The following is a 144,179-nucleotide window of genomic DNA, read 5'->3' as shown; positions in this document are numbered from 1 at the left end:
TTAATATATGAACAAAGGAATAAATTAATAAGGGCTGTAATGATTCCAGTGGCCAGGTGGGAAGTTGTCCTAGAGTCAGGGCTGATGAGCAGGGATGGGACAGTGGGAAGTGAGCAGAGTTGTCCCAAATGGAATCAGTGATCATAAAAAGGCCGGGGTCAGAGGGTGTGCAGAAGTCAGGGCAAAATCTGAAAAATGAACCCATAAACAAACTAGTTTGATAGCCCATGACTAAGAGGGACCACAGGGGCTTATTTATTTAGACCTGGAAGTGGTGGGTAGGAGTCAGGGGTGGGGATCAGAGTTGGAGTGATTTCTCTGAGCAACAAGGCAGAGCTGGCCATGCTATGAGACAATTACACACAGCTTAATCCTCTCCCACAGCTTACAACCTCAGCCTTCATAAACTAGCCCCATTTACTGTTCTAGGCTCGGATCTCATTATTTCCCCTGAGAACCATGCTCTCTGTTTCTACACATCTGTAATTTAACATGTGGTACCCAACTATACTGTGTCACCTCCATCTTCCACACCTTTGCATGTACAATTTCCTTGATATAGAACAGCTTCTCTGACTCCATCATCCTAGTTAACTTCCATTTGTCCTTCAAAGCTCAGTTCTAATGTTACCTCTTCAGAAGATTGTCCTTGATCTACTTCCCACTACTCCACAAAGCTAGGTGATTCTTCTTGCACACATGATACGTGTGCACAGAGCCATCAGCACCACACATACTGGTTGTGTTGGCTCCTTTGTCTACTTTATTGAACTGTGAGCTCTTTGATAGTAGAAGCTGCAACTTACTCCTCTCGATTCCCACCCCTCTCTTGGGACCCTGGCACAAAATCTAGCACATTTAAAGTAGCTCTGGCAGCATAGCTTTTATCTCCCCAATTCACCCCATAGAAACAGAGTGACTAGATAGCAAAACCAAAAATCCATGATCAACAGTTATAAAAGAAGTGACACAGTCCCACCATGACTTCCAAAATACAAACAGCTGAGAACAAACCACTGACAGCTGTAAAACCTGAGTTCTATAGGCTTCTGCAAAGGGAGAAGCAGAAAGAAGCAAGAAGATGTCTAACAGATCTGAGAACAGGAAAACCCTGAAACAGCCAATAAGTATTCAGTCACTGGAAAGCACAGGCCAGGGGGAGGGGTGGGCCATGTGAAAACAGCTGCTAACACTAGGAGAGCTTTGGCTATCTCTAATAGCAAGTGAATGCAAGGGGGGAGTGGTCCAGCCCAAAGGGACTAGAGGAGTGTAGCCCCTCATAAACTCTCCAAACCAACCCACCAGAGCTCCCTTTTTGTTCAAGGTCAGACTCCCAGGAGTGAAATCAAAATGGAGATGAAGGGAAGAGAAGGTACAGCTAAAAATGGGGGAGGGGAACAGAGTCAGTATTTCAGAAAGCAAATCTCCTTATCTTTTAACACCAACTGAAAACAACAGAAGAGGGAGCTTTGTGGAGTTTGAAGAACTACTTGAACATCTGAATCAAGCTTCCTTCTAAAAATTCAGGAAAACAAAATTGGAAAACTGCATTCTCACATGAGAATTAGTAACAGAAAACTATCAAGGTCAAATTTTACACAAAATTACTATAAGAAAAAGAGATGCCTGTTTATTACAAAGGAGAAGACAGTAGCTCTGCAGTGGAGAAATCTACTTTGAATCAAGTGATCAAAGTTAACATCACCGGTAATAAGACATATCAACAGCACATATTCCCTGATACGATGCACTAAAAGGACACAACATCACTTCCCTGATATTCTTACCAAAAATGCATAATCTTAGTTTAAGTTGAGAGAACATCAGGCTAACCCAAACTGAGGGAAACTACAAAATAGCTATCTCTTCAAAGGTGTCAAGGTCATGAAAAACGTGAAAGAAAGAGTGAAAGAGGAAACAAAGGAGAGAAGACAACTAAATGCAGTGTGGGATCATGAACTGGATCTTGGACCAGAAAAAAGCATTAGAGAGAAAGCTAGCAGAATTTGAATAAGGTCTGTATTACTGGTTAATAATATCGCACTGGTGTCAATTTCCTGGTTTCTGTAGTAATACTATGGTTTGTAAGATGTTAGCATCAGAGAAAGCTGAGTGAAGTGTATACGGGAACTCTCTGTACTACTCTTGTAACTTTTCTGCAAGTCTAAAATTGTTTCCCAAAAAAAGTTTTTAAAAATTGTATAGCAGTGCACAGAGGGAAAGGGGAAGGGGCAACACAGGGGTAGGGGATTAAAAGGTACAAACTATTATGTGTAAAATAAGCTACAAGGATATATTATACAACAGAGGGAATATAGCCAATATTTTATAATAACTATAAATGGCATATAACCTTTAAAATTGTGAATCACTATATTGTATACCTGTAACTTATATAATATTGTACATCAACTATCTTTCAATTAAAAAATTGCATGTTACTTATAAGGGAAATAAGATGCAATTATCACAGACTTTTTCAACAATGATGCTTAATGCCAGGAAGAAATGGAGTAACATTTAAGATACTGAAGGAAAGCAAATGTGAACCAAGGATTTTATATCCTTAGTAAAACCTTAAAATATAAAGAACACATGATAATATGCAAGAACTCCGGAAATATTGTTCCCATGAGTCCTTCTTAAGGAATGTACTCAAGAACAAACTTCAGACAACCAAAGTAATTATGGAGACATCAGCATAAGGACTGGTGGTAAGCATTAAATATATAGTTCTTATAGAACTGAGATTAAGAGAAAGAGATGATGGTATATAACAGATATATATTTCAATATACAACATATATATATATATAAAACCATAAACATGGGGAAAGAATGGCGATAGCATATACCCACCATTTTTTTGGTAACTATTTTCAGTAATCATAATTAGTAGTGGTAGTATCAGACTATAGAGTTGTAAAGCAGGATAAAGCAAATGAGTGGTTATAGGATATTGCAATTTTAATTCTATCATCGCCCGTGTCCTTGAAAACCAAAATTCTCAGTGTGAAAGAAAGGGGAAGTCTATTTATCCCTTGTAAAAATAAAATACAGTGTATGTGTGAGAAAAAAAAAAAGAAAGGGGATACAGATTAAATAGAAAAGAGTTAAGTAAAAATTCTGTAGTCCTGAATCTGAATTGGAAACATCAGTATGAATGTGTGTAAGTGCGTGTGTATATATATGTATACTCTCTACTCACTGAAAAGGCCTAGAAATAATGACCACTTCTTGGAGAAGTGGCTGATTGCAAATCTGGAACAGGAACTGTACCAGAGATGCATAGAACATCTTGACACACCAAATAGCAAGGATGCTATCAAAGAGTTCTAGAATTTATCAGAAGGGCTTAGGTGTAAACTTGAAAAGGTTCCCACCAGCAAAGATTGGAAAAGTTGAGCCTCAGCAAAGATAAGAATTGTAATGGATTGAACTCTATCAAATACGTTTAAATCCATGAATGCAAAACAACTAAAAAAAAACCCTAATTTACCATCTTCCGAATTTGTTCATTATCTTAAAACCTGGTTAAATAAAAAAAAAGAAATTCAAGAGTTTATCCTTCTCACCAATATGAACTACACCACAGAGTAGATAATATATGAGGTGAGTGTCTCCCTATAAGTTTAATCCAGTTAATACATGAAAACAAAGTGATAGAATTAGACTGTCACCACTCTGCAACCCCCAGTGAATTAATAGATCTAGGCATAGAGGAACAATGGCTGCTAACATGAAAAAAAAAAGAAAGAGTGAAAACTAGACATTATGTGCCCCTTAATGAAAGAACACAATGTCACATGTAACTTTGCCAAAGAGATTCAACTTGGATCTGGTCCGGTTTCTGGATCCAGCAATTTGCAGAAAACACAGAGGCAGCAATTTGCAGAAAACACAGAGGACAGAAAGCTGAACTGCACTGTGAGGATGAGGTTAGCAAAACCCAGACTTTGCAAAACTGCAGGTTGAATGACCCAGGTTCTTTAAAAGATAAATTATAAGGAAAAGAAAGGTGTTAAGGGAGAATTTATAGATTAGAAGAGACCTAAAGTACATATCAAATTTTAAAAATGAGCAAGATTACATGGTACTGTCGAGGAACACACACTCAAGTCACAAAATCAAAAGCAAACAGAAGGAAGAGATTACTTGTATAAGTCAAGATAGAGAGAGGGACAGGTTGTCATCAGGATGGGCACCTGGAAGGGCTTCTAGGGTAGCTATAGAGGTTCTCTTTCTTGATCTGGGTAATGGTTTAAGAAGTATTCCGCACTTTGTGTGGTTTTGTGTTCTGTATCTGTGTGGGTTTTTTAAATTGTTAAAAAATAAACGTTTAACGTGTTCATTTCAATAAGAATGCCTGCATGAATGAACAGATGAGAAGTCTAACAAGCTATGAGGCCCTAAGAATAGCTTTCATTTCTTTGAGCTTTGGTTCCCAGATTTGTGAAATGAACTGCTTAGACAATAAACTTGAGGCCCTTCCAGTTCTGTCACTCTAATAGCTAATGCTTCTAATAGCAGACATCTGCTGATTACTTACCAAGTGCTAACTGCCTTATATATGTTGTCACTGAATCTTCATAAGAGCCAAGGCTTAGAGAGTATGTAACTTGCCCAAAGACACACTGCTGGTAATTGGCTTGAATTCAGGGCCAGCAGATCCCCAAACTTACCTTGCTATGCTGAGATGCTGTGATAGTGGTAGTTGTTTCTGTAATAAGGTATTCTTCCTAGCTATCAAAGTGAAATGGTTAAGAGATCAGATTCTAGAGAGTGATCTTGTGAGTTCGAATCCCATCTTCACCACTTAGCAATTGCGTGACTTCAGGCAAGTAATTTATACTTGCTATGCCTCAGTTTCTTTGTCTGTAAAATGGAGGTAATTATGGTGTCTACCTCAGAGGGATGTTGTGATGATTAAGTAAAGTGCTTAGCATAATTCCTGGCACATAGTAAGCATTAACTATTTACTATTTTCATTAAATAATCCATTCTTATTAACTGGACTCATATGTAATTGCTGTTAAGTATGTCAAATTAGACCAGGCCTAAACTTTACACCTTTAAAAATATCTAATAATTTTATTCTTTACCCAGGTTCACAGATACAAAGTTTTGAAGTAAGTTTTGTATTAGACAGGGTGACTTTAATAGCAGCAAGATACTACTTTTGGTTCCACTAGCTGTTTCTCTATGGAAAAAATATTCAACGGGACAGATAAATGCATAAATTGTCCTTTTGCCCCTCTGTTTAATTTTGAACCTTGTATTTTGTAATGCTACTTGGATAGTAAATATTAGCATGATTTACTTAGGCTTTGATCCATTTTGCCCAGCACCTAGATAAGACTTCTGATTGCTTTAGGAGTTTTTCAAAATTTTTTTAATTTTTAAATTTTAAATTTAAATTTTTAAACATTTTATTGAAGTATTATTGATTTACAATGTTGTGTTAATTTCTTCTATACAGCAAAGTGACTCAGTTATACATATATATATATATAAAAATATATATATATATATATTCTTTTTCATATTCTTTTCCATTATGGTTTGTCACAGGATATTGAATATAGTCCCCTGTGCTATACAGTAGGACATTGTTGTTTATCCATCCTATATATACTAGTTTGCTTCTGCTAATCCCAAACGCCCAATCCTTCCCTCCCCTGCCCCCCTCCCCCTTTGGCAACCACAAGTCTGTTCTCTATATGTGTGAGTCTGTTTTTTTCTGTAGATATGTTGATTTGTATCGTATTTTAGATTCCACATATAAGGGGTATCATATGGTATTTGTCTTTCTCTTTCTGACTTACTTCACTTAGTATGATAATATCTAGGTCCATCCATGTTGCTGCAAATGGCATTATTTCATTCTTTTTGATGGCTGAGTAATATGCCATTGTATATACATACCACATTGAGACTTTTTTTAAATGGAATCTACTGACTTATTAACTGTGGACCACTAATAAGTAAAAAGCAAATGAAACCAGTTTTCTAATTAAAAGAAGGAAATACAAAGCATTTAATTAGCAACACACAAAAAATTGTTCAACTACTAATCAAGAACCTAATTTTATTAGCTCCTGCTTTATACTGAACATAAAAGACCTGTCTCCTTGCTGCTGCCACTGCTGTCAATGTAGACACTTCATGGGGACTCTGCTTCTCTGAGCTAGAGTAGAACTGTTCCCACCAAGCGATTATAACTCTTTTGACCAATTTTAGACTGTCAAACCTTTGAATGACCAGAGAGTTCACTGCTGTTTTACATGAGGAAAGCCAGAGTTTGGCCCCTGCTTTAATCCAGTACTACATAAACTATGATCAGGAGAAATTCTTCTACAATAACTAATATCTGAATATCACCCTTTACAAGTTTCTAGTGCTGAATCAGATTTATTTTTTAATGTTTATATCCCATAGATGATCCCATCAGCATCTTACCACGAGTTCATTTTTCTTATCTTCATATTACTTTTGCCCAGCATAAAGCCAGGCTCTTAGGCCTATAAATGTTGAGTGAATAAATGAATGAATGAATGAATGATGTCTGTAAGTAAATTTGAGGTGCTAACAGGAAAAGAAGAAATGAAAATTATTGTGGGTACTCACTTTTCATTGTTTCTCATTGCTTCATGCCTGTTTTTGTGGAAATTCCACTCAATCTTAAAGGTGCAGGGAACTTCTAAGTTTCTCAAAAGGATAAATTACTAGACTAAAAATGGCACTTTGATGGAAATCCATAAAATACTCACTTAGCAGTGAGAGCTGTAGGTGAGGGTATATTAGGGATCAGCTTGAGAAACATAAGATGGTCTACCTTCTGCTACAAGGAAACATTGGGGGCATAGGTGTCAGCACTTTTTCTTAACTTACCCTCCAAACAGAGGCCCTGGCCTGGTTAACTCCTGGCTGCCCTAGCAAAGCTTTCTTCTGCAGTGCATCAGGCACCAGGTCTCTTCCTCTCTTCCCCAGGCTGCTGTATATTTAGAGTAATAAAGAGAAACTATGAACATTTAAAATTCTTTATTCTTCCTTTATCTGGGCCTTGAACATTTGCTTGGAGGTCCTATACCAATCTCTGCCCAACATATCTCATCTTAATTGTTTGGACCAATATAGGCATCTTTAAAAATAAGTAAATAGAAAGCAATCAAAATAAAATCATCAGGCATATGAAAAGATTTTGCTTTTAAAAAAATTAAAAACACTGTGTAATAGGAGCACATTTTTCTTATGAAAAAATTTCCTTCTTATTTTTAAAAAGATAATTTTGGATAATTTCTTTTTTTTTTAAGCATCATACTTTATTACCAATTCAGTTCTGCTTAAGACAGAATTTTTTTTCTCAATCAATATTTTAGAGCATATTTTTCACTGTAATGGAACATTTCCCCCACCTTATGTCACCGTAATAATGGGTATTCTAGTCTTTGTAGAAATTTAGATAAATTGTCTCACCAAAGCTCAAGCACTTTCCACAGACTCGTTTACTTATGCTTGGCTTTCATAGATAATGTTTTCTTTTACGTCTGACCTCTCCTTTCTGATGGTGACTGAAAAGCCCATCTTGTTGTGAGTAGGCAGGTCCTTATTATAGGATTTCAGGGGTATCTAAAAGTCTTTCTATCTCAAATATATAATATGCCTGCTCAGTGATGCCAAAATTCTTTTAAACAAAAAGGGGAAAACATCTTTCCACAGTTGTAATTAAGATTGTGGGAGAATATAACACTGACAAGTCCAGTCACTACAAATTTGTTGGAGGAGGTTTAAACAAAAGCCTGAGGAGTGGGGGTGAAGAAGAAGGATTATCAGGGGAAGAGAAAGGTACAGACATCCACTCAACCTTTACATGTTTCACAATACTGCCCTGGTCCTTAGGAGAAGGAGAAGTGAATCACAGGTGTGGCTGAAAAGGAGAAATGGCTACCTGACTGGACCATCTCGGTTTCCATTTCCTATTTTTCCTTCATTTGCAGGTTTCTACCAAAAAAAAAAAAAAGAAAAATCAGGTTTGGGCCTGGAAACTATGTTGTGGAAATTGACCATATTTTGGGATTTGTGCAAAAAAAAGAAATTCTAGGAAAAAAATGTTCCGACTCTGAGACTTTTCTAATTCAACATGATATATATATTGGGTTGGCCAAAAAGTTCGTTCGTTTTTTTTTTTTTTTTTAATTAATTTTTATTGGAGTATGGTTGCTTTACAATGTTGTGTTAGTCTCCACTGCACAACAAAGTGAATCAGCCATGCACATACAGATATCCCCTCCCTTTTGGACTTCCCTCCCATTTAGGTCACCACAGTGCATTAGGTAGAGTTCCCTGTGCTATACAGTATGTTCCCATCAGTTGTATATTTTATACGTAGTATCAATAATGTATATGTGTCAATCCCCATCTCCCAATTCCTCCCACCCCACCCCTTTCCCATTGGTATCCATACATTTGACTCTACGTCTGTGTCTATTTCTGCTTTGCAAATAAGATCATCTATACCATTTTTCTAGTTTCCACATATATGCATTATTATAAGATATTTGCTTTTCTCTTTCTGACTTATTTCACTCTGTATGACACTCTCTAGGTCCGTCCATGTGTCTACAAATGACCCAATTTCATTCCCTTTTATGGCTGAGTAATATTCTAGTGTATATATATACCACATCTTCTTTATCCATTCCTCTGTTGACAGACATTTAGGTTGCTTCCATGGCCTGGCTATTGTAAATTGTGAGGCTATGAACATTGGGGTGCCTGTGTTTTTTTTGAATTATGATTTTCTCTGGGTATATGCCCAGTAGTGGGATTTTTGGGTCATATGGTAGTTCTATTTTTAGTTTTTTAAGGAACCTCCATACTGTTCTCCATAGTGGCTGTATCAATTTACATTGCCACAAACAGTGCAAAAGGGTTCCCTTTTCTCCACACCCTCTCCAGCATTTATTATTTGTAGATTTTTTGATGATGGCCATTCTGACTGGTGTGAGGTGATACTTCATTGTAGTTTTGATTTGCATTTCTCTAATAATTAGTGATGTTGAGCATCTTTTCATGTGCCTCTTGGCCATCCATATGTCTTCTTTGGAGAAATGTCTGTTTAGGTCTTCTGCCTATTTTTTTTTTATTGCATTGTTTATTTTTTTGATATTGAGCCACATGAGCTCTTTGTAAATTTTGGAGACTAATCCCTTGTCAATTGCATCATTTGCAAATATTTTCTCCCATTCTGTGGGTTGTCTTTTTGTTTTCTTTATTGTTTCCTTTGCTGTGCAAAAGCTTTTGAGTTTAACTAGGTCTCATTTGTTTATTTCTGTTTTTATTTCCATTGCTGTAGGAGGTGGGTCACAAAAGATCTTGCTGCAATTTATGTCAAAAAGTGTTCTGCCTACGTTTTCCTCTAAGAGTTTTAGAGTGTCTGGCCTTACATTCAGGTCTTTAATCCATTTTGAGTTTATTTTTGTGCATGGTGTTAGGGAGTGTTCTAATTTCATTCTTTTACATGTAGCTGTCTAGTTTTCCCAGCACCATTTATTGAAGAGACTGTCTTTTCTCCATTGTATATTTTTGTCTCCTTGTCATAGATTAGGTGACCATAGGTACATGGGTTTATCTCTGGACTTTCTATCCTGTTCCATTGACCTATATTTCTGTTTTTGTGCCAGTACCATATTGTCTTGATTACTGTAGCTTTGTAGTATAGTCTGAAGTCAGGGAGCCTGATTCCTCCAGCTCCACTTTTCTTTCTCAAGATTGCTTTGACTATTCGGGGTCTTTTGTGTTTCCATACAAATTTTAAGATTTTTTTGTTCTAGTTCTGTGAAAAATGTCAATGGTAATTTGATAGGGATTGCACTGAATCTGTAGATTGCTTTGGGTAGTATAGTCATTTTCATAGTATTGATTCTTCCAATCCAAGAACATGGTATGTCTCTCCATCTGTTTGTGTCATCTTTGATTTCTTTCATCAGTGTCTTGTAGTTTTCTGAGTACAGGTCTTTTAACTCCTTAGATAAGTTTATTCCTAGGTATTTTATTCTTTTTGTTGCAATGGTGAATGGGATTGTTTCCTTAATTTCTCTTTCTGATCTTTCATTGTTAGTGTATAGGAATGCAAGAGATTTTGCTGCATTAATTTTGTATCCTGCAAATTTACCAAATTCATTGATTAGCTCTAGTAGTTTTCTGGTGGCATCTTTAGGATTCTCTATGTATAGTGTCATGTCATCTGCAAACAGTGACAGTTTTACTTCTTCTTTTCCAATTTGTATTCCTTTTAGTTCTTTTTCTTTTCTGGTTGCCGTGGCTAGGACTTCCAAAACTATGTTGAATAATGGTGGCGAGAATGGACATCCTTGTCTTGTTCCTGATCTTAGAGGAAATACTTTCAGTTTTTCACCATTGAGAATGATGTTTGCTGTAGTTCTGTCATATATGGCCTTTATTATTTTGAGGTAGGTTCCCTCTATGCCCACTTATGATAATTTTTATCATAAATGGATGTTGAATTTTGTCAAAAGTGTTTTCTGCATCTATTGAGATGATCATATAGTTTTTATTCTTCAGCTTGTTAATATGGTGTATCACATTGATTGATTTGCATATATTGAAGAACCCTTGCATTCCCAGGATAAATCCCACTTGATCATGGTGTATGATCTTTTTAATGTGTTGTTGGATTCAGTTTGCTAGTGTTTTGTTGAGGATTTTTGCATCTATAGTTCATATCACTATATTGGCCTGTAATTTTTTTGTGTGTGGTATCTTTGTCTGGTTTTGGTATCAGGGTGATGGTGGCCTCATAAAATGTGTTTGGGAGTGTTCCTTCCTCTGCAATTTTTGGAATAGTTTCAGAAGGATAGGTGTTAACTCTTCTCTAAATGTTTGATAGAATTCACTTCTGAAGCCATCTGGTCTTGGACTTTTGTTTGTTGGAAGATTTTTAATTACAGTTTCAATTTTATTACTTGTGATTGATCTGTTTATATTGTCTAATACTTCCTGGTTCAGTCTTGGAAAGTTGTACCTTTCCAAGAATTTGTCCATTTCTTCCAGGTTGTCCATTTTATTGGCATATAGCTGTTTGTAGTAGTCTTTTATGATCTTTTGTATTTCTGTGGTGTCCATTGTAACTTCTCCTTTATCATTTCTAATTTTATTGATTTGAGTCCTCTCCCTCTTTTTCTTGATGAGTCGGGCTAAAGGTTTATCAATTTTGTTTATCTTCTCAAAGAACCAGCTTTTAGTTTTATTGATCTTTGCTATTGTTTTCTTTGTTTCTATTTCATTTATTTCTGTCCTGATCTTTATGATTTCTTTCCTTCTATTAACTTTGGGGTTTTTTTGTTGTTGTTCTTCTTCTTCTTTCTCTAGTTCCTTTAGGTGTAAGGTTAGATTGTTTATTTTGGATTTTTCTTGTTTCTTGAGGTAGGATTGTATTGCTATAAACTTCCCTTTTAGAACTGCTTTTGCTGCATCCCATAGATTTTGGGTCGTCCTGTTTTCATTGTCATTTGTTTCTATGATTTTTTTATTTCCTCTTTGATTTCTCTGGGTTATTTAGTAACATATTGTTTAGCCTCCGTGTGTTTGTGTTTTTTACATTTTTTTTTTGCTGTAACTGATTCCTAATCTCATAGTGTTGGAAAGTTGCTTGATATGATTTCAATTTTCTTGAATTTATTGAGACTTGATTTGTGACCCAAGATGTGATCTATCCTGGAGAATGTTCCATGTGCACTTGAGAAGAAAGTGTATTCTGCTGCTTTAGGGTGGGATGTCCTATAAATACCAATTAAGTCTATCTGGTCTAATGTGTCATTTAAGGCTTGTGTTTCCTTATTAATTTTCTGTCTGGATGATCTATCCTTTGGTTTAAGTGGAGTGTTAAAGTCCCCCACTATTATAGTGTTTCTGTCGATTTCCTCTTTTATACCTGTTAGCATTTGCTTATGTATTGAGGTACTCCTATGCTGGGTGCATAAATATTTACAATTGTTACATCTTCTTCCTGGATTGATCCTTTGATCATTATGTAGTGTCCTTCCTTGTCTCTTGTAAGAGTCTTTATTTTAAAGTCTATTTTATCTGATATGAGTATTGCTACTCCAGCTTTCTTTTGATTTCCATTTTCATGGAATATCTTTTTCCGTCCCCTCACTTTCAGTCTGTATGTGTCCCTAGGTCTGAAGTGGGTCTCTTGTAGACAGCATATATACGGGTCTTGTTTTTGTATCCATTCTGCCAGCTTGTGTCTTTTGGTTGGAGCATCTAATCCATATTACCATTTCTTAATTGTTTTGGGTTTGTTTTTGTAGGTCTTTTTCTTCTCCTGTGTTTAACGCTTAGAGAAGTTCCTTTAGCATCTGTTGTAGAGCTGGTTTGTTGGTGCTGAATTATGTTAGCTTTTGCTTGTCTGTAAGGCTTTTGATTTCGCTATCGAATCTGAATGAGATCCGTTCTGGGTAGAGTAATCTTGGTTGTAGGTTTTTCCCTTGCATCATTTTAAATGTATCCTGCCACTCCCTTCTGGCATGCAGAGTTTCTGTTGAAAAATCAAGTGATAACCTTATGGAGATTCCCTTGTGTGTTATTTGTTGCTTTTCTCTTGCTGCTTTTAATATTTTTTCTTTGTATTTAATTTTAGTTAGCATGATTAATATGTGTCTCTGTGTGTTTCTACTTGGGTTTATCCGGTATGGGATTCTCTGTGCTTCCTGGACTTGATTGACTATTTCCTTTCCCATGTTAGGGAAATTTTTGACTATAATCTCTTCAAATATTTTCTCAGACCGTTTCTCTTTCTCTTCTTCTGGGACCCCTACAAACCAGATGTTGGTGCATTTAATGTTGTCCCATAGGTCTCTGAAACCGTCCTCAATTCTTTTCATCCTTTTTTCTTTATTCTGCCCCGTGGCAGTTATTTCCACCGTTCTATCTTCCAGCTCAATTATCCATTCTTCTGCCTCAGTTATTCTGCTATTGATTTCTTCTGGTGTATTTTTAATTTCAGTTGTGTTGTTCATCACTGTTTGTTTGTTCTTTAGTTCTTCTAGGTCCTTGTTAAATGTTTCTTGTATAGTCTCCATTCTATTTCCAATATTTTGGATCATCTTTATTATCATAACTCTGAATTCTTTTTCAGATAGATTGCCTATTTCCTCTTCATTTATTTGGTCTTGTGGGTTTTTACCTTGCTCCTTCATCTGCAACATAGTTCTCTGTCTTCTCATTTTGTTTAACTTACTGTGTTTGGGGTCTCCTTTCTGCAGGCTGCAGTGTCATAGTTCCTCTTGCTTCTGGTGTCTGCCCCCAGTGGGTGAGGTTGGTCCAATGGCTGTGTAAGCTTCCTGGTGGTGGGGACTGGTGCCTGCATTCTGGTGGATAGAGCTGGATTTTGTCCCTCTGATGGGCAGGGCCACATCAGTTGGTGTGTTTTGGGGTGTCTGTGAGCTTAGTATGACTTTAGGCAGCCTGTCTGCTAATGGGTGGGGTTGTGTTACTCTTTTGCTAGTTGTTTGGCATGAGGTCTCCAGCATTGGAGCTTGCTGGCCGTTGGATGGAGCTGGGTCTTGGTGTTCAGATGGAGACCTCTGGAGAGCTCTTGCTGGTTAATATTCCCTGGGGCCAGGAGTTCTCTGCTTGTCCAGCATCCTGGACTTTGCTCTCCCACCTCAGAGGCTCAGGCCTGACCCCTGGTTAGAGAACCAAGACCCCGCAAGCTGCATGGCATGGAATTTAAAAAAAAAAAAAAGGAAAACGAACAGACAGACAAAACTCCCAAGACAAATGGTAACAGCAAAATCAAACAGAGAAAAACCCACAAAGAAACAAACACACACACACACACACACACACACAAACACAGAGAGAAAACAAAAGAGAAGAGAGCAACCAAACAAATAAATGAATCCAAAACCGAAAACAAACAATAAAAACTAAACTAACAAAAACAAAAAACAAATCAAAAGCAGAAAGCAAACTACAAAAAAAGGCAAAGAAAGCATAAAACAAACACAAAAGTGATCCAAAAAAAGATAAAAACAAAAGAAAGAAGAAAACAAAAGGAAAAACCACGAAACAGCAAAAAAGTAATGTAAAAATAGAAAAATAGAAAATTTAGTTTAAAATGCGATAAAAACAAAGCAAAACAAAAGAAAAAACAAAAATAAGGAAAAAACACAATGTAACAAAGCAGTAAAGTAAAAATAGAAAAAGAATAAAATTAAAAATATATTAAAAATAAAAGCATAAAAAAGGAAAAAAAACAAATAAAAATAACAATTAAAAGAATAATAGGGGCTTCCCTGGTGGCGAAGTGGTTGAGAATCTGCCTGCTAATGCAGGGGACGTGGGTTCGAGCCCTGGTCTGGGAAGATCCCACATGCCGCGGAGCAGCTGGGCCCGTGAGCCACAACTACTGAGCCTGCGCGTCTGGAGCCTGTGCCCTGCAACGGGAGGGGCCGCGGTAGTGAGAGGCCTGTGCACCGCGATGAAGAGCGGCCCCCGCACCACGATGAAGAGTGGCCCCCACTTGCCGCAACTAGAGAAAGCCCTCGCATGAAACGAAGACCCAACACAGCCAAAAATAAAAATAAATAAATAGATAAATAATGTAGCTATAAAACAAATAATAAAAAAAGAACAGCAATGGAACAAAATGAAACAAAAAAATTACAGTAATAATAATATTTTCCTGGGGCCTCAGGTGTCAGTGTCCTTGCCCCCACAGGGAGCCTCAACCAATCCCCGCCTCCCCAGGAAGTCCTCCAATACCTCTAGGTAGGTCTCTGGACTTGATGTTGGCACTGTGGGGCCAGCTCAGACTCTGACCTGGCCCAGTTCCCTCATGTACTTGCCCCCAGTGTCTACAGTTGTTAAGGCTAGACCAGCCTCAATTGTGGGAACGCTCATTGACTATTCAGATATTCCACAGATGCAGGGTTTACCAAGCCAATTGCCAGGATTTAATCCTCTGCTCCTGCAGCTGCACAGAGAGATTTCTGTTCCTCTTCTTTTGTCACACCGCCCCTGGGGCTCAGCTTTGGTTTTGACCTCACCTCTGCATGTTGGCCACCCGCAGGCATCTGTTCTCCACCCAGGTGAGAGGGGGCAAAAGCAGTGGCTGATTAGGGCTCACTTGCTCTCTCAGGCCGGGGAGAGGGATGGATATGGCAGCCACAAATGTGATGTGCAGGGAGTGCCTGTGGTGGCAGAGCCCAGCAGGAAGTTGCAACAGCCTGAGGTGCGCCATGCATTCTCCCGGGGTAGTTGGGCCCAGATTGCGGGCCCCTCGGCAGTGGCAGGCTGCGCAGACTCCCGGGAATGTGTGGGCAGTTACCTGCACTTGCTCATGGGACCCTTGGTGGTAGCGGCGGCAGTGGTAGCAGTCTGCGCCCACCTCTCGAGCTCGTGTAAGCAGTGCCTGGTTGCCTGTGAACACACGGAGAAAGAAACTCTTATAGTGGGCCTGCCCCTCTCCTTGTGCACCCCCCGACAATGGTCCTTTGTCTCTCTGGTGAGCCCAGGTTTCTTCCTGGACTCCCTCAGCTGTGACACACTAGCCCCCTCAGGCTGTCTTGAAGCAGCCAACCCTAGTCCTCTCCCTGGGGTCTGACCTCCAAAGCCCAAGCCTCAGCACCCAACCACCACCTGCCCCGGCGGGCGAGCAGACAAGTGTCTCAGGCTGGGGAGTGCCAGTCGGCACCGACCCTCTGTGCAGGACTCTCTGCTTTGCCGTACGCACACCTGTTGCTGCGCTCTCCTCTGAGGCTCCAAATCTCCCCCCGTCCCTGCAAGTGTGGGGGCTTCCTAGTGGAGCACTCTCCCTTGTTTTCTTGATGAGTCTGGCTAAAGGTTTATCAATTTTGTTTATCCTTTCAAAGAACCAGCTTTTAGTTTCATTGATCTTTTCTACTGTTTTCTTTGTTTTATATTTCATTTATTTCTGCTCTGATCTTTATGATTACTTTCCTTCTACTAACTTTGGGCTTTGTTTGTTCTTCTTTCTGTAGTTGCTTTAGGTGTAAGGTTAGGTTGTTTGAGATTTTCCTTGTTTCCTGAGGTAAGCTTGTATCACTATGAATGTCCCTCTTAGAACTGCTTTTGCCACATCCCATAGGTTTTGGATTGTTGTGCTTTCATTTTCATTTGTCTCTACGTATTTTTTTATTTCCTCTTTGATTTCTTCAGTGATCCATTGGTTGCTTAGTATCATATTGTTTAGCCTCCATGTGTTTGCATTTTGTACAGTTTTTTCTTGTAGTTGATTTCTAATCTCATAGCATTGTGGTCAGAAAAGATGCTTGATGTGATTTGAGTTTTTAAAAATTTACCGAGGCTCTCTTTGTGGCCCAGCTTGTGATCAATCCTGGAGAATGTTCCATGTGCACTTGAGAAGAATTTATATTTTGCTGCTTTTGGATGGAATGCTCTATAAATATTAACTAATTCTATCTGGTCTAATCTGTCATTTAAGGCCTGTGTTTCCTTATTGATCTTCTGTCTGGATGATCTTTCCATTGATGAAAGTGGGGTGTAAAAGTCCCCCAATATTATTGTGTTACTGTCTATTTCTCCTTTTATGGCTGTTAGTATTTGCCTTATATATTGAGGTTCTCCTAGTTTGGGTGCGTATATATTTACACTTATTATATCTTCTTTCCTTGATCATTATGTAGTATCCTTCTTTGTCTCTTGTAACAGTTTTTATTTCAAATTCTATTTTATTTGATATAAGTATTGCTACTCCAACTTTCTTTTGATTTCCACTTGCATGGAGTACCTTTTTCCATCCCCTCATTTTCAGTCTGTATGTGTCCCTAGATCTGAAGTGGGTCTCTTGTAGACAGCATACATATGGGTCTTGCTTTTGTATCCATTCAGCCAATCTGTGTCTTTTGGCTGGAACATTTAATCCATTTACATTTAAGGTAATTATCAATATGCATGTTCCTACTGCCACTTTCTTAACTGTTTTGGATTTGTTTTTGTAGGTCTTTTTTCTTCCCTTCCTCTTTTGTTCTCTTCTCTTGTGATTTGATGACTAACTTTAGTGTAGTGTTTGGATTCCTTTTTCTTTTTTGTGTGTGTGTATTTACTGTAGATTTTAGGTTTGCAGTTACCATGAGGTTTTGATGTAGCAGTCTATATATACACAAGGTTGTTTTAAGTTGCTGGTGTCTTAATTTCAAATGCCTTTACAGTATCCTCCATTTGTACTCTCCTCTTCTCACAGTTGCTCATTTTGATATCATATTTGTGTGCAGATGATTTTCTACCTTTACTTTATGTTTGCCTTTACCTGTGAGCTTTTCCGTTCATAATTTCCTTGTTTCTAGCAGTGGCTTTTCTTTTCTGCTTAGAGAAGTTCCTTTAGCATTTGGTGCAAAGCTGGTCTGGTGGTGCTAAATTTCCTTAGCTTTTTTTTGTCTGTAAAGCTTTTGATTTTGCTGTTGAATCTGAATGAGAGCCTTGCTGGGTGGAGTATTCTTCACTGTAGGTTCTTCCCTTTCATCACTTTAAATATATCATGCCACTCCCTTCTGGCCCGTAGAGTTTCTGCTGAGAAATCAGCTGATAACCTTATGAGAATTCCCTTGTATGTTATTTTTTGCTTTTCCCTTGTTGCTTTTAATATTTTTTCTTTGTCTTTAATTTTTGTCAGTTTGATTACTATGTGTCTTGGCATGTTCCTCCTTGGCTTTATTATATCTGGAACTCTCTGTGCTTCCTGGACTAGGGTGACTGTTTCCTTTCCCATGTTAGGAAAGTTTTCAGCTATTATCTCTTCAAATATTTTCTCAGGTCTTTTCTCTCTCTTCTTCTTCTTCTGGGACCCCTATAACGTGAAAGTTGGTGCATTTAATGTTGTCCCAGAGGTCTTTTAGACTGTCTTCATTTCTTTTTGTTCTTTTTTCTTTATTCTGTTCCATGGCAGTGATTTCCACCATTTTGTCTTCCAGCTCACTTACCCATTCTTCTGCCTCAGTTACTCTTCTGTTGATTCCTTCTAGTGTATTTTTTCATTTCAGTTGTTTTATTGTTCATCTCTGTTTGTTTGTTCTTTAGTTCTTCCAGGTCTTTGTTAAACATTTCTTGCATCTTCTTGATCTGTGCCTCCATTCTTTTTCCGAGATCTTGGATCATCTTCACTGTCATTACTATGAATTCTTTTTCTGGTAGATTGCCTATCTCCACTTCACTTAGTTGTTCTTCTGGGGTTTTATCTTGTTCCTTCATCTGGGACATATTCCTCTGCCATCTCATTTTGTCTAAATTTCTATGATTGTGGTTTCTGTTCTGCAGGCTGCAGGATTGTAGTTCTTCTAGCTTCTGCTGTCTGCCCTCTGGTGGATGAGTCTGTCTCAGAGGCTTGTGCAGGCTTCCTGGTGGGAGAGTTCCTGCCCAGTGGTGGGTGGAGTGGGTCTTGTCCCTCTGGTGGGCAGGGCCATGCTCAGGAAGACTTTAAGTAGCCTGTCTGCTGATGGGTGGGGCTGTTTCTTGCCCTGTTGGTTGTTTGGCTTGAGATGTCCCAGAACTGGAGCCTACAGGCTGTTGGGTGGGGTTAGGTCTTGGTGGGGGGGGGGGGGATGGCAACCTCTGGGAGGGCTCACACTCCTGAGTATTCACCAGAACTGCTGCAGCCGGTGTCTTTGTCCCTGCAGTGAGCCACAGCCACCCCCCACCTACACAGGAGACCCTCTAATACTAACAGGTAGGTCTGGCCCAGTCTCTTATGAGGTCATTGCTTTCTTCCCTAGGTCCTAGTGCGAATGGGACCTTGTGTGCGCCCTCCAAGGTGGAGTTTCTGTTTCCCCTAGTCCTGTGGAATTCCTGTGATCAAACCCCGCTGGCCTTTACAGCCAGATTCCCTGGGGGTTCCTCCTCCTGTTGCCAGACCCCAAGGCTGAGAGGCCTGATGTGGGCCTCAGGACTTTCACTCCTGTGGAAGAACTTCTGTGGTATAAATATTTTCCATTTTGTGGGTTGCCCACCTGGTGTGTATGGGATTTGATTTTATCACAGTTGTGCCCCTCCTACCATCTTGTTGTGGCTTCTTCTTTGTCTTTGGGTGTAGGGTATCTTTTTGTTAGCTTCCAGCATTTTTTTTGGTCGATGGTTGTTCAGCAATTAGTTATGATTTTAGTGTTTTTGTAAGAAGGAAGGAGTGAGTTCACATCCTTCTACTCTGCCATCCTGCTGGCCAATCTCCTCCGTTCTTTTCTTTCTGTTCAGGTCCTCTATTGACTGCCTGGAAAAGGCCAAGTATAGGTATTTTCAAGTTTTAACTTTATTTTCAAGTTTATCAAAAACTTTTGAAGTTAACCCACAGAAAATGTTCTGATCAACGTTGGCATTTTTCAGCAGATCCACTTTCTGTGTCCCACAGGGTTCTGTGTTGCAAATATGTATAGCAACCCCTGGCAGGTTGATGACTGGTTGCACATGGGGCCCTCAGAGGTGGCTTTCCTTCTCATGTATTTTCGTTTAGAACTCAGCAATCCAAATGAAAGCCCAAGAGGATTTTACAAGCTACCATATTTCAACCACATGTCTATATATGTCTCCTACTACCTGGGACAATATCCTTGGGAAATTGTTGGGATTTACATAACCCTAGTGGGGGACCACAGCTCCTACCAAGTAGACATGTAAATATAATCTAAATAATCACATTAAGGGCTGAATTGTGTCCCCCACATATTAAAGTTTTAAACCTAACCCACCTCCCTCAGAATGTAGCCAATATTTGGAGATAAGGCCTTTAAAGGAGGTTATTAAGTTAAAATTGACACCTTGATCTTGAACTTCTAGCATCCAAAAGTGTGAGAAAAATAAATTGCTGTGTGTAAGCTCCTCAGTCTGTGATATTTTGCTATGGCAGCTCTAGCAAACTAATACAAGACAGCACTTATTTTGTTAAGTTATCATTATGATCAAAGAGAGAAAGAGATTTTTCAAGTACCAGACAATGGGAACCCTTAAATCTTGGTTGGAAAATTAGAAAAAAAAGCAGCTATACACATATCCCCACATACATATACACATAAATGTGTGTTGTTAAACTGCCATACTGATTTCATAATTATTTATCGATTGCCTTTAGGTTCCTGGAATTGTGGTAATAATAATAATGATAATGATAAAAATAATGGCTAATGCTTACATAGCATTTAGTATGGTTCAGGTAATGTTGTAAGTACTTTGTCTATATTAACTCATTTAATCCTAACAACAAACTCACAAGATAGACAATGTTATTATCTGCATTTCAAAGGTGAAGGAACTAAGGCCCAGGGAGGAAGAATAATTGATCAAGATCACAGAACTCACAAGAGGCTGAGTTAGGATCTGAATCCAAATAGCTTGCTCCAGAATCTGAGATTTTTAAGCACCGTGACTGCCTGCCGGATTCTGACAATGTGATAGAGAATGATTGAGATGCTAGGGAAGATGTTCATACAAGGCTAGTGAAAACTTCTACATACGAAAAGGCTTAGCAGCTAAGATTGGAGCATCCACCCACCCTTGTGAGTATCATCTGTCAGTTTGTCACTGTCTGGATAAAAAAAAGTTATATGGCTATAACCGACAAATGCAGTTTGCCTTCAGTTACTGCTATTGTAAAGATACGGCCTGAGTCCTCCATACTTTCTGGCCCACAGTGAAAAGAATTCTGAATTTGAGCATCAGAATACCTAGCGTCAAGGTCCCACTTTATCACTTTGAGCTATTTAACCTTCAGCATGTCAAATCAGAAAAGTTTTCCTAACTGTAAAATAGAGGTAAAATACTACTTTGTGGATTTATGTGAGGCTTGAGTAAGACAATGAATATAAAAGATCCTGATAGAAACAAATTGCTCAATAAAGTAATTCTGAAAAAGCTGAGTCAAAAATCTTACCAAGGTGAATAAAAATCCATGACAGTACATGTAGGATATTATTGCCAACTCCTCCTAGATAAATCTAGAGATGAGCTTAATATTTAGTAGGAAGAATGAAGCAGAGATGAAGTGAAGGAAGAATTTTAATTCACTTTATTTTTAGCTTACATTGCTTTCCTACATATCTCTTAGACTTTTACATTCTACTACGTATGCTAGACAATGGGTAACAGTTAATGAGTCTTGCTCTAAGTGGTGAATGATATTATGCACTTAACACTATACAATCAAACCATCTGTATTAATAAACATGTTACTCCTTCAGTATTTACAATCATCTTTGGTGTCAAAATAGTATGAAATAGTATAAGTCATATAAATCTCATGATTATTGTTATTTCACTTACCTATGTTAAAAAGGCCAGGATCTGCCTCCCCAACAGTTGAGATCATCTTTCCGTCAAACATCTCCTCCCACGCCCCCTGTAAGACCCTAGATACTGATGAGCTAGAGGCAAAAGAAACTCTAGGTTATGAGACTGGCACCATGACCTTCATACTTGGAGAGAAGGCAAGGAGAAGACTCCAACTAGGAGTGTACTGTTAGCCAGTGGACATCAATAGGGCAGGATGAGGGCACCATGAAAACTGACTCTAAAAGTCCAGGGTCTGGAGATAAGGGAGCAGAGGAAAAGGTTGTGGTAAGGGAGGGTGGGAAAGAATCAGCTCAAGAATTTTGCTGTTCTTACTGCCTCTCACCTTTTGGGTACATAAAAGTAAAAGAGTTCGTAAACCAAACTCAAAGTTTTCCTAAGAAATCACAGATACTTTCCTGCCCTATGGTTCCCACTGGCCTGGATAACTGGCATAGCCTTGTTTTCCCAGCCTCTAAGCCACCCTTACCCCACCATCCTATTTCCATATTGACACCAGGGCTATCTTTCTAATTAGAAATTCTTTTGCCACTTCCCTGATGAAACACCTTCACTAGTTCCCTGGTGGTTTTTTGTTTTTTTCTTAAACATCTTCACTGGAGTATAACTGGCCCACAATGGCGTGTTAGCCCCAGCTCCACAACAAAGTGAATCATCTATACATATACACACGTCCCCACATCTCCTCCCTCCTGCGTCTCCCCCCCCATCCCACCACCCCAGGCAGTCACAAAGCACCGAGCCGATCTCCCCGCGCCATGCGGCTGCCTCCCACCAGCTATCCACCCCACGTTTGGTAGTGTACACACGTCCATGCCACTCCCCCACTCCGTCCCAGCCCACCCCTCCCCCTCCCCGCATCCCCAAGTCCATTCCCTAGTAGGTCTGCGTCCCCACTCCTGTCCTGCCCCTAGGCTCTTCACGACCATCCTTGTTTAGATCCCACACACACGTGCCAGCATACGGTACCAGTCTTTCCCTCTCTGACCCACCTCACTCTGCACGACAGACTCCAGGTCCATCCACCTCACCACAAACAACTCAACTTCGCCTCTTTCCATGGCTGAGCAACATTCCATTGCATATATGTGCCACATCCTCTTCATCCATCCGTTGATGGACACTTAGGTTGCTTCCATGTCCTGGCTATTGTAAATAGAGCTGCAATGAACATTTTGGTACATGACTCTTTTTGAATTATGGTTTTCTCATTCCCTGGTGTTTTTAAGATAGAGTGCAATTCCTTGGCATGACTGTATCCGTTATCTACTGCTGCATAAAAAATTACCCCAAAACCTAGTGGCATAAAACAACAATAATCACTAATTGTCTTTCATGGTTACTGTGGGTATAAATTCAGGCAGAATATAGCAAGAGTGGTCTGTTCTGCAGTATCCAGGACCCTGCAAAGAGACTCACTGGCTAAAATCATCTGAAGTCCTGTTCATCCCGTGTCTGATGGCTGATGCTGGCTGGGGCCTGGCTGGGGCCAGGATCCAGAACATCTACACCAAGCCTCTCCTTTTGACCTGGCCTTCCTCACAACATGCTGACTTCTAAAGACAAGGGTCCAGAGAGAGAGGGAGAGAGGGAGAGAGGCAGGAGGAGAGGGGGAGGAGAAGGAAGAAGAAGAAGCACACTGGACAGAAGCAATATTGTCGTTTATGACCCAGCCTTGGGAGTCATGCAGCATCACTCCTGCCATGTCCTATTGGTCAGGAGGTTATAGAGGCAGCCCAGGTTCACAGAGAGGGAACAGAGACCCTACTTCCAGATGGAGGAAAGTAAGATCCTGTGGAATGGGATATATAATTGTGAGGTCACCTTTGAAAAATACAGTCTGCCATATGGCTTAACCTGACCCTTCGCCCCCAGCTTACCTTTCCAGCATCATTTCCCTCTACTCCTTGCCACTCACCTTACACTTTCCAGACTGATCTGTTTTGTTTAGTTTTTTTCTTTGACGATGATGAACTTCTCCATGCCTCTGAACCCTTGTATATGGTACTCCTTGTGCTTGGAATGTCCTTCCTTCTCCCTGTTAACTCCCTAGTGAAAACCTTCTCATGATTCAAGTCCAAATTCAAGCTGTATCCCTGTAAAGCCTTCTTGTTCCATCCAAAGAAAGTTAACTATTCTCTTCCCTAGGCTTCTATATATGGTATGTACCTCTCTGTCTTATAGTATTATCTGGTTGAATTTTTATCCTCAACAGATTATGAGCAACTCAAAGAAAAGGACCAAGACTTGTTCTTTTCTTTTTGTTGTTCTTTTTTTTTTTTTTTTTTTACATTTCCCTTGTTCTCTCCTGAATGCCAAATATTTAACACAGTGCTTAACACAAGGTCCTTACTCATTAAATGTGACTTGAATGACAGAACAAAACTTTAAGGCAAACTTTAGAAAACTGCCATTTCAAGGGCAAGGTGGCTCCCTTGAGCTTCTATTGCAAATATTTTTTTCCACTTCTACTATTGCCTGAAATAGTTTACTTTTTTTTTTTCAATAACAAAGTAGTTTACTCATGGGATCTTAAGAATTCCAATTGGGAAGACACAGATTTGGGAAACCCCAAAGGAGTGTTTGGGGGAAGAGAAAGAATTAGGGGCTTATAAGAGAAAAAGTCACGAGTTGTTAAAAGTTGCCTAGTGATGAAATAGTTTACTTTTTTAAGCTTTACATTTATGAACGAGAGAGAGAGAGGGAGAGAGAGGGAGGAGGGGGAGAGAGGAAGCTGAGTAGAAAGTAGAGAAAGCTGGTCAAGGCAAAACACTGTCTCAGTCAAAGTGTGAATGAAGACAACAAAGCCATTTCTATGCATCTAGGGAAGAAAGAGTTTAGAACAAGAACACACTGGCAGGATGAAGGAGTGAGGACACCAACAAGGAGGGCAAGAAAGCAAAAAAGAAAGGCTGTGAACACCACAGCAAATTCTGCTTCACTCACAATTTTGCCCTCAAGCAAATCTTGCTCTTCTTCAGCTGTTTCTGAAGGACTAGAAGCTTGGGGCAAAAGTACCCCATGTTCTGCCTGGTTCCTCAGCAGGAACACAGCCCAGGACTTTTCACCCTCTCTTGCCCTTCCACTGCCCCCTCCAGCCCTGCTGTTGTGCCCACAGGGCTGACGAAGGTGGGAGGGAGGCCCTCCCTGCATGATCACTTACTCCCGGGAGCCCCCAGGTGGCCTTTATATCTGGCTCTAGCATGGACACCTTGGTGAGATTGCCATGAGGTCTGCAGTCCCATTCACAGCTACCTTCCTTTCTGGTCCTTCCATTCTGGTCCTGGCCCTCATTTTCTGGGCTTCTGCAACCAGTGTTTCTCTTTGGACTTAAGTTTCTTCATCAGGTCCCCAAACCACCTGAACACGAGAATGCTCTGGGGAAGCTCAAGTTTTTAATCACACAGACTCTGGACCCTTCCTTGGGAAACAATCCAGCAGGCCTGGGAGGAAACTAAGAATCTCTTATATTTACAACTGATGAGAAGAGTTTAGGAAAGCCTGGACTAGATGACCGCCAGTTCCCTTGTTGGGCTTGAATAAATGGTCTTCATCTAAATTATCTCTTCTCTACCACATGGTTATACAACTAACCCTCCAAAGTCACGGCTCTGATCAAGGAGTTTGGGCTTCATCCTGTAGGCATTGGGAAGTCACTATGAGAAGAGTAGCATGATCAGACTTAAGATGTTGAAAGGCCACTATGTAATGTAAAGGGTGTTATAAAAGGAGAAGCAGTAAGGACAAAATTATTACAATAGTCCAGAAATCCTCTTTTCCAATTAGTGGCTTGGAGCAATCTTGCTTCCCTCATACCACAGGAACTCATCTGGTATCACTTAATTTTAACTGAAATTCTTTGTTGTCATGCACAGCTACATATGCTATTCAAGAGATGGGGAGGACCAGGACCAAAGCAGCAGCACTAGAGGTGGAGAGAAGGGGCAGGACAGGGGAATGTTAGTGAGATAGAAGATATAGAACTTGGTGAAGAAAGGATTAACACAGAGACCAGTCTGTGCCTTGTAAGGTATTGTATAGCCAGTGGAGTGAGAGTGAGAGCTTACCTCTTTTTTAGTAGCACCTTCAGGCATCTCACCACTCTTTCTTTTTCATCATCATGTTTCCTCCTACAATGGCCCTAGGAATTTCTCCCATTCCTGGGAATCCTTTGATTCACGCATAGACCTTTTGAAACTTTTTCTGCTTTTTCCTGGCTATTTACAATGTTGAATAGTAGTAACTTACATATCACGTTTCTCTAGGGCTTGCTACCACCTAACCCATATAATATCCCACAGTAAAAAGGCGAGATAGAAAGCTGGTTTATTCTAGTTCCCCATTCTACTAAATCAATTTCTTAGCTTATCATCTAGGCTATGTCCTGAGCCTTCCTTTACAGGCATGTTAACACTTTTCTTTTCCACGATTTACTTCATTCTTCCTGCCACCATGCTAGTCTAGGTACAGCTCAAATGCCATCCTTCTGATTCCCATGGAGACATAACCACTCTCTCTTCTGACCTCTATAGCACTGTACACCTGTTAGAGCATAATGCCTCAACTATGCTCCCTGCTGGCCTGAACACAGAGCTCCTTGTTGTGAGACGCTGGTTTATGTACTTTTATAGTCCTCAGTTCCTAGGAGTTCTATGCTTGTTTTTGTTGGATTACGAAGATGTAATGACTACATTTTACTGAAACCACAACTTGTTTAGCTCAACCGTGCCCTAGTTCTTTATTCCACAGTTGTGAGAATAGCTTTGTAACATAGATTAAAAATTGGAATTGTTTTCCTTTTGTAGTTAAAAAAATAACAATGCAGATCTCCTAATTCAAAGTTTGGCACTTCTCATGAGGATACAGTCACATTAGCATGGACATTTTCTATTGGAGGAAGTAGGAGACATTTCAGTGGCTCAACACAGTGAATAAGGGAATAATCAGGACTAGAATTTGGGTTTCCTTAATCCGGGTCCAGTGCCTTTTCCATACTGAAATCAGGTAACCAAACAGAAAATTATTGTAAGATAGAGAAAACTCCAACAACCTCGACTCAACCTGTTAACAGTACACGAAAACCACTTTACAATGAACAGCCAATTAATGTATTGAGTTCAAGTTAAAGCAGTGTTTCTGGAAATAATTTACATGCCTTTTTTCAGAGAAAACTTTAAAAATATGCAGGAGGATTATCATAGCACAATGAACAACAAGAGAGCAGTGCAAACTAACCAAGTGTCTCTGGAAAGTCCCATAGAATCAGCACAAAAAGAAACAGTGATCTCATAAGGCCATAGAGAAAAGCAGCTTCCTGTCTCTGCACCCACCCCTAACATTTGTGAGGTCCAGATAAAGAAGAGAAATGAAGAACCAACCACCGTACATTTAAATATTTTACAATTTTTAACTAGACTTATAAATCCTTAAATATAAGGTTCTCTTCTGCTTTAACCAATAGAGCTTCATGATGGCAAAGTGTTTAAATATGTAAAGTTATACTTTTTATTTGACTGAAAGTCAGCAAAATATCAAGACTACTGAATTTCATTATTATCGGGTATGTCTTAGTGTTCTGTTGATGTGCCAGCAGTGTTTGGGTAAGTAATACAATAAAGACATACATGACTCATAATTATATATTTATCCCACAAAAATGCACCTTTTGCCTTTATTTCATCAAAATCACTATATTGTTATAACCAAGATTTTCACGTAATTTGGTGATGTTGACAGAAATAATTTAAAAATTTCTTTTAAAAAAGAATTTGAAGTCTACACATTTGAATATATTTCATCAAAAATGTTAATTAAATGAAAATAGAAACATTAAAGTATTTCTTATATTTTCAAAAAAGTTATTTTTTCTAAAATATTTAAAATTTTTAATTAAAATTAAAGGCAAAATAGAAATTAAAATTAATGAGTATCAAACAGTACAATTATTGTTTTAAAATATATAATTATATCTCATAAAATGTTTTTATAAAAATAAAACTATTAGAAATTCTAGAGTCTAATGTCCATCTAGTTGCCAAGTTAAAGCAGCAATATCATACTTAATGCATGTTATGTCTAGACCTACATATATACAAATTTTAGAGTATTATAAATTATTTAATGTTGCAAAATATTCCTCAGTTCATAGAACTGTTAAGAATATCTCCCATTTTCATTTTTGACAACCTTATAAACCATCAATTGGAACACAAAGAGAAGCAAGAAAATGGACACTTGGCACTCTTGGGAAACAATGCTTCCACTTTCGAAGAATCTACTGCATTCATGCTCTCTGAGAGAAAGGATCTGGTAAGTGAATTCATTTGTCTTTCCTCTCATCTCTGTGCTTGCGTTGATCAAATCCTGCCTGCACTCTAATGATGACAGCCACTTAACACACTAATCTTCCAGCATGCGAATGCTGTCTTTTGTAAGAGATGAGGAAGAGCATTTCCTCGGGACCTGAATGGTGTTAGTTGTGATTGTGGGTGTTTAGGTTTATGAACACTGAGAGTCAGATCCTGAATGACAGAGGTGCTCATGTATTCTTTATTGAATTTGTTTTTTGTGTATTTGTATCTGCGGCCCCTCTACAGCATGAGTACCAGGGCAGACATTCCTCTTACTCAGGTATTGCTTATATGGTCTCCTCTCAGTCCCCCTGAGCACATGAGGTGAACTTTTTCCCCCTTCTGTCTTTTCTTGTGCTCCTTACATCTACTGAGAATAGCATAGGGAAGAGTTACTCACATTGGCACTGTTTTTCAGATACTGAAAAGTGTTAACTGCCCTTGAAACACATTAAATCTTGTGGGCCTAAGTAAAGTACATTTGTTGTCAGTTATGAAGATTTTCCTTACAAGGATCAAGTTGTGAATTTCTTGAGGTGTGACTTTATAGTTTTCTTTTTCATACTCCCAGGGAGTCTTGCCAGTGCTAGGTACATAAGAGGCCATCAATATTAGACATGTGAATATTGCAGTGACTCATTTTTAGAATATTTGATTAGTGTGCAGTTGATACTCTAACAAGGATATCGGGACTTTGCACTTGTATAACTGAAAGTAAGAAATATGGTCTTTTAATAGTCCAAGTGTCAGCTTGAATATAAGGAGTAAAATGGAAGAAAAAAAAAAGACTTTTAGGGCTTCCCTGGTGGCGCAGTGGTTGAGAATCTGCCTGCCAATGCAGGGGACACGGGTTCGAGCCCTGGTCTGGGAGGATCCCACATGCCGCGGAGCAACTAAGCCCGTGCGCCACAACTACTGAGCCTGCGCGTCTGGAGCCTGTGCTCCGCAACAAGAGAGGCCGCGATAGTGAGAGGCCCACGCACCACGATGAAGAGTGGCTCCCGCTTGCCGCAACTAGAGAAAGCCCTCGCGCAGAAACGAAGACCCAACACAGTCAAAAATAAATAAATAAATAAATAAATAAAGTGAAATTCTTTAAAAAAAAAAAAAAGACTTTTAAGGCTCCAGTAGAGTAGCACACACATGTCTTGAAATACTCTTACCTGCAGACATAGGTCCAAAGTCACTTGTTTAATTCTTGCTTTGACATGGAAGATATCACATGCTTTAGAAGTGATTTCTGATTATTTTCCTCACACTCTTGCCACCTCTAATTCAAGTGAATTCTAGCTCTCACCCACCTTTCCTGAAACTCATGGTTGTTTTCATAATTACTAAAAATGCCTATTCCTGCGTAGCCAGAGAAATAAAAACCCAGAATTTTAATAACTGGAAATATTGTGGAAATTCATTTTAGATTTCTGAATTATCTAGAATCCAAATATAACTGACAGGGACTTCCTTGGCGGTCCAGTGGTTAAGACTTCGCCTTCCAATGCGGGGGATGTGAGTTCAATCCCTGGTCAGGGAGCTAAGATCCCACATGCCTTGTAGCCAAAAAACCAAAACATAAAAAAAAAAAAAAGAAGGAATATCGTAACAAATTCAATAAAGACTTAAAAAAAAAAAGGTCCACATCAAAAACAACAACTACAACAACAAATATAACTGACTATTGGAACATCTAGTTCCCAAAATAATGTCTGGCCATATCTTTAAATATATAAAATCACATGAATTTGGGATGATCCTAAAGTATATTATAGTAAATTAAAGGTTTTGTTTAATTTGCGATATTAATTTTCTCATTGAGTTCATTATCTTAGGCATTTTTAATGAAAAACTCAGGTTAGAAAAACTTAATAATTTGAGATTACAATCTAGACATGTAATTTTCATATTGAAAAGTGTCTTTGGATATGTATTTCTTTTGCAATTCTGATTTCCATATTTCTCTGGAAAGGCAGCTATCTCTGGACAACATACTGCTTTTGCTAGGTTAGCAGGCTCATAAAACTCCTTAAGAGCATTATAGTACACAGAAATGTTAAAACTGAAAGCTCAAGCTGTTTTAGTTATATAACAGACGCTTTTCTTTTTTCATAGTAGAAAAGTTTGCATCTTTTCAACTGGCAAGCAGATGTTACCCTGGTGCTGCCTCCATATTCATTAGCCTGTAATGAATCTATTAATTGAATATGTAAGTTTGGCTAATTAGATGTAAGACATTTCTTCAGATATAAAGGGTAGTAATTAAAAATTTAAACTGCAACACCAGATCAAGCATTTGAGGGTTGATAAATGTGAACTGGAAAGTGCACAATTCCAATATAAATTAGTTAATTGCCTCTGTTAATTTAGGTGAATTACATTAGCAGAAAGGTCAATCCATTTGAGGCTTGATGTGTTTTTCAAATAGTAAATTAAAATTTAGCAAATCAAAGAGCACTACAAAGTGAGAAGCATGGAGTCCACTTTTCCAATCCAGAGGCTGCAGAGTGGACTCAAGTAACCCCACAGAGTTAACATCCTGTGGGTTAACCAGTGGTTCTCTAGCTGGGCTGTGTCTTATAGACACCAGAAAGCTTTGTTAAAGATATCAATGCCTTGGACCCCACCTTAGACTAATTGAAATCTCTGGAGATTGGACCGGGCATTCATATTTTTAAAAGCTCCCTAAATTATTATAATTGGAAACTGGGCTGAAAACCACAGGACTGTTCCATGAATGTAATAGCAGGAGTAAAGTGGCAGGTCGATGGCAGGTATGTAAGCATTAGTAGTGTCAAACTTAATGCTCTCTTTTGTTCTTAAGTGGGGAAAAAAATAAACTGCCCTTAGTCCCTACTGTGTTTTCTCTTCTGGCTAGGCCTGTGCCGGGCTATTACTTGAGAACATTTAACATTTTGGGAAGTGGGAGGCAATCCAGGTATTTGCTTTTGGGAGTTCCAGTTCTACAAGTAGTTAACTTACTGGATAACATTAGTTATCTTTACACTAAAAAATGTCAAAGAAGTTCTTTGTTGGGCCATGTTTTGGAAAATGTTACCTTTATCACTTGTGTCTTATGTCCCTCATAGCACCTGGAAGAGTATTAGGCCTATGGAAAGCCCCAACAAAAGTATTTGTAGTAGGTTGTCTCCTCTCTGATATCACTTTCTTTCACTCTCATTCTGCACTGCATATTCTCACTTCTTTCCTGTCTCATATGGCCCTTGAATTGTTTCACATATGCAGTTACTGTCATTCCACACACTTCTTTTTTGTTCTTCACAGAGTCTATGTCAGTGCTTGGCTCATAATGTATCATCAGTGAATATTTGTTCAATTGAAGCTATTTGATTGATAGGGGGAGAAAAAATGTCCCGGTTTACCAATGTAGTCAAGGAGTCACAGATGCTCTGAACGGGGGAGTATGTATATCTGAAGCAAGAGACCCTTCCTTTGTAGTCTGGGGCTCAATGTCCAAATTGGATGTCTCTATCCTGGCTCTGAATGCCTCCCATTCTTGCCCTGTGCCTTTCACAGATTGAACTGTGGGGTTGAGAAGAAAGATGCTGGCATTCCCCCTCTATTGTCAGGACATCTAAAGTGTTCCTCATTATCTTTTCAATGGCTCATTCCAGCAAGTAAAGGAGACCAATGACTGTTCATTTAGCCTCATTTTCTAGTGAACATGAACATGGATCCCCGTCCCAAATATCACCAAAGTTCATATGAGGATTACTTATGCCCAAAGACCCTCTGGGTAAATGACTGTGTAAGGGCAGAAAGAGTTGGGAAAGAAGTTTATATTTAAGAACGGGAGAGTCTTAAAGTGAGTAGTAGTAATGGTTAAGAGTTAGTTATGTGTAGACATGAAGAATTTTTAAAGTAAAAAGAAAAATGCAAACTAAGGAACACAAAAGAAAAACAGAAGAGCAAACTTAATTTAGTTACATGTCAACCACTTATCTGGGTGAGGAAAAAAATAAATTCTGGGGCTTGCCTGTTAGTAACTCTTCCTCACTCATGATGATAAAAATAGTTGTTTCCAACCTGAGACACACCCATGTGACTTGCTCTGGGATATTACCTTCTCTTAACTATAATGTGAAAGGGACTCTAGGGTTCTAAGTACTGCACCTTTTATGGTAAATTTGGCTAATGAACCCTATCATTCTTTTCTTAAAAGTCACAAAGTCTTTTAATGAAAGTCCCTCTCCTAAACTAACTGCAGTGTAAAATTTGTCTGGATCTTGAAGATTTTTTTTTTTCCTCTAAAGTAATTCAGACTAAAACTGTAACATCTAACAAAGACTTATCAGTATTAGACAAGTACATTGAATCCAAGCTGTTGCTTTTTAAATGACAATATTCACTTGCACATACATACCATCAACTGCAGAGGGAGCTAATGCCTTTTTCCTCAGGCTCATCAGAAAAGGCTGCAGAGCTGGGATTTTAATTTCTCCCTACGCCTGTTAAGCGTGATTATTGATAATGTACTGAGCTCATCTCTGCACCCAAAATTAAGCCTCTAAAACATATATGAGGTGGAACTGGGCTTTACAACAAAGAGGAATCTAGTTTCCACTTTTAAAATAGTCTCCTGAGGCTCTCAAAAGGTGGAGGATATATTTTAAAGGGAAAGAATTGTGTTTTGTAACAAAACATGATTTTTGGAGTCATGACCAATTAGGAATCTACTCCCTGCAACCGTAAATACTCTTTTTCATAGAATATAGTGACCAGAGGCCACATTGGGCATGGGGACTTAATATGTAGAGAATTTTTATGGTTAATAAATGCCACAATCTCAGCCTCTTTTCTTCTAGCTATTGGAAGGAAAAGAATAATTAAGTGAGCATTTAGATCCCAATAAAAAGTTAACATTCACATTAAATTAAAAATATAAGTGAATTTATTTTATAGAAGTTTTCATAATGGGTCGAAAATACTTCGTTAAGCATTTCTGGATAAAAATATGTAAAGCTCTTATACGCTTTTGTTAATATATTAAATACCATTTCTCTATAAATATACCTTACATTAAGCTTTCCTGTTAGAGTTTTCAGGAAACATTTCAAATAAAGTAGCCAGGCATATCCCATTTGAGATGAATGAGATCATTAGGAAACACTTATATCTGAAATAAGCACTGAGATCATTCTGCATACAACCCAAGGGCCCTAATTTTTAAAATATTTCAAACACCATGCCTCTTTCAAATCATTAGACTTAGAGACATTTAAGGAACTGATTCAATTAGCTCAGAAGAAGGAAATGCTATAATGTGTGATTTATTTTTGCAGATAAATTAAAATGCAAGTGTATCTGTTAGAAAAGGTAGGCTGTCGTCGTGGTTAGTGATGGGAACAGGAAGGCAATTAAGCAGGGCCACCTGAGGCTGAAATAGCCCCTAAACACGAAAGATTGAAGTTCAAGCTGGACGTTCAGTTATTGTCAAAACCAAAAGTGTTCCTTCGTTGGAAGGAATCTTTGTGCTCTACTTAGTTTCCCTCATTGACTTCTAAAACATGTTTCTCAGTTTAACAAATAGTTTTCCCCTTTAACTGTAATCTGAAGAGAAGCCTAAGTTGCTATGGTTTCATACCTGAAGTCAAGCTTCACATAAAGCTGATGCCTGAAAATTACAACTTTGCAATTCTACTATTTAGGTGAGGAAATATGAAGCAAGAATTTATTTTTCTCCCTACAACCCCAGGATATTGGCTCCACCAGGACTAATAAAATGTTTTCACAAGGAAATAAATAGAGCATGTTGTAGCTTATGTTCCCTTGTGCAGGGGGTTTTAAACAAATGTATCCTAAAAAATAGATAATTACAAGTGGGGGAGGGTGAGAGAAGGAAACATTATAAGGGTGGGCAAAAAATATGTTTCTTAGCCAAATCAGGGAAAAGACTGAAATTCAAAATGTTAGAAACCTGAAGATAAAGACTGCTACTTCAACCATTGTTGAAATCTATGGAAGAAATGAGAGGACAACAAAACAAGATGATAAAAGAAAGAGAAGAAAGAAGAAGAATGTGAGAAGAGATTTTAAGGCAGCTTTGAAAGTAACAATAAATTCTACTAATAGAAACCAAGAAGACTGAAGTAGTTATAATTCACTATTCTTTTCTGCTAAATCTTGTCCCTCATCTTGAATTAAAGAGTTTGGACAAAAAAATGGCCACAATCATGAGCTGAAGATAGGGGGAAAAGAGAATGATCATGCAAAGAAAAAAAATCTTAGAAATCTATGAACAGAAGAGTTTATAGTAAAAGATGGGGAAAAGTGAAACAAAACTTAAGATCAGGAAGAGAAAATGTCCCTCAATCAGAGAGCTTAGGAAAGTTACCTTCATTTATGGTTGAAGTAGTCAGCGGAAATGGAAAGGTTTAGGAGAAGAAATGTTTTGGAAATGTTTAGGAGAAGCCAAGAGATCCTCACTTTCTTGCCTGAACAAGAAGGGAATCTCTTTATTACTCTTCCTCACTGTGTAAAAAACGCTAATAATTCTATCATCCTATTCCTTCCAGCCATGGTGATGGAACTGGAGTTAGCACACCAGAGGTAGGTCAAGGGTGAACACCTCTGTCTTATACTTTGTGGAGAATATAAATCAATGGTTTCTGGTTTGTGATAGTCTTTTTTTTAATTTTTTTTTAAACTTTATTCTATAAATTTATTTATTTATGGCTGCGTTGGGTCTTCGTTGCTGTGCACAGGCTTTCTCTAGTTGTGGTGAATGGGGGCTGCTCTTTGTTGCAGTGCGTGGGCTTCTCATTGCGGTGGCTTCTCTTGCTGTGGAGCACAGGCTCTAGGCACACGGGCTTCAGTAGTTGTGGCACACAGGCTCAGTAGTTGTGGCACACGGGCTTAGTTGCTCCGCGGCATGTGGGATCTTCCTGGACCAGGGCTCGAACCCGTGTCCCCTGCATTGGCAGGCGGATTCTTAACCACTGTGCCACCAGGGAAGTCCCTGTGATAGTCTTTCTTGACAATATTCATTTATCAGTTTAATTTATGCAGGTTTCCCTTTGCTCTTCCTCAGAATCTTTTGATGACTTGTCCTTCTCAGTGCCTCAAGAATAAAGGCCCTTACAACCTTGAGTCAACTGCCTTGCCAGCCTCATCTGCTGCTCCCCCAGCACCACTGATGTCCCGTAAAAAGCATTCTCACATCTCTGCACCTTTGCTCTTGTGGACTCTTCTTCCTATACTGTCCTTCTCTCCCTTGTTGAAGCCTGACCTTTCTTTTAAGGCCTAGCTCAAAGGTCAGCGTCCCCAGAGAGCTGGCCTCTTCCTGGATGGGGCACCCAGATCATGTTGTTGATGCTCTTTTGTAACTTTTCCCCACAACCTCTCATAGTCAGTGATCTCCCTCTCCATGGGGAAGGGCTTAAGCTCACTAACGTCCAGGGCTGTCCATCTTGTTTGTAAACAAGTCTAGCACCTTGCCTTGCATTGGAAGGTGCAAACATGTTTGTAGAATTGTTCCACAAGCATCACTGATTTCCCTTGCTATAGACTTCTCCCTCTCCTCAACTAACCTTACTTTTTATCTCTCAGTTGTATCTCTAACCCTATAAGGTTTTCATCTATTTCATGAGCATATACTGTTATTATTAAGGCATAACTTTTGGCCATAGAGATCCCCTGTGAATTGAAATCTTGTAACTGCCTAAGCTAAGGTTCCTAGTTTCTCAAAAAAAACAAAACAAAACAAAAACCCAATTCACTCTGGTAACCTTGTGTAGATACTCTGGGTTCTGAGAGGCTGGAAGTTATTTCTTTAGACTTAATACTAAAATGAAATATTTAGGTCTATTTCTACTGTTGTTTAGTATCCAAGCACTGAGCATAGGGCAGTTTTAGTTACTGAAAGTATCTAAGGCAGGATCTTTTCTGGCTGACACTTAACATCCAAAGAATCAGTAGGCCTTAACATCCAAAGAATCAGTAGGCCTCCGCCAGGCTTACATTGAGAGTGAGGAAGGGAAGTGACCTATAAAGGTCTTTTTATCTGGACCCCAGATTTAGCCCACGGAGCCCAAAGCCCATTCTGACATGGGGTGTCTGTGTTCTTGACGTAGACCTACATACTGACCTCTAGCGTCCCACAAACTAGAAGATCTGTTGGAGCTACAGAAACGTTTAAATTAGGGGGCGTATGGGTATGGGAGCTCAACCCCAAAGGGGCAATTAAGTGAGAAGCCCAGTGTCTGGCGGGATGATAGCTGTTAGCGTGAAGAACAACAGAAAAGCAAAACTGGTGTATCCTTGTGTGTTCGGAGGGGAGGAGAGTACGGGCTGGAAAGAGGGATGCGAGAAAGACCAGAGGCGTCAATGCAACTTGCAACTCCCCGGAGCGTTACCAGGACCAAGGCTCCATCCTCCCAGCGCAGCCCAGACCGCCCGGGGTGGTCCCGGCCAGCAGAGGGCAGCAGCTGGACGGGAGAGTCCTGGCGAGGGCCGCGCGGCGTCGACCGGCTCGCGGGGATAACTCATTTTGAGTGTGGGGCGAGAGACTCGCGCCCATCACTACTCGTCCCCTACCCTGTGGCCACGGCGCGCTTCGGGCCGCGTTTCGGGAAGTGCGTGTGCGCGGGGACTGGGGTCGCTGCGGAGGGCCGGGCGCACATGCCCGGGGAAGGAGAGCGGAGGGCGTCCCGCGGGTCCCTGGGAGAGAAGTGGAGACGGGCTTCCGCGGGCGCCGAGCGGTAGGGGATCTCCGCGTCCGCTGCAGCGTCGCTCGCCTCATCCTCTGCCGGGCCACCTCAGCGCCCCGGGCTTCTCCCGCCGACACCGCGCCCCGCTCTCGGGGCCGCGTCAGCACCGGGCCGCTCGGGTCCCCCGCCAGCCCCCGCTCCGCTTCCGGGTCCACGACCCGCGCCCCATATCCGCCAAGGTGTGCCTTCCGCTGACACTGTCCCGGCCGGAGCGAGGCCAGTCCAGCCAGCTGAGCCCCGCGCGGCCGTGGCGCAGGTTTGCGCTCCCGCCGTCGAGGACTGCGGCGGCCGCGTGGGCGTGGGCCGGTCCCCGCGGCCAGGGGGGATAGGGGTACGGCAGGCGCACTTGACCGTGGGCCCGAGCGTCCGAGCCGCGCTGCGCCGGCGGCGGGCTTTATGTAAATCGGGGCTGAGCCGGGGCGGCCTAGGTAGGATGGACCAGCCCCCCGCGCCTCGGCCCTCACGTCCAATAAGAAGAGCCCCAGCTTGACACCTGCCTATATACAGGCGAGCGCGCCCCCGGCTCGCGGACCGAGCGCACAGCCCGCACAGCCCACGCCGCGGGCGAGCGAGACCTCGGCCCGCCTTCATGACTTCCAGTAAGATCGAGATGCCAGGCGAGGTGAAGGCCGACCCCGCCGCTCTCATGGCGTCCCTGCACCTCCTGCCGTCGCCCACGCCCAACCTCGAGATCAAGTACACCAAGGTAAGGCGCCGAGAGGGCCTGCCGTCCACGGAGACTTTCTAGAACCTTCCTTCCTCTCCATGGTCTGTTAGGGGGAGAGGGTGGCGAGACGGGGTCTGGGGCCCGGGTCTCCCGGGCCAGCCTGTCGTCCCCGCGCAGCAGAGGGACAACACCCCGTCCTCGGCATTGGGGCTTCTGAAGTCCTGCCGGGATCTTGGGACGCGTCGGGGACTCGCCCCAGCCTGCCGCGCGGCGCTGACGGTCGCCGTCAACGGCTCCTTCCCAAACCGCATTTGCCGCTGCCTTCTGGTCGGATTCTCAGCGTCCCGACTGCTGCGGGGAAGGCGTCGGCACCGCTTCCACTCCTCAAAGGGGTAAGAAGGGTTCCCCGCCAGGTCGGCCACGCAGCCTGGCCGTCTCTTCTCGGCCGTGCACCTTCAGGGGCCGCAGGGCTGCTGGCCCCGCTCGGGTCCTCGGCAGTCCGCACGGTGCGCCGCGAGCGGCTTTCGCGTAGGATCGTCCGGCACGCAGCGCTCTGGCCGCCTTTGCAGATTTCATGGAAACCTGGCTGCTGAGTACAGTAGATCCGATGTCAGCATTTCATTCGAATTCTGTAGGCAGTGGCAGTTTTCCTGGAAAACTTGAGAAGTCTTCAAATTCGTGCAAATTAACGGGTTCGCTTTTGAACTGAAAAAAAAATTACTTTTTATAACGAACTCTGACATCTCGGGTTGGCCAAGCAGGAATTTTTTTGTTGCACCACAACATAAAAAGGAAATGAGTTCGCTACCTTAATGTAAATAGAATTTACTTCCCACAAATTCGACATGGAAAAAAATGCATTGATTACACACACGGTGTGGGGGGGCGGTTATGTTATGGCATTGGGGTGGGAGAGAGAGAGAAATAGATGCGATTTAAAATAATGTTTCCTGGAGTTCCTTTTACAGTTGTCCTGTTTGATTTTCTATTCCTTTTAGTTGATTTCTACTACAGACATCGCCCAATCAACTTAAACACATACTGCACACACACAATACGGTTAAAGTTGTTTTCCATCATGCTTATTACGAGATAAACTAAATTTTGTCCAGAAGTAAATAGTTTGGTTTTGGCTTAAGGGTTGAAAGAGAAATTTATAAAAAATCCATCAGAATATTGAAATCTTACCTGCTAAGTTTTAGGATAAAAATCAGGGTGACTTGTGTTTTGAATGCCAACTTAGATGGATTTAATGTACCTGTTAGCTTTTTAGATAGTGTGACAAATTTTTGAAAGCCATTTTAAGGAGAGGTCGTTAATGGTTACAACCATTTAGGCGTTGTTTGCATAACAATGGTGCCAATGTGTGGCAATTCTCCGGGTTTAGGAACAAGCAGGGAAAGCATGCAGCAAAAGAATTTTGTTTTATGAGGGTCCCTAACCTCTTCAGGCTCTCTTTAAAGGTCTTAGGATGCAAGAGCTATGCTGGAGAGAGGACTTCAGATTTGGGAGGGTTCGATTTTAGTCTTACTTTGGATTGGATTTTCCTCACAGCCCCTGAAAGGAGTTTTAAGTATCTAGGAATTTAATTTTGAAACTCTTCCAGTTCTCTTTTTCTCTGACAACCCTCGCTCTCTTTTTTTCTCTTGTTCTCCCCCAGTAGGAAAGACAACTGATTTATAGCTAATTGAAGCCTTTAATGTGGAGTCTTTTAGCTCAGGGGAGACTTTTATCCAGTATCCACTTTCCCATTTATTACAAAGAAAAACAATCAAAAATGAAATAGTGGATTGTAACTTGATTCTTTAATTTGTGGGGAGGAGGCATCTTATTTTAGGCTTGGCAAACAACCCTCATAAACACTGAGTATTACCAATCTAAAGGCAAGCTCTTTTCACAAAACCTTGTAAAATCAGGTATCTGCGAACATTCCCAGCAGCTTTCCTCCTCAGCTCTTTAGTGAGACTTCTGAATTTTCTGAGACGAGCGACATGGGCAAGCAGCATCTTTAACATGAAGAGCAGAAGCTGCTCTTTTGGTAGCCGAGGGTAATGGGTAATGATTTTTTTTTTTACTTAAAAGGAAAGTAAGATTAATGGAGAGTTTTAAAAAATTCACTTATGATCAGGAAATTATATTAGTGAGTTTAAGCACAAGAATGAACAAGGTACAGTAGACAGTCCTTTAGAACAGTGATACCACATTCATTAGGATTTTTTTAAAGGGTAATAGCTAAAATATTATTATGCTAGCGTGATTGTTGAATAACATGTAGGAAAGAAATACAATATTTGTGTCAGAAAATGGTACAAGACAAATATAGATGGATCCTTAATAATTTTTGTCTTGTTAAACAAAAACTCTTCAGTGAAGGATATATAATGACAGGACTTTAAAATATGACTTGAGGACCAGTATAAAGTCACTACTTTTATGTAAGTGGTGATATTTTGAGTATTTCAAGTAGCATGCATTCAGAAAACTTTGCACTTGTGATGTTGTATTTTTCTGTATTTTTTCACCGTTTTCTTTCTTCTTCTAAAAGTATTTTACATTTTTCATAAAAGGGGAATAGGGGAGATCATACGAAATAAAAGTTACTGCTATTGTCTGTCCAGTGAAAATGCTCCAGAATTAAAGTTCAATCCCCAAGAACGCTGAAAGGGCTGAACTCGTGGTTTTTGTATTGACTCTCGGGCAATTGCATTTAGTTTTTCAAATAAGCCTTCCTCTCTGAAGTTCCAACACCCATTTAGAACTGATCATCAATTGCAATACCATTTTTTGGAATATGTCTATTTTTATTTTCCTAATACAGCAAGCTAGACCCCAAGTTTTAAAAGTGATTCTTTTTTTAAGGAATATGTTTAAACAAAACAAAACAAAAAACTACAGACTGCGTTAGTCAAGAAAGACTGATAACTCCACCAACATCATGTAGCGAGGGGACCACTTTGGGGCCGGGAGAATGTGCACTCTCTTCCTTGTATCCTAAGGAGACTGCTTAACAGCTAGCATAGGAGTGTTATTGTTTTTAGCTGTGCTTTTATGAATTAAAGATTTTCTGAGTTGTTCCTGTTTTATCAGTCTGGTTTTAAAATTTTTGTATATCTGAATATATTATAGGAGTACACACATTATAAAATCAAGGCTTGCTCTTTGCTGACTGCCCCTAACTGCAGGGGAGATCTCTTCCAGATTCCCAGAAGATCTTTGAAAACTTTCCGACTTTATCCCACCCCTACCTTCGCTATTGTCTCTATCATCTTTTCTGACTCTACTAGTCCCTCCTCCCCACCCCCCCACTCTACACACATGCATTGTGCTGTCTCTCTGTTGATCACTTTTCAGTGGGAGTTTATGCCCATAACTAACACTAACATAAAGGGTTTTGTTTTCCTCTAGCATTTGATACTGTGAGGAGCTAAGACATAGGGAAGAAGGGGGTTATGGAGAACTGACCCACTAAACTAGAAGAGAAAAAAATAAAAGGCAATTAACTGAAAATTAGAGCTAATGTGCATTGGGTAACTACTATTTATTCTTTTATTTATTCATTTAACAACCTTTTATTGAACACCTACTGTTTTCTGGGATCAATTTCAATTCAGTTCAAAGGATTTTTAAGTGGCATCTTCCTAACAACAGTGCTTTTCATTAAGCTGGTTGGGCTGAGGAAGCATGGGCCTCCTAGGAGCTTAAGGTCTTTTTAGAAAGATGGAATGCCAAAATTTGGTTATCAGTATGGCAGTAGTTCAGTTGATCAATGTAATAATAACAATAATGATAATACTTATAATGCCACTTACATCGTGTATGGGACCTAATGACTTACCTAGCACTTTCATATGTATCTTACTTGATCCTTGCAAAACCTTTTGAAGGAGACAGAGTAGGAAAAAGTAGGAATAATTGATAAGGAAGACCTTGGCCTTGACTTATAAATAATTGATAAGAGCTTTCCTCACCATACACTTTGCTTTTCCTAACAGTCACATACTTTTTTTTTTGAGAGAAAGAGTTTTAAATCTTTATTTTTGTATATTGCTTCTGTTGCAAACATGGAGAGAATATGAACTGGTCTACTTCTTTTAAGAAGGAGCTACGTTTTGTGACTTCTGATTCCCTGACTTTAAATTACTATATTTGCTATTTCTATGAGTTAGTAGGGGGGGGTTAGGTCTGAGGCAAGATTCTTGCCTATCCCAGGGATTATTTCTTAAAAGATGGTACAGGTTTGGTTACTTCCAAAGCTCTAATCAAGATTGTCTGCTTGATCATGAGTTGTTAATCAAATTTCGCGTTTAATGGGGACCTCAGGTTTTCAAAACTATACTTTTTCGTAATTGGACAGCTTTTTGATGTTTGTATCATCTCCATTTAACCCAGGGAAGCTAAACAACTTCATTGTAGGACTTGAATTAGATAACTTTTCGGGGGTCCTGCCTGATGCCTTCTATCCAGGCAGGAATCATGTGGAATCATCATTTGCTGAGGTGCTTTTGTCCTTTATTTCTATAAAATGAGGAATTATAGTTTCTCTATGTAAGGGTAGAAGATTCTCTGAGGAGCGCGTTCTGTGAGGTCTGATTTCCTTGCAGCCTGGCTTAAGAGAAGCCAGGCATGCGTAAGTTCTCTGCTGCATTAGACGATGATTAGCGTGATGATCAAACCATGACCAAAACAAAAACATCTCAAATATCAACATAGTTCTGTCTCAAGTCTTTCTCAGTTGGATAATGAAATACAAATAATAATGTCTATTTTTATCTTTTTAGTTATCTTAGTGACAGCTTGTAGGGGTCAGCAAACTACAGACTGTCTGTTTGATTTTGTAAATAAAGCTTTATTGGAACACAGCCACACCCATTCACTTACATATTGTCTGTAGCCGTTACTACAATGGCAGAGTCAGGTAGTTACAACAGGACTGTATGACCCACATTTCAGAAAAAGTTTATAAGCCCTTGACTTACTTAGAAAAAAGAAAGGCTCTGAATAAAAATAGGCCTTTGTTCAAATCTAGGTCAGATTTGTACTTATTAGCTATGTGCACAGTTAACATTTATTCACCACACAATGCCAGGTATGGTGCCAGATTCTGGAGATGCAATAGTAAGCAAGGTATGGACAGTGTCTCCTCTCAGGGAGTTTCTTCACTGAGTATCAATTTCTACATCTGTCTAAATTAAGGTAATAGTAGTACCTACCTTACATGATGGTTATTGTCAGGACTAGGCGAGCAGGTGTGTGAAAGTAAGTGGCATATAATGATAATCAGCTAAGGGCTAGATCCATTTCATTTTTGGGAAGTGATGAATACATTTGTTGTTTCAAATTAATGGATGCCCATTTTAAGAAAGATCAGAAATGTATGATCAGTAAAGTTTTCTGAAACAGGCCATTGTTTACAATTTTAATTAAGTATAAGAGTTTAATATTCTGGGTAACTGTGGAATCCTTATATGTTTACACTGGATTTTCATCAAATGGGATCCCTTGGAGGTTTCCCTACCAAGGACTTCTCTGTACTAAAAAGTTACTAAAACAATTTCCCAGCCAGTATTTTACTAATCAAATTAGATGTCTGACACTTGTGCCAAAATTCTGCATCCATATGCCTCAGTATACCCAGTTGGCGGGGCCTAAATGTCAGATGGCAAAGAGTCATTTCTGGTATTTTAAGTAGTTTGAAGAAAGATCTTGCCAAGTCATTGGTACAAAAATCTGGGAAGTATGGCAGCACAGGAGGACATTCTCAGAAGATACCTTTTGGAAATGGGAAGGTATCTTAGTTTATGTAATTTAAAATTGAAGAGTCTTTCAGTGGTCCTGATTGCCCAATCTGGGGGCACTTCACCCTCCAAAAAGTAAAAGTACCCACATAGTGACTATTTTGAAAGTCCTCCTAGCATTTCTTTAATTTCTTTGTTTGCTGTGACAGGTAATTTCAAAGCCAGTCATTTCCCCTCAAACAGCAAACCAATGCAGAGAAATGATTGCCATAGTGTCACCTTGGTTAATTTTTAATTGCCTTTTCAGACATGTCTTTGAGCTTTATTCCATTTTACCTTTCAGATATATGAGATAACCTAAATTGGGAATTTCTTATCTCTGGCATTTCTCTATTGCTAGTCTGTCTACTTCTAAGATGATGGAGTTATGTGTAAATTGTTTCCCTTCAAAATCTTAATGAGTTTATTTACAGTAAGTCTCTGTTTTGTCACATGATTTGAAAACACTTCCAGCCTTTGAAAATTCCAGTTGGAATAATAATTGAGTGCTTTCACCATCTAGACTTTTGCCAGGCTCTCAACAAAACTTCCCTGGGGCTAAACGTGGGGGTTTATTGACTTCTGTAGAATGTGGTTAAAAATTAGAATGTCTGTGAGTGAACATTCTAATTTTTATTATAGAAGGAAACTTTCCTTTTACTGCAGTTCAGCTCTGTTACCTCCAGAAGTAGATACCTGCTCTATTTCCTTTCCTTACCACAATCTGACCTTTGGAGAGCCAAAGTAGCAGTTTCTTTATCCCTAGATCTCTGGAAAGATAAAACCTATTGTCCAGTTGAAACTGGAAACACCTTATTTAGACAGAATTTAGGATATCATGGGTACCAAAACAGTTTCCAATATTGATTATAAACTATAGGGGAACAATTCAAAATAATTAAAGATTATATTTTTATACATTTTCTTATACATAATTTTAATTTGTCTAGCCTGTCTTCGGATTTCAAGTCCAGTGACTCTTAGGATATTTTGCCCTGGGTCATTTCTAGGGATTTCTAAGAGATTAAGCTGAGTCAGAAAATGGTATAAGTTGTATGGCTCTTCCCTCAGTAAGGATGGAGCCTACCTCTAGGTAAGTGGATCTACCAAGGTAGTGTGAATTTAGTAAACCCACTAACAGGCAGAAATCACCTATTTCCCTCCTCCTCCAACCCCCACCATTGACACACACCAAATATATGGACTGAGGTGTGTGTAATGATGTAGGGTTTAGGTTGAAGGAAGAGGGGAAATAAGAAGACCTTGCCTGGGAAGACAAAATGATGAAATGTCTCTACAGATCTGCAGAGGATAACTTAAAGTCTTATTTCCCCAGGTGTGAAAATTGGACTCTCTCACTGAATCCTTTTTGGGAGGAAATCAGGAAATAGTGTCAGACTGATTGGTTGAACATGAAACCAGTGAATTCTGCCTTATCTATATTTTAGAGTCTGATAACTAGCATACCAATATAACTTGATTTTCACAGGGAAGGTTATCTAATTGTATTATCTCGGGGTTATTTTTATCTTTAACTGCAGTCAGAGCTACCCTTTTGCTCCCCTGAATTTATTTGCTTGTTTCTTCATCTGATGTTTATTAGAGCCTCTTGTGTACAAAGCATTGTTAATCACTGTCTGGCACAAAAAGATACATAGATGTGTACCCTGTCCTGAAGAGGGAGGCTGGAGAGGATTCCTATTTGGGTGTGGGATGAGAACATGCACACAGATAACTATGGTGCATGATAGAAGATGCTAAATTCTTGACATGAATGCACTTAAAGCACCATGATGATTCAGAAGGTAAAGAGATGTTTCAGCCTCAGCACAGCAACAGCACATTGTATTGTTAGACATACTTGAGAGGAAATCAAATATTTCAATCATACAGCAGAGTATAGACAATATAACAAGCATGCATACATATACCCAGATGTTTGTTCTTAACTGCCCTATTTGCTTCTAATCTTTTTAAGGAAGTACACTGACGCTTCCCCTATGAACTTCTCCCATTCCCCTCTCTCCTCTCCTTCCTTTCTCAGAGGTATTTAGCATTTATCTTTCCCATTGGTGTACGTATTCATACATGTATATGCATTCATAAATGATATATGTTATTGTCTCTCATGCTAAACCTTTTAATATAAATGGTACCATTTATATCTTGGCTAACTAATTCAGTACTATGCTTCATCCTGTTAGTTTAGAGAATTTAAATTATTCCTTAGCACCAGGCTTGAAAATAACATTACTTTGTTTTTTGTTAATATTTGAACTCCTTGTGTTTTAAACTCAAAGCTGGTGTTATACATTCACCTTCGTATTTGGATTTCGTAAGTTATTTGATCTGTGCATGTGTGCCTCTAATTCTAAAGAACCTACCAAAGAATGAAATTCTCCAACCTTAAAACTGAATCTAGCCCTTCTGTGGATGTTACTTATGTAATACCTAACAGATGAACATATTCTCTGAAAGCCCTTGTTACTTGTTTGCACTACTACTAAAATGTGCAATTTTTGCCTTGTATTATATTTTTCTACGTAATCTTCTACTCCTAAACTGTACTAGATTATAAACTTTCATTCATGTTGGTATTTTGGAAGTATCTAGTTCAGTGCCTTACAGTATAAATGCTTAGGGCATATTTGTTGAATGAATACTTGTTATATTTTATCATTAATAGCTACTAATAGCAATGAATTATCTTTTTATTAATACTTCATTAATATATTATCCTTTCATTATTAATGCTACGGTTTCCAAAGTACTTTTCACATATGATTGCTTTTAATAATTGTGACAGTCCTATTATGTGAATATTATATTAATATCCCCATTTTATAAGTGATACAATTAAGCATATTAAAGTTAATTAATTTTTCCAGGATCAATAGCTATAGGTGACAATTCCAAGACTCAAATAATCCTTTTCCTTCCCTCCTCCTAACAGTAAGAGCAAGCACAAAAACCACAACAAAGACAAAAAATTTTGGATTATTAGCCTAAAGCTCTGCTAAATGTTTTACAGGATAATCCCAAACCCAGTTCTCTGACTACAAATCCCAACCTTAAGTCCAGTTAGTATTGTTATAGCTATCATTAGCAACAATTTCAACCTGACATAAAGATGAGAGTGTGTGTTCAAACAAAAAATAAAAGTTGATATAATCAACACTTTAGGCATAAATCACCTGGGTAGGTGTGATTCTTTAGGCTATGGGAAAGAACTGTATTTTTGGATTCTCACTGGTTGGGTAGTCACACATGGCCCTAATAACACCTGCTTGTTTGTTTTTTCAGTCAAAAAGTGCTTTTCTTTGGTATGGTTATTCAGATTCACTTGGGGGTGAGGATTAATGAGACTGTTGAAAGCGAATATATTTCATAGTCTTTCAAATCTTCCTCTCTCCCCATAGGCCATCATTTTGTGTTATTTGACTATAAATTGTGTGGGAGAGGCACTTGCCAGAAAGAGTTGGGTGGATATGTTCTATCTTGCCTTTATGAGCAACCATTTCTCACTAAGGCTTAACTACTGTTAGATCCATCTATTACATGTAACCTCAGCGGGGATGCAGAATAGAGAAACAGTGGTCCGCAGGAATTCATGCAATAACCAAACTTTAACAGAGTTGCAGTGACAGAGGGTGGTGGTGATTGGGATGCACAATTAATGTTTCATTATAAATGGCTCAAAAATCCTATCTAAAGAAACTACTGTCAAGTTATTGCCTTTAAGCCAGATTTTATAGTCTCCCAATTTCTGTCTTCACTTTTAGAGAGAACACATTTCTCTTTCTCCTCTACTTCCCAGTCAGACATCCCTTCTTCTCACCTTTTCCATCTCCTTTTAAATTTTTACGCACTTGTGCTTCTCTTCTCCTTCCCTAAGCATTTCTCTCAGACAGGCCCTTGATGACCCTCATTCCTTGGTTAGACTCATTTACCTGTTTTCATAAAGTGGTTAGCTGTGCCTGGGAACCTTTGTAGTCAGCTCTTCCAGCTGTTGGCCCGAATGGTCCCTAGGGAGACCAGAAGCAATGAACCTGGAATAACCACATTTGACTTCTGTGAGCCCTCTTGAGAATTTAGTAATTACTTAATGGATTGAATTGGTGACATATACTATTCCAGATAACAGCCTAGGTTGCATTAAATTAACCTTCACAAATGGGTATTTATTGGGTACTCTTAAAAGACTACATGTGTTGGCTGTAATTGCTCTTCCATGTTTCTCCACGCTGATAGGTATTTGTACCGAGTGAAAAATTTCTCAGATTAAAGCCTGGGTGGTAGTTGTAGCCATTTAGTGATGTGTGTCATTGTGTTCAGCACACTGAGCATAAATCCTGTCTTGTAAACAGCAGGGAGACTAATGAGGTTTGCCCACATTCTGGTATCATTACCAGGAATTCCAACAGAGAAAAAGAGAAGAAAGAAAGAAAAGAAGTTCTTTTCGGAGTGATTTTTGGAACTCCTGATGATCCAAATTAAGGAGAGAGATGATTGCTCAACATTAAGTATAGTCACATATGTATACATATGAGTACATAAACTACATTTAGCTAAAACAGAAACGAAACATTCTGCTTTTATGAACACTGGCAAAGTCAGTGACTTAGTTCTACAGAGAGCTAATGAAGGGCTTATTTATGAGTGTCTTTAATTGTGAGGGTGTAGTGGGACGGCTATTGAAATAACGCAGCTGTTAACATGATAGCACACTTTTTGCTTTCTCAGAACTCCTTATCATTACAGGTAACTAAAATTTCACATTATTTTTTGTCTTACAATTTTTGGAGTGATTCTGCTATTATTTTTATAGTCACAAATGACTTCTGAACAAACCAACTGTCTTGTGAGAAATCTTTCAAATGTGTTTTTTTAGGTTTATCTAAGATCTTTATTATTACTGCTAAATAACTTGTGTGTTTGATAATGTCACATCAAGAGATTCAATTATTGCTTAATGCCTGGGCTACTTATCTTCCTGGATTCAAATTTTCATGAAAGCTGGTATCATCGCACCTTTGGCACAAACTGTGGTCCGCACATTTTTGTGTTTGAATAAATGAGTAAATGGATGAATACTAGAAAATAATATTGTCTGATCCATTTGCAGAGTTACTAATAGACAGAATGCTGGGACGAGAAAGTGAATTCCAGGGTAAAGTGTTTTGAAATAAATAGCTTTCTCTTTTTAAAGAAAGCACATGCATATTCTCTCTCTGTCTCTCTCAAGGAAAACTCCCTTCCTCCACTCCCACTTACCCCTTCCTTTGAAATAGAAGCCCTCGGGGTACATTGTAGAGTAGTGAGCAAGACAGTGGACTGTGCATTAGAAGACCTGTGTTCTGGTCCCAGCTCTGCCAGGGATGTATGCTCATTTAGCAGTTCCTTGTACATGTAGGCACACGATAAATAGTCACTGAATTAATGAATGAACAAATTACTCGATCGCTTATTTGGTACTTCCTCGTACGCTAGGCTCTCAGGATATGAAAATGCTTTGTGATATTGGGTAACTTACTTAAATTCCTTAGACATCACTTTTATTACTTATAAAGTGATAGGACGGAACGAGTTGCTTATTTACTAACCCACCTAGTACTTATAAAAATGACTGGATTAGAAGAGTTGTAAGATTTCTTTATCCCACCCTGACTCTGCAGAACTCTTTAATTTCCTGGGTCCCAACCTGGGATTATGAGATCAGAAGGACAATACCAAACTTGTTTGTATATCTAGTTACAGTCTTTCTGGGACCCAAAATTTTCACTCAGAACAGTGTTTTTTAAAAATATTTTCCCAAGGATGTCCTTATAATTACCAAAAAGTAGCCCACAGAAATCTCTGTTAATGATTCTCCTTATATAAATGAGTGATTAGCAGTGTCATAAAGATCCACTGGAAATAAAAATTTTTGTGTTCACTGAACACTTGGAGTACTAGAAATTAGAGCAGTGACTCCCAAGAGAATTCCTCCTTTAAGTCTTAGAGAACATTGATTTTAATACTTGGTAACAGTGGTAGAAAGAAAAGGTTTGTTGGCACTTTTCCTCCAAACCATTTTGGCAGCTTCTTTGTCAACCTAAGCTCATGAAAACCACTGTGGGTCGGGTAAACTCTGTGGAGAGGGAACTTGTCAGAAGCTACGGCTTTTCACTTGAGTCTAATAGAGACTTAGCACTTTGCAGGTCAGTGCCACTGCTATTTGTCTCTGACCCAAGAGATCTGGAGTTCTTCACATCAAAACCACATCTTGCTGAGCAGAGATCAAACGTAGGAAGGTAAGGATTCTGCCAGTGATTTATCATGCCAAGGAGAGTGATCAGGCCATATGGGGCTGCTGCAAATGAAGTTGACATTCCGGCAGTTTCTCTTATAAGTCTCACATGTAGTTATGGCTAGTTTTTCTTGTAGAGGAATTCCGGGTCAAGTGGCAGCTTTCAGTGGCATTTCTTAGCAAGCCTTACACCCAACATGAGGTTTACTTCAAAATCACGTCCTAGCAAGATTTTTTCTTATGGTTTATGTAAATAGCAAAAAGGGATTTCTTAACCAAATATTTCAAGGTTAATTTGATCTTTTCATTTGATGTCTCCTATTTTTCCCTTTTCTGGGAAGGTAACTATTAAAAAACAAAAGAAAAAAGAAAAAGAAGAAAGAAAGAAAGAAAGGAAAAGAAAAATTAAGGTGATTTGAGGTCTACAAAAAAACACTTTCTTCCTAAATATTAGATGTGACTTTAAGGTAATGAAATTGACTCTATAAGCTATGCTTAATTTGGCTCATTAGTTCATCACATTTTATTAACTCAGGGCTTTAGGAATGAATGACTACGAATATTACAATCCAATTCCTGGGGTAAGGAAGGTATCACGTAGACCTTTCTGTATATTTGTAATGGCCAAGAGCAAAGAGGAAGGATTTAATTATTTAAGTACAAAATAGGTATAATTATGTTTGAAAGTATTTGCTAACATTTAAGTCAAGGACAAAAATTTTAATTTTAATTGAAAGAAAAAATTCAATAATCCCTCTGTTCTTTTAACTATTTATATCAACAGATACATGAAAATAGTTGTGCAACATAAAATTCAGCTTGTTGTTTGTTTACTGTCACAAGGAAATGTTTAGTCTCCTGTGGAGAAATCACTCATTTATTGGTTCAAAGGCCTCTTCAACCTTAGGATATGCACTGGGGTGTTTCAGCCCCTCTTTGCACAGGATATTTGCTTTGTAACATCAATGAAAGATGATATTGGCCTTTAAATGTAGTAGTTCATGACATTAACTTCTAATTCAACTGAAGATATCAGTTGTCCCTTTTGTGTTTTACTTTTTCTTAATGAGAAAAATTACTATAAATGGAATGGGCTTCGGTAGTTAGAACTGGGTCTCATCCAGTAGTCAAAATTCACTTGATTTCCTGAGGTGTCAGTATATCTGTTTATTAACTGGGAATTATTATTCTGACTGATAAAGTACTTCAAATCTGCAGGAAGCAAGTTTAAATATAGTAATAAAATGGACTTTCTCCCAGTTTTCATCCTTGGCATCCTTGGAGCGTGTACAACATCCACAAAAACCTGGTAGGGTTGCCAGGTAAAATATAGGGTGCCTAGTTAAATTTGAATTTTAGGTAAACAATGAATACTTTTTAAATATAAGTATGCCCTGTGATTTGCCAGTGATTTAGGACATACTTATTCTGAAATTTAATTAGTTGTTTTTCTGAAATTCATATTTAACTGGGCATCCTATATTCTTACTTGCTAAAACTGGCAACCCTAAACTGTTACACACATGGTTTGTGATTTTTATCTGTGACCAGCAAATAAACATCATTTTAATGGAAAATTAATTGGCAATAAAATCAAAGACCAAAGGAATCCTTTAAAATTATTGCACTTGAACAATGAAAAGGAGTGTCCTAGAAAGATTTTTTTTTTTTAACCCTAGCAGTACGAGTAAATAAATAGGGCAACTAGGCCCATTGTAAGACAGCTTAATCTCCTAAATGAATTGCCCCAACCTTTTAATTCAAAATCATACAAACAAAAACATTGAGATAAGCTGGGTGCTTTTTCAAATGGGGACCCCTGTGGCTTTGAAAATAAACACTTCAGTCTCCTCCCCCCCACCAACGCCCACACCCACACTTACTAGCCTTTCTGATGTCTTCCATTTGCAAATGAACAGGCTGGATTCTGAGAAAGACAGAAGACTAATTAAACCTAGGAAAGATAGGCAAAGGAACATTTGTTTCCAAGCAGAAGTCAAAAAGACATCAAGTCACATTCTGCTTTCTCAAGACCGACAGGAGGGCCTGAAAGTCCTTCCTGAAGTTCCCTCTTCTCCAAGCGTATTTCCCACACCACTGCTCAGACCCTCTCAGGGCCAGGCTACAGTAGTGTGTTTGAACTGACCCGCATTAGTCTGTCTTCATGGCCGAATCAGGCAAGGGTCACAATCAGAAATTCTGAGAGACTAGTCGGAGTGTGGGATGACCTTCACCATCTTTACCTTCTTCTCTCATCCTTTTGCCCTATGTGTCTCTCATGGTTTGGCAAAGGGGTCTTACTGGCAATAGAGAGAAGAATAAATGAACAAATAAACACAGAACAAGGAGTGTCTAGCTTTTTAAGAGCACTAATAAATTGCCTTGAATTGATGGTTTACATTCAGAATCAGAATCAGTTAAGAGTTTGAGTGCACACTATACCAGACTTTTCAGTAATCCAATACTTTAATCCTTACAACCACTGGATGAGGTGATTTTCTTATTTTAGAGTTGAGAAAATTGAGCCACAGAAAGATTAAATGACACACCTAAGTCACACCATTTAGTAATCTTTATACATGTAGAAATTTGATCCATAAAGAAATAGTCTGAGAGCAATGGGGAGGCAGAATTTGATCTTAGGACACCTAAGAAGACCAAAAAGACCTCCATGAGATTCAACATAGGTGCTAGTCAAACCTGGTGATATGACTGAGGCTGGGAAAATCAGACAGTTTAGGTCTGTGGTAGAGATACCCTGCCATAACCCTTGGGATCCTGAATCACTAGGTCTGCCCTAATCTGTGTCACAGGTTCTTGGAATTACCCTCAGAGCCCTTTAATCTAAGTAATCCTAGCTGCCTCGTTCTGGGAAAGAAGGCAGCCCCCTACCCCCCATACTTTGCCTCCTAGTTCAGCTGGATGGAGCCTGGTCCCCTGAAGGCTGGCCAAACTGAACTGTCCTCTGGGGGACGTGACTAATGATCGTTTGTCTCTGTACTCTCATCAGTGTCCTTTCACTTTCAGAAACAGACCCTGAGGTTAGACGGATATGTGAGAAGCTGGGTGGATCTTGGCTACCTAACTGCTAATATCCTAACTTACTTCTGTTTACAGCGTTAACATAATTTGTGTAATCATGGCATGTTAGTGTAATATGTTGGGCATACAGCATTTATTTTAAAATACTCTGGCACAATCAATTTAGATTAATATTTTAAAGCTATTTTAAAACGTTGCCTCTAGTTTCTCCTTTCTTTGACTTTGTGCTATTTACATACTTTCAAAGTCTAGTTTGCAGTCTTTTCTGTTGAAGGCTTTTTCTTTCTCCTGCCTTTCAGCCTAAGACTCAGGATAAGTGGGATTCAAGGCATACAATATTGAGTCTATTATTTAAAACTGTTAATTGATTAAAATTAAGATTGATAAACTAGTCCTTGTCAAAGCAGGCTTTGTAAAACCATGCTTTTTGCCAGGAAACAATTACACCTATTGAACAAAGGCCATGTCTCGATAATATCAAAACATTGACTTTAAAGCGAAAAATGCAATCAATCATCTAGGTGTTTTCCTATACAATGCCATTTGGGTGTTTTTTCACTTTTTAGCCAGATGTTTTGGCGTGAAGCAAAGCGAAGAATGGAAGGCAACAGGACCACTTTTGCTCTCACTACCTAGATGTTTCAATAGGAAGCTTCTCCTCTCACCCCATAAGTGATCTGGACATTTGCTTCTTTGTTTTATTTTATATAGGTGTCCTCTTAATTAGAAGTAAAATAAGGTGGGGATTTTTCTTCATTAAAGTTAAAAATACCTTTATTGCCTTTGATTATAATATTTAAAGGCTACCAGCTTTGCAGGGTAGCATACTGAGGTGATCATCAATATAATTTTTTATAACAGTAGGAATTTAATTTTATATAGTTAAAGGATAGTGCTGTCTGTACTTTGTTGTCCGTAAATCTCTTTAAAGTACATCAGCAGAAACAATGGAACAATCATGTACAAGGAGATAACTAACGTATGACAAGTCCTCAAACTACTTCTTTCCACTCTTAATTAAAAGTAATTGAACTTTTTCCTATAAATAGATCAGTCTGGTTATTGATTTGCTGTCTGGTACTCTCCTTTGATGAACCAAAAGCAGTTTAGCGGCAAACAGAGTAAAATTCAACTCTCCAAGGCATAATCTACTGCAGGATTTAATACAAATCATTTGAAGCATTTACTATTAAAAAAACAAAACATTTTATTACTGAAATAAAACATGGCAGCTTTATGTCAAAGATTCATTGAGGATAGGAAGTTATTTACACCTAACTCCTATTAATGCCTGCTGCTTTGAGAACTCCTCAGGGGTTTAGATTCTGCAGTTAGAAAATTCATGGCAGCCTCTCTGTACTGTCACAGCCACTTTGCTGTGGGCTGGCAGTGTGGTAAGCCTGATTTGTCCTTGACTGTCTTCCTGCTGCAGAAGTGGCCAAGTGATGTGGCTTGGCTTGCGTGGCTAAGCTTCACTGTTTTGAATCTTTATCCAAGTAACTGCTGAGATTTATAAAACAAATTAAAGCAATTTTTAGAAGAATCAAATTCCTGTTGACAGCCAGTCTGAATTCCTTATCCCACCTTTGCTTCTTTCCCCAGTAACATGATTTATTAAATCTTTTGAAAACTGTCTGCATGTTAAGTGCTGTGTTAGAATGTGGGGGGAATCCAAATGATGCCGGGAGACCTTTCTTCAAGGAACTTAGAAAAGGCAGAAACTTACATTTTAGCCAGCTAAGCCTTAGGCACATTCACATTTTATCTCACCTAATTGTACAATAGCCCTGCAAGGAACAGGCCTTATTTCTGCTTTTATAGAAAAGGAAACAAAGCTCAAAGAATTTCAAAGTCTATTTTAGATGGCTCAGGATTACACAAGTGGTAAAAGGCAGACTGATTTTAAATGGAGATCTTTCAACTCTAGTACTTCCATTCTAGTTTGTTCTATAAGGAAGATAAAGAAGTACATGCAAGATTAATCACCTCAGTGCTCAGTGAATTTCCTACTTTGTTTTACATACATAGACATGACCCTCATGACATCTTACCATTACTGTTGAATAATTAAGCAACTTCAGTCTCTCTAGTTGTCTTGGGGAGAACAGACTTGCATGTTACTTTGTTATCCTGGTGGTGTGTTTTGAAAAAAATTGTATAAACCAACCCAGTCATCTTGAATTGGCTTTCAAAAGGCCTGCCTTTATCGTCTTTACTGTTTAAAGCCAGGGACACAACCATATATTTCATTCATACTTCAGGCCACCTCTCTGGGATGCTATGAGATGTCTGTTCCTTTCAGGTTCGGGAAGGGACACTTCTGTTTGGCAGAAGGCATGTGGAGTATTGTCCTTGTTAGAGTTCTTAAAAGCATTCCACCAGGAAGGGAATAAAATTTGTGAGATGGGGAAATAGATGACATTTCCTGACCAGGTTCTCAGAATTCTAGGATGCTATGAAGTAATTACAGAAGGAAATTGTACTTACAGGTTTTTTCCAAATGCCTGTGTGGTATGTCCCTAATTAACTGCCATTATGAATTTTACTTTTAATTCCCTTAGCTGGGTGAGGTAACTGAGAGCCAGGGAGCTGTGATCGTTTCATAAAGACTGGCATTTGATGCCTGTTTTGATAACTAGATTCTTCAGAGAAAGGAACATATGAAAAAGGAAGCACTTTGATGCAGTGAATTTGTAACCAGCTCCTAAATCAGGCAAGGTTGGCCATTCCCTTTTTCTTCCGCGCATCCAAAACCAACCCTTCTGTGGAAGGTCGTTAGGATAGGGATTGGTTCTGAAGTCCCCTTCCTGGACCCTCAAATATAGCCCTGTGGTTGTAAGAGCACAAAACTTTTCTTTAATAAGCCTAGGAAAATAATTTTCTCTCTGAAGACGACAATAGTGTGGCTGCTGTCCTCTGGCAGAAGTTCCTGCTTCTGCATGTGAGGAGAACGCAGAAAATGTCCCAGGACCTCACCTCTGAGTGGAATCCACTAGGAATGTAAATCACCACTGTTTCCATAACACATTTTGCCTTCAAGAAAGAAAATGAAAAAGTATTTTGCTGTCACCCGTGTTGATTGTGCTGAAGGAAAAAAGGACTCAAACAAAACTCCTTGTGCTGAATAATTTTAAAGAGACATTGTGAAAGAGGTGCTCATATTTCCTGGTCGACCAGCAAATCTTCTTTCTAAAGAAACATCAACAAAATTTAAATTTAGAAAAAGCCCTGGGATGGGAATCAGGATATTGGGTTCCAGTCCCTATTCAGCCACTAATGGGCTGTATGACCATGGGCAAGTCATTGGACTTCTTTTGACAAGTTTATTTATATAACACTTTCCTTCTGCGTAGATTGTATCTAAAGCCCTTTCCAGCTCTTTGAATCTGTCTCTTCTTGATTAAAGCAGCCTTTACTATATTTAGACCAAGAAAAAAGATATTCATTCATTAGTGCATTTAAAAATAGTACTTTAATAAGGCTTAGCTGTTAAAGTATGAGCTTGGCATGCTGCATAGTTTCACAATAAGAAACTAAAACCAATTTTGCGGGAGGTGAGCTGTTTCCAGTTGTTCTTGGTGATCACTTTGCATAAGTTTAAACATGTTTGTTCTAGGACTTTTTTCCACCTAAATTTCACTTTTTTCAAATGGTATCTTTCTAGCACATTAGTTGCGTGTTCAAGTATATGACATAATTGGAAAAGGAGGCAGTAACTTTTGAACCTGGAGGATGGAGTAGGCTATGGGCATGGAGATATATGATTCAAGTAGTTATGAAACATCAACCTGCACTTAGCAAAGGAACAAAACAAATCTACAGTGTCACAGGACCTCTGATAAACTCTCTTGTTGAGCGCCCACTGGTGGTCACGTGTGTTCTATACCCAGTACCTCAGACAGGCAGAGTATTAGAACTAGGAAGTCCTTAGAGATGGCATCTTCCATTCAATTGGTAGTAGCTTTCTAAAGTGCCATGTTGAAAAGTATTCAAGAGTTTAACTGGGAAGTGTCATGATCAATTATCAAAGTCTGTCAAGGGACTGGACAGAGGATTTGTATCACAGGTGCCATCGATGAGCCTGTCTTCAGTTGCCAAGTCTGGTATTGTCATAGATGGAAGAGGGACGGTGGGAGACTTGCCGAACATTTAGTGTGAAACCAAGACCGGAGCACAAGCACTTCACCTCCTCCTCCTCCTTTCGCTGTGGAAGAAAATAGAACTGTTAAAGTGGTATCCTCTTTTTTTTTTCTTTAAAGTTGACACTATTTTTTTTTTTTTTTTTTGGCTGTGTTGAGTCTTCGTATCTGTGCGAGGGCTTTCTCTAGTTGTGGCAAGCGGGGGCCACTCTTCATCACGGTGCACTGGCCTCTCACTATCGCGGCCTCTCTTGTTGCGGAGCACAGGCTCCAGACACGCAGTCTCAGTAGTTGTGGTTCACGGGCCCAGTTGCTCCGTGGCATGTGGGATCTTCTCAGACCAGGGCTCGAACCCATGGGCCCTGCACTGGCAGGCGGATTCTCAACCACTGCGCCACCAGGGAAGCCCTAAAGTGGTATCCTCTTATAAATAAACCCCCAGGCATAATCAGTCTAAATAATGAGCTATAAAATGGCCAAACTACATAATTGGTAGTGGTCAAAGGAGGACCACTGCCGTGCCCCAGTTCCTTTACATAGCTGAGCTTCCACTTCCTCGCCTATGATGCGGAAATGATGACAGTGCCTACCTCATGTGGTAATTTTGAGGATTAAATGAGTTAATACATGTAAAGTGTCTGGAACAGTGCCTGGAACATAGTAAGCACTCACATGTTAACTTTCATCATTATTCTCTTGATCCATTTGGTTTTCAGTTCTGACTTTATAGTAAATTTCCTAATTATGCTCTTTCTACTGCCTTTGGCCTAACTGAACACAGATCTTTAACTTACTGTTATAGTTCAGCAGAGAAGAGGGGGGAAAACCAGTAATGTTAAGAGGAATGAAAAAGCTCTGTACTTCACTTCGGGAGACCTAGGTTCACATTTTTGCCCTGTAAGTTATTTGCAGTATAAATTTGGACTTGTAACATAAATCTTAGTTTACTCATCTGGAAGGAAAATACCTACATCACAGATTTGTTATATAGATTAAGTGAAATAGTGAAAATGCTCAGTAAATGGTGGGTACCTAATAATGTTAATAATCAGAATTATTTTTTGAATGTGTATTATCCATATACTTCGGGTTAAAACAAATTTGGTCTTCATGGTATAGTTGGGCCTGTGTAGGTGTGCTCTGTTAGCACAGGTCTTGGAGAAGGACTTACTTATCAAACAGTTCTGTTTTTTCAACTGTGGGTTCAGAGATCTGGTGCTTTCTTTGATGAAGCCCAAGTCCTCTCCTCAGAAGGATGTTCTCTTGGCTTCTATCAGGCAGGTGTGGTTCTTTGGTTGGATTTCTCCGGGGCACACAAATTACTTGTCTAGTGTTTTATAAAATTAGAATATAAAATCTATTATCCTTAAAGCATATTCATAGTAGGTATTCAATAATACTTTTGAATGTTGTTACCATGTCATACCATTGGAGCTGTTCCTGTGTTGGTCTTCCCCCACTACAGTGCTGAACACTTATTTCAAGGGCAGGGGCTGACCCTATTTATTTTTGTATCCCCGGTGCCTAGCATAGTGCCTACCATATAGTGATTGTGAATAACAGAAAAATTAATAACTTTAAGGGAGACAGGACAAAGACACTCCCCTTCACACATGACTGTCCTTTTTCTTCTTTTCCCTCTCTTTTCAGCTCCTCCCTTCCTCCCAATAACTAGTGTCATGAGTCATTTACTAGCCTTAATTCACCTTTTTAGAAGATAATATTTCTTTCATTTCCCCTTTTCACAAAAATGAAAGGTGACATGTCTTCATGTAAAGAAATGGCCTCGGCCAATTCTGGAAAAACTCTTGTGGTTAATCAGTTACTTTTAATTTAAGTATGTATGTTTAATGCTGTATTACATTGTAAACTCCCAGGCTGATTTATGGTCTCAGTCTGCCTTAATTAACATCGATTCTAGGGGAATAGTAAATGGGAATGGCCTTCACAATTGAGGCTGAACAATGAACTCTCTGGGTGTTGTCCAATTTGTAACATGATTTACATGGAAGCCAGCCCTTCCTTTCCTGGGGTTATCCCTTTTTCATCTAGTGTTTAGGACGGGTTATATATAATCCATAGATAGGAACATTTGCTGTCAAATACTTTTGCTGATTTAGAGCTAGGCCACAAAATGGTCACTATTAATAAAGAAGGAGAAAAAAACCTAATCTGAGGCTTTGCAGGGATTCCAGGTTCTTGCTATGTGTCATCGCTTGTCCAGTCTGTGGCATTTTTATGAAGTGGCCATAATGAAAGTCAGATTAAACGCACAGGATATATACATTTAATCAACAGCCATTGGAGTCTGTGGTGCTGGAACAGTTATAAGAGCCCCATGAATGCAAATTTATTGCAAAAGAATCCAAGGGGTGGGGAATGAATGTCTGCTGAATGGTACTACCTGACACGGGACACCAAAAAACTTTCCAGAGTGAGTGATTTAAGTGTAAGGTTTGGCTTGTAAAGCTGCCAGCTGCTTGGTTTCAAAACTTGAAACATTTCCAAAACATTGGATGAGGCACTTTATATGTGCACTAGAGTAAATACTCTGGTTTTACTGCCAATTTAAATGTGCTCAGTTTACAGTAATGAGCTTGTATAGGCATTACCTTGTTTATAGAAAGTGGAACAGGAAGAAATGAACATTAACCATTACCAGTAGCAATTCCCATTGCCTTCTGCCATATCACTGATGGCAAGCAAAGTTTCTGCCAATTTGAGAATATGTCACAACTGACATTGGTGTGTACTTGGCTTTAATGCCATGTTGCTTCAACATGTAACAGAGTAACAAATGCTGTAATTCACTGTGGCTCTGATAAGGCTGCTCAGACCAGTTGACTGTTGTCTTACTATTTTTCCTAAAACAGATGTGAAAAGCATTCCCAGATATGGGAATCGTGGGACAGTAGAGTAGGTAGGTATCCTGATTATACACAATTGAGTTTATTTTAGCCAGGTCTGTTTTCTACAAGCAAATCAGTAATGTGAGTCATTTATTTTCTCCTAAAAAAATTATTTGGATGTGTTTTGGTGCTCTACATGGAAGCATTGGCCTTTGTCTTTTGGGATGACTGGCACAGGAACCCCTTTAGCCCTCTCGTACTCTTGAGGTCATATACTGGAGACAGACAGATATATTTAGCCTGAAAGACATAATTTGCTCAGCCTGGAAAAGAAAGAAAATATAGAAATCTAAGGAGACACTAGTGAGCACAATGCCTAGAAGGGAGTAGGCACTTAATAAAAATTGTTGAAGGAGATAAGAAAAGAAGGGAAGAAGGGAAGGGAGGGTGTTCAATAGGAAGAGACCATGGAAACCCATATTTTAAGAGACATATCCTCATGAGTTCAGCTGTGTTTAGAATAGACTTTTTAAAACAAAAAAGTCCCTACTGATCGCCAGGGACTCCTTGTCTTTATTTCTGCGTTTCTTTGCATGGCTTCTGAGAACCTTTTGGCCCAAGTACACATACTTATGAATATCTGGATTATGCTACCCAAGGAATACCACACTTCCCCTACAGTATAATTCCTTTTCCATTGCATGGGATACTAGCAAAATGCAGAAATTGACGAGGACCCCAAGCACGGTATATGTCTGCAAATAGTAGGATTCTGATGATGCAAGTATATGGCTATAAAATTGATCTGATGACACAGACTATGCATGTTTTCTAGCTGGTCTTGCTTTAAATGCTTTTTCTAACAGTATTTTCATGGTGCAAAAAGAAAAGAAAGCTAGTCATTCAGCACGGAATAGTTCAAAATATTGAATACCTGAACTTTCATGACAGATGAGCTCCACCTCTGTCTATTTTCACTGTCGTACCCTCTCCCTTTCCCTCCATCCCCACCTCCCTTCATCCTTGGTTCCCTTCTCAGTTCATTGTTTCTCAGTGTGAAATCAGTAAGGCTTATTTTTCTTAGTCTCTTCTATTCAAACAGAACTGTATTTTTAAAAATAAATATGTTTTCTAACGCTGTTTTTCAATATTCATTTCCTTATCTTTTAAAAGTCTCCTCTTCTTGTTTCCTCTACAGTATTTTTCACTCCTTTATTTGCTGCTATTAAATGTGATTAGTTTATATTTTAAAAATTCTTCTCTCTTTTCTCGTGTCTTCCTTCTTTATATGACTGTGTTTGACTAGGTTTATGTGTTTCTGACCTATTTACTCTGACTGTGAGTTTTCATGGCTTTTTGGCCCTGTTTGCCTGAAGGTACCCTGCTCGCTCTGAAGACGGTGCTGTGGTAGAGGCCAGTGCAGAGAGTGCTGGGGCCCTCAGCCACTGGAGCTACTTGTAGGGTCTGGGGACTTTTAGCTGGGAAGGAGAGAAGCTAAACTTGTATTTCTTCCTTCTCTGTCACACATCTTCAACCCGGGTATCAGATAATCTTTGAGAGGAGCTGAAGTCAAGGAGGAGGGACTGATGAGGCCAGCTGAATAATTTTATTAGGGATAGAGTTTCTTTCTTCTACCTTATCCGTTCCCTACCCCAGGTCATACTCCCTCATTATTTCTTGTTTCCCTGAAGTGTTCTTCTAACATGTCAGCCCACACCAATATCTCCCTTCTCTGAAGCAAACTCCTGTGGTGCTTATCTCTACCATTCATCTTGGCACTAAATCATAGAGTGTCTTAACATTATTTAACTTTCCTGCAAGTAATCTTGTCTTTGAAACATGATTATAAGCTCCAGGACAGCAGAGTACACATCTTCTGTAGATTTTCAGTGGTACCTACAAACAGCTCCCTGGTTAGAATAGGCCTTTAATGAACATTTTGCAGTTTTTTTCTGTGAAATCAAATTTCTGCTCAGCTATTCCTTCCCCACTTAATTTGAACTCACGCTGTTTTTGTTCTATCAAACCTGTTTCACAGAGGAGGATTGAGAGGGTTTAGCAGCTCCCTCAATTTTATGAAGTGGTTGCATTGCAACTTAGATCCATTAACTCTTTTTTAGACTCTTTTTTAGATTATTATTTTTTAATTTACATCATTTAAAAGATTAATAGTTGCTGCCCAGGATTTCCACTTCTGGCATTAAAGTAAACTATCATACTCTAAAGGATCCTTCAATCACAATGCAACTAGCTCTTGTATGAATTAATGTGTGTGAGTAAATACATGTACTTGAATTTCAGTTTCCGATGATTTGTTGATAGTATATTGATCTTGTATCCTGGGACTTTGCTAAATTATACTTCTAGTACTTTTTTGGTAGATTTTTTAGGAATTTCTACACAATCATATCGTCTGAAAATAAAGAAAATACTACTTATTTTATTTTCAACCTTTTGACCTAATAATATCAGATATTATTACAATATTAAATAGAAATGGTGGGAGCAGCTATCCTTGCGTATATTATTTTTAATGTATTGCTTACTTAAAAGAACAGTGATCTGAAAACAAATCAAGGGGCTGAAGGAAAATGCAAAGGCTGAGTTTTCTCTAGAAGCAAAATGCCAATACTAGTTCTAGGAATAGTAAACTAAACCTCCATTCAGCAACAGCAGAATACACGTTCTTCTCAAGTTCACATTGAAGCATTCAACCAAGTTAGATCACATTCTGGGCCATAGAACACACTTTGGCAAAATTGAAAGTGTAGAAATCATATAAAAAAATACTCTCAGATTACAGTGAAATTAAGCCATAAATTAATAACAGAAAGATAACCTGGAAAAATCCCAAAATATTTGGAGATTAAACAACACATTTCTAAATAACACATGGATCAAGGAATAAGTCTCAAGATAAATTAAAAATATTTTGAACTAAATGAAAATACAACTTATCAAAATTGGTGAGATGCAATGAAAGAAGTATTTAGAGGGGAATTTATAGCACTGAGTATATATATTAGAAAATAAATAGTCTAAGCTTCTACCTTAACAAACGAGAAAAAGAAGAGCAATATAAACCTAAGTCAAGCAGAAGAAAAATAATAATAAATTATACCAGCAATCAGTGAAATTGAAAACAGGAAAACAATAGAGAAAATAAATGAAACCATAGGCTGGTTCTTTGAAAAGATCAGTAAAATTGATAAACATCTAGCCTGGCTAACAAAGAGAAAACGAGAGAAGACACAAATTACTAATGTCAGAAATGAGAGAGAAATCATCATGGATGTTAAAAGGATAACAGAGGAATATTATGAGCAACTCCATGCTCACAAATTTGATAACTAATGGGCAAATTTTTTAAAAGACATTCTACTAAAACTCACACAAGGAGAAATAGAAAATTTGAATAGCTCCATATTTATTAAAGAAATTGAGTTTGTTTCTAAAAAAACTTTCTCACAAAGAAAACTCCAGGCCCAGATGCCTTTGCTGGTGAATTCTACCAAATACTTAAGGAAAAAATAATGCCACTTCTACATAAACTCTTCCAGAAAATTAAAGAGGAGAGAATACTTCCCAGCTTATTCTTTGAGACCAGCATTACCCTGACACCAAAACCAAAGACATTACCAATATATATTTAAAATCCCAACATCTACCAAATTGGCACCCAGTCCTGAAACAGTCATCACTTCTTGCCTGCCTCTCCATGGTTCTTTTGATCGTAAGTTATCCTGACCCAGGACTTGGAGTTTAAATGGCCTCAAACCGTACTGCATGACTTTCTGCTTCCTGGTTCCAGATGTTTGGACCCAAGGGCAGTCATTTAATTTACATCTGAAGACTGGCTTGAAAAGATGTACTGGAACCCAATCAACTGCCACTCTCCTGAGATTGACCTAAGAGACACAAAAGGAAGGAATAGTTGATGGTGGGAGCTGAGGATGGAGACTTATACTGGCTAAGCCTGGATAGACCTATATCTGTTTAAGAAATTGAATCAGTAATTAATAACCTCCCCCATTAAAAATCCATCAGTCCACGTGGTTTCAGTGGTGACTTCTACCAAGCATACCAATTCCTATAATATCTTCCAGAAAATAGAAGCAGAAGGAACACTTCCTAATTCATTTTATAAGGCCGGCATTACTCTAATACTAAAACCAGAAAGACATTACAGGAAAGGAAAACGACAAACTGATATCTCTCGTTAACATAAATACAAAATCCTCAAAAATATTAGCAAATAAAATCTAACAATGTTTAAAAAGTATTATACACCACAACCAACTGGAATTTATTCCATGTGTACAAGACTGGTTCAGTAGTCAAAAATCAGTTACTGTAATCTGTCACATCAACAGGCTAATGAAGAAAAATCATGTGATAATATCTATACATACAAAAATAGCATTTGACAAAATCCAACAACCATTCATGGTAAAAACTCTCAGTAAACCAGGAATAGAAGGGAACTTCCTTAACTTGATGAAGAACGTCTATATAAAACCTATAGCTAATATCATACTTAATGGTGAGGAACTAGATGCTTTCCCTCTATGACTGGGAAATATTCTCTCTTCAATGTTGAGTTCCTATTCAACATTGTACCGGAAGTCCTAGCTAATACAGTTAAGATAAGAAAAAGAAATAAAACGTATACAGATTGGGAAGGAAGAAATAAAACTGTCTTTGCTTATGACATGGTTTCTATGTTGAAAATCCCTAGAATTGACCAAAAAAAAAAAAAAAAAAAAACCCCAGAAAAACAAAAAAAGCCTCTGGAATTAATAAGTGATTATGGCAAGGTTGCATGACACAAAGTTAATATACAAAAGTCATTTGCTTTCCTATACACCAACAATGAATACTTGGAATTTGAAATAAGAAACACAGTGCCATTTGTATTGCCACAAAAAAGAGAAATACTTAGGTACAAACCTAACAAAATATGTACAAGATCTTTATGAGGAAAAATGTAGAACTCTGATGGAATTAATCAAAGGAAATCTAGATAAATGGGGAGATATCCCATGGATAGGAAAATTCAGTATTGTCGAGATGTCAGTTCTTTCCAACTTCATCTGTAGATTCAGTGCAATCCCAGTCACAATCCTGATAAGTTATTTTGTAGATATCAATAAACAGATTCTAAGGTTTATATGGAAAGGCAGAAGAGCCAATAATATTGAAGGAGAAGAAAAAGTTGTAGAATCGACAGTACCCAACTTCAAGACTTACTGTGCAGCTATAGTAATCAAGTCAATGTACTATTGGTAAAAGAGTAGACAAATAGGTCAATGGAATAGAATAGAGAGCCCAGAAATAAACCCACACAGATATAGTCAATTATCTTTAACAAAGGAGTAAAGGCAGTAATTGAGAATGGATAGTCTTTTTGACATGGTGCTGGAACAACTAGACATCCACATGCAAAAATGAATCAAGACACTGACCTTGCACCTTTCACAAAAATTAACTCAAAATGGATCATAGACCTAATGTAAAATGCAAAACTATAAAAATCTTAGAAGATAGTATAGGAGAAAATATAGATGACCTTGGGTTTGGCAGTGAGTTTTTAGATACAACACTAAAAGCATGATACATGAAAGGGAAAAATGATATGTTGGACTTCCTTAAAATGAAAAACTTCTGATCTGCAAAACGTACTGCAAAAGAGAAAGAAAAGACAAGCCACAAGTTGACAGAAAATATTTGCAAATCACATGTTAGATGAAGGACTTGTGTCCGAATTATATCAAAAACTCTGAAATTCATCACTAAGAAAACAACTCAATTAAATAATGAGCAAAAGATCTAAGATTCCTCACCCAAGAAGATACACAGACAGCAAATAAGCATACGAAAAAATTCTTAACACCATATGTCATTGGGGAATTTCAAACTAAAATGAGGTGCCATTGAACATCTATTAAAATGGCTAAGATCCAAACAAAATGAAACAAAACAAACCTGACAACACCAAATGCTGACAAGGATGTGAAGCAACAAGAGCTCTCATTTATTGCTGGTAGGAATGCAAAATGGTACAGTCAGTTTGGAAGACAGTTTGGCACTTTCTAACAAAGCTTAGAATAGTCTTGCTATGTGATCCAGCACTCTCCTAGGCATTTACCCAAATGGGTTGATAATTTATGTTCACACAAAAACCTGCATATGGCTGTTAATAGCAACTTTATTCTTAATTCCTCCAAACTGGAAGCAACCAAGATGTCCTTTAAAAAGTGAATGGAGGGCTTCCCTGGTGGCGCAGTGGTTGAGAATCTGCCTGCCAATGCAGGGGACACGGGTTCGAGCTCTGGTCTGGGAAGATCCCACATGCCACGGAGCAACTAGGCCCGTGAGCCACAATTACTGAGCCTGCGCGTCTGGAGCCTGTGCTCCGCAACGGGAGAGGCCGCGACAGTGAGAGGCCCGTGCACCGTGATGAAGAGTGGCCTCCACTTGCTGCAACTGGAGAAAGCCCTTGCACAGAAACGAAGACCCAACACAGCCATAAATAAATAAACCCCCCAAAAAAAAAGTTAAAAAAAAAAAAAGTGAATGGATAAACAGACTGTGGCACATCCATAAATGGAATATTATTCAGCATTAAGAAATAATGAGCTAGTAAGCCATGAAAAAACATGAAGGATGCAATATTTTTTATGCATTGCATCCTTAATGCAAATTGCTAAGTGAAAGAAACCAGTCTGTAAAGGCTACCTCCTATATGATTCTAGCTATATGACGTTCTGGAAAAGGCAAAATGAAGGAGACAGTAAAAAAGATCAGTGTTTGTCAGGGGTTTAGGGGGAACAGGGAGGGATAAATTGGTGGAGCACAGGATATTTAGGGCAGTGAAGAAACTATTCTGTGCTAAGTGATGGTGGATACATGACATTATGCATTTTTCAAAACCCATAGAACTGTATAACACAAAAAGTGAAGCCTGATATGATCTATGGACTTTATCAATACTGGTCCATCAGTTGTAACAAATGTACAACGCTAAAGCAAGATATTAAAAACAGAAGAAACTGAGGAGGGGAATAGCAGGTATATGGGACCTCTCTGTACTGTCTGCTCAGTTTTCTGTAAACCTAAAACTGTTCTAAAAATTAAAGTATTAATTTTTAATACAAAAACAAAAAGACCACGCAGATTTGAAAAAGAGCAAAGCAGAACTTTTAGAAATAAAAATATAAACATTGAAATTAGCAGATTAGACCCTAGTAAAGAGAACTGAATGATAGATCTGAAGAAATTATTCAACTGCAGCACAGAGGAAAAAGGAGAAGAACAGAAGCAACTTAAATGTCTTTCAGTAGAGGGCTGATTGAATACATTAAGCTACACCCATGCACACACATGCGTGCGTGCACACACGCACCTATATACATACACACAGAAGTACACATTGGAGTCCAAAGAAACCATTAAAAATGTCTGTAGCATATTGTTAACTTTTTAAAAAGCAAATTCTAAAGCTCATGTAAAATTGATCTTGTTTCGTAAAATTGTGTGTGTGTGTATATCTGCCTAGAGACATGTCTAGAAGGATGGTCATGAATATGTGAACTTTAGTTATTTCTGGATGATGAAATTTGAGGTGATTTTTTAACCTTCTCTTTGCTTTCCTGTATAGTTTGAATTGTTTAGAAGAGTATTTTTTCACACATTTACAAACACAACAAAGCTATATTTACATAAAATATTTTTAAAAAGAGATGGAAAATATGAATGGTTAAAGACATTGAGGATGGACTAAAAAGGTGTAACACTTGGAGTTCCAGAGCAGAGAATAGAAAGAATGATATTCAAGGAAATGATGATAGTGATTAAGAATATTCAGAAATTATAAGAGACAAAAACTCAGAGATGCTGCAAGCAAAATGCTTAACTATCAAAATAAAAAAGAAATTGATACATAGACATATTGTGATGAATCTTAAAACACTGAGACAAAGACAAGATCTGAAAAGCAACCAGACAGAAGAGGCAAATCATCAACAAAGAAATGATAACCAGAGACTTACAGCAGAGACTTCTTGTAAACACCATTGCAAGATAGAAAATATTGGAATAATATTCTCAAAGTATTGTGAGAAAATGATTGTCTTCCTAGAATTGAGTAACCTTCTGGGAGTATCTTTTGAGTATGAGGGTGCAATAAATATATGTTCAGAATTGAGACTTTACCCCCAACAAATATTTACTAAATGAAATTCTAAGAAATCATGAGAATAAAAATTTTTAAATCTTACTAAATATAAGAAATCCTTCTCTGTATAAAATAATAATTTTATAACATGCCCCTGGAGAAGAGTGATTAGATTTTGTGTTCTAAGGCCCTTGTAATTGTTTGGGAGGAATGTTAAGATATATATTAACTTTATACTTAATTTTCTTAGATATGCATGATAAAATATCATGGATAATCAGTGAAAGAACGTGAAAGATGTTCATGTTCTTGAAAGATGTACGTGTTCATGTACATGAAAGATCATATACAACTTCCAAACCAATAAAAGAGGGAAATTAAATTATAAAACAAACAACAAACATTAGTCAAGTTGAAAAAAGAGGCAGGACGGGAGAAGACAGGAAGTAAAGTAAAGCAAGACAAATAAAAAGCATTAAGTCCAAATATCACACGATACATTATTTAACCCAAAATATGATCACAGTAAATACAAATGTATTAAACTTGCCAGTTAAAAGAGATTTTCATATTGAATAAAATAAAACATAGCCATACATCATTTAAAGGGACACATGAAAATAATAAAGATGTAATTGAGAGTAATATGATGGGAAAAGATCTATCCGGAAAATACTAAAGAAAAGCTTACGTGACTTTACTAATATTAAACAAAATAGTCTTTAAGACACAAAGCTTCATTAGTAATAAAGAGGGTCACTTCATATTGATAAATGGTTTTGTTTTATCAGAGAATCTAATAGTTCCACTTAAATTCACTAATAAAATAACCTAAAATTTGTAAGTATAAAAATGATAGAGCTAAGGGATATATTGACAAATCTACCACCAAAGTGGGAGATTTCAACACAGCTTTCTAATTATCAGTAGGACAAGCAGATGAAATGTTAAGAAAGATCAATTTGTCCCATTACTGGTGATGTTAACTTTGATCACTTGGTTAAGGTGCTGTATGCCAAGTTTCTCCAATGATAAGTTACTATCTTCTACTTTGTCATTAATAAGCGTCTTGAGGGGAGATACTTTGAGACTACATAAACATCCAATTTTTCATTATACTTTTACCCACTAATTTTACCATCCATTGATGATATTTGCCTGAAGCAATTACTATTGTGGGGTTTGACACATGATGATAATCTAATTCCATCATTCCTTGACAGCTATTAGTTTGAATTCTACTGTTAAGAACAGCTTTTCCTTATCCCCCATTTATTTATTCATAAAAAATTTATATCATTTTGGACTCTTGGATGCCTTTTTTATTCTTTGGGTAATAATCCATTACTATCACTATTTGCTTTGTTGCTTAAATTGTCCCAGTATTGGCCATTGGGAGCCCCTTCATGTTGGCTCCTGTGTCCTTTTGATATGTCCCCATCAGTTTTTGAGCATGTACTTGATTTCTGGCACCATAGTATTCCAGGATCATCTTGTCCTTTCCCTCTAGAGCCCTGAGATATATTGTTTCTTTAAGGAGCCCTGGTCAGAGAAGAACACTTTGGACAGCATTCAGAACTTTTGAAATTGCTCAGAGAAGATGAAAACCTTCAGGTATTTTGGAGGAATTTGCTTTCCTTTGTTTTTTAAGTGTCATAAGGCTAGGTCTATAAAAAATAATAGCACAGTAAAAATATCAAATATTTTAATGTTTGGCATACCAGGAAAAATAGTCATCACATTTACCATCTGGGTCCAATGGAGGCTATAAAGTTTTAAAATTAAGTTATTTTATGAAAAATTTAGAAAAGTGAAAGTAAAGAGACAGTGAAAACAACAGAGCAAGAATTTAAACATAACAAAACCAATTTTTCTTCCGTATTTTCCTGGTATTGGAGGTATATGTACATGAAGTGAACAATGGCCTTTGAATGCAACTCATCAGCCATCATGTTTGAAACTGGAAATATTTATGCCATAAATACTGATTGCAGATTTTAAACACATCTCTTATAGGTTATATCTTACTGTTACTTCTGGTTCTTCTTGCATTTGTATTATCATAATGTAATACTATTGAAAAGTTTGAAGGCTCATAATTTTGTAGAAAAGAGCATGGCCATTTTTGTTCCATAATTACAAAAACATTTTCATTTTTAGTTTTGTAAATGTAAATTAGATTGATCAATCCAATGAACTTTTTTATTTCTACGTAATATCTGTACTCCCAGTCACCTTTGTGTATACACCTACCTTCAGCATTTGTCCATTTTTGAATCATATCAAGTAAATTTTTACCCACAAATATCATGAAAGATAAAAGAATTCTTACATGTTCTTTTATCAAAACAGGATGGTTTTAAATTATTAAGTCCTTCCTATTGAATGACTAGTTGGGTTAGACTATCATATTTCCTTTTTGTGTTGATAAGTATCTTGTTTGCTCCCTGATTATTAATTTGGAGAAAATGCATTTATTTATCCTAAAGACTCATAGTCCAAGATTTTGCTTATACAGTCAGTTTCACCCTCATCAGCAGTCTCTAGTGTTTCTGTCTCTTTGCCTTCAACTTCTGACTCATCTAACAGTTATGAAATGTCTTTTTCTATTAATTTTCTTCTCTTTCTCATTATGGACAGAAATGAAAAATTCTGAATTCTTAACTGTGTTCAATGAAAGGTAAAAAGAATATGACAAAGATGGTGTCTCCACACTTCTTTATTTATACCCTTTTGAGACATAATGCATTACTTTGGATAATACAATAATAAAACCAAAGGATGATGAAATAGTGGGGTTGTATTTATTTATTCATTTCTAGACAGTTCCATAATGTTTTTGTTTCCTTATTATTTTAGGGTTTTTTTAAGCATAGTTGGAAATAATTGATGAGTGATGAAATAATTCCAAGAATGATGAAATTAGCAATATGTTTCAAGATACAGGAAAAGTTAACTAAGATCCCATAATGTATTTTAGATTGATAAAACGATCAGTGTACTTAAATGATAACAGTAAGAGAATGAATTTTATTCTATTAAAAAATAAGTAATTTTTCTCTTTGATCTTTGGAAGACCTCTAAGAAACAATAAAATTCATGAAATATCAATCCTTACATAACATTTAGAACTGTTCAACAAAGAAGCTTAAAACTATAATTGGATCTGATGATGTTCCAAGGGTTAAGAAGTTTCAGTCAGATAGTGAATAAAAGGAATAAGGAATATTGGCAAGACCCATTCTCCTTTAAACCTGATAACCTCTAGAAGTGAATCTTTAATGAAACTAACCTCTTAATTTTTTTCTTTTGCTACCTTTGAGATCATATTGTATTTCAAAGGAGTGTGCAGATTTGATGCGCTGTGAAATGTTAGGAAATTTGTTAAATGGAGTGAAAAGAGAACTAGATCAGGAGTCCAAGAATTATAGATCTGATTTAGGCTTGGACATAACTAGTTGTGTTTCTTTGGGCTGAGCAGTCCTGGAAACCATGGTGTAGTGGAAAGAGCAGCAGACTTTGAATCAGAGTCACGATGAGAACCTGCTTCTTCGGACTTTCAACCTCTCAATTTTTTTCATTTTCAGTTGAGATAATAAAATCCTGCCATTAGGGTTGTTGTGAGTATTTTTTTTTTTAAAGGAATTCCTTTATTTTTATTATTTATTTATTTATTTATTTATTTTTGGCTGTGTTGGGTCTTAGTTTCTGTGCGAGGGCTTTCTCTACTTGCGGCAAGCAGGGGCCACTCTTCATCGCGGTGCGCGGGCCTCTCACTATCGCGGCCTCTCTTGTTGCGAAGCACAAGCTCCAGATGCGCAGCTCAGTAGTTGTGGCTCACGGGCCTAGTTGCTCCGCGGCATGTGGGATCTTCCCAGACCAGGACTCGAACCCGTGTCCCCTGCTTTGGCAGGCAGATTCTCAACTACTGCGCCACCAGGGAAGCCCTGTTGTGAGTATTTAATGAACTACTAGAGACTGTTGACCCTGGAAGGCTGGAACTCTTAATCATCTTTGCCTCTCCTGTGTCTAGAAATATCTATGCATTTATTGAATACATTATACAAATGAATACAGTATGTTAAGCATGTTTAGACATTCACCGTAAAAACTTTAAAAAAATTGTTAATTACAAGGTCATTGTGTTTGTGCTCAGTACATTTGTATTAAGTGCTTTTACAGGTTTAAGGTCTTTCTCCACCACGCCCCCCTTTATCTTAAAAAGCCTTCAGGAAAAGAAGACTCCTTCAACACAGATTCATTGTTTTATCAAATCAAGGAAAAAGCAAAGCTTTGGCATAATCTAGAACTTAATTTTTAAAATTGTAGATCTACACTCAGCCTCGTTTGTGATTACTAAAATGCCAGGCAGTAGCAAATCAGTTTATCATTGTGTTTGTTCTAAACTGACTGACTACTGAATGGTTCATAGGTTCAGAAATTTTCACTGTTGTGCCATAAATTTTATAGAGTAAAATATCTTTGTGTATTCTTTGAGCTTTCATAGTCTAAAAATATTAGTTTGGATTTCTCTCTTAATATCAATAAAATTTTTTAAATGTTTTTGCCTATATTTTCCCTCCTTTGTTAATGCATATCTTACAAATCTTCTGAGAAATTGACTTGAATAATTTCTTAAACCATTTCTTTGCCATTTTAATATAATCTTCATTTCCTATATAAAGAAACCAAGGCTCTTAAGAAATCCTAGAGAGACCCATTTGAAAGTTATAGGCCTTTTCCCTTTGCTGAGCCACATAGCCTACCCAGCAAAAGGAAAGAAATCTAACTTGGATTTACACATGTAAGTTGTTTAACTCACCAGTTGGTTTGGTCAGAGTCATTGCTCAGTTCAGGATCTGACTATAAATCAGACAAATGCTTATTCCAGCACCCTTCAGATTTCCCTGTGAAGTCACTTATGCCTCTGACAGAGAAACTAGTAGCTAAGGCCGGATGACTGTCAGTTTGATCCACGATTTACCCTTTTGGGATATTGGCCAGAGCTTGGACTATAATAAATACTTTCTCAATCTCAGTGTATGGTTTGTATGTATGTGAGACTGTCTATCCTTTCTTCCTTGTTTGACTCTCTCAGTAGTTGACAGGTTCACTAAAGGTAAGAATTATATTTAATCTTTGGATGACGTTGAGTTAAAAATATCACAAAGGAAATTTCTGAATTGGGGGTGAGGCTGGACTGCATAATGATCAAGGGTTTCTTGTAACACTTCAAATTCTATACTTTAATTATATACCAGCAAGCAAACAGAGCAAGTATTACTACTATGGTACTTCCATATAATACGGCACCATTGACTGACTTCCTGTCACCTGTCTCATGGATCCCATTCTGTTGTCTACTCCCTTAGATTTTTATTAACAACGAGTGGCAGAACTCGGAAAGTGGGAGAGTGTTTCCTGTCTATAATCCAGCCACAGGAGAACAGGTGTGTGAAGTTCAAGAAGCAGACAAGGTATGTTTGTCTTAGAAAAAAATTTCTCACGAAATAACTACCTTCAGACAACAAAGCAATAAACTTATGCTCTCCAGACATCACCACTGATGTTCATTCATCACCTTTTTTGTGAAAGCAGATGGTTCTTCCTTTATTTGTAGCAATCTCTCTCTTCACTTGTGCCTCTTCCTCTCTAACAGGCAGATATAGACAAAGCAGTGCAGGCAGCCCGCCTGGCTTTCTCTCTTGGCTCAGTGTGGAGAAGGATGGATGCTTCAGAAAGAGGACGTCTGTTGGATAAGCTTGCAGACTTGGTGGAACGAGACAGGGCAGTCCTTGCAGTAAGTAACCTAAGAAAGCATCACGTCTTTACCCCAAATTTACCATTCCATTGAAATTTAGATTTCTCAGTCTTTCTGAAAGTATGATATGAAGCAGACCTGGGGAACAAGCTAAGGGGTACATAATACACATGAAAAATGGTAGAGGTTTGGCTTTTGGGATCAGATGGGGAAGTGGAGGACCAGCTGAGTGTCTCTTCTTATTGAATTTTGAAGAACAAAACCATAGCTTCCCATGACTGGTAAGGACCTTCCTGCTTTCCTCGTCCCCCTTCCTCCCACCCTCAACAAAAAGAACAAAAACAGTCAAGCAACAAGAGAGTCACCATGCTCCTTGCAGGAAACCAATACCAAATTACTGTTGGCAATCAAAAGAGTTTTACCTCTCCAGAGTTAGCCCCTCTTGACTAAAGAGAATCCTTCAGAAGCAGAGAGCATGATATGGATCTCTCATATACTTCTGCTCCCTTTGTTCTTTTAGAACTAATAGGAGAGACAGAAGGAGACAGCAACTTTCTTTCACTAAAACAATCATTTTCTCACATAAGGAATGTCCCCTCTCCTAGTGGTTTATTGTTGTTATTGTTGTTATTGCTATTTTAAAAATAAAAGTCAGTTTCTTAGAGAATACCAACTTTTTTGGAAATCGGAACCATTTAGGAATACCTGTGCAGTATACCTGTCTTGCAGGGATCTCCACCTGCATGACCCATAGTTGATCATTTAATATGTAGGGCATCCTTGTTGAGTCAGGGCATTAAAGCCATGAATACTATATTCTACCCTCTGCTTGGGAAATCAGATCACTGTTGGGTTCGCTCTGGGAGAGGGAAGCATTAGTACCCTTCCTCAGTGTCGTTTCTACCATGGCTCTCCCTCCTACCATCCCTTTCATGGGTCTGTTCATAGTGTGGAAACAAAAATGAATCCTTTATGGAGATGGTTTAGAACTCTTGCTATATATAACATTTATTGATCTATAAAAATATTTTCTAGTTTGGTACTTCAAGGAATACTGTTTCCAATGAGGTGTTTATATATATTGGGAAAAGGTGTTCCATGGAGATTCATAAGACACTTAGCATATTAAAGACTCTGACAAGCCCTACTCAGTGTTTCTCAAACCTGTTGGAGCCTCAACACTATTTTTCTGGCTAACCTGTCAATATCGTACAAAACAGAATTCTTTGGAGTACCTTGGGGGAATGCTGGTCTATATGCTGTCTCTTTACTGGATTATGATTTATTTGAGAATGAAAATTATATTTTACTCCATTTTTTGTAATCCTAGCATAAACGGTGAATGGGGGCACATTGATGGTCTATAGTGTCTGTTTAATTGAGTTAAATCCATATAATATTTATAACATTAGATTAGCAGTACTTACTAGATGATGATATAGTTCATTTCTGCAGTTATATTTTCATGTCATAAAATTCATATGTCATCCTGTTTCTGACATATGTCTCACTGTGGTCAAGTCCTTTTTCCCATCACACTTAAATGTGATTTCTACTTTTAAACACTCCCAAGGCATGAGACGAGTGAGTTTTGTTAAGAGGTAGCCTCTCGAATATAGGGGGAGCTCCTGACCAGAATACTGAAGTTAATACTGCACCCAGGTAAACACAATTGAAAATAAACCTAGGGCTTGCAACTCTCAGGTAAGTTTAGCTGGTGTCAACAGCTCATAGGGATGGACCATTTAGGTGGCCCAGATTCTGGTTATTGACTCTACTTCAGTCTATGCTGTCAAGACCTTGGCTCTGTGCCTGCTGTGTGGAGAATGTAATGCTCATCTCACAGACATATAAATATTTTAAAAAGAACTGGGAAATAACTTGATTTCCTTTAATAAAGGTGAGCCAATATACAGTGAATAGGTCACATGATATTTTAAAATGAGTTCCATCTTATACACATGGTAAGTGGAAAAATTGCACTGTAAATAATATTTTCATGTCATTGAATGGAGAATATTTCAATTTTAGTTTTGTCAGCACTCAATTTTCGTACCAGTATGTGTTGTAAAATGTCCTTGAAGAGAAGGACATGAGATTACAAACATGTTTTTTTAATTTTATTTTTTAAATATGTTAACACCTTTACTATTTCTCAAGTCGAAATACTCTTCTCATTTCATTGTGTTCATTTGTAATTCTTTATGTTACAGATTTACCCTATTTAGGACTGTGTCATTAAAATAATAACATTTCTCATCTAAAACTGCTTAATAACTCTAACTCTATTTTTATTAAATGGACCAGATACTTCACTCTTAATAGATAATGGTTATTAACATAAATATTTATGAAAAAACAGCCCTCAAGTTGTTATAGCATGAGCTTCCCTAGAGGAGATCTTGTTTATTTGGTGGTAATAAATAAACTCGCTGTGCACCGTGGCTATTCCATTTCTCAGCAGGGGTCTTGGCCGTGTGGAGAACGTTTTATAGTCTCATCAACTGCATAAAAGCCCATGTCCCTGCTCCTCTTTTTGGATTCAGAATACTGGTGTAGACTCTGAAAAATCCCCACGCAGCTCTGATCATTAATACAACAGAAGCTGGTTTGACAAGCAGAACACTTCTTTATCACCAGTTGTGTTTATATATTGGGATAGTGGTTACTGGAAACACACAGGCACAAGAACACACACGTATAAGTTCATTGTGGCTTTTACTGGAAACTAAACTAAACACGCGGAACTAAAAATCTTTTCATTTGGGAAATCAGAGTTGACCAGGTATGCATCATTGTTCAGATTCATTTGTATTCTCTCTATTCCTTTTTTCTTCTGCTGTAGAAGTTACTTAGTGTATTATTGGAAAGTTCTCTCCATTTCTTTTCCTACAGACCATGGAATCCCTAAATGGTGGCAAACCGTTCCTGCAAGCTTTTTACGTCGATTTGCAAGGAGTCATCAAAACCCTTCGGTATTACGCAGGCTGGGCTGATAAAATTCACGGGATGACCATTCCTGTAGGTATGTGTAATCTGAGTATGTTGAAAAGGGAAACATGAGGCTTCACCAGAAACACACTTTCACCACCAAACACAAACAGCAGTCACATGGAGTACAGATCTGAGCACACTTTTACAGCAGCTTGAACCGAACAAAGAACTAAACAGATTGTGTCACTAATTCTGACAGTATCCTTATTTCAATATGCAGACAGTCCACACACAGGTGTAGGGGCAAGCCACATCAGTACGTCTCTCAGCTAAGGAACAGGCGTGTGTTTGTCAGCTGCAAAGTGCTTAGCACTGTGGTAGGTTAGGTGCTGGGAGTGTGGAGAGGCGCTAGGTGTGGGGAAGCCAGGGAAAATTCTGAGAAGATTAAGACTTGGCCCTTGCTCTCGTGAAACATAAGATCTTGTTTGGAAGGAAATCCTCTAAAATGTTAACAGTTGTTTTTTCTTAGTGGTGAGATTATGGATTATTTATTATTTCTTTTTCATATTTTTCTGTATTTTCTGTATTCCCTATAAGTTACTTTCACAGTCTGTAAAAACAACCACCATCCTGACACTTTTTTTTTAAGATCCAGGTTTGGAGACAAAACTAGTAACACAAAACAAAGATCTCTACAGGAGAGTTACAGTTAGGTGCTAAGTCGCGTGGCTTGGCCTGTCAGTGCTGTAGCCCTTTAAAAGAAAGGGAAAGTATCCAAACTAAGTTGGGGGAAAGGTGTGGGTCTGAGCATGAATACTAGCTGTAGCTAATATCAAATGAAATGCTTTCACAGCAGCCCCAAGGGGAAGGCACTGTTATTAACATCCTCATTGACAGAGGAGAAAACTGAGGCCTAGAAAGGTTAGTTTTCCTGATTCACCCAGCAAATAAATTGTAGAGCTGAAACTTTGACATTAGAGCCTGGTGAATGACTTCACTAGAGGATCCATTTTAGATACTGGGTAGAAGAGATATCACGACAGGAAAGGGACCAACTGGAAGAGATAGGACGATATTGGCAGTGGTGAATACATATAAAGAAAGAAAGTACATGTTTTTGAGTGGCTTCTGGATGCTGCTAAGTAACATGCCAGGTACTCTGCCCGTGTTCTCTGGAAAACAGCCTGCTTCCCATGTGCATACTAGGAGGAGTGGAAAGTGATGCTGGGAACTTGGGAGTGCCCAGTTTGGGCCTTCCTAGGCTGAGTAGGATTGGTTTACCAGAAAAGGGGATGATTGGATGATAGTGTAGCTGGCTTAGAGCAGTGCTTCTCAAACTTGAATGTGCATATGTATCACCTGGAATCTTCTTCAAGTGCAGGTCTAGGATGGGGCCTGAGATTCTGCATTCCTAACAAGCTGCCAGGTGATGCCTATGCTGCTGGGTTCTCTGCCTTGCGTAGTGAGGAGACGATACAGAGACCAGCACCAACCATGTGGCCACTGCGATGCCTCATTTAGCAAGAAGAGAAGACGTCACAGTGAGAAGGGAGAAGGGACAGAGATGAGGCTTCAAAGGACTATTTTAAAATTACCTCCGTGAATGATGGTGACATGTGGAATGTCAGTCTTTAGAAAATGCGTTTCTGGTTATAGGGACTCTTCCCTGCCATCCAGAAGTTTCCCACGTTCAGCAGACTCAGAAGGATGGAGAAGACTGTTCTTAAGGAATGTCAGAATCTTACTTCACTCCTGGCTCTGGGATATTACAGACCACTGTTCTCTGGCCTCATTTGTAGGATCGAGGAATGGCCTAAGTGAGGCAGAGTCGTTGTCTGGCGTAAGCATACCTGTGGGAGGGCCTGGGAACGAAAACCTTTGTCAAGAGCAGGTCATGCGCCAGCCTTTTCAGGTTGACCTCTTCTGCTTCAGTGCAGAAAGGAAATTATCAGGATCAAAGGCCCTGGGTGTTTGGCACCCCACCCCACCTGCCATTTCACTAAGACAACAAATATGTTTCAGGCATTTAAACATCTTTTCAAATGATTTAGAGATATCTTAGAAATAAGGTGAAACAGAAGGCTGTACACATTTGACCTGGTATTTGACCTAACGATATCTTGGTTTTCTTTTGCCTCCTTAGGAGAGAAGACCTTGATTGATTAGATAAAGATTTATTGGAGTTCCTGATAATGTTTGATACTTTACTGTAACTTTATCTGGCAGTAGAGGTGGTTGGTCTATAAGTCTCACTTTTCATCTGATGCTCTTTGGGGAATTCTGAGTTAGAAATACAGGGCTTAGAAAAGTCTTTCACAGTAGTCTCTCCCACCTTTACTCATAAACTGGTGTCCAGCCTGTGAAGGAAAAAAAGTGAGGAATTCCCTTAAATGCCAAGTAATTTTTGTTTCCCCAGTTTTTCCTTAAGTGCGTTTAGAGGGATACCAGGATGAGGGACTCTCCAGGGATTCAGGTCATTTAGCAGAGCTCCTAGGAAGCTGGGGGTCTGGGATGTAAGACCTTTTTGCTGTGGTGCCTCAAGCAGTTGAAAGGAAGGATGACGGCAAACGTGAACTTGGCCGCTTTCCTTTCCGTTCCATTTTTAGGTACATTTGGACATGCCTGTAGGCTCCTGAGAATTCATCTCACAACCCCTTTGGCTAGTTCAGTGCTTAGGGAATCTAGTTGGCTAAGCCAGAGGGGTGATAGTGGAAGATCAGGGAAAGGGAGCGTCATTATTATTTACTTATTTATTCTCAAATTTGTTCAATCAATCCATTTATGTTTTATTTGTCATCTGTAACTTTATAATTTAACATCAGCTTGATTTTTGTCTCTGTGTTCTTGGCTTTTTTCAATGAAATCTGGAATGTAGGAAAGCCGTTAGCCTTTAACCATGAGGTCTTTATTGTGTTACATACATTTCCTGTGAAACACCCTAATTTTGTTTGAAATTATAATATAAAGGGATAACGTACTTTACGTTTGCAAAGCACTTGAGCATGTAAAAGTTTTTTTCACATACAGGATCTATGTGATTCTGTGTATGATCCTGTGAAACAGGTCAGATTTTAAAAGGTATTGTACCCATTTTGCAGGTGAGAAAATGAGACAGCGAGGGTTTAGTGTCTTGAACAAGGTCACATGTGAGTAAGTGGCAGGCCTGAGATTTAAATCCAAGTCTCTTTCTGCCTAAGCCATCGTAGACCCTCTTGTGGAGACGTGTACAGCAGGGTGGCAAAAGGAAGAAGCCAGTCACCCTCTTCCGATTTTTAGATTAACATCCAGTTGATTCTCATTATTCATGGTAGTTATGTTCTATAAAGTTGGCGTGGACACTGAGTTAGTAAATACTGAACCATTGCTCCTAGGAGAAATACAAGGACGGAAAGCACAGTTCTGCCTGGTCACCCATAAAAATAAACCTGAAAGTTTTTTTTTAATATAAGGCTGCTTTGTTACATTGAATCGTACTCCATGGTTCATCTAGCTTAGTATCCCTGACACTAAAGGATAAGAACCAGAAAGAGTGGGAAGAATTATGCTATTGTCTCTTGGACTCCTTCCCATTTAGGAAGGCTGGGCGTTCTGCCTCGTAATGGGAAGAGCTCTTCCTTCACCTGTTCTACCAGGCTTCAGCCTGTCTCTCAGGCATCCCCTCATTGCCTCATACATTCATTCATTCAGCAGATTTTTTTTTGAGCACCTGTGTTAAGCACTGGAGTTACAAAGGTGAACAACTAAGATGTCCATGGAATAGTAAAGGAAACAAACAAGTAGACAGCCAAGTGCAATACAGAGTGGCTTATTCACATATGGAAGTACAAAGTACAATGGTACTCCATAGGAAAGGCATCTCACCCAGTATTAAGGCTTCCTGGAGAAGGAAGTGGGATGTACAAGGTGATGCCTGTACAAGGGCAGGTAAGTAAAGATGGAGATAGGGCCATCACCAGCAGTGATAATAACCTGTGCGAAGTATGGAGGGAGGAGAGTACAGTGTGCTAGTGGATCTGAAAGTATAGCCAGATTTAGAAGACAGAGGGGCTCTGGGCCTGGAGAAACCATGCTGCAAGTTTTATTCCACAGTAATGGTGAGTCGCTGAATTATTTTAAGTAAATGAATACATTGATCAGAATTGTGTTTTAGAAAGAGATTTTGATTACATAATGGATAATCAGTTGGAGAGAGCGAGTATGTACTTTTTCCCCTCCCCCTGAAGGGTAGCCTCCCTCTAGAATATTTGGGAGGAGGAGAAAAGGGTTATGGCATGACCACTTTTGAGCCATCCACTGGACAGCTGTTTCTCCCTCTGAATTGAAAGATTCTCCCATCCCTTTCTGTCACATCCCCCTCAAGGCCCACAGTTGGATGTTATCACAGAATCATGTGGTATTAGTTTGATTCAGGGTCTTGATGTTCTTCCCTTTACAACATTGTCTATTATTTCCTGCTATGGTACTCAATGGAGCCATTCTTTCTGACCATAAATCCTATGCTTTGACCCTTCTGCTATAACATCTGCTAATTATGATGATAAATAATAATCATTATTATGATTTATTGTACACTTTCTTTGTGCCCATTACAATATCTCTAATCTCATAGAAGCCCTCCAGGGGAAGTAGTTTTATCCCCATTTTGATTATTTTTAACCTGTATTATTTTTAACCTCTCATGGCCACAAACTCCTTGTGATGGGAGAAGGAACAAAGATCGTTTTTAGTTCACTGAAGGAAAAATAGAGGATAATTGATTTACATTACTTATGATTTTTCTCTTTAACAGTATTGATTTTATTTATTTTGTGATACGTAAGCAGAGAAAATGTAGTCCATGCTTTAAGCTGAATTCTGACATAAAAATGACCTTATGATACATTAGCATATAGAAAAGTTTAAAAAGCTACTCAGGCCATCTGTAATTATTTATCTACTTCACCTCCTTTCAGTTTTACCTGTTGAACTAAATAGGCTAAAAATATGCAGAAATTAACTCATATCCTAAGGTTTTGCCTTTAACAGCTCAATCTAATTTAGCGTTGTCAGCAGAGAACCCATATGGTGAGATCTTATTGTTCACTCAGAATGAGAATGAGGAGCTATTTGCTCTGCCCACCTAAGAACCCAGGGTAGGTAGTTACCTGAATTGGTGGTGACAGGAGATCGCAAAGTCTGCTTCACATGTAACCTCTTTGAGAGGTTAAGGCTGAAGAAGAACTCAGGGATCACTAAGGCCAGTCTCCTCATTTTTCAGACAGAGAAACTGAGGTCCGGAGAAGTAAAGTAACTTTCCAAGGTGACGTAATGGAGTAGTAGTAGAGCTAAGATATCTTCATAACTGACTCAGGAACATGTAGTTTAACGTCTGAGATGCTACCAGCAGCCTCTTGGGAGAAATAATGTTAGCACCACTGTATGCTAATGTCATCTCCAGTGTCTGTATAAGCATTTATAGAGTTTATCCTTACACCTGTAAAATGTTCAGTGAGGTCTGTTCAGTCTCAGAATACATAGGAATCTGCTAGACGACAAAATGAACTAGTTCAATGTAGTTGGTCTAATTGTTTAGTACTGGGGTCACCAAAAGGGTTGCTAGCTCCTTGAAAGGTAATTCTGTACACAAATTAGAGATTAGGAGATGGCCATCCGTTCATTGAATTGTGTTACAGATTTTGATGCTGTTAAGTAAACTCATTTTTAGTGTTACTGGCTATATAAGATTTGTAGCAATTCTTGAAATACTCTTCATATTGTAGTTGGGAGCCATTTCTTTTTTTTTTTTTTAACATCTTTATTGGAGTATAATTGGTTTACAATGGTGTGTTAGTTTCTGCTGTATAACAAAGTGAATCAGCTGTATATATACATATATCCCCATATCCCCTCCCTCTTGTGTCTGCCTCCCACCCTCCTTATCCCACCCCTCTAGGCGGTCACAAAGCACTGAGCTGATCTCCCTGTGCCATGCGGCTGCTTCCCACTAGCTATCTATTTTACATTTGGTAGTGTATATATGTCCATGCCACTCCCTCACTTTGTCCCAGCTTACTTTTCCCCCTCCCTGTGTCCTCAGGTCCATTCTCTACATCTGTGTCTTTATTCCTGTCCTGCCCCCAGGTTCTTCAGAACCTTTTTGTTTGTTTTTTTTTTTAGATTCCATATATATGTGTTAGCATACGGTTACTTCACTCTGTATGACAGACTCTAGGTCCATCCACCTCACTACAAATAACTCAATTTCATTTCTTTTTATGGCTGAGTAAAATTACATTGTATATATGTGCCACATCCTCTTTATCCATTCATCTGTCGATGGACAATTAGGTTGCTTCCATGTCCTCGCTATTGTAAATAGAGCTTCAATGAACATTGTGGTACATGACTCTTTTTGAGTTATGGTTTCCTCAGGGTATATGCCCAGTAGTGAGATGGCTGGGTCATATGGTAGTTCTCTTTTTAGTTTTTTAAGGAACCTCCATACTGTTCTCCATAGTGACTGTATCAATTTACATTCCCACCAACAGTGCAAGAGGGTTCCTTTTCTCCACACCCTCTCCAGCATTTATTGTTTGTAGACTTTTTGATGTTGGCCATTCTGACTGGTGTGAGGTGATACCTCACTGTAGTTTTGATTTTCATTTCTCTAATGATTAGTGATGTAGAGCATCCTTTCATGTGTTTGTTAGCAATCTGTATATCTTCTTTGTAGCCATGTCTATTTAGGTATTCTGCCCATTTTTGGATTGGGTTGTTTGTTTTTTTGATATTGAGCTGAATGAGCTGCTTGTATATTTTGGAGGTTAATCCTTTGTCAGTTGCTTCGTTTGCAAATATTTTCTCCCATTCTGAGGGCTGTCTTTTCGTCTTGATTATGGTTTCCTTTGCTGTGCAAAAGCTATTAAGTTTCATTAGGTCCCATTTGTTTATTTTTGTTTTTATTTCCATTTCTCTAGGAGGTGGGTCAAAAAGGATCTTGCTGTGATGTATGTCATAGAATGTTCTGCCTGTGTTTTCCTCTAAGAATTTTATAGTGTCTGGCCTTACATTTAGGTCTTTAATCCATTTTGAGTTTATTTTTGTGTATGGTGTTAGGGAGTGTTCTAATTTCATTCTTTTACATGTAGCTGTCCAGTTTTCCCAGCAGCACTTATTGATGAGACTGTCTTTTCTCCATTGTATGTTCTTGCCTCCTTTATCAAAGATAAGGTGACCATATGTGCGTGGGTTTATCTCTGGGCTTTCTATCCTGTTCCATTGATCTTTATTTCTGTTTTTGTGCCAGTACCATACTGTCTTGATTACTGTAGCTTTGTAGTATAGTCTGAAGTCCAGGAGCCTGATTCCTTCAACTCTGTTTTTCTTTCTCAAGATTGCTTTGGCTCTTTGGGATCTTTTGTGTTTCCATACAAATTGTGAAATTTTTTGTTCTAGTTCTGTGAAAAATGCCATTGGTAGTTTGATAGGGATTGCAATGAATCTGTAGATTGCTTTGGGTAGTATAGTCATTTTCACAATGTTGATTCTTTCAATCCAAGAACATGGTATGTCTCTCCATTTGTTGGTATCATCTTTAATTTCTTTCATCAGTGTCTTATAGTTTTCTACATACAGGTCTTTTGTCTCCTTAGGTAGATTTAGTCCTAGGTATTTTATTCTTTTTGTTGCAGTGGTAAATGGGAGTGTTTCCTTAATTTCTCTTTCAGATTTTTCATCATTAGTGTATAGGAATGCAAGAGATTTCTGTGCATTAATTTTTTATCCTGCAACTTTACCAAATTCATTGATTAGCTCTAGTAGTTTTCTGGTAGCATCTTTAGGATTCTCTATGTATATTATCATGTCATCTGCAAACAGTGACAGCTTTACTTCTTCTTTTCCGATTTGGATTCCTTTTATTTCTTTTTCTTCTCTGATTGCTGTGGCTAAAACATCCAAAACTATGTTGAATAATAATGGTGAGAGTGGACAATCTTGTCTTGTTCCTGATCTTAGTGGAAATGGTTTCAGTGTTTCACCACTGCGAATGATGCTGGCTGTGGGTTTGTCATATATGGCCTTTATTATGTTGAGGTAAGTTCCCTCTATGGCTACTTTCTGGAGAGTTTTTATCATAAATGGGTGTTGAATTTTGTTGACAGCTTTTTCTGCATCTATTGAGATGATCATATGGTATCCTTCAATTTGTTAATATGGTGTATCACATTGACTGATTTACGTATATTGAAGAATCCTTGCATTCCTGGGAGCCATTTCTTGGGGTCCATATTTGATAAATTTCTTCTCAATTTCTGGCACATTGCAGATTCTTCTGATTTCATTGACCATAGGTATTACCTAATCATACTCTGTCTAGTTTATGTGTAGATTGTGTCAATGCTAGATATCCTTATGAGAATAATAATTCTGTCAAAATTTTTTTTCAAACAACTATAAACTCTGCTTTAAGAAGTAATGTTTACCCTGAAGGAATAATCCAAATATTTAAATTGTTCTAAATAACTAAGTAATTGTTATATTGCTTGTGTAATTTGATGAGCCCCCATGAAAGAACATAGAAGAGTGCCTCAACATTCACAAATGTGGAAGAGGTTTTTTTATTACTCATCTCTAGAGACAAAGACTCTTCTTAGTTTAATTCTAGAAATGGCTCAATCTATACATACTCAGTAAAGTTTGGTCCATAGTTCAACCAAATTCATGGTAAAATAGAGTTTTTAATTGTAAGATTTTTATATTCTTCATAAAGGTGTATAACATTCAGGTATGAAAACACGTAAGAGAAGTTGTCTCTGGATGTGTCTTAAAATAAACTCCTTTTAAGAACAGTATTTTTTACTTGAGTGAAATGGAAAAGAGGCTGACAGATAAAAAGTTCTAAACACGTGAATTAGTATCTCTGTTTTGATGTCTCATCGCTTCTTTAGTTTTCTCCACCATAGTTGTATGCTAACTTGTTGCCTCAGAATGTGATATTCAGAACATTTATTTGGTATTTTCATCACATGCAATCCTTTCTTGCTGAATCTGAACTCTCTCTGTAATGCCTCATATTTGGTAAGAAGACCTAAGATCATCATAGCCTAAAATGGAGTATCGGAGTTTGGATGGAGATTTTTTCTATGTCAGGCTGATGTGCTTTATAGCACAAAGCTAGAGAAATGATGGGGACAATCTTTTTAATCATCTTGCCATATTTAGAGATCATTATTAATGTCAAAGATGGGAAAATGGGCTGCAATTTTTCTTCTAGGCAGAGAGCAGTACTCATTATACATCATCTTAGGTATAGAAGAGAGAGAGGGAGAAGTAACACTCCGCACCCTCTTGGAGTCGACTCACCCCAGATGCAGAGAGGTGCTCAGCCTTGGGCTCCCCCACCTGAGGAGAGGACTGTTGCTCTGTAGCGTTCCCTTTATAACTTAAGATACAGGAGTCTATGCGAGTTCTCTGTCCACACACCACATCCTCAAAGAATCATCTTCACCCTTCGTAAAAGGGTTGTCTTTTTCCCCCCATTTGCACTCCTTGACGTTACACTCTGATTCTATGCTTTGTGATAGCCACCTAAATCCAACACCTTTTTCACAAAAGAGCCTTTAATATGTTTCTAAGGGAAGTGAATTTGAAGTCTGATGATGCAGATTCAAGTGCAGGAGCCACAACTTAACCAGTGATATCACTTTAGACTTAACCTCTCTGTGCCATATTTTCTCTAATTGTAAATTTCTAATAATAATACTTTCCCTAATTTTTCCATAGTGTTGTTTTGAGCATGAAATGAGGCAAGCATGTAAAAATATTTTGGAAGGTTCTGTAGAAGTATATATGTTTTTGTTCTTATCTTCCTATTTTAAAAGTGTTAAAAACATTGTTTAGATTCTCCTACACTTCAAACTCCTTTCAGGCAAATTAGTAGTTATCAGAGAGGCAAAAAGTAAATAGAAATGAAGTCAGCAGCTGTAGGTCATCATAATACACATGGACTACCCTTTACCTGCTTGGTTCCTCTGAACCTCACTACTTGGAGTGTGGTCTGTGGATCAGAAGCGTTGGCATAATCTGGGAGCTTATATAGAAATGCCGACTCTTAGGTCCCACCCTAGATTTACAGATTCATAATCTGCATTTTAACAAGAACTCTAGGTGCTTTGTGTACACATTTAAATTTGAGAAGCACAATATGGCATACCATGTGGCACCGGTAACCTGCAAGATGATTCTATAGAAATGAAAATCAGAACCACAATGAGGTATCACCTCACCCCGGTCAGAATGGCCATCATCAAAAAGTCTACAAACAATAAATGCTGGAGAGGGTGTGGAGAAAAGGGAACCCTCTTGCACTGTTGGTGGGAATGTAAATTGATACAGCCACTATGGAGAACAGTATGGAGGTTCCTCAACAAACTAAAAATAGAGCTATCATATGATCCAGCAATCCTACTACTGGGCATAGGTCCGGAGGAAACTCTGTCTCAAAAAGAATCATGCACCCAGTGTTCATAGCAGCACTATTCACAATAGCCAAGATGTGGAGGCAATCTAAATGTCCATCGACAGTTGAATGGATAAAGAAGATGTGATATATATATGTATACACACACGCACACACACACATATATATACACACATACACACGTGTGTGTATGTGTGTATATACACAATGGAATACTACTCAGCCATATAAAGAAAGAAAGAATGCCATTTGCACCAACGTGGATGGGCCTAGAGATTATCATACTAAGTGAAGTAAATCAGACAGAGAAAAGCAAATATCATATGATATCACTTATATGTAGAATCTTAAAAAAATGATACAAATGAAGTTATTTACAAAGCAGAAATAGAGTCACAGACATAGAAAACACAGACGTAGAAAACATACCAAAGGGGAAAGGGGGGGGAGGGATAAATTTGGAATTTGGGATTAACAGATACAGACTACTATATATAAAATAGACAAACAACAAGGATCTACTGTATAGCACAGGGAACTATATTCAATATCTTGTAATAACCTATAATGGGACAGAATCTCAAAAAGAATATATATATATTTATGACCAAATCACTTTGCTGTATACATGAAACATAAATCAACTATACTTCAATAAAAAATAAAAATTAAAGATGATTCTTTACAGGAATGCAGTAAGCATGTTTTATTTTAATTATTAGGTTTGAAGAATATTAGAAGAAAATATTGCTAGCTCATGAAATCTGTTATTTCATAGATTTTCCTTAAGGTGAGGCTAACAAATAGCTGACAAATAGCTTTTAAAAGATGAGTTAATTTAAGAAATTATAAGTAATAGGGTAAGTGATACTTGAACATGGCAAAAATTAAGAAGGTGGCTCTTGAGCGATTGGCCTTTGGGTAACCTTAGCCTAGAAGCTTGGTGAGATCCAGAGCAGGGTCATAGTAGCTGTGTGGGACCTCTGAGGTGCCTCCAGCCCTGGCCAAGGGTGCACGTAGGAGGTATAGTTCTCGTGTGTGCTGGGCACCCTGTTCAGACTAGGGGTGTTCAGAATCCTCTTCCACTAACCAGATGAGAATGCGGACTGAGCGCAAGGTCTGGGACCCTTTCTTTATCTCTTTCACTCAGCAGTGTTTTGGGAAGAGCTCAAGCACCAAAACACCCTTTATTTATCTACTGCTTAGAGGAACTTAGATGGAAGATTCTTCGATTTCTTTCATTGCGCCAGCCATTGTCAAATCTGTGAACAGTTTATCCAAGAAAGTTTTCATTCCCCATAACTCAAGTTTCTCTTGGGATCAATTATGGAGTCGAGTTCAATTCCTTATGAGGTCAGCTTTTTAAGATTCTCCTACATTTTTTCTTCTCTTTCATTTCTTCAGTAACTTTCAAAATTATATAAGTAATACAACTAAATTCTTCAGCATTTAGAATGTTGAGGGGGGAAACGCTTTATGAATTACCATGCTGTGCTTGTGCAAGTGCCCTGTGAATTCTGTCTGAACCATTCTAGTGCTGCTAAAATAAACACCTGTGTGGTTCTTCAGTTCATATTCCCATTTTTTTCTCAGGCCATTTGTACTCCATCTTGACATTACACTCTCTTTCTATGGTCTTTGATTAATACCCGAATCCATCACCTTAGCCAGATTACAGAGTTTACTTGAGAAGGATTTCCTTGCAAATGAAATTCTCTAGCCTATTGATCAGTGTTTTTGCTCCCCGTGAAAAACCTTCCCAGGAAGAGGAGCCTAATATTGCATTTATATCTTCTGGGAAAAAAATGTGAAACATTAAAACGTATTAATAGAAAAAAACTTTTTCAGAGATTTATAAATTGAAGAATGGTGGTAACTTGCACTATTGTAAAAAAAGATATCTATGAAAGTTCTTGAATTGTCTGCACACAAAGCTGAGATAGTTAACTTGATTTTTAAAATATTACTCAGACTTCTTCTTATCATCCTGTGGACAGTTTCCACATTTTGGCTATTTTTTTTTGTTGTAGTGGAGATACATTCTAAAATAATTTCCTTCCTACAGTTGCTGAGCTTACCTACTTCCTAAATTCTTCCATTTAAAGTAATATACATGAAACAAAATTAGGAGACAAGTAGCAGACTAGGGGAAAACTTTGCATATACACATGACAAAGGCCTAATTTTCTTAATATACACAGAGTTTTCTAAATGATTAAAAAAGAATAACCTAGTAGAAAAATGAGAAAGGATATAAACCTGAAGAAAAAAATTTTAAATGACCATTAAACATGAAAAAATATTCACTCCATATATCATCAAACACAAATCAAAACAGGTTGTCATTTTCTTACCTATCAGGTTGACCAAAATTAAAATGTTTGAAAAACCCCAGTGTTAAAGGGTAGGGAAAAAAACATGTTGTTTTGGAATTATGAATTGTGTAATTTTTCTGAAGAGTGATTTGGCAATATTGATCAAAATGTGAATGCATGTACACTCTGACCATGAAATTTCACAGATATACAGAGATATATAAAATGATAGTGTTACAGCATTATTTATAATAGCTTGAACTGAAAGCAATCTCTGTCGTCCTTCAGGACAGTTTACAGTGGTACCATTATTTATTGAGCCAGTGGAATAACATTCAGCAGCTTAAAAAATGTGTTAGATTTATATGAAAAAAGTGGAAAAAACCAAAGTATAGAAGACTGTGAATAATATGACCCCATTTGTATTTTTTTTTTAAAAAGAGAGGGGATAAAAGGATGCTAATGTATGTGGGAAGAAAAAGTTCTTTGAAAAGATGTACCAGCAACAGATAGCTGTTAATTCTAGGAAGAATTAGCATCTCCTCCTGTCCCCACTTTCATTCCCATCCCTAATAGTAATGCTCTTCCTGAGTATTAACTGAGGGTCTTCACTTTCCCTAGTGAATGGCTTTTGAGAGAGAAAACAAGTATCAGTGAAGCAGCCAAAGCGTTGGCAACTGAGGGAAAAACAAAGACCCAATACCAGAAATGAAAAGCTTCATGCTAAAAAAAAAGAAGCCATTCTTTGGTTATCTCAATTAGCCACTTAAAATAATTCAGATAAACATAATGGTACTTTCCTAAAGAAGAATTTGATTTAGATTTTCTGGGTATTTATTCCAATTTCCCATTGCTCCTATAGGGAAAACAAGATTATTAAATTGTCCTCATTTCCATGGCTGATGTGAGGGTGGAGGCTTTGGGTTATTGATGTAATCTTCTTTGAAGTGAACTTTTGCCTTCTTGAAATAGGCCTAGACATGCCTGGGTTCCCCCAGTGCCTGGAAGTGCATTTGGACACCAGGATTGAGTTATGAAATAGATCTTACTTTTACACCTCACCTTTTCCAGTTGCCTAGCATTTTAAATTTACCCAATAGCATTTTACTTAGTTTCTTTTTTTTTAGTACTTTCAGAAAGCTATTTAAAATTTTGAGGTACCTCAGTTTTTAACTCAACTGTTCTATATATAAATATCATTTTAATATTTAATATAATATTACTATTTTCCAGTTCCCTGGCCCGCCTGCCCCCCTCCCTGCCCCACCCTCCACCCCCAGGACTGCATCTAGTGTCATAAACTTGTCTTTTATTTTGCCTTTGAGGGCCTCTTACCAGTGCTCTGTTCGGGTGTCTGGGGACCGTATCTGGAGAAACCCTTTGCCAAGTGACAGCTCTTCTACCAGCTTTCATACACAGTTGAGTAGGAACCATGGACAAAAAGTTTTCTCAACTTTATTTCTGCTTTTTGCTGCCACCCAAGTTCTCCCTCTGCAGTTTTTCTTCTAGTCTGAACTCTGTGGTAGTGACGGTGCTCGTTTCTTTCAGATGGAGACTATTTTACCTTTACAAGACATGAACCTATTGGAGTGTGTGGACAGATCATCCCAGTGAGTGTATCTCCTCACGCCTCGTATTTATTTTCATTTGAACCAGTTCTCTTAAAGATACATAAAACATGGACCTCAGCAATGTGTGTTTTCCATTACTGGGGGAAAAAAAACCTGAGTTCATGTTGTTGACATATCTTTAACAGCCTCCCTGCAAATGCTTATTTGAACAGGTTAATAGGGTTTCAGCTTCGTTACCAGGAGTTGAGTTCTCAAGTCATGGAATTCTCATGATTAAAATAAGCAAAGCAAAGTCCAGTGTATTAATAACCTGCCCTTGGTTATGGATGTCCATTCTGCTTATGGAAAATTAATACTTTGTTATATTTGCTTGTTTATTTTTTAGAACTGTGACTCACCATTTTTCCAGGCATATTGTTTTATATGGTCTTTTAATCCCATTCTTTCCCACTGTTTCTTTTCACAAGAATCTAGATAGAAGACTCTACAGAAGACACAGCAGTACAATTAACGTCACACTCATAATTGAAACCATGCCGGGCTGTTGTGTGTCTTGTACAGGGAAATAGATGTAGTGCTTAGTGTTTGGATTGGAACATTAAACATTTTTTTTTCTCTCTGTCTCATACACAGCCTTGGCACTATACAAAACATCATCAAATCTGCCAACAGAAGATTCTAGCTAATCGTTCTGGCAAGGATTTCAGGGAAGGCTCAATTTAAATTCTTACAGTATAGACAAGAAGTTTTCTCTTCTCAAAATATAGGAGAATAATTCAAGATAATCTTTGGCTTTGGGAACCAAAGATTTTTGAGAAGTATTAATATATTATTTTAGTGGTCCATAAGCTCTAGGTTACTGTGAGATTTATTAGAGAATGAAAAGAGAAGATAAGAGATTTGGTTTAAGTTCTTCTGCTCCTAAACCACCCAGGGAAATCCTACTCAGCTCAGAGCAGGGTTGAGGTCTGTCACCTTAATTGCAGGAACTCAAACCTGCTTTTCCTGCCCGTCCCCAGACTCTTGGAGCTGCAGCTTTCACTGACAGGGCAAGAGCCGCTTGTCAGCCAGCTCGGCTCAATTACTGCACTCCAAGATTTATATACTGTAGATGGAATTAAAACATCACTGTGTACTCCCAAGTTTATAAACAACTAAGGGGAAAAGAAATTGGGTGTTTGGTGAAGGCAAGACACTTGTATATTTTTGCAAGCTTGCCAGGGCCAGTGAGAATCTTTCAAGGATGGCAGCTGAGATGCTTCAGGCAGAAACACATTGTGGTCAGGGGCTGAAGCCAGGGGACCAGGATTTTTGTTTTCTTTCTTAATGAAATTATCAACGACACCTGATAGTACTGAGGCTCATGCCTGCACGTATAACAATACAAGCTTAATATCCTTTTAAAATCAGTTTAAACCATTTTAGGCTGCAGACTCAGATACTCACATATATTTTTTAGTCTCCATTAGCTTTTTTTGCAGTGTCAAGGAGACAAACTAAAACTTTTGCATACTCATCAGTAGATGCACTTTATTTTTTGTAATCATTTGTTTTGTGACAATACATGTAGGTAAAGAAAACGGTGCTGCCTGGAAATATACACTGACTTCTAGTTCTTCCACACTGAAAAGCTTTCATACCATTCTGAAATCCTGGTATAAAAATCACAAATGCAAGGAAAAGTTTTCATACACAAGAACTTACTGGAACCAAAGGCTAATTTTAAAAACATATAAAGTAACAACAATGAAAAACCAAAACAAAACAAAGACTCCCTTTTTACCATGGGATTTCTTTTTGTGGGTAGCTGGAAATAGTAATTTGCTGACCAGAGAGAAAAGGAGAGATTTTCACGGTCAATCCTATTCTGTTCTTAATGACGTAATTAAAAAATCCAAACATCTATACTCTGGTGGGACAAGATTTATGTTGAGGACTAGTCTGAGACATCTGAGAAGTCACAGCTTGAAAACAAAGTAATGGAGGAATATTTTTCATCTATCAACCTTGAGTTTTTGCCTTTCAGTGGAACTTCCCCCTGCTGATGTTTGCCTGGAAAATTGCTCCAGCTCTGTGCTGTGGCAATACAGTAGTTATTAAACCAGCAGAACAAACACCACTCAGCGCGCTCTACATGGGAGCCCTCATCAAGGAGGTAAGAGAAACTGACTTCAGGAGTGGCTCCCACTCTCCTTACAGTTGGGGCCCACTGGAGCATATCCGATTTAACGTGCTTCATCAGCTTTCACAAGCCACGTTTCCTCCAATTCTGTTTTGTTAGGCTGGCTTTCCACCGGGAGTCATCAATATTTTGCCAGGATACGGGCCAACGGCCGGGGCAGCAATAGCTTCTCACGTTGGCATAGACAAGATTGCGTTCACAGGGTCTACTGAGGTAGGTGCCTGAGAAACCATAGCTTGAAGAACAGTTCTGCAAATGAGTAGAGGGTTTAAGAGAAAATTGAAAATGTTACCCATAGGCTGAACACCTAAAGAGCAGTGAATACCCAAGGTCTCAACGAGCAGCATTGGTATCATAGCTAGAAGACTGAGGAATGTCAAAGTAAAGGTGTACATTGACTATTTGATGCCACAGATCTCTGAGGTTTTTTTGTATGCCATTTGTGTGAGACCAGTCCCAGAAAAACAAACAAAACCCTATTATTATATTTTGAAATAAAAGGAACACATATCAGAGGCAAAAACAAACAAACTAACAGACTGTCCCACAAAAGTGTCCCAGAAGCTGGGATTCTGAATGCTTTCTTAAATCAAGATCAAAAGGTAAGAACTGGAGATCTAGGGACTTCCCTGGCGGTCCAGTGGTTAAGACTTCGCCTTCCAACGCAGGGGGTGCGGGTTTGATCCCTGGTCGGGGAGCTGAGATCCCACATGCCTCGCGGACATAAAATAGAAGCAGAGTTGTAACAAATTCAATAAAGACTTTAAAAATGGTCCACGTCAAAAAAATCTTAAAAAGAAAATAAAAAGAACTAGAGATCTAAATTAATCTCTGGTCTTAATATATCACCAAATCCTGTAGATGCAGTTTGCAGCTTACTATGGCCATGAGCCATAAGGGGTGATACAGAGTAGAGGTCAGCAAACTTTTTCTGTAAAAGGCCAGATGGCAAATATTGTAGACTTTGCCGTCAATATGGTCTCTGCTGCAACAATTTAACTCTGCCGCTGTAGCACGAAGTAGCCTTAGGTAATGTATAAGCTGAACAAGGCTACAGGCCAGCACTCCATGTCCTGTACTGGCTTTGCTCTGGGGGCAGTCAGCTCTGCTTGCCTGCCTCTTGGCTCAAGCACTACTGAGCCACACAGCTTTCAGGAGTTATCAGCCCTTCTGGTCACATGGGGCCGGAAGACAGTCTACAGTGGGTGGTGCCGTGATTCAGCTCCTTGTCTGGGCAGGGCTCTAGGGCTACTAGCAAAAGTCCTTACTTGAGTAGCTGAATCAGGCAGATCTGCAACCCTCTGTGTTCCCTGATCAGAGTATGCCCCCAGTTTGGTTCTGCAGATGGGCAAAGCCACTGGTTGGGATTACTGCTTGGTCACCGCAGGTAGGAATTCAGTCTGCCAAGATTTGTGTGCTGCAAGCCCCTACCCGCTTCACTGTCACAGTCACATTCCCAGTGCTTGAGCTCCGCAGAGTCCCCTGCAATCCCTGTGGTACGAGATCAGAGTAGTGGCTCCCACAAACTAACTCACAATTCTGGCTTCTCTTTTCCCACTGGAGGAAACAGAGGGTCAGGAGAGATCTCTCCACATGGTGCTGCAATGGCCTGGGGGAGGGGCAATGCGGTCACAGTGTAGGCCGCTTTTCATAACCCTTCTAATGGAGTCTGTCTGGGTCTCTATGGTGCAGGGGAGTGCTTCAGGCTTAACCTTGTGTTCTAGGATTCTCTCAGTGACGTCTTGTTTTTTTTAATAGTTGTTAGTTATGCTTCTCGTGAAGGGAAGCAAAGTCTGGAACAACCTGCGTTGCCATCTTTGTAACATCACTCCTCAGTATTTTCACTAGTACCAGGTTGCTTTAATTATTAGGTTTTAAAAGATGTGTTGTAATATGGTAGGCAAGATGCCCTCTTATTTGGTTTTTCAAAACCTTTTGGCTATCCTTTCCCATTCTTTCAGATAAAATATCAAATTAGTTTTCCAAGTATCTTACCTTCCTCTACAAAACTCTCATTGGAATTTTGACTGGTGTCATATTACCTGTCTATGTTAAATTGAGGGATAAGTGCTCTCTCTAGAAGATTGACTTCTCATCTAGGAACATAATATAAATCTCTTCATTTATTTGTCCTATAATGTTCATCACTGATATCATCATTCACATGTTAGGCTTTCTTGATAAATTAATTTCTGGGGATTTAACTTTTTGTTCCAAGGATATTTCAGTTTAAAAACTGAGCACTTTTTTTTTAAGTCACAGTACCGTGTATTGGAAAGTTATATTGAAATGATGACTTAATCTTTCAGGTCAGACAAGAAGTGACATAGTGAATCAATAAGAACATAAGTGCTTGTTTCCAAGCTGCCTGGGTTTAAATCTCTGTTTTGCCATTTTAAAAGTTTTTTAAACTTTTAAAAAGACTTTATTGAAGTATAATTTACACACAATAAAATGCACCCATTTAAGTACCAAATGTACACAGTCATGTAACCATCACCCAAATTAAGATACAGAATATTTCCATACCCTAAAAAGATTTGTCATACCCTTGGCCCCAGGCAACCAGTGACCCTTTTTATTAATTTTTCTTATTCTATTAGTTCATATAAATGGACTGATACAATATGTACTCTCCTGTGCCTGCTTTTTTTTTTTTTGGTGAGGGGGTTGTTGTTCAGTATTTAATGAATTATTGATATGATTGGGTTTGAATCTCCCATTTTGATTTTATTTTCTACTTGTCCCATTTGCTTTTTGTTCTCTTTCTCCTCTTTTTCTGCCTTATTTTGGATGAATATAGTACTCCATTTTATCTTTTATTTTGGATTATTAGCTAAGCCTCTTTTTTTTTAATATAAATTTATTTATTTTATTTATTTCTATTTTTGGCTGTGTTGTGTCTTCGTTGCTGTGTGCAGGCTTTTCTCTAGTTGCAGTGAGCGGGTGCCACTCTTTGTTGTGATGCACAGGCTTCTGATTGTGGTGGCTTCTCTTGTTGCGGAGCACAGGCTCTAGGCATGTGGGCCTCAGTAGTTGTGGCACGCGGGCTCAGTAGTTGTGGCTCACAGGCTCCAGAGCACAGGCTCAGTAGTTGTGGCGCATGGGCTCAGTAGTTGTGGCTCGTGGGCTCTAGAGCGCAGGCTCAGTAGTTGTGGCTCACAGGCTTAGTTGCTCCGCGGCATGTGGGATTTCCCCGAACCAGGGCTCGAACCCGTGTCCCCTGCATTGGCAGGTGGATTCCCAACCGCTGCGCCACCAGGGATGCCCCAGCTAAGCCTCTTTTTAAAGTGCTTGCTTTAGTAATTACAACATGCATCTTAATCACAGTCTATTATTTAAAAGTATTATGTTACTTCATACGTAATGTAATAACAGTACAACAGAATTCTTCTATTTCTCATCCCATCCTTCATGCTACTGTTGTTCTATAATTCACTATTGATGTATGTTATATAGCCCATAGTACATTGCTACACTTTTTGTTTTAAAAATTCAACTATCTTTTCAAAAAATTTTTTAAATGAGAAAACAAAATTATTTTACATTTTACTCACATACTTGCCTTTTCTGACCCTCTTCTTTTTTTTTGTTTTTTGTTTTTTTTGGTCCATGTTTCTTTCTGATATCATTTTCCTTCTATATAAAGATCTTTCTTTAACATTTCTTATAGTGCCGGTCTGTTAGTGAAAAATTCTCTCAGCTTCTGTTTGTCTGAAAATGTCTTTATTTTGTTTTCATTTTTTATGACTTTTTCCTGAATATAAGATTCTGATTCAACAGTTTTTATTTTATTTTATTTTATTTTCAACACTTGAAAGATGTCATTCTGTTTTTTTATGACTTGCTCTGTTTCTGATAAGAAGTTCGCAGTCATTCTTATCTTTGTTTTACTGTATATAATTTTTTTCTCTGGGGGCTTTAAAAATGTTTTCTTTTTACTGATTTTCAACAATTTGATTATGATGTGCTTCTGTGTAGTTTTCTTTGTTTTTCTTCCCATTTGAGGTTCATTGGAAATTCTTGGATCTGTGAGTTTGTATTTTCATCAAATTTGGAAAACTTTGGCAGTTATTTTTCAAATATATATGCTTTTTTCACGTCTGTTAATTTTTGAAAGGATGCTGAACATTGTGACCATTACCTTATTGAACATGTGGATTTTGTTTTCTTTCTTTAAAGAGTGCTGGACTTTCTTCTGTAAAGTGGTTAAGTCACTTGCAGTACAGCTTGACCCTTTTGACACTTAATTTTAAGCTTTGTTAAGTACTAGCTTATCTTTTACTAAGATACTAAACTTTATTAAGATTACTAAGTTGGGATCCTTCTGGAGTTTCTACTGAATGTTCTCAGTGTTCAACTAGGTCTTTCCACTCTGGCTAGTCAGGACTCAAACGTCCCCAACTCTGTATGAGCTCTGGGGATTATTCAGCATACAAATTACCTGGTCTTTGTTCTTTATCCATTCTTGTGGAGTTTCACCATATGTATACCCAGTTTAGCCTTCAGCCAAAGACTTGATGGGACCCCCATAAGGTTTCTTGACTGCATTGTCTCCCTCTGGTACTAAGCCCCTCACATTTTAACCACCTTATTCTCTCTAAACTCTGATCTATTTCATCAATTCAGTGAGACCACCGTGTTCTACTTTGGTCTCCCCATCCCATGCTGCAATCTAGAAAGTCCTTTGGCAGAAAGATCTTCCCTTGTTTGTTTCTTTTATCTCTAGAATCACAGTCCCATACTGCCCGATATCTCATTTAAAGAAAGCAATTTCATGTACCTTTCTAGTTTACCATGAGAGGGCAAGTCCAGTGACAGTTTTTGACAAATAGACTGCCAGTTATTCCTACAGCCAAAATGGGTTTATTCAGAATCAGCAAAGAATTGCAATTTGGGGTCTGCAACCATGGCAAACCACATGCAAGTCCTTCCACAGCAAGGAGAGGACTCTTAAAGAAGGGAAAAGGAAATTGGAGGGCTATAGTAAACAGAATCCATTGGAGAAATTGACAGTTTGAAGTATAGTGGCTTTTCATTGGCTGAGGTGTGACAGTCTCCTCTAATTGGATGAGCTCTTGCCAGGCAAGAAGAGAAAGTCTTTCTTTTTCCTCTTAGGCTCTGCTGTTGTCATAGGTGTTAGAGCTCCCCTTTCTGGTCTCCCAACTCTATCTTAATTGAGGTTTCTGTTTATTAATTTTTACATTTCCCCCTTTTGATCAAGAGCTTTCTCTGAAAGCATTGCTGATCAAGAGTCCAGTTTTCTGGTTTCAGCAGCTTTTTGTCTCTCAATGCCTGGAAGGACCTTGGGTGTAGTTTCCCATGTCAGAGGGAAAGTACACAGATTGAAAACCTATTGAGGTCACATTCTAGTAACAAGGAGGGATAGGAGGGAGAACTCTCAGGCACTTTTTGTTTAAAATCCATGTGTTATCAAAATTGTAGACCTAGGAGATCTTCTGAAGTGTTATGTCATCATTAAAGGTCTGGCAGGCAAACTTCCAACAGGACTGGTCCAGATTATCTTGAGAAAGCTATCTCATCAGGTGGTGTCTGCTTCAATTCTAGGAAATTTTTACTTTCAGGTCCCCAGATGATGTGCAGGTCCAGTCAGGGTTTGGTGCTTTCTTTTAGTGTATCACATGAATCCAAAAGTCTATTCCTTGGAGTTCAGTGGCACAAGGGTTGGTTAGCAGTACCAGATAGGGGATCTTTCCAGCAAGGTTGGAGAAAGTCTTTCTGGAGGTCTTTTCCAATAGATAAAATCTCCAGGGTACAAGGTGTGATGCTGAACGTCTTTGTCTCCCAAGAGCACACTGTAAAAAAGATTGCTCTAACAAAACATGGTTATTTTTAATAGAAGCAGTTAGGCCTTTGCAATATTGCAGTATCTCTCTTATCAGTGAGTCAAAAGAGGCAGGAGCCAAGTGCATTGGGTATTCTATGACTGTTTCAAAGTATGAGAGTTTATGAGTTCCAAAAGGGATGGATCTAAGATTTAGAAGGACCTATGGCAATGCTTTTGGCCAGGGTGTTTTTAGGGACTCTACAAATTTGCCATTTGAGTCTTAATAATATCATTAGTGCATTTGACTAAACTAGAGGGTTGACAGTGGTACACATGGTGAAAGCGTTGTAAAACTGGCCAAACAGTGCACAGTTGTCAAAGTACTGACTAGTAAGATGAGTTCCTTGATCACTATGAAGTTCAAGAGGAGTTACCCAGGTAGGGATAATCTTTTTCAAAGGGACTTTAGCCACAGAAGAGGCAGTAGCCTGTCTGCAAGAGATGCCTTCAGCCCAGTGTGAAAACAGACAGACCAGGACTAAAACATATTTATATTCATGAGACAGAGGAAGTTGTATGAAATGCTTTTTCCAGACCTCAAATGGTTATTAGGCAGTTTGAAATGTCCGGGAGCAGTGCAAACAGGCTTCTCGGGGTTATATTTCAGACGAGTGGGATAAGTGAGGTAGGAACTTCTTGCAACCTTCTTAATGTTTCTTCACCAATATTGATTCATGAATGCTATCATTATGTCAGTAGACCAATGGTTTAATGTATGTACAGTGGTTAGGATTGGGATTCTAGAATCACCGCTAGGACTGAGTTGTTATTTGGTCCAAACCAGAGCTTTCTCTTTCTGTCGAACCAAGAATTGTTGAATTTCCAGTCTTATTTTTCCTTCTCTGAGGCCAATTGTGTTCGGCTTCTCTAACCAGTTTTTCTAAGTTATAATTTGGGGAAATATCTCTTTGGACCATGCCAGAGGTTTGGCTGTTGTTGGTTCCTTTAAGAACAGCATTCCTTGTGGAAATGTCAACAAGGTGATTTCTTTTAGCTTCCAGAAAGTTAACTTTAGAATCTTAATAATAGCTAAAGCAGCAGATAAAAATATTGCATCTAGCAATTCCTTAATATAAGGGCCATTTTAAATTTTATTTCCACTACAAGTAAGGAAGCCATATTGCTTCCACAACATTCCAAAAGTATGAGCTACTCTGAAAGCACATCTACTATCAGTGGCACTTTTGTCCTTGGCTGAAGTACAAGGCTGTGTAAGAGCACATAATTCAGCCTGTTACGCCAAAGTAGCCATAAGTAAAGATGCTGCTTCAACAACATTAAAAGGAGTTGTAATAGCATGTCCAGCACAATATTTGTCATTGTCACTTTTTAAATAGAAACCATCAGTGAACCATGAGAAATCAGTGTTACCCAAAGCATTTTCCTGCAGATCATCTCAAGGAGTCGCGAGGTGATCTATCAGCGTTAAGCAGTCATGAGGGACTTCATCAGTGACAGAGGGGAGAAGAGTAGCAGGGTTACCGTCACTCTGTAAAAGAGTGATGTGAGGAGCAGTTAACAAGAAGACTTTAGAGGAGGTGAGGCAGCTGACTGAGAATTGTTGAATATGATGAGAATTCAGGTGAGCTTTTACTGCATGAGGTACAAAAATGGTTAAAGGGGATCCCATAATAGTTTTTCGTGGTGGCCTTCACCAAAAGGGCAGTGGCAGTAATGAATTTTTCTCCTGTTTTGGGAGAAAGAAATTCTGGCATGATACTTCCCTAAGAAGTCTTAGCTAAAAATGGATAGGGGTGGAGGAACTAAGGAGAAAAGAGTATGTATTTCTCAAAGGGTCTAAACAAAAGAGTATAGGTTCAAAGACAGGAACCTCTTGTGGTTCACTAGAGATCCCTGATATTTGAACTGTTTAGTACTCCAAGGCAGGGGCTGCCTTATAGTAGCAGAGTTGAGCACCGGGTGTGTTGGCTTTGGTGTCAGTTAGGACTGGAGGAGATTCAGCCCCAATCTGGAGAAACATTTCCCTAAGATGATTAAGAGGGAGGATTGGGAAGAGCCCCTGTAGTTCCTCAGAGCCACTTCCTTGAGGACTGGGAGAGCAACAGGAAGACTGGTTAGAGGCCTGAAGGTGCCGGAAGTGCTTGAATTTATAACAATCTCTTTTCCAGTGTCCTGGCTGTTATGCAAAGATAGCAGAAACTAGGAGGGTTTTGGTTTCATTTAGGGACCTTCATTTGCTGGAGTTGAAGATTAACTATTTTGTTGATCTTCCTTTTAGGTGACTGCTCTAGCGTGTGAGAGAGCTGGTTTACCAGATTACCTAAATCTGAAGTGGACACAGTTTCCCATTCTATCCTGGTCCTTTTTACCAGAAGGGAAAGGTCCCGGTTCAGCCTATTGATAAACATAAAATTAAAGGCTCCCCAGGTGGGATCAACATTTGAAGGAAGACCAGAATTTTCCTTAACAATCTGAAGTTAATTATAATAGTCATGAACAGGTTCATCAGATTTGCGTGCAAGCTTGAATTTTGTCCCAGTCAACAGGCTTTGGAAAAGTCCTAGGAATTGCTTGATGAAGTTGTCTAGCAGTTGCCTGAGCCTGGTCGTATAACTTAGCGGGCTGGTCTCCAGCTTTAATTCTAGAGACCTTTCAGGATTTTCCCAATTAGCAGCTTTCATCCAATGCTGGGCCTAGCCTTCACCAGCAAGCATATGAACTAGCAGATATGAGTCAGAGAAACCAGGCTGATAAGTTTTGTTTTGTGTATCCCTTAACTACTTATTGTGGATATAGATGATTTTACTACTTTTGTCTTTTAATTTTCCTACTAGCTTTATAAGTGGTTGATCTGCTATCTTTATCGTATATTTGCCTTTACCAATGAGGTTTTTCCCCTCTCATAATTTTCATATTTCTAATTGTGGTCTTTTCTTTTCTGCTTAGAGAAGTCCCTTTAACATTTCTTATAAAGCCTGTTTTGTGCCACTGAACACTTTTAGCTTTTACTTGTCGGTAAAACTCTTGATCTCCCCTTCAACTATGAATGATAGTCTTGCTGGGTATTCTTGGTTTTTTGCTTTCATCATTTTTTTTTTTAATTTTTTATTTTATTTTTGGCTGTGTTGGGTCTTCATTGCTGCGCGCCGGCTTTCTCTAGTTGCGGTGAGTGGGGGGCTACTCTTTGTTGCGGTGCGCAGGCTTCTCATTGCGGTGGCTTCTCTTATTGTGGAGCACGGGCTCTAGGGTGCGCGGGCTTCAGTAGTTGTGGCAGGCGGGCTCAGTAGTTGTGGCTCGCGGGCTCTAGAGCGCAGGCTCAGTAGTTGTGGCGCACGGGCTTAGTTGCTCCGCGGCATGTGGGATCTTCCTGGACCAGGGCTCGAACCCGTGTCCCCTGCGTTGGCAGGCGGATTCGTAACCACTGCGCCACCAGGGAAGGCCTGCCTTCATCATTTTAAACATATCATGCCACTCCCTTCTGGCCTGCAGAGTTTGTGCTGAAAAGTCAGCTCATAGTCTTACGGGAATTCCCTTGTATATAACTAGTTGTTTTTCCTTTGCTGTTTTTAATATTCTCTCTTTATCTTCAATTTTTGTCATTTTAATTACAATGTGCCTTGGTATGTTCCTCTTTGCATTAATCCTGTATGGGACTCTCTGTGCTTCCTTTCCCAGGTTAGGGAAGTTTTCAGCTATTATGTCTTCAAATATGTACTCTGCCCCTTTCTCTCTTTCTTTTTCTGGGACCACCAGCACATTTGATGTTGTCCCAGAGGTCTCTTAAACTGTCCTTATTTTCAAAAAGTCTTTTTTCTTTTTTGCTTGGGTGATATCCCCTCCTCTGTCTTCTAGTTCACTGATCTGTTCCTCTGTATCATACAATCTACTGTTGATGCCTTCCAGTGTATTTTTTATTTCAGTTATTGTATTCTTCAGCTCTGTTTGGTTCTACTTTATATTTTCTCTTTGTCAATATTCTCATTGTGTTCATCTATTCTTCTCCTAAGTTCTTTGAGTACCTTTATGATTATTACCTTGAACTCTTTATTGGGTAGATTGCTTACCTCCAGTTAGTTCTTCTGGTGTTTTATCTTGTTCTTTCATTTGGAACATATTCCTTTGTCACCTCATTTTGCCTAATTTCCTATTTTTATTTCTATGTATTTGGTATGTTGGTTATGTTTCCTGATCTTGGCAAAGTGGCCTTATGTAGGAGACATCCTATGGGACCCAGCAGTACATTCCCCTTTGTTCAGCAGAGCTACCTGCTCTAGGGGCCCCTCTGTGTGGGCTTTGTGGGCCCTTCTGTTGTGGCGAGCTGACTACTGCTAGCCTACTTGTAGGCATGGCTGGCCCCTGGCCTGGTTGGTTGCTAGGCTCTGCCTAATGTGGAGGCTGCTGGCTGCTGGTGGGCAGGGTCAGGTCCTGGCACAACTGGCTACACGAGGTCTGGGAGTTCTGGTCCTGGTGCTGGCCCATTGGTGGGCAGGACTGGGTCACAGGGCACCTCACTGCAGAGCTTCAGAGGTTCTGGGGCTAGTGCTGGACCACTGGTGGGCAGAGCTGGGTCCCAGGGGAGGGGGTGGCAGGTTGCAGGGGCAGGAGTCTCAGAGCTAGTGTCAGCCTGCTGCTGAGTGGTCTGGGTCCTGACCAGTGCTGGGTATGTCTGGGCCCAAGGGATCCCAGGGCTGGTACCCACCCACTGGTGAGTGAGGCTGGGTCCTGGGGCTAGTGCCAGCCCACTGGTGGATTGGGCCAGTCCCGACAGCTGGCTGCAAGGTCCTGGGGGCCTGGGGCTAGTGCTGGCCCACTGGTGGGTATAGCAGGGTCCTGGGCCCTCTGGTGGCTGGGGCCAGTTCCAGGGCATCTTGGGGCTCAGGGTGTCCTATGGCAGCCCTGCTAGTAGGTGGGACTGTGTCCCTGCACCACTATCTGCTAGGACTGGGGTGTCCCAGGACTGGTGGTTACTGGTTGGTGAGCAGGGCCAGGTCTTGGTGCTAATAAGCTAGAGGGTGAATTCCAAAATGGCACTTGCCAATAGCAGTGCCCTCGTGGTAGAATGAGCTCCCCAAAATGGTTGCTGCCAGCGTTGGTGTCCCCTGGGTGAGCCCCAGTTGCCGCCTTCCTCTCTGGTAGGCTCTCTAAGATCAGCAGGTGGGTATGACCCAGGCTTCTTTCAAATTACTGCTGCTGTCTTTGGTCTCAGAACATGTGTTGTGTGTGCCCTTTAAGGGTGGAGTCTCTGTTTCCCACAGCTCTTTGGGTCTCCTGAAAGTAAGCTCTGTTAATGATTGGAAGCATCAAATTACCAATTGAAATAGGTGTTCCATTCAGTTTGGGAGATTTTAGACCTGTGTAAGTTTGAGGATTTCAAAAGTTTCCTATAATCACCATTGATATTCTAATTTGCCTTTGGTTAGGTAGGTTTCAGGCAGGTCACCGATTCTCATAGTTTATCATTGTCTCAAATTGAATATATTATACTCAATGAGGTTACAAATTTATATACTTCTGTTGATACAACTAAAGTCTTAAGAATACAACCCTAACAATGTTTTGATTTAAAATTCCTTGGTTTCTTCGGTGTAGAATATTTTTAAAGTATTTTAATCCCATAAATGACTAATTTCTAATCTTTTTTTTAAATTATTTTAATTTTATTTATTATACAAATGATAACATTTCTATGCAAGATTTGCCTATAAAACACTAATTTCTAATCTTTGGGGGTGAGATAATTTGCTTATCAGTTTAGTGGTGATTTTTTAGCTTTAATTTTTGAAGATTACAGTTTCTGGTCAAACATACCGATTTTGGGGGGGTGGTGGTTTGCATTCTCTTTGGATTCTATCCTTTAGTCATTCTTCTCACTACCCCGCGTAGCATCTGATGTGTAGTCAGCATGAATTATAAGTATTTGTTAGGTACACGAAGGAGGAAAGACTGAATTTGAGAAATAAAAGCTTAATCTCAGAGCTAGAAGGTGATATATCAGTGGAACACTTTCTTTCTTCAAAATGTCACTAATAGCTTAGGGTTTAGTATTTTTTACTTTGTAGCTATATAATTATGGACCACTTAATTCTGTACAAAATTTGCTTAATAGTAAGCACACATTTTTCAGGGTTGTGAGAATTAAATGCACAATGAGTTTTATAAGTTGTAAGCAACAAGCAAATGTTAGTTTGTAATGTCATTAGCATTCTAAAAAATGAGAGCGCTCTGTGAGTTGGATGATCTGTCAAGGCTTCAAGAGAAAGAGGGATTTGATACAGGTTTTGTAAGATATGGGTAAGTAGAGTGAACGGAGAAGAAGTAGAATTAGTCAACAACTAGAGGCTGGAGTGTACAGAAAGTCTTAGTGGTACAGAAAGTCTTAGTGGAGCAGAATAGGGATAGGGAAGGGGTTGGGGAGAAAGGTTGGGAGGCAGATGAACTAGAAAGTACTATTCTGCAAATCAAGCCATTGAAAATAATTCTCAGTTTAAAAACTGAGGCCAGAGAGTAGAAGACCTTTCAGACAAAGACATCACATGGAAACTATACACCAGTGTCCTTTATGAATACAGATGCAAGAATCCTCAACAAAATACTAGCAAACAGAAATCAGCAACTTAAAGGATTATATACCATGACCAAGTGGGATTTATCCCAGGAATGGAAAGTTAGTTTAATATCCAAAAAATCAGTCAGTGTAATATTCCATATGGATAGAATAAAGGACAAAACCACACCATCATCTCCATAGACATGGAAAAAAGCATTTGACAAAATCAAACCACACAGAAACATACAGAAATATTATTCCTAATTCCTAAAAAGTGGAAACAATCAAAATAGCCATCAAATGATGAGTTGATAAGCAAAATGTGGGTGTATCCATATCCATACAGTGGAATATTATTCAGTCACAGAAAAGAAGGAAGTACCAATATAGGCTGACATGGGTGAACCTTAAAAACATGCTAAATGAAAGAAGCCAGTCACAAAAGGCCACATGTCGTGTGATCCTATTTCTATGAAGTGTCAGGAATAGGCAGATCTATAGACAGAAAGTAGATTAGTAGTTTCCAGGGGCAGGAAAAAGGGGGAGAATGGGGAATGACTACTAATAGATATGAAATGTTCTGGAATTAGATACTACTAATCACTGAGATGATTGCACAATTGTCTGAATATACTAAAATTGAATTTTAAATTTCAAAAGGTAGATTTTATGGTATATGAATTATATCTCAATAAAGCTGTTAAAAATGGATGTTTTTAAAGAAGTATTTAAGGCTTAAAATTGTGGATATTAATAGCCAACATCGATTGAGCACTTACTGTATGCCAGGTACCTGCTAAGTGCTTTGCATATATCATCTCACTACATCTTTACAGTAGCTCTAGGAGATACACAGATGAGCAGATGTGGCTGGGAGAGGTTAAATTACCTGCCTGTAGTCACGTGCTAGTAAGTTGTGGGTCTGAGAATCATACCCAGAGCTTATACTTCAAATGACAGTGCCATGCTGCTAAGGGGCTGCACTCGGTACCATAGAAGGAGGGAGCCATTAAAATCAGGAATGACATATCAAAGGGGATACTTAGGAAGGATAATATCAGTGGAACATATTCTGTTCAAAGCATGGTCAAACGTATGTAATTCTGAAAGGTCATAGACACTATTCTAACTCAACTTTTTTTCCTTTTTTCTAAAATTTACTTTAAAATCACATCTTCAGCCTCTTTAAATCTTATTCAATACATTATAGGGCTTCCAGTGGACGATCTCTGGCATAGAACTTACAGTTTTAAACCTAAGCTGTCTTGTCCACTCCGCAAATATTTATTGAGCACTAACTAAATATCAGGTACAATGTTAGACCTTAGAGAAATTGTGCAATTCAGTCTAACCCAGTGATAGTCTGTGAATATGTAACTAGTATAGTGTGGTGTGTCTGGGAGCATGGAGAAAGAGAAGAATAATTCTGCACCATTTCTCTTAATACTTCTTTATTGAAGATGCCTTCTAAGACCAAGGCTAGAACTAAAATTCTTTTGCTCAACATGGTTTTCAAATGTATCTATATCTGTGCATTAAGGAGAAATATAATGTGTTCAAGATGTTTAAATTCAAACGAAAAGCTATTTCATTCAAAGGTAACACCATTGAAGAAAAAGATAATTCTACATCTTAATTCCACAGTTGTTAATATTCACAACTGTGGAAAATATAGGTCTATCTTCCTTTTCTCTTCAGAGAAAATGAAATTATGGTGGTATGGTATGGGAGCCAAAGTTCGAAAAGGACTTGTGGGAAAGGAACCGCAGCTGTGGGGACCCGTGTGAGTAATGTGTTGCTTGATATTGGCGAATAATCATCAAACACTGGTATCATTCAATTCTCAGAATCATTTCCCATGCCTGATAGTCCAGCACTTTCAAAAGGCTTGATACATATTTTGCTGGAATGTAAAATGGGACGTTAGGTTTCACTGTTGCTTCTCAATAGCAAATGCAGTTTTTGTTTTTTACATTTTAGTCAGCTCTGCTTTTAACAGGCATTTTAACTCCAGAGCTGTAGATTTTATACTAATTCAGTATATCCTTAAAATCTCTTCTAAAGTGAAAAGCCTAATAGAGATGGGGGAAAAAAATAGCCCTATGAATCTAAATCACAACAGATGGGACTTGTTGAGGAGTTAGTGGGTGTCTGATTTCCTCGTGCCCCGAACACTTGGTAGAGTGATCTAGTGCTGGACACCAGATGTTCAGTCAGTGACTGCTAAACACATAATTCCAGTGTTCTAGTGGAAGTATTTTTATATTTAAGGGACACAAAAGTGTGCAAAAGCTAGGAAAAATATTAGGTTTTCCCGTATACCCATTTTCCATAAATCATCTTTCTAATGCTCAGATTATATTAGTCTCACCTACATTCAGGCCAAGTTAATTTCCATCTACAAAACTATCCAGTGGTTTATGATAAGCAAAGGTAATAGCTGAGCTGAAGGGTTAATAATCAATCTGATCAATCTCACGATCAACGAAGACCTCCTCACAGAATTTTACATTAGGGAGTTTAGAGCTTTAATGTAGTTCACCTTGAGTTTATTTCTTTCAATCCTTTATTTAGAGTCTCTTAAAGAAAAATAAAGTACTCCTCATGGCTTTGCTAAAATGAAAGCTTGAAAGAATGCTGCATCGCACTACCTCTAAAAAAACTAGAGGAAAGTATTTTTTCAGTAAGAAATGCCAAACATAGTCTTCAAATCATCCTAAAAGCAATCAAGATTAAATATCAGATCTATATGAGAAAACTAGACATAATTTAAACCTCTCTCATGGTAGTGTGCATTTGTTCACAGTACATGTTAATATTTAATCTTTCCCACCCTCAGATTCCGTCTGTAGCTAAGGGATGATTGTACCTAATTCATCGACTGTGAGGAGGAAGTAAGCTAGTATATCTAAAGTATTTAGCACAGGGCCTGGCCCTTAGTAAAGTGTCAATAAATATTAGCTGTTACTGTTTTCTATTTATTGTTAAATGAAATTTATATAACAATATAGTCTTGGGAAAATGTGGTGTAATATGGAAGGGGGCTGGATTCATCCAAGCTTGGATCAAATCCCAGCTCGCTTTGGCATATTATTTAGTCTTTCTCATCTCTCATTTCTTCATCTATTAAGAGGGGTTATGAAGAACTGCTTACATGTTTATTTGTGGATTAATGAAGATAGTGTATTTGAAAGTTCCAGTCCTATTGCTGGCACATTGTAAGAATTCAGTGAATATTAGTTGAATCTGATTGATTCTAGTTGAATCTGTTTGCAAAGGATATGTCTGTCGAAAACTAATTCCTACTTTCCTCTAGAAATTTTACTTTCCTTTTGTTTGTTTTATGACTTTTATAAATATTTTACAAATATTTTTGTTTTCTAGTAAATGTTTATTTTTGTTTTGTTTTGCTGTTCTATTTCACTTTTTTGGAAGATTACCTGGGGTGCTTGCTTGAATAAACTGATTTTGAATTTTTTTTTTTTTTGGCTGCATTGGGTCTTCATTGCTGTGCATGGGCTTCCTCTAGTTGTGGCGAGTGGGGCTACTCTTCCTTGCAGTGCGTGGGCTTCTCATTGTGGTGGCCTCTTGTTGCGGAGCATGGGCTGTAGACGCATGGGCTTCAGTAGTTGCGGCACGTGGCCTCAGTAGTTGCGGCACGTGGGCCCTAGGGCACGTGGGCTTCAGTAGTTGCGGCACGCAGGCTCAGGAATTGTGGCTCCCGGGCTCTAGAGCACAGGCTCAGTAGTTGTGGCGCACGGACTGAGTTGCTCTGCAGCATGTGGGATCTTCCCGGACCAGGGATCGAATCCGTGTCCCCTGCGTTGGCAGGTGGATTCTTAACCACTGCAATGCCAGGGAAGTCCCCACAGTTCTGTGACTTTGCACATGTCATTTCTTCTGACAAAAATGACCACCCTTCCCTTATCTACCCAATGAGATCTTAGCTCAATGATTTTGTTCTACCATCTGTGCAGATAAATGAGAACTGGTCAATTTCTATAATGAGTATGATGCTTTATTCTTATTTAGATTCATAATCTCAAAATTTGTCACCCTTTTACTTCCAATAATTTCTTTTATTGGCTTCTAATCTGTTCTTTGTTTTCACCACCTTTTGCTTTCCCTTAAGTTTATTTTTTTTTCCTCTTCACTTGTTCTCTTTCCCTGTCAGGCTTTAATTATTTTAAAATTTAATTAACTTATTCTAATGCATTTAACTTTAATTAAAACCATTAAATCATATTTTAAATAGTCATGTGGATTCAATATAATTTCCCCACCAATAATTCACAAAGGACAACAAAAAGAAGTATGGCATAATTACTCTAATAAAGTAACATTTTTATTGCTTAATATATCTTTATTAACAGCTTTATTGAGGTATAATTGATATACAATAAATTTCACATAAAGTGTACAGTTTGGTAAGTTTTGACATATGTATCCACCTGTGAAACCATCACCACAGTTCACATAGTACATACATCCATCAGCCTCAAAAGTTTCCTACTGCGCCTTTGTAATCTCTCTTGCATCTTCTGCTCTGCTCCTCCCCCCATTCCCATTCCCAGGCACTGATCTGCTTTATGCCACTGTAGGTCATTTGCATTTTCTAGAATTTTATGTAAATAGAAACATTCAGTATGTACTCTTTTGTCTATTTTTACTCAGCACAATTATTTTCAGATCCATGCACATTTTTGCATATATATCAAAAATTAATTCCTTTTTATTGCTGAGTAGTGTTCGATTTTATGGATACATCACAATTTGTTCATTTGCCTGTTGTTGATGGACATTTAGGTTGTTTCCAGTTTGGAACTACTATACATAAAATCTCCTGTGAACATTTTATGTGCCAGTCCTTGTGTGTGTGTGTGTGTGTGTGCGCGCGCGCATGTAGGTGGATAGTTAGATAGATAGACAGATTGATTCTTTTTTCTCTTGGGTAAATAAATGCCTAGCAATGGAATGGCTGGATCTTATTAGGTTCAGAAGCTACTAAATTGTTTTCCAAGGTGGGTGTATCATCTTACCAGCAATGTATTAGACTTCTAGCTCCTTCACATCCTCAGCAGCATTTGGTATGGTCAGTCTTTATAATTTTAGCCATTCTAATAGGGGTATAGTGCTGTCTCACTGTTGCTTTATATAACACAGGAAATTCTTTATCTTCACAAGAAGAACATTAACAACTAATATGTTATCTTCAACAATGCAGATATCCAATGGGGGAGCTGAGAGAGAAGGGAGAGTTTGGGAAAGAGAATAAGACGAAAGGTGGCCCCATGAAGTATTTTGCTGTTAGGAACATTCACACAGTGAGATAGCTTATAGCAGTGTGCATAGAGCAAGTTTCACCTTAAGTTTTCTGGCGGAGTCTATTGATATTTCTCTCTCTAGAGGGGTTTACATTTACTAGGAGGGAAACAAATCCCGTGGCATCTGGAGTATCTCCAAGTTTCTTCTCTGGGATGATATCATTGACAGATAATAGAGAACCAGAGGGAGAAGTATTTGACTAGACTACGAAAGCCACCTTATACTTATATTAATGGTGGTAGGTGGAGAACTTTCACAGGCAAATGAATCATGTAATCACCAAACCCCTTTACAGCTTGTAGTTTTTTTACTTCTTTATTTATCTACCCTCTCTTAATTTTGTAGGCTACTTGGGAAACTGTATAGATTCTTCCAGAGGGTACATGTCACTTAAATATGGATTTGAATGTGGCTCCAGTAATGATTATCCTAGTAGAGGGGACCTGTTTATACATCACAAAATGTCTGGAACAGTCAGCAACAAGAAGCTTATTTGAGGTGGCTGCTTTCCATTTTACTTTAGCAAAAGGCCTTTAAAAAGAAAACAAAGTTACTCAAAAGATAGGATTAATTTCTCCTTCTGCAGCTAAATACATAAGCAATGAATGTAAATATTTGATAAGTGAATATAAAAGGGCTCTTATAAGCACAGAGTCAATAAACAACCTCAATAAAGTACAGGAAAACAGTTTTCATTTTGCTTGGTATGATGTTTTCTTTATTCAGTTAAATTAACAAACCATGATTTCATCATTAGTCAACAAGATAGTAGAGAGACCATCAAAGCAAACTACAGGAGAGTCCAGACTGATCTGTGCCAAACAAATGTTTGTAGCTAACAGCTGTATTATCACTGATTCTAATTTACGCAGCCAGGGTTCTCCTTTCATTTCCTAAGTGAGATGCATGTCATCTTACATGATACAGACACCCTCTCTGCTGCTTGAGTAGTGAATCAGGGCAGCTCTCCCCTCTGGGTAGCCTCACCCCTCTTTGTAGGTGGGGAGAAGTGGCCTGCTAGAGTTTTTTTGTTATTTTTTTTTAAAACAACTTATAAGCCTCTTTCTAAGGTTGTATGAGTCCATTAGTAAACTATCCAGAATTTGAATGAAAAATACCAGTTTGTTGTGTCAAAACCTTTGGATGTACAGGTTTTAAATTATGAGCTTTCTTCCTTTTCTTGTTTAATACTTAAATAAAACCTTGAGTACTGAAGCATAGGAAAGAGTATGCTGTTGTCTTTGCCTGCTAGCTGAGATTCTTTGATTCATTCTGCAGTAGATTTATCTCCTCAGAGCTCAGGCTGAGAATGAACCGATGCTAAGAAGCCCATCCGTTTAGTCCACCTGGTTAGTGGGACATGTAGTACCTTTGACTTGAGGATTCCAGGCTTCCTCCTATCAAAGCAGAGCCCTCCCCCAAAATCAAAATCTTGATTTTTTAAATTTATTTGAGATTAAAAGGGAGAGTCTTATGTAACAGAAGGAAGGCTAAGTGTACAGGGCAGTCGCTCTGGAATATCTGTTAGCTGTGGATGGTGTGTTTGGCCATCAGAATTCTGCTCATAGCAGAGGGTATATAACCCCAGGAGAACATCTGGAGAAGAGAAGCAGTCCTGGCTCTGCCACTCAGTGGGTGCCTGTCAGCAAGTCATTTCTTGACCTGAGTCATGCTTTTTTTTCAGCTCTAAAATGGGGTAATAATTCTTACCTCACAGGATCACCATGAGGGTTAAGTAATGTTTGTGAGAACAAGCAGTACAAAATAGGTGCTCAATAAATGATAATGTTCAACAGTTGGAAAACAGAACCAACAATGAAAGGTTAGAGACAGTATGAGAGAAACGCCCTTAAGGATTCTTTAATTCCATGGTTCTTAACTCTAGCAGCACATTAAACTACCCATGCCCATGGGCTCCACTGCAGACGAAGATGATCAGAATCTCTGGGGGCAGAGCCCAGACAAAGAAAACGATTTTAAGTGCTCCGGGAGCTCCAACGTGCAGTCATGTCAGAACCATGAAGCCATCCCCTTCACTAAAGATGTGGAAATTTCAGCCAAAGATAAGTAAGAAGAGGAAAGCTCAAGATCATTCTGCCAGTGGTGTCAAGGCAAAAGCCTTGGACATAGGCATTCCGTGTTCTAATCGCTCACCTCTGTTTCCTTGAAGACTTCATAGTCTCTGATTTCCAGAGACTTCAAGAGCAGCTGTCATGTTCTGGCCCATTGGCTCATCAAATGTTGCTGAAAATCTGTGTGTGTGTGTGTGTGTGTGTGTGTGTGCGTGTGTGTGTGCGTGCATGTGCGTGCACAGGAGTCCCTCTGCACACGGTCAGTCTGGTAGGGAAGACAGCTGTTAAACAAGAGCAGTATGAGAGTTATGTGGGATCAGAAAAGTGGGAAAACCAAACCCTATAGCAAGGGTGTATCTAGAAAGCTAGCTTCTCAGAGGAAGTGGCAAAGGTAGGGCTGGAAAAATGAGTAAGCAAGGAGAGGGAAGACATTTCAGGCAGAGGAAACAGCTAATACAGAGACACGGTCATATTCCAGGAAGGGCAAGTGGTTTCCTGTGCTGTAGTGATGAGTGTGTGGTGGTGAGAATGGTGGTGGAGGAGAGGGGCTGGAAGCATAGTCAGAGGCTGCATCGTTTTTCACAATCTGAATTTCACAAAGTTTTGAAATTGCTATTATCCCTTAAATTAAAGGAACTGCTTAGATGCCTTGGTTCTGTGACTTTCTGGTGCAGATCTGAACAGACTGATTTGGTCTGTTATTTCTGGATATTTCAGAAAGACAAGAAATGTCCAATTATACATATTTTGGGCATTTCTATTTCTATCATAGAACCAGTAGCACAATGAAAATCAAGAAAGGAGAGGAGGAAAGAAGCACAGAGTCAATCTGTTTGGGGTTTAAGAAAGGAAAATATATTGGAAAAAGCATTCATCTTCAACCTGTTTATTGAGATCTCTACTAGAGAGTTTTCCATCTTTTAAAAAAGGTGGCATATCTCTGAGAAGGAGTCCACCCCAATATGTATACTTAACTAATCAAGAAAAAGAAATGTCTCTGAGAAGAAACCCATCCTAGAAATATGGGTAATTAACTAATGAATAAAAAGAAAAATTTTACCAGACTTTAGAAACTCTGTTCAGGGAGCAACAGCCTTGAATAAAGAGGGCACAGAAAGCCTTCCATGGTCTTTTTGTCCTGTATAACAAATTATTTTCCATGCAAAGCTCCAAATTGCATTTCCTACCCTGCTGCATTGCTGTGAGCATGATTCTGGTACATTGTGGCTCTTCCAGGGATACTCCTGATATCAATCGTGAAGACTATTCAGAATGAGGATGGGAGTCAGAGTTGATGTGTGCCAACATTCCTGCTGAGAATTAGCCCAGTTCCATTATGTGTGGGCGAGCCCCTGGTTCCTCGCCCTTGCCTGTTTGAGGTACACAGATACAGCTGAGAGACTCTGCAGGGAGTGCCAAGTTAAGACACCCCATGATAGGAACATTATCACTTACTCTCTCATAATGAGCTCTTTGTGGGAAACCGAAAAAGATCAGGTTTATCTACCATTCAGTGCAGCTGTGGTGCCTCTATGAAAAGCAAGGTCTGCTCAGTAAGACAAGAAGAATCCAGAAGAATTGGATTCTTCTGGACAGACTCTCAGAATGAGCAGGGGCCCTGAGTCTTTTTTAACTCTTCCAACTAACTGGGGTACTAAGGGCCAGAGTAACTGCTTGGTTTGTGTCTTCATTCATCAGTTGAAGAAACTGAGGCCCAAGGAGGTGAAGTGGCTTCCCCAAATCAAAGGTTAGTTAGAGGCCAAGCCAGAGCTTATAGAAACTAGGTCTTCTCACTCCTGTGGGCCAAACTGTCGTCCATAAACCTGGTTACGATTATAATTAGCTAGGTTGTCAGAGATAGGACAGGATGTATAATAAGAGTATATTATGAAATCTTTTCTGATTTGAAAAAAAAGATAATGATGAACTTGGTCAAAATTTGTTCTCTGTGCCTTTATTCTATTTAATCTGTGTTCACATACAAGATTTAATTTCTCAAACTGTGTATTTCTCTGTTTTATCTCACAGGTTGCCTTTTTATCAGAATAGGGCTTGGTGTTACGAAGTCCACCCCTGTTGACTTGACTTGAACCACTCAGAAGACCTGTGCATCCTGGCAGCCTCATTTATCTCACCTCATGCTCCCACCTTGTAGTCATGTATAAATATGACTGGCGTAGCACATACATATCCCTGCGGAACTTACTACTTTTCTGAGATGGGTCACTTAATCCCAGGCCTTTGTTTGATGTCTGTACTTCATTCTTTCCTGGACTTTCCTACCCCATAGATTTTAACTTTGGAAACCTTTGCATGGGATTTGTACAAGTAATATTTTAGGTTGGTTTGCACAGGACCTATCATATTTTGTAAGAGTTGGCTCTCACATGAACTCTTTATTTTTAAACATTACTCTTTCCTGTTAAGAATTCCCTGCTTTGGAGTTGCATCTCTTCTTCGTATTGTCTCTTTCCCCCTTATGGTAATGACAGTGAGGAGTGCCTCCCTTCAGGGTCACTTAACCTCATTCCACTCGCAGGGAGAATTCATGAGTAGTGATATGTTCTCCAAAGAGAGTCTGACCTGCAAACTGAGAGTATTATGGGAAGGCAGATGATACCCAATCACGTAATTAATGAAGGTTTTTACACCTAGCCCACTTCTGTGGGTGGGGCCCAGAGGAGCCTGACTCTGGGTTATAACAAAATGCTGCACAACTATAATTTCACTGTTCAGATCTAATATTAAATCAGGCCCAGACTTTTCTGTACTTATTGAACACCTGTTAGGTTTACATGGGAATCCTCTTAGCTGTGAGCTCCTTGTGGATAAGGAACTGTGCCTAGCATTGCACTTGGCACATAGTAGGAGAACCAGGAGTAAGTGTTGAATGAAGGGGATTGGTGAACAACTGGGGTTTTTCAGAGTATCCTGTCCTGAGGCCACTCCAGATGGAAGTGGTTCTCCTGTAGCGTAACACATCCAGTTCTTTCTTGAGGTTGGGCTGCAACTTGATCTTCTTCCAAAGATGAAAAGGAAAATCATTATTCATCTGAGATTCGCCTTTCGGTGTTTAGCACGAATTTGGTTTCTAAGGAAAAAATGGCAAAGCATTGATGCAGGAAAAATTATTCTTTAGGTATTCTTCTCTGATGACCATAGACTGAGCAAGATTTTTGTATAGTTACTGTAGCCATGAAAATGCTAATCATTGGACAGCATTCCTAGTGCAACAAATATCAACCCATGGGGCACTTTGATGAATGTCGGGGAGCAGAGCTAACGGAAATGTAATGCTAGTGAGTCGGCACTCTGTTTACCAACTCCACACATTTATTCAGCATCTTCCTATGTGTAAAATCCGTGATTTCTCCTTGCTTTTGTTTGTTTTTCAAATGTCAGTCTGAAGGCGGAATATACCTTTTGTAACTGATGAACTGTGGTCATTATTTGTGTCTATAAAAAGTGATATTCCTCCTCACTTTTAAATTAATTTGGAGTTCAGGGATAAGGTTTTGGTGGTATGTGGCATGCATTAGGTGCTCAGTAAATATAGAAGGGGAGGCGGAGTGCTGGGAGGAGGTTAAGGGAAGGAGAGGAAGTGACCCACACTTGGGCCCTGGAGTCAACCTGCACAGAGTCCAACAGGCTCTGCGAGTAACTGCCGGGTAACCTGGTAACATCCATTGACTTCTAACCTGAGTTCAATATTCTTTAAAATGAGGTAATACCTACTTCGTAGGGTTTTTGAGAGGCTTAAATGCATGAATACATGTAAATGTCTGATATAAACCAACTCAATAAATGCTAGTTTTTAACATATAATTAATAATAATGTTCATGACGTCCAGTGGTTATCTTCTTTGAGAAAGCGCTTGTCTCTTTATCTTCCTGGACTTTGAAATGAGTCCCCTTCAGTTGATATGGATTCCTCAGGGCAGAGAGAGACAAGCACAGTAGAATTGCTCAGAACAGGCAGCTGCAGGCCACAGCCTCCTCAGGGACGCCCCACGGTTATATTGCCCTGCTGCCCTCGTGTGGGTTCCCCTCTGCTAGGTTCTCAGGCTTCAGTCCTAATCTCACCTGACTGCTGTTCTCTTGCCAGGATGGAGGGCCAGATTCTCCTTTCCTTTGTGTATCCATACTTTCCTCTTGCAGGAGAGCATGTTTGCCTGAGAACGGGGCCTTCATTAGCCCGTCTTCTTAGGGGGTTTACCTGGAGGTAGAAGAGAGACAAGCCGGCCCGGTGGGGAAGGGCCGTCTGGCTGTGGGCTGATGTCTGCCCATTAATCCTTAGGGCCAGATGTTGGTGTTTCTTAAACCTTTAATGAGTAACAGTGTTCTGCATCTAAGAGACTCTAATTTTACCTCTTTCAGAGACATCACTATTTTTTTCACCGAAGTTAGATTTCCTCAGAATGAGAGTATATTTTCTAAAAATGTTTTGGCACGAGGTAGAGTAACAGTAAAAACATGTAAAGCATTTAGCCCAGCTAATGAGCAATACTGGAGACTGGTGGCAAGTCAGAGGGCTTCCTCAGGGTTTTCCTGAGGTAATTGACACGAACAGAGAGTGTAGGGGCCCTGGGAGGAGACCTGCTTTGGAAGGTACCGCCCCCGACAACCACCTCCATTTCTCTGCGCCCAGCGTGGAAGAAGGGGCCCTGGCCTCTCATACCTGCGTGTGGCTAACTTGTGCAGGCGCTTACTGCGTGCCAGTCTGGGTTCTGAGGGCCATCGACCCTAAGTCACTTCATCCTCAGGACACCTAAGTTCTGAGGTGGATATGGTTTTTAGCTCCATTTACAGAGGAGGGAACGGAGGCTCAGAGAAGATAAAAAATTTCCCAAGGTCAAACAGTCGTTAAGTGATATAATCAGTAAAAAAAACAAAATGCAGGCTCCAGAGCCTTTTCTCTTAACCGCTACTCTACTATACTGCTTGAGGAGTTACGCGTCCTTCCTGAGGATCTCAGGCAGGGACCAGAGGAGTCCAGCATATATTTAGCATTTTTCTTCCCCAGCCTTTTTTTTTTTTTTTTTAATTTTTATTTATTTATTTATTTATTTATTTATTTATTTATGGCTGTGTTGGGTCTTCGTTTCTGTGCGAGGGCTTTCTCCAGTTGCGGCAAGTGGGGGCCACTCTTCATCACGGTGCGCGGGCCTCTCACTATTGCGGCCTCTCTTGTTGCGGAGCACAGGCTCCAGACGCGCAGGCTCAGTAATTGTGGCTCACGGGCCCAGTTGCTCCGCGGCATGTGGGATCTTCCCAGACCAGGGCTCGAACCCGTGTCCCCTGCATTGGCAGGCAGATTCTCAACCACTGCGCCACCAGGGAAGCCCCCCCAGCCTTTTAAAATACTTTACTTTCAGTGGGATTCCAGGCACAAGTAGCAGTCTTCATCTCAACGAGGGCAAACTGCCTGTAAGAGCTATAGGGTGGCCCAGCACTTTCCGTAGAGTGACCTCTGCCCTCCATTAGGGCAGCACCCTGTCACAGGCCAGGTGCCCTGGAAGGGGTCGCTGAGATGGAGTTTGCCGTGCAGGTTATTTATTCGGGATCCCAGCCGAAGGGCAGTTGACACAACGGGAAGTCGAGCTGCAGTGCAGGCCTGATGTCCTCAGCCAAGCACCTGGCTGTGGGGGAGCAGACGTGGTCTCTCAGAGCTGCCTAGTGGTGGTACCACCGCCACCATCAGGGGGTGGATGTGGGACACCTGAAGGAGGGCATCCCCTTGGGCAAGGAAGCTCTTTTCAGCTGAGGTGACTCTGAAGGAGCTGACAGCATTCCTTGTCACTGAGGCAGTGCCTTCTTCCTTGAAAGGGGGCTCTAGGTGCTGCATCCGTGTTTCCATCTTGACACTTTCAATTTTATTAGCATTGTGAGTCTACACAATGGGAAATGCTTTCTTCAAACTCAGCCTCTTATTTGCTTGGATTCTAGGTAAATAGGCACTGCACAAATAAAGAGAGATCCTCAGCTTTCTGGAATCCTTTTACTATAGCCCTAGGCAGAAGCAAAGGTATCACATCAATATATATATTTGGACCATGTGATTAAAGTCATACCTGGCACTTTTGGAGGCACTTAAAGAGTTTGTTTTATGCTCATCATGTCTTTCAAGTGGAGCCAGTTGGCTTTTTTCTGGAGGCCAGAGTCCAAAGCTAAAAGCCACAATGCAATGATGGAAAATCTCTAGTTACATTTTGCTTGCCAGTTGTCTTTTAGAGAAATCTTTCAGTGATTAAGATTCCAGGTTTAACCCCCTTTTCCTTGCTCCTTCCATCATGATACTAAAGCAGTCTTCCAACTCACTTCAGAACAGACATTAAACTGCATCCCAACTGACGTATATCTTGTCCACACAAGTTGACCACAGGAGTTGTTCCTGTGTATCCGGTGGGTGCTTTGCCCTGCAGGATCCATTACTGCTATGTCCCACTGTTGCCCACAGCTGGCTCTGGCCACTGACGGTCTCAACTGCAAGGTGTGCAAAACCTTTCTCCATTTCCCTTCTTTCAGGTTGGAAAGCTTATCCAAGAAGCAGCTGGAAGAAGTAATTTGAAACGAGTAACTCTGGAACTTGGAGGGAAAAGTCCCAATATTATTTTTGCAGATGCTGATTGTAAGTCAACCACAGATCTCTTACATGCCCTGGCACACTGGCCTGCGGTGCTCACTTTTATTATCTCCACTTTCAACAGGACACTAAGAAAAAGGTCTTTGAAGCTAAGTGGCATTCAAGGAGAAAAATCTAGACCCTTCCTTTTAAGGAGAAAATAATATTGGTAAAGACCACTTATCAGTTGACAATCAGATAGAGTTTGTTTTCTAGACATAATAAGCCATTTTGACTCAGTGTTGTTGTAGAATAGGGTAGAAGAGGTGAAGGCCTCGTCAGTGTTGTATAGTGGAAAGAGCCGTGGTCTAAGCCTCTGAACACTGGAAATACAACCTTTGCCTAGATTCAAGAAACCTGAAATGTCTCATGTATGCCTGGTGGCTTTGTAGATCATTAAAATTTTTTAGTTCACTAGCTCTACCAACGTTGTCCCAAACCCACACCCCCTTCTCTGTTTAGCCATCCCCACCCCTTTCTGTTGCTCCCATGGCTTTTAGTCAGGATGACAACACACTATGGTCAGTTCTGTATGAATAGACCTAAATTGGAGGTGATTACACCTTGGCAGTAGGACTATACAGAGGCCTAGAGCTATAACCTAGAAACCCCATGTCTCCAGGCAGGATGCTCTCTAGTCCACTCTGCACGGGTGTGCTCCTCATGTTTGGAAAAACTTTCCAGGGAATGAAATGACAAAACCTCTTTCAGGCATCCTTTTTCTTCTTCACATCCTGCCAGGCCAGCACTGCTTCCTCAATTTCACTGCTAGAGAGATCAGAGAGCAGAAAGCAGATTGCCTGAATTTCAGCCCCAGCTTGGAATTTGCAAGGAGTTCAGCTTCAGCTTTATACTAGTTGTCAAGAGGATCAGAATTCTGTACCTAAATTCCTATTAAGGTGTAGGCACTCCACTGACAGTACATTGATTCAATCAGTCAGTGAGTCATTTAGCAACTAGCAGACACCAGATTTATTAATACTATATAGAGTATTATTTAGTATCTCTTATTTTCACATGAGATGTAAACGAGTTACCATATGCTACTATACAATTCCATGTAAATACAGAGGAAATTTAGTGTCTTCAAAGACGATCATTGCTGTTACAGTTTAATTTGCCAAAATACTAATTAAAAGTATAGCTGCAAGGTCCTATAGATTAGGGATTGCAAATTGGCAGTCTACAGGCCAGATGCAAGGTATGGCTATGTTTACTTCTAAGTGTTACACAAAATATTGATTTCTGTTTTTTCCTAAAACTGGAAATCTGGCATCCCTGGGCTATGTTTATGCATAGCAACAGCCAAATGTAGTACTTTCCTTCTGAGTCTCTGTCACATTGCTTTACTATTATCTGCCCAGCCCCTTTGGTTATTGGGGTTTGAGACTCCTGTTATAGATAACGTGGTCTAATCCCTCTTTGTACAGAAGAAAGGGATTCCAAGAAGTGAAGATGTCCAAGTTAACACAGCCAGTAACGTCAGGGTCTGCTTAGGACTAGAGCCAAGCTGTGTTCTCAGTCCAGTGCTTTTCACGGGGCTGCTCACGGTTCTGCTCTGTGGGGAGCATGGCGTTACAGCTGGGACTGTGGGGAGGGAAGAGGCTCGGTCCCTTGGGCCCCTCCACGGGCAGAGCAGTGTTGAGAGCATGGCTGTCTCCTCTTGTAGTGGACCACGCCGTGGAGCAGGCTCACCAGGGTGTGTTCTTCAACCAAGGCCAGTGCTGCACTGCAGGATCTCGCATCTTCGTGGAGGAGTCCATCTATGAAGAGTTTGTGAGAAGAAGCGTGGAGCGGGCTAAGAGGCGCGTTGTGGGCAGCCCCTTTGACCCCACCACCGAGCAGGGACCCCAGGTAGAGAAATCATAGACATGCCCGTTCTTTTTTGTTTTTTAAACATCTTTTCATTGGAGTATAATTGCTTTACAATGGTGTGTTAGTTGCTGCTGCATAACAAAGTGAATCAGCCATACATACACATATATCCCCATATCTCCTCGCTCTTGCATCTCCCTCCCTCCCACCCTCCCTATCCCACCCCTCTAGGTGGTCACAAAGCACCGAGCTGATCTCCCTGTGCTGTGCGGCTGCTTCCCGCTAGCTAGCTGTTTTACATTTGGTAGTGTATATATGTCCATGCCACTCTCTTACTTCATCCCAGCTTACCCTTCCCCCTCCCCGTGTCCTCAAGTCCATTCTCTACGTCTGCATCATTATTCCTGTCCTGCCCCTAGGTTCCTCATAACCATTTTTGTTTAGATTCCGTATATATGTGTTAGCATATGGTATTTGTTTTTCGCTTTCTGACTTACTTCACTCTGTAGGACAGACTCTAGGTCCATCCACCTCCCTACAAATAACTCGATTTCGTTTCCTTTTATGGCTGAGTGATATTCCATTGTATATATGTGCCCCATCTTCTTTATCCATTCATCTGTCGATGGACACTTAGGTTGTTGCTTCCATGTGCTGGAAGTGCCGTTTCTTTACTTAATCTCTGATGAACACAGAAACCAGACACTCTGGTGGAACCCGACAAAGCATCATCTTCCTTTTTCTGCTGACTCCTTACTCTTCTTCCTCATCTGTCTTCATGGCTGGAAATGTAGCCAGTGAGGCATTGCTTGCTTACGTCTTGTGCTTCTCTTTCTGTTTCTAAATTTTATCCTTGAAAAACCAAGAGATTAGGATTGCCTTAAGGATGTCTTGAACTTTGGGGGTAGGTTGGAGTCTCTCGGCTCCAAAAAGGGACCCAGGCATGGCAAGATGGATCTTGACTAGAACCCAGCCCCAGTCCTTAACTGCTGGATTCAAGACATCCCCACAGGTGCCACAGTCAAGGAGGGCAGGTATCTCTCATTCCCAGAAAGCCATTTATACTTTTACCAGCTGCCAAGGATTCTCTCCACCAACCTGACCTACTCTGGGATGACCACTTGCAGTTTGTAAATGTGTAGGGAATGGAGACCTGTCTGCTCTCTCTTCTGCCATATGGTTCTCTCTTACTCTGAATGCTTCATGCACTGTGGTGGATGAGGAGGGCCACAAAGGTCCCTGCCGGCTGCACTCTTGAGCTCTGCAGGTTCTCCATGGTCATCAAGGTATATTTCCAGTTGGAACTCTGGTTTTGAACTGAGAATTTTTCAAGGAATATGTAGACCAGATCTCATCTGGATCACTAGAGCATGGGTTTTCCTGATAAGCAACATCTCCTTAGTTTTGGGGCCATTTGAGAGAAGACTGAAGTTGTAACAGCAATTCAAACTCAGGTGAATGTAGGTTTCTTTTTTATTTACCGTAATAACTGAGTGATAAGTCTATAACTCGGGGGCTTGTGGGGGGCGAGAATGACCTTATTTTATGGACTAGGATGCTAGCTCTCACTCTTTAAACTTAATCCTTTCCTCTGAGGGTGTAACAGTAGTTCCATAAAAATATACCCCAATATTCATTTGTTTATAAGGTTAATTTTTACTTATGTAAACAGTGAATAATCAATTAGCCAGTATCTCCATCATTTAGAAATATTGCTTAAATCTTGACCTGGTACTTATGATTTGGCAGTATCATCAGAGCAGTGCATTCACTGGAATTCTTGATGTATTAGGTTGAACCATACAAAATTACCCTTTTTCATAGGTCAAAAATGGTTAATTAACAGCAGTTCCATATGATTTGACTAGGTATAATGAAGCTTTGGCCAAAAATCACAAATGAGAGAGATTCTTGAGCACTTGCTTATTTCCATTTTCATAGAAGATTTTACTTGGAGTCATCAGGCACTTTCTTCTGTAGATTGATAAGAAACAGTACAACAGGATCCTGGAACTCATCCAGAGTGGTGTGGCCGAAGGCGCCAAGCTGGAGTGTGGAGGCAAAGGGCTGGGCCGAAAGGGGTTTTTCATCGAGCCCACGGTGTTTTCCAACGTCACCGACGACATGCGGATTGCCAAGGAGGAGGTATCACGTAGATTTTAACAGCAGCCACATCTTCCTTGGGATGGTTTCCAGGGCATTTCTAGTAGACAATATTAGAGGTTTAGTTCTTTGTATTTTATATACATTGTACAATAGCAATAAACATGGCTATGAAAATCCCCAGTTTCAAGAAATAAGTTAGACGAAGAGGCAAGCAAGCTAGATGGAGGCCAGGTGATGTGCTTTATGATCTCAATTGTTTTTAGCCAACAGAACCATCGTAAAAGCCAATCACTGGTCTCAGTGATACATTGTCAACAGTTCAGTTCCCCCAAATATGGGTCATTAGGCTGTTAATCAGGAAATAGAAAGCACCCAAGCATCCTCACGCTTCTGTAGGAGAGGACCAGTTGCAGATCAGCCAACTCTCCAGAGCGGTAGTTCTCAGTTCTGGAGCAGTGCCTGGGGGATCATGGAGAACACAGCTTTAGAACACACTGTGGAATCAAGTGTTGCCAGGCAGGGTGGGGGAGCGGAGGAGTTAAACTCTAAGGGTAGACTTATGTAATCTTATTCTGGGAAAGTTTGGGATATTTTTACAGTTATGTTCTGCTAAACTTAAACATCATTTAAATGATGAAGGCAGAATAAACTTGCCTTGAAACGTAGAAAACAGGTGAAAGGATGGCGAAGCAACCGTGTTGGGTCAACCTATTTTATTGCAGATCTTTGGCCCCGTTCAGGAAATTCTGAGGTTTAAGACTATGGATGAAGTTATTGAAAGAGCCAATAACTCAGACTTTGGACTTGTAGCAGCTGTCTTTACTAATGACATCAACAAGGCCCTCACGGTGTCTTCTGCAATGCAAGCTGGGACTGTTTGGTAAGACCAGAGTCAGTCTCGTTCTGGCCATAACACATTCCATGAGGGTGGGAGGGGGCTTGTAATTCTCCAGAGCCTGCGTGAAATAAAAGCATAGGCTCTGGAAGGATGGGGGAGACCGAAGACTTCACCCTGAGAAGGGATACTTCCTATTGGCTAGATCAGGAAATCAAAGTAAATCTTAAATTATAAAATTTTCATGTGGGGAAAAAGGAATTAAAAAATAGAACTTATAAAAGAAATATCATGCCAGTGGGATTGTTTCTGTGTAAGCAGAATACACACTAACAGTACCATGTTTTCTTCTTTCAGGATCAATTGTTACAATGCCTTAAATGCCCAGAGTCCCTTTGGGGGATTCAAGATGTCTGGAAATGGGAGAGAAATGTAAGTGTCCAGAGTTGCTGGTGCCTGAAGAGAAACAGGGTTGCGAATAGCAGCATAGAGGGGCACTCACAACAGCAGTGAATTCTCTTACTCTTATCCATTCACTAAACAAACACTTTGTTGAAAACATAAATGTATAAGCAAAACACACATTACAAAGATGAATAAAACACAATAATACCCTTACCTTAAGTGGGAATGGAGAAAAATTCATGTACCAATAATTCCATGTAATAGGTGCTATTATACAAGTATGTCAAATATCTTGTTAAATACAGAGGAAAAATCAATTAATTTTGCCTGATGAGGTCACAGAGGAAATAACATTTCGGTTTCTTAGGAGCAGGCATTCCAGGCAGAGGGAATAGCAAGAACAAAGGCATGAAGGCATAGCAAATACAGAATAGTCCAGACACAAAACAGAGTTTGGCGTGTTTAAAACAGAGGTCACCAACTGCCCACCCAGGGACAAATCTGGCTTAGAGAAATGTTTTGGGTTTTTTTTCCTTATAACATTTTAAAAACCTTTACCCGACATTCAAAATGAGGAGACTTTCCATAAAAATCTAGATTTCTTGCTTATTTTCATTCCCCCAAAGCAAAATTGCTGTAGCTCTGAGCTCTGCAGTTTTCCCTATTCCCCATCACGCCTGCTTCTGGGAACTGAATATTGGTTGTGTTAGTTTTGCACATACCCAATTCACTCACTGTCACCTGCTCAGTGCCTATAGGATCTGTGAGTCTGGGGCTGCAGAGCCTAGGGCACAGGATGCATGGAGGAGACTTGCTGAGGATACAAGTGGAGAGGTTGCTTTAAACCCAATCTCAAAGGGTTTTTAAAGGGCATACTGTGGGAGCTGAGGGGATACCAAAGTTTTTATGGCCAACATTCTTGGTGTATAGAGGATGTTTTGGCAGAGATTACAGGAAGATGACCCATTACAAGGATTTTGCAATAACAATAATAGGTATTAATTAAATGCCTGCTCTGCATATGGCTTTATTCTGCCTTCTTACCTAACATTGTCTCATTTGCTTTTCACAGTGATTCTATGGGATAGATACATTTATCTTTATCTTACAGATGGTTCAGATGAGGAACTAAGGGTTGGAGTGGTTAAGTAGCTTGCCCAAGTCTCACAGCCAGTAAGTGGCAGATCTGAGCTTTGAACCTAAATTTTAGTGGCTTAGTTTCCATGATGTCTGGCCAAGGAAGCATGGGAACCAGGTATAAGGACTCTTCCGGGTCAGAATCAGAGCTGGGCTGCCCTCTTGTGATGCTAAGGACCTGAAAAACGGGACTGTCGCAGAGGAAAACTAGAGGGACTGCATTTGCAACTTCATACATGAATGCATTTTTAGAATTGCTTTCGGAGAATGAATGGTAGCTAGGGTCTTCCTGAGCTGACATCTCCCCTCATCCCAAAAAACTTTCATTTTCCCTCATTTCGAAAGGAACTAGATCCATGTTTTCTAAATCCTGTGATTCATAAGAGGAAACATCTTCCATGCCTGTTCCCTCTGGCATTAACTGAGTGCATACTTTTTTGACCAAATGCTTAGTTCGCAATCAATCTGCTAAAAAGTACTGAGCACATGCATACTTTGTGCAAAGCATGATGCTTGGTCTGTAGGGGAAGGTGCAGCTCATTAAATTACTTAAAATTTTGTTGGATAAATGAAATATGCAACATTGAAAGAATCAAAAGAATTCCAGAAAAGCCTGTGGAGTGGTAGAGGAATTCAGGGGTGATAGAGATCGTTGTGAGCTGGAGAAGTCCAGGAAACCTTTAGATGTGATCTTTTATAGGGATTTGAATTGGCCTTTAAAGGAGAGGAGCATTTGAGTAGATGAGGAGAGAGGAATAGTTTTTCATGGTTGGTGGGCAAAACAGGATAGCAGTGGGGGAAGAGTGAGCAAAGGCATTGTGGGAGAAATAAGTATGGTGTTTGGGGGGAAGTGCAGTGAACCCATGACTAGCACAGGGGATTTACATCTTCAGATACTGTAGCTGGTAATTTCTAGTCCCGAGCCATGAAACCATGAAGTAGATACAGCTTTGAGGCTGAGAGCAGAGTTTCTAGAATCACACTGCACAGATATGTACCCTGGCTCTACTGCTTAATACCTGTGCAGCCTTGGACAAACTATTTAATCTCACTGAGCCTCAGTTTCCTCATCTATAAAATGGGAATAATTATAGATAGTACTTAACCCTACAGAGTTGCTGTGAGGATTAAATGTTAGAATCGTGTATGCCAAACATCCATCAAGGTATCTGGCAAACCTTCAGAAAATGTGAGCTACTATCATCATTATTGATCAAGTAGATGACTGTTAATGTAGGCAGTCCTTCTTTTTCTTAATAAATGTATTAAGAAAGGGAGAAACTGCTCTTGCTTGAACCTTTGCTTGTGGCCTTCAGTGCCTCCCACTTGCTTTATAGCCAGAACCCGTACCCAGTCTGGATCCTATTTGCTAAGTTATTAGTATTCCTTCAGCTTTTATAAAGTCTTCATGTACTCTGAGTATCTCTTCTTAACTTGCACATGGCCTTAACTTTCTGCTTCCACTTTTCAAGATGCATTCAACTTCTTTCATTTCCTGCCCCTGTGTTTGTGCTCTCCCAGTCTCTGAAATGTTGGGGCCATCGCCGGCTCTGGGAATGCTGCTCACGTTGACTGTTACAGATCATTAACAGGGTGTATCATGGGCATAAAATACACTTGAAATAAATAATTGCTGGTTGATGGTTTCTCATCTCAGGCTAGCCCTGCGCTCTCATCACAGGCAAGCCTCCTACCAGGATTCGGGCTTGGGACATCGTTCAGGCGCAGTCTCTTCCTGTCAGAAACATCGCCCTCGCCTAGAAAGAAGGTCCAAGAGACAGTTTGGCTGTGTCAGAACCACACAGAACAGTGGCCTTTCTCGACTCGTCTCATGGGCACAGTAGTGATTTGGCCTTCCCAGTGCAGTTAAAAAATAATTAGGAAACAGTGCTCTTTGATGAGACTCACTTCATCTTATCTAAATTATATGAGTCTTTGTTCCTGTTTGCCCCCAAAACATGTTTTCTCTTCCTTAAATGACCTGGAGTGGTAGGAAATGCTTCAAATAAAAGAACCTGCCCTGTCCTGGTTCCCCACTCTTCTTCTCATTTAATACAGTCCTGGAAACTCTGCTTAGCCTTCCACCTGGACAGAAGTGTTTATCTCATGGCCTGCAGGCTCCGTGCAGCTTTGGTCCCTGACATCTCCTTGCCCACCTCTAAGAGGAACAGAGAAGGGAAGTAGCACTTTCTGGAAACGAGCTCCAAGGAGGCTGTCGGAGCCCCTGAGTGCTACCCCACAGAGAGCTGTGGAGAGGGCTGCCCTCTACAGGTTATCCGATGGGCTGGCCTCTAATTCCCAGGGTCAGAGACTTGGGCTGAGTTTCTCTCAGTTCTGCTTGTCCAGCTAATTCCATCTATTTCAGCCTTCCCATCCTTTTCTGTCTCATTTAAGCTCTCCTGAGACAAGGGGTCATAGAGCCCAAACTATAAAATATGTATCACAAACCTAGGGGATGGAAAGAAAGCTGTGAACCTCAGCATTTTAAAAACTAAGGACACACGCTTTGAAGATGAGAAGTGTTGTTCGGACGCTCTGAGTCAGTGTGTGTGTGCACAGCATGCGTATGCACAGAAAGTCACCTGCAGGCTGGGAGAGGGGCTTTCTAACCCTGCCTATCTGGCGACCCACTCTCAGAGATACTGATTTAGTAGATCTGGGCTTGGGCCCAGGACCTGCATTTTTAACAGGCTTCTGGAATGATTCTCGTGCAGGTGGTCTGGGGACGCTGCTCTGAGAAATGCTGCTGTAAGTCAAAGAAAAGGGCAGGGAAATATACACCCTAAGCAGAAATCCCTATTTGTTTTATGCGTGAGTCTGAGTGACTTCCTAAAATGGCTGGCTGAGAGACACCAAAATCTAACATCTTACCTTACCTTTACGTATGCCGAGTTTGGTTCATCTTTGGGAGTATAACCTAGTCTGGCCAAGAAGCAGGAATACAGGCTTCTAAATGTGCTGTGCCCTGACACATGGCCCAGCTGGAAAGGTGACTATACAAAGAGATTGGGGCATGTCAATAACAATACGTCTGCCTTTTGTGCAGTAGTGGACTTCTTCCTTAACTATGGAACTATGTGCCACAGAATTTAACTGGATTGAGAAAAATTTAAGTAGATTTGAGAGAAAGACCCTGGAATGAGATGGCGAAATAGCTGAAGAATCCAAATGTCAGGGACTGGATTCCGAGACCTTACAGCAGTATTGCTCCAAGAGTGGGTCCAATAGCCACCCGTCTCATGGTCTCTTGGGCTCCTCCCCAGACCTGCTGGAACAGAATCTTTGGTGGGGGATGGTCAGGAACCTACAGCTTAAGCAAGCTTCCTGGGTGATATGTGTATATTAAGGTTCAGGAACTGATGTCAGAGAGACGACCGGGTGCCAAGAGGAGGGAGAGAGTCAGCTGGAGTCATACAGCCAGTTAGTGCAGAGCCGAGTTGGCACTCCTGTCTGCCGACCCCCACCCTCAGTGTTCTGCTCCACGTGCTGCCCTGAGACCTCTCATTGGCTTTCCTTGAGGCCTGGGCCCATGGGCAGTATTTCCTTTCATGGCAGATGTGAGTCCACTCCTCCATCTCGGAGCAGGCTGTGTGCCGGCCACGCAGCAGATGGCCGCCTGGGACCCGAGAGAGGAGCACCTCCAGTCCAGCAGAATTTTCCGTTGCTTTGAGCACTCAGAGATTTGGGATCCGGCAGTCACACTCGAAAGCAAGGTTTCTAGCTCTGTAGACTTTCTTACATTTCTCACAACCTAGTTAGAGATCTGAGTGGGAGGAAAGTGGTTCAGGGCCTGCCCCAAGTGCGTGCACAAGCGAGGGAACAAGAAGGGAGTAGCCACACTTCAGACAGGAGGCAGATGATGTCCGTGATGAAGAGACACATGCACAATTGCCCAAGGGCAGGAGAAAGTCCAGCGAGAGCCAGCGCTGAGCTGGTAATAAAGAGACAGCCTGGACAGAGCGGGTGAGGGAGCCACATACTGAGTGGGGCAATCCCAAGTTTATTCTTCCCATTCTTGCACGCAGAATGGCCAGTGCAGACGAGAGAGCAGCATGCCGCCTGAGTCGCTGACGTTCTGGGGGCTGTGGGGGAGGAGGGGGGCGCGACCACTCAGGTGCCCTGGCGCTCAGAGGAGCTGCTGGCACAGCGAGGGCAGCTCTGTGTCGGGCCAGGGAAGCAGAATGTATCCTTTACAGCGGGTCTTCACTGTAAATCCCAGTTGCAGTAACTTTGTACCTTTTATATAAGACTGTTTTTAAAAACGGCCTTTCTTAATCCTTTCTTATTCAAATATATCTCTAAGCGTTCTTTTATGTTTTCTTCTGGCAGAGATGGTCTGTCAGCAGGGTGGAACTGGGGAAGAGGGGGTAGGAAGAAGCCTGCCCCCCCCTTCCTCCCTCCCACAGTTATCAAGTGCCTTCTTTCAGCCTGATGCTGTGGGCCGCACGCTAGGTTTGGGGGAGGACAGAAAGCAAGAGCAGGAAGATGCAGATTGGTGGGGGAGACAGAGACGCTCGAGCAGCCCCCGCCCTCCCTCCTGGCATGACAGGGCTGTGGTAGAGGTGGGTACAAGGTGCTCTGAACACAGAGGAGGAGGGGCGCTCCTTCTGCTGAGAACTTGAGGAGAAGCTTCACAGAGGAGTGACTTTGAAAAGAAGAAGAAAATGTCAAGTATTTTGCAGAAAAAAATTAAGAGAACATGCTTGATGTGACAATGAAATCGAGAAAAGAAAGAAAGGCAATTAAAGAGAGGTAGGAATAAGAAGGAACTAGAGAAGAGAAGGGAAGAAAAGGAGCACCGTAGCAGTGAGGCTTTTCCACGCGCCAGCGCCCTTCAAGCAGTGGTCGGAGGCGCTGTTTCTCCTGGGGCCACCTAGGCCGGTGACCTGGCTCCCGCTCCTCCCTCTCAGGCCCGGCCACCCACGGGCCCTTCAGAGGCCGGGGCCGATTATCTACTTTCTCCTGCACCCGGCCCAGCACGGTGCTGCCCCATAGTAACAGTGCAACAAACGTTTGTTTGCCAGATGACAGAAATCCTTGGTCCCTGATCAAGGCCCCAGAGGGTGCCACGAGCCAGGAGGGGAAGTGGCCGAGGGCAAGTCTCGGGAGACAGCTGACTCACACTTCCCAATTCCTATCCCGTCCGTTGTTTTGATTTCCTCTTTCCCCTGACTCTGTGGAGGCCGCAGACGGTATTTGTTCAGGGTTCTGTCTTTAAGGCATTGCGTGTGACCTGTACTCTCCTGTGGTGGGCCTTTGGGTATCGTTTCCGCTTATTAAACTGAAGGACCAGTGAGAAGGAATGTAGACCATCAAGCCGAGAGGACCCTCGTGGTTTTCTTTCAGGTAAAGCGGACCGGGTCTCTAGGAGAGCCATTAGAGCACAGGCACATCCTGGGCGTCCAGTGGTTGGAACAGGGTTTTTGAAGAGGAAAGCCCACGTTGGGCTGCCTGGGCCTCTGGTACCTGATACAGCCCGTTTCTGTTTTTCAGGGGAGAATTTGGTTTGCGAGAGTACTCCGAAGTTAAGACTGTGACAGTAAAGATCCCCCAGAAGAACTCTTAGGATGGCCAAGAAGGAAGGTGAAGGCCAGCCTGCACGACTCTCCCCCTCTGCTTTCCCTGTGGGGCCCAGCTCTCAGGAATCCAAACTTGATACTCAGTCCTTACTTAACGATTTAAATGACAGCAGGTAGGCCAGGCCATTCGCTGCGTAATGAAAGCAAACCAGTCGGGCGTGGTTTCTTGGCACCCTGTGAGGGATCACCTTAACAGTACCAAATGTTGGGGAAAGTGGGATAAAGGCACGAGGAGTAGCTGTGGGGCATACCCAGTATTTCTTTCTGGGGTGAGGGGCTGAATGAGGGAGCTGTATTATTTGATGCCTTCTGTCACACAGGACTTTGCTTGTGAGCAAAGGTAGCCTTTCCATTGTCTTCATTTCCCCCTTCCGGGCTCTCCCTGCTCACGGACCCCTCTCGCTCCTCCAAGGAGGTCTTAGCTGAGCTCATCTGGGGCAGATGTTTGGGCCGGGAACAATTTTCCAAGGTTTTGCAGCCAAATTACCGTTTCATGTCATCCATTTCTTCAAAGCAAAACATGAAATGGTTTTAGTTAGAGCCAGACCAGACTGAAAATGCCAGGAGCTGGTACACTGCAGATGTACTAAGGAGAAAGAACTTGGGATATTCCTGACCCAGTCTGGCTTTCTTACATCCATATATAACATGAGTGAAAGATCAGGAGATGGAGCTCCAGAGATCATCATGCGTAGTTCACAGCCTCGGAGCTCATCACTGCATGGTTTGAGGGGGTAAGAGAGAGGGACGTGTGTGTGTGTGCACGTGCGCGTGCGCGCGCGCATCTGTGCATTTAATTCCTTCTTGAGCATTCTGGAATAAGTCAGGGGGTGGGTTGTTTTTCATGGATTGATCTTTTCCAAAGCTTGTCTTTAAAATCAACCAAAAACTGATCTGAGCGGGCTTGAGAATTTGGAAAAAGGTAATGCTGGGTGCCTTGTAGAAATAATTCCATTTCCAATACTGCTGCAAATTCATACTAAATGAATTATCTCTGCAGTTGGACTCTGTAGCTTCTTCCGCACCGGTCCCTCCACCCCAGTCCCTGTCCCTGTCCCTGGTGCACGCCACCTCCCAGTCCCAGTGCTGTGGGTGTCACTTCAGCCTCCCATGCCCTAGATCCACTGGCAGTAACCTTGGAAAATCTGGCCAGGCTCGGAGGTTTCCTTCTCCATTTGTAGAGTTCCAGTGTGCCACGATTGCCACGCTGCACCAGATCTGCACCTGTCACGCCCGTGGCTCGTCCACACACCACTCTTGCTCTTGGCCTCCCAAGGGGGAAGCATGAAGCAGGCTGGCTCCCTTTCCTCCAGCCACGCGCTCCTCTTCTGCTTTCCACTGAAGGCTCCATCTCTGACATGGGCAGTGTCAGCTTCCTTTCCTTTTTCCCTCTTTCCAGCTGCCAAGTCCAATTCATTCTCTAACCTAGATGAAGATCATTTATTTAAAAGTACCAAACATAACCTAGAATATATGAAATATGGGCAACACATATATAGCCTTCTGTATTTAATGGTTTTCTGCTTTCTAACCATACCGGTTTTCTACTTATAACCCTTGACTATTCATGATGTTTTAAAGAAACCTCTCCTTGCTGTTACTGACAAAGGACAGTGGCCAGATGCCTTGAGAGATGCCACATTTCTGAGTTCTTTTGTGTGAATGTCATGCTCTCCTCCTATAGCCTGTGTCCCAGTGAACATATCCATTAACCAGCTAGTTACCTTTGAACTGCAACATAGAATGTGAAAATGAAGATTTATTTCTTTTAATTTACTTAAAAAGAAACCTCTGTGCTAGCAATAAAGCATTTATATTGTGTACTCCTCGGGATCATTTGGCTGTGTTTATCAGTGTCTCTGTGTCATACTGAGTCCATCTAGGTCCTTCTCTCAGCTGCTGGGCTTTTCAGGTATGTTGCTGCCTCTGGCTACTGAGCAGAATTTGGAGGGTATTCTTGCCATAAGGTAAACAAGACCCTTATTTCTGACACTGTTTAAAATCCAGGTATACATACAGTTCTGTGTGGCAAACAAGTATAACCATGTATGAAACATATGAAATGACAATTTTCATCCAAAGGAGCCTCTGTGAAAGCTAACATGTAGAGGAGTCTTCAGGCCTGTTCTCACAAACATGGACCACGTGATGAGAGCTCACATTTGCTAATGGCATTTATCAGTAGCTTTATTTTTATTTACCGAAGTGGAACAAAGTCAAAAACTGACAACCTGATGTAATATTTTTGCAGCTGTAGAAAGGAAGCTGTAAATGGTGACGGTAGGACCAGCCAGAGCTTGTTTGCTTTCTCTGTGTTGTCAGGGTTGTGCTTTTGGAGAGCGGTTTCCACCCTTTAGACCTGCACATCCCCTCCTTCCAACCGTGCTTCCCCACCCAAGTCCTGGTCAAGTGAAGCAAAAACAAAAACTGATGACTTAGACACAGAGGAAGTGAGACCCGGGGAGAGACACGTTGCTCTGGACTGGGATTCCTTGCTCTGACTGCTGGTATCTTGTTCCTCAGAGGAACAAACTGGGCGTCGGAGAATGCCGTCCCTGGGGCATGGGGTGAACTCTGAAACGTAGGCTGTGGGCTTTCTGCGAATTTACCTCGTGTTCAATACTCCGGGCATCGGAGAGAAAATGAGCACAAGATGGACACAGAGTAATCATGTAAAAGTCCTTTGTTAGGTGCCAAGTAGACGTTCTAGATAGCAGGAATCTGGAATAAAGTAAGGCATAATTTGACAGTTCTTCAAAGCCTAAAGTCCCTCAAACTTCATCCATTTATGATGCTGACATAAAGGAAAATGAAGAGAGATGGCATTTTAGGTGTCATTAACGAAACCAACACAGAGACACCAATTGGTGATTTGTCATCGGCACTACATAATTACAGTCTTTTTGTTAACCCCTGAGATTTTCATTGTACCTTTTCCTCCGAAACACCCTCAGTGCATTCATATTGACAGTGTCTTTCTTTTTAATGACATTTTAGATAATAAAAGACAAAAATATTGCAATGTAGGGAGTAAAGAGCAGAAAGGAACAGTGACTCTACTGGAGTGTGTCATTAAAACAGGAAGGCACCCAAGAAAAGAGGACAGTCAGAGACAAGTTAATGGAAGAGGTGGGTTTTGAACAAGGCTTGAGGAAGGAATGTAATTTCAATAGGCAAGGGAGCAAGAAGAAGGCATTCCTGCTCCAAGGAGTAACCTGCAGAGGCACAGAGGTGAGGGAGGCCAAAGCATGCTTTTGTGATAGGGGATGGACCAGCAAGAGCAGGTACCACATGCCGTAACTTGGTCAGATGGGGGTCGGCCGGAGAGTTCCATGGCACTGCCCTGCTCCATGCTCCTGCCAGCCTCAGAGCTCCTCAGAGCTCACAAGTGGCACGTGCTACATTCAGTTAGAAGAAACTAGAGCTCTATTTAGCTAGCTGAGGTCAGGGAGGAGGAAACTGTCCGTGTAATAGGTGTTAAAAGAGTGAGTAGAATTTGGAAAGGTGTGAAGAGGAGGGATAGCAAGACTGCTGGGAAAAAAAAAAAAATCTCCCCACAGAATTTGTTAATGTCACATGGGCTGCATTCTTGGCAGGGGGAGGGGCACAAATAGAACAGAAATGCCCATTGTTACTTACATGTGTTTATATAGCTATTTATTCACTTTTCTAGGTTTTTTTTTTTTTTTTTGGTTGACTAATGTCCCAGAAATATTTAGTCAGCAACAGCAATGCTTAAAGTATAACAGAAAAAATGAAAACAACAAAATCACATGAATTAAAAGCAAGAGTAAAGGAAAAAACAAAACAAAGGTGAGAAACTAATGCAGCCAAAATGAGACCAGAAAATACACATTCTACAAAGTCCTATCATCACTCGTCTTAGGGGAATCTGAAAATCTAGTGAGAGAAGAGCCAACACCGCAGGCCAGTGATCCTAAGAAATTAACCTCCCTTCCTCCCTCCCGTCCTCTCCTCTTCCCTACCTCCACAAATGTTCACTATGCCAGATGCCAGCACAGGCGCTGGGATACAGAGCGGGCCAGGCATGGCTACTGCCTTCGTGAATCTCATGGTCTCATATGGCAACTCCGAGCCAAGAGTTGGTAGTTTTCTTTGCTACCTCGCTGTAACTCCTTGCCAGGCACATACATTCAATTTATGGAAGGATAATGTAGAACCTTTTCCAGGTCCTCTTGGTAATCCAGAGTGACAACTTTGCACACAGAAATAGCCGATTAGCAACATCGCAGAGTGAAAAGCATAGAGGGTCAGAGAAGTGATCAGAAGTCCTCACCTGAAGTCCCTAACTGGCCATTTGCAAGTTGTGTGTCTTTGCGTAGGTCACTTAACTTCCATGGGCCTCCACTTCCTCCTCTGTAGGATCCAGATGATCATTCCTGCCCTGCCTACCTCACAACGTTGTGTGAGCATTAAACAACATCATGGATGATGTATCTCTTCTATTGGTCTGAGATGTCATGCTGCACACATACAACTCTAAACAACCACAAAGAGTACGAACAAGATGACTCTGTTGCTTTGCTGCTCGGTCCATAGGACATCAGAATCCATCATTTCTCATCCAGTGTTGAGGCCATCATGTAGAACCTGACTCTTTAGGACGGGTTTCCTGTGGTTTCCAGGAGGCCTCCTTTCCCAAAGGTGGACCTCATCTGAACTCCTCAAGCCAGCTTGGGAGTAAGGCGGTGAATGCAGCTCCAACTGTTCCCCAGGTTTTGGTTGTGTATATTCAGTACATTGTTCCGACGTTCTATAGGGTGATTACAAGACCTCCAAGCTCTGGCCGGACTGTCTGTGCCACCCTGAATGTTTTACACAACAGCTGCTCCTCAGTGGGGACCAGCTGGGAATGAGAATGCAGGGAAGTCCACTCTGGAAAGGCATGAAGCCCTCTTCCTAAACATGTACATTGTCTAATCCTCATTTGCTTATTGGACAGATTAAAGGGAAAATCAGCCTGCCATTTAGCCTTTGATGTGGAACTCCTGGATAATGTTTCCTTTGGCCATTTACGTAGCAAGGAGGAACTTGAAGCCAGCATGGCGCAGGCGCCATTACTGCTTTAGCAGGAACGCCTCTGAATGGTTTCAAGGTCTTTTAACCCTGCTTTTTTGGTTTGTTTCTCAAGAGCAGGTCCCTGTCTTCCTTCTCGGGAAATGAAATATATGTTATTTACCAAGTCGGCTCGAGTTGACTAATTTGGTTTACTACATGGTTTTGTTACCGACCCTTCCAAGTCAGTCCCCAACAAGGATCTTCCTGCCCCGTGTCGTCTGAACCAACAGAATGAGACTGAGTTCGGTTTAGAAGCAAAGGGAAACTCTGTTTTTTGATCAGAGAAGGGAAAGGTGCGCACTCCAGCTCTGGAGTCCAAACGCTCCCTCAACAGGCTGTGGGCGGGCGTGGCTGCTTTATAGGGATCCTTCAGCTGGGAGGGGGTGGGGTTCTAGGGTGGGGTGGGGCGCAGGCGCAGTTCCAGGCTCCAGATCTCAGCGCCGGGGGCAGCGTCTTTGCGCACAGCCCGCCGCTGCCGCCGCCGCCGCCATCTTGAATTGCAGTGTTGCGGGTGGCGCGTCTGCTCACGGCCCGGAGCTGAGGTGCTGGGCGCTGCTGTTTTGCACCAGGAGCTCTGGTGTGAAGGGCCGGTTGAGAGGCCTCTGCACGCGGCCCCCTCTGAGCAAGGGCAACCAGACTAAGTAAGCACCAAGAAAAAGAAAAAAGGTTAGGCTTTATTTTATTATCCAAACTCTATTTTTATTGCCTGGGAATGGTTAATGGGCTTTGCCGGTGACAAGTCCCTCCTGTGTCTTTTGCCCTGCTCCTCATTTTTGAGGGCACAGGTCCATTGTCTGTAACTGCTTTCTGCTGATTTGGGGCGGCGTTCTGACCCCGGGCGGAGGAGCAGGACTTCTCCCCAGCTGCTTTTAGACGTGCTTGATTGTCCCAGGCCTCCACCCTGACTTTTCGCATCCCTGAGTGAACGGTCTAACAACCTCTTGGAAACAGAGCACACCAGACAGTTTCAGATAGCAAGAGACTAATGGTAGACTTTATCTTACCACCCTAGATTCCATCTTATTTATCCCGAGGACCCCAGTGGGCTTTGCCGGTGACCGTTTCCCCAGCCTGTTTTGCAGAAATGTGCAGCTGATTTCATAGTTTATATTCTGAGCAGGTTAAAAAGTACACCAACCCAGGCACCCCTCAGCTGCAAAGAATAGACACCCCTCCAATCCCTACCCCTTCTGGAGCCAAACACGGGGATTCCAGGACCCTGGGAAGACCTCTCTCTTTCCGACTCCAGGCAGGTGCATCCAGTTTAATGGAAGGATAATGTAGGACCTCTGCCCAAGTCCTCTTGGATGATAACCTAGAATAAGAATTCTCAAGACTCCCATGGGGTAGCCAATGGATAGCAGTGAACATGAACCCAAGTGCTTTGTTAGTTTGCCAGAGCTTGGCAAACCCAAGGGAAGGGTCTGTTTGTTAAACAGCCGGGATCCTAGTCTCCATTTCCCAAGTTAGGTTCATTCATAAACAATGCAGCGTTCGTGTAAAATTGAATAAATTTCAGATGCCACTTGTTAATACAATTAGCTCATGCTCTCTAGCGGCCCTGAGGGAGGTGTAATGCCCCCAAACACTCTCAGAGCCTGGAGCCGTGTCCGCTCCCAGCCCCTAATTGTGTGTGCTAAAAGAAATGCCAGCGGCAGGTGGGGACAGGAGCTCGTCAGGCAAAGGCTGGGGACCAGGGGCATGCACATGTGTGTGTGTGTGTGTGTGTGTGTGTGTGTAAAGTTGTCCATCCATCATATGTCTAGTCTTTTAAATTCAGATCTGACAAACTAATTCCGGAAGGGGAAGCCTGTTAGTAACATAAAGAGTTTCTCCAGTGGCCAAAGGAGCAGAATCCTAGAGTGTTCCACGGCTCAGCAGCTGTGTGCCCTTGGAAAATCAGTTAGCCATCCCAGCCCTCAGTTTCCTGACATGGAAAATGGGGTGATAAAATTATCTCCCTCACACAGTTGTCTTAAGAGTGGAACAAGAAAGTACATGTAATGTGCTGAATAGTTCCCATTTTAAGAGCGCAAAAAAAAAAAAAAAAATTAGCAACTATTAAAAATGAATAAATATGTAAGTATTCACTAGCGCTATAGTCCCAAAGAAGGTGTAAATCTCACTTTCCCTTGGCCTTCGTCTAGCACATTGGGGCTTTGGGTTCTTGTGCAGAAGCCAGGCAGGAGGACACCTGTGTTAGATGGTGGGATTGGAACTAGGAATCTTGGTGAATGCTGGGAGGCTGGAAGGATAATCACCATTTAAAATGACATTGGTGCCCAGTCAGTTTTGCTGAGTCACCGAGATCTAAGGATTTCTTAACACAGAGGATATCATGGCTCCCATTTGTTTAAAAGCACAGGTAGCAAGAAGAGGCACAGGGGTGAGACAGGCCATTGTTAACCCAGAAGAGGGTTTTACCACCTTGTGCTGAATAAATGTCAGCTGTATTGACGTTATTATTTTATTATATATAGTAACAGAAAATAATAGAATATTATTAAATGATTATTGTTGTCATCGTTCTCTAATTCAAGGAACGTGGTGGCTTTTTTGCCTGGGAGGGGAATCACTTGTCTGGTTTGAATATTTAAATTGAAGCCCAGCAGTGATTCTCAGGAAGGGGATGGTAACACCTATGGGAGAGTGACAATCTGAAAGATCTCCTCTCCCCTGAAGCTACAAAGTATGACTCTCTGCAAGTTCTTGGCCCTTTCAGAGGAGCTCAGGCCCAGATGTTGGAAACAGGAGCCCTGTCCCAAGCAGGGACCTACATCAAATCAGCTAAGCCTAAAGGGCCACAGAGAGCAAACCTGAAAAATGCCCAGAACACATTCTTCTGCTCCCTGTTTGGCTGTTTCATTCCCACAAGAAACTGTTATTCTTACAAACCGGTTACAAGGCTTACCCACAAGAAGAATCGATAACCTTGAAGAACCTAGGGAAAATAAAACCACCCTGGAAACTCAATCCCGAGGGCTCGGCTTGGGGCATGATGACCCAGGATTCTGATTTGGCTTTTTTTTTCTTTTCCTTCTCAAAGATAACAAATAAATTAATGCACAAAGCCACATCCATATTGGAAACACTTGTCTTTTTTTTTTTTTTTTTTTTTTCCACTTACGCTCAGCGACATCAAGGGCTTTGTAATAAATAAGCTTGTCAGGAATTCTTTTCAGGAAACTCAACCACAATGTTAGTCTTGTCTATTCAACACATTGTTCAGAAATGTTTTGGTAACCTTTAAAGTCCTACTCTAGGAGAGAGGTTCCCATACCCTTCAATTAAATTGTTTCCTATTTTGAAGGTCATTAAGACTTTGGAAGATATTCTTATACGTGAGTTTGAGTCACGAATCCGTGTCCTCAGCTGAAGAGGCAGGAAGGTCCACGCTTGTGAGGAAAACGTTCCACAGAACCACCAAGTTGTGCTGTTCCAGGCCCTTCCTGGTTGGGAAGGAGAGCCGGGGGGTGTTGGACACAGCTGCCAACTAGCGAGGGCTCACTGGTGTGTGGAGCTCCATCTGCTGTGATAGATGCCGGCGTGCGAACAGACCTAAAGCAATGAGGGTGGGGGACCTGTGCCATGGGAAGGCTATGAGAAACCCTGAAGTAGGGAGTTGGTTCTCCCACTCCGCCAAAACCTGGTCGTAACAGGGACTCAAACAGATATTTGGATACCCACGTTCACAGTAGTGTTATTTACAGAAAAGACAGAAGCAATCCAAGTGTCCTTGAATGGGTAAACAAAACGTGCTACATACATACAATGGAATATTATTCAGCCTTAAAAAGGAAGGACATTCTGACACGTTACAATATGGATGAACCTTAAAGACATTGTACTAAGTGAAATCAGCCAGTCACAAAAGGACAAAGATTGCGTGATTCCACTTATACGAGGTACCAGAATAGTCAAATCCATAGAGATGGAAAGTAGAATAGCAGTTACTGGCAGTGGGGGAGGAGGAAATGTGGAGTTATTATTTAATGGGTTCAGAGTTTCAGCTGGAAAGGATGAAAAATTTCTGGAGATGGATGGTGGTATTGATTGCACAATTATGAATGTATTTATTGGCACTAAACTATACACTTTAAAATGGTTAAAATGGTACATTTTATGTTATGTATATTTTACCACAATTTAAAAAGCCCTACTCATAAAACGATTTGATAAATTCATATGCACTTGGGGTGAGTATATGGCTGATAAGACTTAGAGTATTGGCTCTCAGGACACTTGCATTTTAGCAGGAGAGAAGCCTTAGATCAAGGCTCCTTATCCCAGCTGGTACAGGGGGACCTAAGGGAATGAAAAATAGAGCATCTCTTCTTGAGCATTCTTTCTCAGACGTATACCTGGCTTTCCTCCCTCAGCAGGAGCAGAAATCACTAGAGATCAGGCGTGTCCATGCTGACCTGCAGCTTCCCGTGCTGGGTCTTCTCCTATTCTAATAGGCTATTTTCCATCTTTAACTTTTGTTTGGTTTCAGTTTCTTTTAGCGAATCCCAAGCTATTCCTCTTTCTCGTGATCAAGATTGAATTTGCACTGAATGGTCCCCTTTGCCACCCACCTAATCCTGAAATGGCTAAACCCATGCTACTCGTGCTCAGAGCTACACAGTATTTAGTTACTGAGAACTCTTTTCCAAAAGGACAATTATATCTTCTAGTGCCTATGGTTGAAAATATAGATTTAAACAGAAAAGACAGATTTAGTCAGGGATTATATAATAGAATTTTAAGCATTAAAGGGGACCTTTGAATTATTCAGTCTAATGCCCTCATTTTACAGATGTAGAAAATGAGGAAAAAAGAGAGATGACTTCCACACGGTAAACCTTTCAACCCAGGTCTTGGAACTTAAGTCTGTTGCTTTTTCTCCCCTGCCTCCTGGGATAGAATTTTAGAAAAATTTTTATACTGAATCCCCCATATTACTTTACAGAAGTGAAATGCAGTCATTGATTGCAAATGTTTCCAGAAGGGTTCATGAGTGTTTTTTAATAGAGCGCATTTGCCCATTATTACCCACTAAACACATCATCACTCAGTTTACCAGATTAGCTTGAAGGAAGGGTTTGAAGGGCAAGGGATCTGAGACAAGAAAAGTCTTTCTTGTGTAGAGAAGTAGAATTGAGAGGAGAAGATGCTGGGGGCCCCCATGGGATTGAGGGTAAGGGATACAATGTTTGAAGATCTGGGTACTGGAAACCTAGATTTTACTCACTGTTCTGTTTCTAAGCAACAGTGTGACTTGGCCCCATCCTTACCCTTCTCAGAACTCAGTTTTATCTGTAAAACAGGGTCCTTCGTCAGGAGGGAAGTGTCATCCTCGAGGATAGGAGCCCTTGAATCTGGCATCAGAGTCATTTTGGAGAATTGGTTAAAAACACTGCCCCATTTCCTCTGGACTCAGGTAGGACCTGGAAATCTATATTTGTGGTTCATCTTATTTTAAATGTGAGTTATTTTAATTATTTTTGAATAATTACATGAGGTACGTTCAAAACTCAAAAGACAAAAAAAAAAAAAAAAAAAGTATTTGTATACTGGAAAGCTTCCTTCCAGTGCCCTGCCCTCATCGCCCATCCCTCTTTCCAGAAGTAGACCTGATATCAGTTTCTTGGTATCTTTCCAAAGATGTCATCAGTGCTTTTAACATGTAGCTCAAGTGATTGTGGTACAGCTGGCTTGAAGATAGGCATTTGGGGTGTCTCCTCTAGAGCTTCCCTACTGCAGATGGGGGAACTAAAGCTCACAGACATTAAAACATCACTCCTCATGGAGTGTTTGGGAACTGACAGCAGCACTGATGTACGGTGCCCTTGAATCTGTGCTTGGCATGTCTTAAGGCCTATGCTTGCTGTTGTCATTGCCTTGCTGAAGGCCACTGCTGTATGGGACTGAAGGGCTATGGTGTGTCCAGCCCCAGATTCTCTCTCCTCTCCTGAAGCCGGGAGAGCTGACTTGTGCCCCTAGCATGGACCCTTGCCAGGAAGGGTCTCCTGCGCTCAGAGCTAGACACCTGGCTGGGCTTCCGAATTGCTGGATGAATGATTGGGACCCCCAGGTGCTGCCTCAGAAGGAAGCCTGGCAAGGTGAAAAAAATGCATCTCCCCAGGCCCTTGGGAAGATAAGAGCTCCACCATGGGCACTGCCTCCTTCCCTCCTCTCTCTGTCTTTGGTGGCATCAAAAACTTGAATGCAGGAATTTTTTCCCAAAGTTGACTGGTTTCATATCTGAAAAATCTTCCCAGAAAAGGAGGTGGAAATCCTGGAGAGTAAAGAGCCTTCGTTCCTGATATTTGAGTTAGTAATGGCCTTAAGGTTCTTCTAGCAGTGGTCCCAGCAACCCTCCATTTCCACATACTCCTGCCCTTAGCTAATAAATAACACAGTGAAGCTTCACCAGGGGTCTGTTTTTGGACATATTATCTTTTCAACACTTGAATCAGTTTACTTCATAGCTTGGTTGTTTCCTGTTTCTCAGCATCCAACTGGCTCGCCTTGGAGCTGGCCATGAGTATGGGCTTTGTGTGTGAGCATATGAAGAATTCCTTCGCATTACTTAAAATCCAACGTTCCTCACTCTAGAGCTCCCGTGGGGGCAGCCCTCTGCAGTGGGAGGGACCCCTGACTAACAGTCCGGGCACCTGGGTTCTGGTCCCGGCTGTGTGCTGACGCCACACCCTTGGAGCCAGCGTCCTCCTCTGCACGTGCTGGCGCTTCTCCTCCGCGCAGTTTCTTCCCATTGCGTTGTTCCACTTCAGTCTCACCACTGCCCTGAAAGGGAGGTACATGAGTCCCATTTCGTTGATGGCAGTGAGATTTGAGAGGAGCTCAGGAGCCGCAGTATATGAACTAGAGTTCCAGGCCTTGGGGTGGAGTTTCAGAAGTGATGGGACCCTAACCCCCAGCCTCTGCCCAGCCACACATCTCCATCACCACATCCCCCCACTCATCTCCTCCTCCAGCCCCAGCGCACCCATTTGGTATTGTTCCCACTCTGCTCACTGACACTTACTCCCCGCCGCCACCCACCCAGAACCCATCCCCACTTCCCTTGACGTCCCCTTTCTTTCTGTCATTTATTTATACTTTCAGCAGGATGATTGCCCTGTGCTCGGTTTCAGGCGTATACTAGGTGCTGGGAATACCTAGCCAGTGAGAAGTGTTGGTCATCTGGAGCTCACAGTCTAATGTGCAAGACAGAGAAATAAATCACTGTAATATCATAAGTGCTGTACTAGGAAGAAGAAAATTTGCAATGGGAAGGCAGAGGAAGAAAGTGATAAACTTTGATTTGAGCAGGAGCTAGGGTGAGTTTGGGGGGACGTTTTATGCAGAAGGTGACATTTGAGTTTTTTTAATACCTCCCTGCTTCCAAAAGTATTTTAGAAGGATGAACACTGGGTAGGGATTAGAGAGTGAGAACATTATGATTTACCATGTAGCCTATTACATAGCAGGCATTTTTTACTTGCCCAGTGGCACATAGTTAGGAGATTCAGAGGCATATCCAAAGCCCAGAATCTTACTTAACCTCATACTGACTCTGGGACAGTAACTTCTAGGGGAAAAAAAAGTGCGGATATAAGCCACAAAAGAAAACCGAAAGTATATGGAATCAACCTCAAGGGGAAAATATCTGTCTACCAAGCAGGGATAGATTCTAAGTGTGCATAAGCAGAACAGTGAGGTGTTGGCAGAGCCTTGAAGACTGATTCAGAAAGCGACCAAGAACTCAAGGCAACAAATGGAAGGGATGACTGCACACTCTTCTCTGAAATTCTAAATGGACCTTGCAGGAGGTGGATGGGGCACGTTCTGGAAGAGGGGCTCTTGAAGATAAATGCAGTTTCAAGGTCCACTTCTCCTTTGCTCTGTGATCTTTAGCCCCTGGTTTCTAGTGTACCAGGCTGGCAAGTGGACTGAAAGCTGCTCTGCTGGAGTCCAGGAGGAGCAGTGAATGGTCAGGAAGAGGGAACCCACTACAGGGTAAGATCTAGTCACACAGCTCTTAACCCAGGCTTCAGGATAGGGATGCATTGGTGGAAAGACATCCCCATGGACACCGAAGAACACAAATCCTTCCATGGGTGGCAACACCAGGCAAGTAGAGCTCTGCCTGCTAGAGATAGAAACTTTCACCTCATGGCTTCCCAGCACCTCCACATACCAGGCACTGCAGTGGGCTCTGGTGTAGCACCGTGAGCAAGACTTGGCTCTGGCCTTAAGAGGCTTGTGGTTTGATTTATACTTCTTGGACCTGCTT

The 144,179-nt window shown here is 40.2% G+C and overlaps 1 protein-coding gene across 3 annotated transcripts; it reads left to right on the top strand.

Annotated features, from left to right (window-relative positions):
* The first annotated feature begins 36,998 nt into the window (after positions 1-36,998).
* ALDH1A2 (aldehyde dehydrogenase 1 family member A2) lies at positions 36,999-132,642 on the top strand. 3 transcript variants are annotated; one of them, XM_068552431.1, is made up of 13 exons: positions 36,999-37,115; positions 72,718-72,822; positions 73,005-73,145; positions 76,002-76,131; positions 90,363-90,424; positions 92,412-92,540; positions 92,667-92,780; positions 118,846-118,948; positions 120,612-120,796; positions 122,738-122,902; positions 123,586-123,743; positions 124,056-124,130; positions 130,734-132,642. In XM_068552431.1, the coding sequence occupies exons 1-13, from the start codon at positions 36,999-37,001 to the stop codon at positions 130,804-130,806; spliced, it is 1,557 nt and encodes a 518-aa protein (XP_068408532.1). In that variant the 3' UTR covers positions 130,807-132,642. The 3 variants fall into 3 exon arrangements, with proteins under 3 accessions (XP_068408532.1, XP_068408548.1, XP_068408540.1); XM_068552447.1 differs by lacking the exon at positions 36,999-37,115 and adding an exon at positions 37,428-37,468; XM_068552439.1 differs by lacking the exon at positions 36,999-37,115 and having other exon boundaries at positions 72,722-72,795.
* Positions 132,643-144,179: the final 11,537 nt, after the last annotated feature.

This window comes from Eschrichtius robustus, chromosome 1 (genome assembly GCF_028021215.1).
Source record: "Eschrichtius robustus isolate mEscRob2 chromosome 1, mEscRob2.pri, whole genome shotgun sequence".
NCBI lineage: Eukaryota > Metazoa > Chordata > Mammalia > Artiodactyla > Eschrichtiidae > Eschrichtius > Eschrichtius robustus.
This window is presented reverse-complemented; position numbering and strand designations above follow the sequence as displayed.

Bases quoted from the DNA above. Each gene is read 5' to 3' on its own strand.
- ALDH1A2 (XM_068552431.1), top strand. From the start codon at position 36,999: ATGACTTCCAGTAAGATCGAGATGCCAGGCGAGGTGAAGGCCGACCCC. The intron at 122,903-123,585 runs GTATCACGTAGA...ATTTTATTGCAG, and splicing joins TGCGGATTGCCAAGGAGGAG to ATCTTTGGCCCCGTTCAGGA. The intron at 124,131-130,733 runs GTAAGTGTCCAG...TCTGTTTTTCAG, and splicing joins TCTGGAAATGGGAGAGAAAT to GGGAGAATTTGGTTTGCGAG.